This window comes from Symphalangus syndactylus, chromosome 20 (genome assembly GCF_028878055.3).
Source record: "Symphalangus syndactylus isolate Jambi chromosome 20, NHGRI_mSymSyn1-v2.1_pri, whole genome shotgun sequence".
NCBI lineage: Eukaryota > Metazoa > Chordata > Mammalia > Primates > Hylobatidae > Symphalangus > Symphalangus syndactylus.
This window is the reverse complement of record NC_072442.2, coordinates 27,038,010-27,182,188: the sequence shown is the minus strand read 5'-3', so window position 1 is coordinate 27,182,188 and position 144,179 is coordinate 27,038,010. Positions and strand designations below refer to the sequence as shown.

At 41.0% G+C, this 144,179-nt stretch overlaps 2 protein-coding genes and 1 pseudogene across 9 annotated transcripts in view; all 3 read left to right on the top strand.

Annotated features, from left to right (window-relative positions):
- CPD (carboxypeptidase D) overlaps positions 1-53,985 on the top strand; it is a 135,449-nt gene extending 81,464 nt beyond the window's left edge. For 3 of the 4 annotated variants that reach the window (XM_063628651.1, XM_063628650.1, XM_063628649.1), the window contains 19 exons: positions 7,328-7,470; positions 8,151-8,320; positions 9,159-9,508; positions 9,982-10,173; positions 13,840-14,007; positions 18,223-18,332; positions 25,741-25,843; positions 26,606-26,748; positions 28,386-28,555; positions 30,241-30,570; positions 34,085-34,280; positions 36,246-36,381; positions 39,877-40,008; positions 40,800-40,895; positions 41,006-41,070; positions 46,180-46,311; positions 46,871-47,056; positions 47,671-47,770; positions 49,899-53,985. In XM_063628651.1, the coding sequence (XP_063484721.1) occupies positions 7,328-7,470; positions 8,151-8,320; positions 9,159-9,508; positions 9,982-10,173; positions 13,840-14,007; positions 18,223-18,332; positions 25,741-25,843; positions 26,606-26,748; positions 28,386-28,555; positions 30,241-30,570; positions 34,085-34,280; positions 36,246-36,381; positions 39,877-40,008; positions 40,800-40,895; positions 41,006-41,070; positions 46,180-46,311; positions 46,871-47,056; positions 47,671-47,770; positions 49,899-50,125 (3,149 nt within the window). In that variant the 3' untranslated portion in view covers positions 50,126-53,985. Of the gene's footprint in view, positions 1-7,327; positions 7,471-8,150; positions 8,321-9,158; positions 9,509-9,981; positions 10,174-13,839; positions 14,008-18,222; positions 18,333-25,740; positions 25,844-26,605; positions 26,749-28,385; positions 28,556-30,240; positions 30,571-34,084; positions 34,281-36,245; positions 36,382-39,876; positions 40,009-40,799; positions 40,896-41,005; positions 41,071-46,179; positions 46,312-46,870; positions 47,057-47,670; positions 47,771-47,962; positions 49,821-49,898 lie in introns of those variants that run through there. The other variant, XM_063628652.1, reaches the window with a different exon arrangement.
- Positions 53,986-62,149: 8,164 nt separating this feature from the next.
- Positions 62,150-109,059, top strand: GOSR1 (golgi SNAP receptor complex member 1). 5 transcript variants are annotated; one of them, XM_055256318.2, is made up of 9 exons: positions 62,150-62,264; positions 65,024-65,138; positions 68,094-68,181; positions 68,534-68,641; positions 74,227-74,318; positions 77,265-77,339; positions 95,718-95,747; positions 104,815-104,897; positions 107,131-109,059. In XM_055256318.2, exons 1-9 carry the CDS (start codon positions 62,234-62,236, stop codon positions 107,253-107,255), a joined length of 747 nt encoding a protein of 248 aa, XP_055112293.1. In that variant the 5' UTR covers positions 62,150-62,233; the 3' UTR covers positions 107,256-109,059. The 5 variants fall into 5 exon arrangements, with proteins under 5 accessions (XP_055112293.1, XP_055112292.1, XP_063484805.1 ...); XM_055256317.2 differs by having other exon boundaries at positions 62,156-62,264; positions 65,024-65,144; XM_055256320.2 differs by having other exon boundaries at positions 62,214-62,286; positions 65,024-65,144.
- Positions 109,060-114,237: 5,178 nt separating this feature from the next.
- LOC129469626 (polyunsaturated fatty acid lipoxygenase ALOX12-like) lies at positions 114,238-127,879 on the top strand (annotated as a pseudogene).
- The last annotated feature ends 16,300 nt before the right edge of the window (positions 127,880-144,179 follow it).

Genomic DNA, 144,179 nt, shown 5'->3' with positions numbered 1-144,179 from the left:
GTATATGTACAAGTGAAAGTTACCAAAGGTGATTATAGGTCAGCAATGACTAAAGGTGACTAATGTCATAATGACTAAATATGGCTTGGTAGGGATAGGAAAATCAGCATCTTACCCACTTCCTGCCAGACTCAAGGTGAATAAGAGAAAGCTAAAAGATTGTCTTGCCCTAGGAGACAAGGTTAAGACCAAGTTACTAGGCTTATGGTGGTCATAAACCTGCAAATATTCTGAGAAGACAAAGTCTGTTTGACATCCCCATATAGATATTCAATGGGCATTTCAAACTTAATGCATTAAAAACAAACATCTTAATTTCCCATTGCTCCAACCTCCTTTTATTCATTTAACATATATTTATTGAAGGGCTACTATGTGGCGGGTACTGTTTTAGTCTTGGAATGTCCATCAATGGGCATAACAAAGATCTCTGCCCTTGTGTTGTTTATAATCTGGCAGGGAGAAACAGGCAGTAGATAATAAACATAATAGGTGAATTGTTAAGTGTTGTAGAAAAAGCAACAAGGTAGACAAAGGGTAAGAGGAACTGGGAGTGCTGGTGGGATGGGCTTGGGGATAGTGATGGAGAGATGTTAAGTAGCAACTTCAAATGGGGAGGTCAGGATGACCTGACTCCATTGTCAGGTTGAAATTGGAGCACCGAGCTGGAGTTGAGGGAGTTAGTCAAGTAGTAAGGATATCCGGGGGAAGAGCATTCCAGCAAAGGGAACAAGTAGAGCAAAGTCAGGAGGTACTTAGAGTATCCTGTGAACAGCAAGGAGGCCATGTGTCTGGTGCAGAGCCAGTGATGGGGAGAGTATAAAAGGAGGTTTAGGAAGGAAAGCTGGATGATGGGGGTCAAATCATACAGGGCCTTAGGCCACTGAAAAGACTTTGGCTTTTACTCTGAGTGAAATACGGGGAGTGTCTGAACTGTTTTGAACAGAGAAAAAACATCTGACTTGCATTTTAACAGAATTACTCTAGCATCTTTGTTGAGCAAAGAATATAAAAGGGCAAGGGCAGGAACAGGGGAACCTGTTAAGCAATTGCAGACGCCGGGCGCAGTGGCTCACGCCTGTAATCCCAACACTTTGGGAAGCCGAGGCGGGTGGATCATGGGGTCAGGAGATCGAGACCATCCTGGCCAACATGGTGAAACCCCGTCTCTACTAAAAATACAAAAATACAAAAAATTAGCTGGGCGTGGTGGCGGGCGCCTGTAGTCCCAGCTACTTGGGAGGCTGAGGCAGGAGAATGGCATGAATCCGGGAGGCAGAGCTTGCAGTGAGCCGAGATCACACCACTGCACTCCAGCCTGGGTGACAGAGCGAAACTCTGTCTCGAAAAAAAAAAAGAGTGACTGCAGAAATACATGCAGAGAAATGGCAGTGGCTTGTACAGGGCCACAGCAATGGAGAGGAGGATAAATTTTTGGATTCTGAATATATTTTGAAGTTAGAGTCGGCATGGTTTTCTGACACTTTCGATATAAAATGTGAATCCAAGGCTTCTTGCCTGAGCAACTATTTAATAGAAGAATGCAAGTGCCATTAACTGCAATGGGAAAGACTGTGGGTGGAGCAGGTTTGGAGAAGATAAGCAGTTCAGTTTTGGATATGTTAAGTTTGTGATATCCAAGTAAAGATTTTGAATAGGCAGTTGGATGTACAAGTCTGGAGTCTGGGAAGAAATCCAGGCTGGAGACAGAAATTTGAGAGTTGTCACCCTGTAGATGATGTTTAAAACCATGGGACTGTATGAGTTTCATTATACCAAGGAAATAAGTAGTAAGAGAAGAGGACCAAAGGCAGAACCTTCGGGATGCCACCTCTGTTGCCTTTGTTCTCTTTCATCTTTTCAGTAAATGGCACTACTATCTCCCTGATTTCTCAAGCCTAAAATCTAGAGGTCGTCCTTGATTTCTTCCTTCTACATCCAGACCTGTCCTCTTTGTCTCCACTACCACCAACCTAGTCCAAGTCACCATTATCATCTAATTCATCTCCATGCTTCCCCATTTGCCCCCCTACAGTCATTTTCCATCCAACAGTCAGAATGATCTTGACAGAATGAAGGTAATTCTAATTGTATCACACCTCTGTGCAAAGCCTGCCAGTGTGCTGCACAGCAAATATTGTGAATGAATGTTCTGACTCACAAATCACTGTGAAATATTGTCAAACATGAAACAACAGAGTGAAAAGGCAGCCTACAGAAAGGAAAAAAATATTTTTTCTTAGAATAAAATATTCTAATAAAACATTAACCCCCTAAAAAGGGGTTAATATCCAGAATATTCAAAGAACTCCTACAACATAACAACAAAAAACAAATAATCTAATTTAAAAATGGGCAAAGGACTTAAGTGGACATTTCTCTAAAGAAGATATACACATGGCCAAGAAACATTGAAAAGATGCTCTACATCATGAATCATCACATACCCATGTTCATTGCAGCATTATTCACAATTACCAAGAGGTGGAAGCAACTAAATGTCAATTGCAGCATTATTCACAATTACCAAGAGGTGGAAGCAACTAAATGTCAATTGACAGATGAGTGGACAAAGAAAAGTTTGTATATACAAAAAATGGAATCTTAGCCTTAAAAAACAAGGAAATCATATCATATGCTATAACATGGCTGAACCTTAGGGATATTACACTAAGTGAAATAAGCCAAAAAGACAAAATACTGCATGATTTCACTTATATGAAGTATCTGAAGTAGTCAAACTCTTAGAAACAGAAAGTAGAAAGGTGGTTGCCAGGAGCTGGGGAGAGTGGCAAAAGGGGAGTTGTTTATAATGGATATGGAGCTTCATTTTTTTGCGAGATGAAAATGTTCTAGAGCTCTATTGCACAACAATGTGAATATAGTTAACACTATTGTACTGTACATGTAAAAATGGTTAATATGGTGAATTTTGTATTATGTGTTCTTTAGCACAATAAAACAAAAACCAAATCCCTCCTATGGTTCCTACTGCACTTAGAATAAAATCCCCAACTTCTTACCCTAGCTGCCAAAGCTGTTTATGATATTGTTTTGCCAGAATCCCTCAACCTCATCTTGTGCCATTCTTCCCTTGTCTGTTATTGTCCAGCCACAGTAGCTTTCTTTCTATTCCTTACACTCACCAAACTTTTCCCCCTGCCTTTGAAATGTTCTTCCCGCTGACTTTTACCAGGCCGGCTGCATCTTTTTTTTCAGATCTTGACTTAATATTACCTCCTCATGAAGCCTTTTTATGACGACCTAGTCTCTAGTTGCCACCAATCGCTAGCTGTATCACATCACTGTACTTAAATTTTCTAGGTCGGGCGCGGTGGCTCATGCCTGTAATCCCAGCACTTTGGGAGGCTAAGGCGGGAGGATCACGAGGTCAAGAGATGGAGACCAGCCTAGCCAACATGGTGAAACCTCGTCTCTACTAAAAATACAAAAAGTTAGCTGGATGTGGTGGCGTGAGCCTGTAGTCCTAGCTACTTGGGAGGTTGAGGCAGGAGAATTGCTTGAACCTGGGAGGTGGAGGTTGCAGTGAACCGAGATCGCGCCACTGCACTCCAGCCTGGCAACAGAGCGAGACTCAGTCTCCAAAAAAAAAAAAAAATTCTGCATAGCACTTCTCACTATCTGATGTTTTTCTTATTTATATTTGTTTACTGTCTGCTTTCCCTATGTAAGAATTTTATAAGCTTTTTATATTTTAGAATTTAAAGTTTTTAAATTTTAAAAGAATGTTAGGAGAAAGCAGGGACCTTGTCTGTTTTGTGCATCACCGTATCCCCAAGCACCTGGAATAGTGCCTGGCATATAGTAGGTGCTCAATAAATATTTGCTGAATGAAAACTGAACTTCCTAGTCTTAAATGATCATTTCTTGAAAAGGACTACTCTTCTCCCCAAGCTCCAGACCTGTCTTTTTGAATTCCTTCTTGGGTATTTCTGTCTAAATATTCTACAAATACCTCAAATTCAACATGCCCCTTTCTGCTCAGTTACTCTTACAGACCTTATTTTTTCTCTGTTAATAGCATCATGAGCCCCATTGATCAGGCCAGAGATCCCCTTTGATTCCTTTCTTTCTCTCAACTCCCACTATCTATCAGATCCTGTCAGTATCTTATCTCACATCTTTCCCTTCTTTTCCACAGAGTTGCCACCACATCATTTTAGGCCTAATTACTTTTTACTTGTATCATTGTAAGAAACTGCCTAACTGGGCTTTTTGCTTCCAATCCCCCATGCCTTTCCAGACCGTACTGTCTTCTATTCGTCATACTACTTTTCTGTTCAAAACTAACAAATGAAATACCATTTTTTTTTATGCCTTGGAAAGCCACGGAAAGCTTTATCCTCAGCCTCCTTTAGACCCCACTTACCTTTCCAGCCTCACCGTTCATTATATCCCTGCAGCTCTGTGCTGCTGCCCTCATTCTGTGGCCTTATCAGCCTCATAGCTGGTGGTCAGCATACACCAGCAGCCTCCACCTTTACAAAGCCATTTCCCCTGACTGTAGTGCTCCTGAACCCCCACATCCTTTTGGTTGACTCATAGTTTTATCTTTAAGATATAACTAAAAAACTGCCTCCCAAAGAAGCCTTTATAGATCTTCCCTCAACTCCAAAATTGAAATTAGTGGCATAGACCCATAATATCTCTATTATTAATATCATCTTTTTCTTTTTTTTCCAAGATAGGTCTTACTTTGTTACCCAGACTGGAGTGCAGTGGCGCAATCTTGGCTCACTGCAGCCTTGACTTCCTGAGCTTAAGCAATCCTCCCGCCTCAACCTCCTAAGTATCTATGATGACAGGCATGTGCCACCATGCCCAGCTAGTTTTTTTGTATTTTTTGTAGAGATGGGGTTTTGCTATGTTGCCTAGGCTGGTCTCAAACTCCTGAGCTCAAGCAGTCTGCCCAGCCTTCCAAAATATTGAGCATCTACTGTATGCCAGGCACTATTCTAGGTACTGCCCTCAGCCTCCCGAAGTGTTAGGATTACAGGCATGAGCCACCTTTCCCAGCCTATTTCATTTTTTAAATTGTGGTAAAGTATACATAATATAAAATTTACCATTGTAACTGTTTTTAAGGGTACAGTTCCCTTGCATTAAGTACATTTACGTTGCTGTACAACATTCACCACTGTCCTCTGCTATCATATTTAATTATTGATGGGTGTAGTTGTCCCCTCCTCTGATTGGAAACAAACGCTTGGCGTTATTTGTAAGTGCTGAATTAACATGGATGAACATGAATATAATTAGATCATCTCCTGAGATGAGATGTCACGTCACCAGCATCCTTGTGATCTTGCTTGGGTAACTTTAGGATTGTGTTCAGTTTTCTTCCTTGTACTTATTCAAAATGACATTGGTTAGAGTTCACGGAGACCTGGATTTTTAAAGGTTCTTTGCCCAATTTCTTCTTTACAAGTTTTTGGTGTGTACACTTAACCTAACTTTTTTGTCTTACCAATATCTACCCTGTAAATGTGCCAGGGAAATGGAGCATATTGCGTTAGGTAAGGTGTGCATATTTCAAGAACTAGATGTGTTTCAAAGCACATAATGAAACTTCAGCAAAATGAGGTTAAGAGTTTAGGCTCCAATAATATTGCTGCGATTTTATTTCTGTCAAAGTTCTGTTATTTTTGCTATATTGTTTGCATTTCTTTGATGTTTTATAAGCCCCGGTTCTTTGATGAACTCCTAATAAGCTGTGCTTAAAACTATGACATTGACCTTTCTCCAGAAACAGGTTTCAGAATTGTCTGTTTTTCACGTTCTCTCCCTGCCTTTTCTCTTATAATCAAATCAGCATGTTTTTGTTTTGGAGACGGAGTCTCACTCTGTTGCCCAGGCTGGAGTGCAGTGGCACTATCTCTGCTAACTGCAACCTCTGCCTCCTGGGTTCAAGCGATTCTTCTGCCTCAGCCTCCCGAGTAGCTGGGACTATAGGCACGTGCCACTACACCCAGCTAATTTTTTGTATTTTTAGTAGAGACAGGGTTTCACCATGTTGCCCAGGCTAGTCTCAAACTCCTGAGCTCAGGCAATCTGCCCGCCTCCACCTCACAAAGTGCTACGATTACAGGCATGGGCCATTGCACCCAGCCTAAATCAGCATGTATTTTTAAACATCATAGAATGCGAGGGTTTGAAATGTCTTTTGTGATCATCTAACATTCACTTTGCATATAAATAAATAAATAAAGACCCATGTTAATGCCAAAGGGAGTAAGTGGCAGAAGAATCTATGATGGAAGCATATCTTTTGGTGCTGTCAATGAAAGGGAAACAAATGCTTGGCATTATTTGTAAGTGCTGAATTAACATGGATGAACATGAATATAATCAGATCATCAGTTATTCTCCCTCCTGATCTGAAGGATCCTGTGTGACATCATCTGAGATACACTGGGGGTTGAGGAAAGATGACCCTTAAAATCCACATTTGTACTTTGCAAGAGCAAGGCAAGATCATAGAGAAGTTACACCTGCTCCTTTCTCCACTTTTTAGTCTTTATCCACTAAAAACAAGATATGAGAAAATCAAGTGACAAGAATGATAGGGTAATAGGCTGTCAACAAAATGAGTGTGTGGGCTTATATAGGTATAAACGTGAAGGTGATAGACCATGGGTGCTTATTCCCTTTTAAGTTCCATCTTCCATTTAACACATTTTGAAAGAATTTATTATGTCTTATTTTCCCCTGATTTGTGTAGCTGTGCCACCCTAGATACAGTCTTTCTTTTTTCTCTTGCCACCTTCTTGATAAAGGGAAGTACAGTTAGAATCGTAGGTACTTAATAATGCTTCAGCATGAATATCCTTCACAACTTTGAGATGTGTACACTTTATTATCATTCTGTTATAAATCTTAACTTCTTTGTGCCCTACTTTTCATATCTGTAAAATGGATGAAATAGTAGTATCTGCCTCATATAATTGCTGTAAAGATTAAATGCTAATACACATAAAGCTCTTAGAACAGATCTGATGTATAGTAAACACACAAAGCTGCTATTATTATTGTTACTGGTATTAAATGATATATTCATACTTTTTATAACTGCTCATCCTATTAATTAAATGTATTTTTTCACTATATATTCTTTTTCAATGTATATTCCTTTTAATCTTCCTTCTTAGCCTCCACTATAGTTCAGATGCCTTCTCCAATTTCAAACAATTTAATGAAAAGAGAAGAAAATTTATACATGCAGAGATGGCTGATTTAATTTCTTCAGTCTTTTGGAGGGTAGAATTATTTTCCTTCTGAGAGTAAACTTATTTTTTCCATGTTACAGGTGGTATGCAAGATTACAATTATGTGTGGGCCAACTGTTTTGAGATCACATTAGAACTGTCTTGTTGCAAGTACCCACCTGCTTCACAGCTTCGACAGGAATGGGAGAACAATCGTGAGTCTTTGATCACATTGATTGAAAAGGTAAAAGTAGATGACTGGAAGGTTGGGGTATAGAAACAACATTAAATAAGGGAGAAATTTGGATGCATGTGAATGATAATCTATATAGTATTAGATGTCCTTTATCTGTTTTTATTACTTAAGATTATAAATTATCTTTAAAGATTATTAGATTAAAATCTATTAAAACATGTTCTAGCTCTGCTTCCCCTGCCCCTTACCCCCAGCTCTCTGCTCCATAGGACTTCCTTTTCCTATCTTGGAACACTTACTTATACAAACTGAAATAATTAGCCAAATTTGTACTCTCAGGTTCTTACAATGTCATGTGATCATATTTGCTAGTGAGCCTTTACCACTATATGAACCATGGACATCAGTTTAATTTAAACATCACCCAGACTAATACAGCAATTTACTACACCAGCAATTACACCTTGTTGAGAAAATTAGAAATCTGGCTTTGAGGAGAGGGAATTTTAAAAGCACCTTACTAGTGTCAAGTTCAGACTCATGACTTAAGTTTAAGGATTTAATACTTCTGTCTGTATTTTATTTAAACTTCAAGGGATTGAAAATGTTTTGGGGGAGAGAGAAGAGTCACTTTATTTTTTAGAAATTCTAGTATCAGTGCAGAGAGAAATTATGCCCTCTTGCCTTCCAAATTCACCGTCTCTGAGCTTGGATTCTTGTCTTCTTAGGTTCACATTGGAGTGAAAGGATTTGTTAAAGATTCCATAACAGGATCTGGTTTAGAGAATGCAACCATCTCAGTGGCTGGTATTAATCATAATATCACAACAGGCAGATTTGGTGATTTCTACCGATTGCTTGTTCCTGGAACTTATAACCTTACAGTAGTTTTAACTGGGTAAGAATTTAAACTGTGTAGACCCTTAGTTAAAATGTCAAGTCTCTGTTTTATATCTAAGACAGAAATATAGTCTAGTATATGTTGTTTATTTTCTGTGGCTTTTATTTTTCCTTATTTTCTGACTTTTCTCCTTTTATAATAAGAAGATACCATTGTGGAGTTTGTGTCACATAGTCTAATAGTGCAATGGGATGTGAAGCATAGTTGTAGCATTAGAGGAAGGACAGTTTTTAAAACTTGAGAAGATATTCAGCTGTGTAAAGCATTGCCTTAAAGCTAACTGAGTACCAGAGTAGAAGAAACCCATTGCTCTGTAAATGACGTTTTGAAGAACTGTCTTATCAGCTTTCTAATATATTAAATGAGTGGTTTCCCACCTCCCCTGGAAAGCCTCCTGGAAGCTACTTTGATAAGGATTTAATTGATAACCTTTAATCTTGAACTTTCCTACTTGAAAAAGAAGTTGGAATGTCAGATTGATAAGACATTGCAAAGAATTGTATAATTTATCCCTTCTTTGAGTACTGTAGCAGTGGTTACAATGGAGTAACAACCGCATCTTTCAACATGTTCTTTCCTTTGAATGTGATTTTTTTGGTATACATTCTACTGTGTGGTACTTGAGAAGATTTGATGAGAGAAATAGTTGTTCGATCTGGGGTTCTTTGTGAGATAATGTACTAAAACTCTTAAATTTACACATCTCTCTTTATTTAGTTTGAGTTTTGATAGATCGCTAAGTGTAAGAAGATGAAAAGGCTACTGTGCTTTTGTAATATTAAAGCATTGTATGTCTTAACTATAAACCATTTACTTTTTCAAATTTTTTTTTCAGGTATATGCCATTGACTGTTACTAATGTAGTGGTGAAAGAAGGACCAGCCACAGAGGTGGATTTTTCTCTTAGGCCAACTGTAACTTCAGTAATCCCTGACACAACAGAGGCTGTAGCAACTGCTAGCACAGTTGCTATACCTAATATTCTTTCTGGAACATCATCCTCCTACCAGCCAATTCAGCCAAAGGACTTTCACCACCACCATTTCCCTGATATGGAAATCTTCTTGAGAAGGTTTGCCAATGAATATCCTAACATTACCCGGCTTTATTCATTGGGAAAATCAGTAGAGTCAAGAGAACTTTATGTGATGGAGATATCTGATAATCCAGGTGTCCATGAACCAGGTAATTGGTATGGTCTTACACATAATTTCAGTAGTGCCCCTCAAAGCCATGTTCAATATTGCTATGTTTCATTCAGAAAGGTTGCCTACAGTTTGTATAACTGGCGTTAAGAAAACCTAACTAAAATTAAAAGAAAGCAAAAAAGAAAATGTAACCAATCTTTTCCCAGAAAAGAAATCCTTTTGCTAACCCATATTAGGCATGGTATTTAATATGTGCATAGATTAGATTTATTCTGCTAATAGTGTTTTATTTATTTATATTATATGGCATATATATGCTTTGAGCCTGCTCAGACATATGTATTAGTAAGGAAGCTGCCTAATGTTTCCGAAGGTTTTTTCTGCCTCCTTTGCCAAAATACATGTTTAAAAAATTTTTTAGTACAGGATTTATATATGTTGGGGAAAAAAACAGAGTCCATGATGATTAAGAAGGAAAAAAAGCCTTCCATGTAATTATTTTGTTTTCAGGTGAACCAGAATTTAAGTACATTGGAAATATGCATGGAAATGAAGTGGTTGGAAGAGAACTGCTGTTGAACCTCATCGAATACCTTTGTAAGAACTTTGAAACAGACCCTGAAGTCACAGATTTGGTTCATAACACTAGAATTCACCTTATGCCATCCATGAATCCTGATGGGTATGAAAAGTCCCAGGAAGGTAAAGAATAGCTATTAATTCTTAATCATTTGATCATCATGTAGAATGATTATTTTGATGTAGAAGAGAATTTGGACTGGTTCTTTTGGAATTTCTTCCAATTTTTTTTCCTTTTAATTTATAATTGATTTTAGCTCTTGTGTTCTTATATGATCATCTGGTCTGTTCAACAATTATGTGATCGAATATATATATTTAGTGGTGTTTTCCACTTGGTAATGGTTCTTATTTACTAGAAATAGAGTATAAGACTTTTACAAATTGTTTTATTTTAGCAATAGTTCTGTTGACAAAGAGTCAAACTCTGTAAAATATTTGAAGAGATTTATTCTGAGCCAAATATGAGTGACCGTGGCTCATGACACAGCCCTCAAACCCTGAGGACATGTGTTCAGGGTAGTCAGGGTGCAGCTTGGTTTCAAACATTTTAAGAAGACATGAGACATCAGTCAGACACATTTAAGATATACATTGGTTTGGTCCAGAAAGGGGGCGAGGGTTGAAAGATTTGTTATCAGTCGAAAAGAATGTCTGGGTTAGGATAAGAGGTTGTGGTTACCCAAGTTTGATCATGCAGATGAAGCCTCCAGGTAACAGGCTTCACAGAGAATCGATTGTAAATGTTTCTTATCAGACTTAAGGTCTGTGTTGGTATTAAATGCTGATTGACTTTTCCTGATTTCCAAAAGAGAGGAGGCATAATGAGGCATGTCCGACCCCCATTTCCCATCACGGCCTGAACCAGTCTTTCAGTTTAACTTTGGAGTGCCCTGGTCAAGAGGAGGGAATCTGTTCAGATAGGCCCTGCCTATTGAGCGGGGCCTTAGAATTTTATTTTGGGTTTACAGTTCGTATTAAATCATTATTTTGGGAATCTTATTTCATAAGTGAAAAATCAAACCAGATATCTGAGTTAGTGACTCTGTTTTGACTGTCAGTTCTACTCCCTGTGCATATTCCAGACTTGCTAATTTATTGACTTCCCATTTCTTTGCCTTCTCTGGGCAAGTCCATCTCTCCTGGGGCGTTACAGTGTGGGATGGGACAGCAGACCCTTATGCACAACACTAGGGGAGTAAGAATTCATCTTTTCCCAGCCCATGATTTCTTCCAGGCAGTGGTATCTATCAGGCACCATAGTATAATATGGAGCCTCATGACTTATTACTAGCATTGACCTGACCATTGGGAGGATCAGTTGGTCATTAGTTGGTCATTAGTACCCAGAAGTTGGTCATTAGTACCGCAAAAGCTCACTTGAAGAAATAGGCACAAGATCTTACTTATATATGTATATATTTCCGCTTTTCCCCCCTAAGGTTCTCATTCTTTGTCAGTGCCACAAATCCCTCCTACATACTCCCCAGACCTTTCTGAAAGGTGGAACTAATTACACTAGTAAGCCCTCCAGTTTTCTTCAGTCTCTTGCAATTTTTCTTATTGTAATGACAATAGTAAGGCTCCCACTCCCTATTAAAATGGAATATGCACAGTTAAGCTTAAATTGAACTTTCTCCTCCATCAGGTTAAACTTCCAGCTGTGCTCTTGGCTAACTTTACCTTTTTGTGATCACTTTGATGTGAGCATATCACAATTTTCTTTTCATTTGCTCTATTTCTTACAACGTCTTAGTGAGCTTTATACAAGTACAGAGAGGAGTATAGAGTTCCTGGCCAGGCGCGGTAGCTCACGCTTATAATTCCAGCACTTTGGGAGGTCGAGGTGGGTGGATCATTTGAGGCCAGGAGTTCAAGAGCAGCCTGGCCAACATGATGAAACCCTGTTTCTACTAAAAATACAAAAAATTAGCTGGACGTGGTAGCACACACCTGTAATTCCAGCTACTGGGGAGGCTGAGGCACAAGAATTGCTTGAATCCAGGAGGTGGAGGTAGCAGTGAGCCGAGATGGTGCCACTGTACTACAGTCTAGGCCACAGAGTGAGACTCTGTCTCAAAAAAAAAAAAAGAGTTCCCCTCTAATCAGTAATTTCCACTCAACATTGTGATCATGTCATTATATGTGGATTATTGACACTTAAACACTGCTTTAATATAATTTGTCTAATTGGAATATTTTTCCTCCCAGATTATGAGCAGAGGGCAAAAATAAAAAGATAATGGTTTTACCTCTCTGTTCAAAATATCTGGAAGAGATACAGTTTTTACACACGCCATGTGAAAAAGATGTGTTTTAACTGTAATGCCTGACCAGGCGCTGTGGCTCACGCCTGTAATCCCAGCACTTTGGGAGGCCAAGGTGGGTGGATCACGAGGTCAGGAGTTCGAGACCAGCCTGGCCAACATGGTGAAACCTCATCTCTACTAAATATACAAAAAATTAGCTGGGCGTGGTGGTGCACACCTGTAATCCCAGCTACTCGGGAGGCTGAGGCAGGAGAATGACGTGAACCCAGGAGGCAGAGGTTGCAGTAAGCCGAGATTGCGCCATTGCACTCCAGCCTGGGCGACAAGGCGAGACTCCATCTCAAAAAAAAAAAAAAAAAAAAAAAAGTAATGCCTGATGGGTTCTTCCTGCCTGCTGCACAGGCAAAACAGTTCATTGAGACCATGGTATCACAGTAAAGAGTTTAATTAATGCAAGGCCAGCCACGCAGGAGAATTGGAGTTATCACTCAAATCAGTCTCAGAGGTTAGGGTTTTTCAAAGATAGTTTGATGGACAAGGGACTAGAGAATGGGTTGATTGTTTGAGGATGAAATCATAGGGATGTGGAAAACAGTCCTCATGTGCTGAGTCAGCTTCTAGTTGGGAACCACAGGACCAGCTAAGTTACAAGTCACTGGTCCAGGTGACGTCAGCTGGTTGTCAGAAATGCAAAAGTCGGAAAAACATCTCAGAAGGCCAATCTTAGGTTCTACAGTAGTGATGTTATCTACAGGAGTAGTTGGGGAAGTTACAAATCTTACAACTTCCAAAACGATGACTGGTTATCCTTTAATAACACATACATGTTAGCCAAATTCAGGCCTCTCTTATAATCCCAACCTTGTGACCTTTCATTAGTTTTACAAAGGTGGTTTAGTTTTGGGAAAGGTTGTTATCATCCTTGCTTTAAGATTAAACTGTAAGCTAAATTTCTCCCAAAGTTAGCTTGGCCGATGCCCAGGAATGACCAAGGACAGCTTGGAGGTTAGAAATAAGGTGGAGTTTGGCCAGGCGTGGTGGCTGACCCCTGTAATCCTAGCACTTTGGGAGGCTGAGGGGGGCGGGTCACCTGATGTCAGGAATTCAAGACCAGCCTGGCCAACATGGTGAAACCCTATCTCTACTAATAAATACAAAAATTAGCTGGGCGTGATGGCAGGTGCCTGTAATCCCAGCTACTCAGGAGGCTAAGATGAGAGAATTGCTTGAACCCGGGAGATGGTGGTTGCAGTGAGCTGAGATTGCACCACTGCACTCCAGCTTGGGTGACTGAGTGAGACTCCATCTCAAAAAAGAAAAGAAAAGGTGGAGTCAACCATGTCAGATTTCTCTTACTGCTATAATTTTGCAAAGGCAGTTTCATAATCATAGGTGATTGATAATAGTGAAGCCTGATGTGTTCACATTTGACTTGAGTTAAGGTATCTGAAGTAGTACGTGTTGGAATAAAATATAAGCGAACATGGCTTATATTCAAATCCTTTATCATATCATACAGGAGATTCAATAAGTGTAATTGGCAGAAACAACAGCAACAACTTTGACCTGAACCGAAATTTCCCAGACCAGTTTGTTCAGATCACAGATCCTACACAACCAGAAACTATTGCTGTAATGAGCTGGATGAAGTCCTATCCATTTGTACTTTCAGCAAACCTGCATGGAGGTATGGCAACTTTATATTCTACTAATTAGTTCTTGTTGAGAGCATTTGGAAATCTTGGTGGAATTTTATCTGTTTGTAGCGTTATGCTTTCTTAAAACAAGTATCCTGTTACTGCTTTTATGGCAGACAACAGTAAAGGTCTTTTCTCATTACTTTTTCAGCCAGTGTCCTGCTGTTTCTTTCCTCCTTCTTTCTCTCTTTTTTTTCCTCCTCTTCTCTTCTCCTTCTACTCCCATCTCTTCTCTCCACCCCATTCTCCTCTCTTTTCTCACCTACTACTTCTCTCTCTCCCTTCTGTTATCTCCTCTCCCCTTTCTTTTCTGTCTTGTCTTTTTTCTCCTCTACTCTCCTTTTCCCCTGCCTGTCCCCCTACTCTGCTCTTCCTCCTCCTCTCCTCTTCCTCTCATAGTTCTTCAGGTATTTTGTATTTATCTCTCACACTGGGAACTTGGTAACATATTCTTTGTCATTCATAAAAATTGATCCAAATGTTTAGTTCTGTTTTCTCCCTGAAGTTTAATAAACTCTTTTATGTAAATTTAGATTTTGATATTCTCTTTTTTACTTGGTATATCCTTAACTGCAGCAGAATGACCACATTCTCATGTAGTACCTGAGCTCATATACCTCCATATAATTTAGCAGGAATGGATCGGTTGAATAGGATGAGTGTCAAGATTAAAAATCGCCACAGTGTCCAACTAGGGTTGCAAACAAGAGTGAAGATATCAGTACCCAAGAGAACCAAAATGTGTCCACACATAAACTCACTTGAACAAAATGTTCACTCATTTAATGTACAGCTCTCATGTATATGAATGTTCAATGTACATGAATGTTCATTCAGGATTATTCACAATAACAAAAAAGTAGAAACAACCCAAACAACCATCATCTGATAAATGGATAAATAAAATGTGGTCTGCCCTTTCAATGAATATTATTTGGCTCGAAAAGGAATCAAGTGCTGATACATGCTACAACATAGATCCTTGAAACCTTATGCTAAGTGACAAAAGCCAGTCATAAGAGACCACATAGTGCATGATTATTATTTTTTTCTTTATCAAGTTAATGATTATATTTTTATGAAATTTTTAGAATAGGCATATCCATAGAGACAGAAAGTAGATTAAAGATTGCATTGGGCTGGAGTGAATAGTGGTAGGAGGTGATAGGGGAGTGACTGCTAATGGATTTTGGGGTTTCTTTTTGGAGTTATGAAAATGTTCTATAACTGGATAGTGGTAGTGGTTGTACAACCCTATGAATATAAACAACTTTAAATGGGTGAATTGCATGGTATTTGAATTACATCAGTAAAACTGCTAAAAAAAAAAAAAAGTGACAAGTATTAGCACTAGGGGCAATGGGGAAGAAATTTAGTTTCAACATTTATTGGAATATCCAGAAGTATCATAGTGGAGACTTTATGTCATATAGAGTAACCTGCCATTTTAGAATGACAGTACATACTGATGGATGTTTAGATTTAGGAGGTTAATTGAGATTCTCCAAAAATTGCTTTGAAAGATTGCCAATAGTAGAAAAAAGTACTTCTACAGTTGGTAATCATATATTGTTCTCAAAGAGTCAAATAAGAACTATGAAGTTATACCCTGGTTGGCAAAATAAATTTTTGGTTTTCTTTTATTATATTTTATGTATTTAATGCTATGTTTGATAGAATTCACTTATTTAGAGCTTTAAAAATATTCTCATAATAAATCATACATCATGTTGGCTAAATCTAGAAAGTTAATAATAGTTATATTCCAGTGAAAATAAGTCACAGGTTTACAGATGTGGGATCCAGACCTTGGCATGGTGAGAGGTACGCATCTTCAGTCATGCAGACATCTTTCTTTCCATGACATATTTTGTTTTCTCATCTTAAAATCCTTATTTAAATGGAGTTTGAAATCTTGGCAAAGCAATTTGAAGGAGAATTTCTTTGTTGTTGTACAGGAGTGAAAAACCTCATAGATTCCGCAGCTGGAGCTTGTGAATTAAGCTGACAAAAGACAGATTAAAAGAAAAAAGCATACAAATTTTATTTGATGTTTGTATGTGGCACAGGCAACAGGCAGTGGGGGAGTTCATAGGAAAGACGTGAAACCCTCGAAAAAGCAGTTAGTGTTAAGGACTTAGTGCTCTTATAACAAAGGGTAATACCTTGTGGAAAAGTGACTACACAAAGGAAGGGGTTTAGACTTCTAGGGGTAATAAATTGTGGGAAAGTGACTAGGAAATATGCGGGGGAAACTAATGAAAGATGAGGGTTATTTTACCAAGGTTTGTTCGTGTCAACTCATCTTGGCGTTGACTATCCCATCTCTGATGGTACCAGGAAGGTGCCTTTCTCACGGGAAATTTATGCCCTAATTTTAGGCAGAAAGAGGAAGGGTAGATAGCCTTTCCTGCATCTGCTGTTCCTCAGTTGCCTTCAGCTCTAAATAATTAATGTGCTAAAGAGTCATATTCTGGGGCAGAATGTTCTGATTCCTTTCACTGCCATCTTTATAATTTAGAAGGATCTTGAAAGAAGATAGGGGAAAGCAATATTCTTTTTCATAAAATTTCAAAAATTTTGATACTAATTTTTTTATTGAGGTGAAGTTTACATAATTCCAGTGGCATTTAGTGCATTCATAGTGTTTTGCAACTGCCCCCTCTATCTTGTTCCAAAACATTTTTATCTCCACAAAAGGATACCCTACACCCATTTAACAGTGACTCCCCTTTCCCTTCTCCCCTCAACCTCTGGTAACCACCAATCTTTGTTCTGTCTCTAGGGATTTACCTATTCTGGATATTTCATAGAAATGGAATCCTATAACATGTGACCTTTTGTGTCTGGCTTCTTTCATCCAGCATAGTGTTTTCAAGGTTCACTCATGTTGTAGCATATATCAGTACTTCATTCCTTTCTATGGTTGAATAATAGTACATTGTATATACATATGTATATATCAATATCACATTTGCTTTATCCATTTACTTACTGATGGACATTTGGGTTGTTTTGACTTTTTGACTACAATGAAAAATGCTTCTATGCCCATTGGCATTCAAATATCTATTCAAGTTCCTGTTTTCTTTTCCCTGTGCCCCCCTTGTTTTGAAACAGAGTCTCACTCTGTTACCCAGGCTGGAGTGTAAGTGGTGTGATCATGGCTCACTGCAGCCTCAAACTCCTGAGCTCAGGCAATCCTCCCACCTCAGCCTCCCAAGTAGCTGGAACTGCAGGCATGCACCACCACACCTGGCTTATTTTAAATTTTTTGTAGAGACAGGGTCTCCCAGTGTTGCCCAGGCTGATCTTGAACTCTTGGGCTCAAGCAATCCACCTGCCTTGGCCTCCCAAAGTGCTGAGATTATAGGCGTGAACTACTGTACGCAGCCCCTGTATTCAGTTCTTTTGGGTGTACACCTAGGAGTGAAATTGTCATATGATAATTCCATGTTAAGCTTTTTGAGGAATTGCCAAACTGTTTTCCACAGAGGCTGGACTATTTTACATTCCCACCAGCAATGTATGAGGTTCCAGTTTCTTCATATCCTCACCACCACTTATTATTTTCTATTTTTATTATTATAGCCATCCTAGTGGGTGAGAAGTAGTACCTCATTTTGGTTTTGGTGTGCATTTCCCCAATAACTAATGATGCCGAGGATCTTTCATGAGCTTGTTGGCCATTTATCTATCTTCTTTGGAGAAATATCTGTTCAAGTCCTTTGCCCAATTTTTAATTGAGTTTTTGTCTTTGTTGTTAAGTTGTAAGAGTTTTTAAATGGACACTGGAGCCTTATCAGGCTTGCAAAATATTTTCCCCCATTCTATAGGTTGTCTTTTCTCTTTCTTATGTCCTTGATGCATAAAAGTTTTTTATTTTGATGGAATCCCATATATCTTTCTTTCTTTTGTTGCTAGTCCTTTCTGTGTTGATGCTAATTATTTTTTTGAGGTAGACTGGTAGAAGTACTATAAATCTTTTTTTGGCTTTAGAAAATTAGCCATTTGAAAGATATTTTCTTACTTACTCACTTTGATTTTCTATTGAAGAAATTAGTGTAATTTTCACTTCTGTTGAGGAAATTCTGCTTGGCAAATTTTATTGTTTTCTCTTCTCTGGCAGTATTCTGAAAAGCTTTATGTTAATAATCCATCTTGAAACAGACAACATGATACATTTTCCTCTTTTTCCCTTATAGGTTCTTTGGTGGTTAACTACCCGTTTGATGATGATGAACAAGGACTTGCCACATATAGTAAATCACCAGATGATGCTGTGTTTCAACAAATAGCACTTTCTTATTCCAAGGTAAGCTTGTCTTTGAATATAAAATGTATAAAATTAATTCTTTTATTTAAAAATATGCTTTAAAGTCCTGCAAGACTCAGGTCAAGTGCTTCCATAGTTAATAAAGCATGACTTTTTCAGCTGTTTCCGAAAAACATTTTTTCTCCTGTTTCCCACCTAACTTTTGAATACACTACATGTCTTTCTCCATTGGCCTTTTATCTATGGTTTTAGCACAGTACCTGGAACATATACATGTCAATTTATTTCATTTGACAAATAAGTTATAAGCCCAGTAAAGTAGGCCAAGATAAGGGCTTAATGAATTATAGCTCTGGAGCCAAATCTTGCCCACCACCTGTTTTTGTAAATAAAATTGTATTGACACACAGCCACGGCTATATTTTTATATATTGTGTGTGGCTGCTTTCTCCTTCAACATTTCAAAGTAAGTCAGTATAATTTACTATATTAACAAACTAAAGAAGGAAAATCCAGTGATCAAAGGGCAAAGTTGAGTAGTTTCAACAAAGACTTTTGCATCTAAAAAGTCTGAAATATTTGCTGTCTGGTTTTTTACAGGAAAAAATTGCCAAACTTTAGTCTAAGGTATTTAAGATCCTGTAGTTACATATAGCAAGGAAAAGCAGGCAGAAATTTCTGTATTTTCCAAACTTCCTATAATAAACATGGATTACTCTTACAATCAGGAATGTTAAAATGTGTGTGTGTGAAAATTTAATGTAAAAATCGTTCTTAGGACCAGGCCTGGTGGCTCATGCCTGGAATCCTAGCACTTTGGTAGGGCAAGGCAGGAGGATTGCTTGAACTCTCAGGAGTTTGAGACCAGACTGGGCAACATAGCAAGAGCTTGCCTCTACTAAAAATAAAAATAAAAATAAATTAGCCGGTTGTGATGACACGCATTTGTTGTCCCAGCTACTTAGGAGGCTAAGGTGGGAGGATCACTCTATCCCAGGAGATTGAGGTTGAAGTGAGCTTGATCACAGTACTATACTCTAGCCTGGGTGACAAAGCTGAGACCCTGTCTCAAAAAAATAAAAATTGTCTTAGAAAACATGTTAAAAGTTGAGGCTTGTAAACTAGGCTTGTTAGTTTCAATGTTTGGTGTTACTACTGACTTAGCATTATTATTGGTTATATTGGTACTATTATTGGTTATAGGTAATGAATATTATTACTATAACTGTGTACTCTCCAGTCACAGCCCTCTATCCTTCCACTTTTCCCATTCTCTCATCCTCTGCAAATGAATCTTGTGAGATTGTTCAGAGTTTCTACTAGAGGAATACAGCTGTTCATTTCACCTTAGAGAATTATTGCTTTCTGTTTGGACATATATGTTTTTTTGAAGTACATACATGGAGTAATAAGAGAATGGATAGTGTCCCAACCATCAAAATAAAAATTAAATGGTCAGATTTTGCATATTTTCTCACCACATTCTATGCTCATTCTCATGATTTCTGCTTTTCACCTTCATTTTGGCTTCTAGTTCCTTATCTTCTCTTTGTTTTCTTAGACCATTAACCCTTTTGATTTGATTTACCTTACTCTGTAGTGTAGACCCATGGACATACCTTTTCAGTGATTCTCCTAAGGGTCTTGTACACCCCTTTGACATAACTGCTTTGCCCTCCAGTCCTCAGTAATTACCATTATCTCTTTTCTCCGTACCAATATTACAAGTACAGCCTAGAGTGGTCACACAGTCATGGCAATTTGCTATAGTCCGTATGTGTGCTCTCCAACTTCAGCTGAACCCTCAGTCCTACATGGCAACATTTCCTGTTTAGCTACTTGACTCCCTGGCTCAGTTCCCACTATGGTGATTCAGAGCCTTTATCCTCTATCTGAGCCTCCTATTCCAGCTCCATCCCTCTTATTCATAGTAGATCACTTTGCATTGAACTAAAGTAGAACTTTGAGTAATCTGATGTGAGTTCACTAAGATTCTGTCTTCTTATTTGTTACTCATGTGTGTCTTAACAATATTCTCCTCCATTTCTTTATCCCACTGCATTCTGCCTCCTGGAATCTTGTGTCTTCATATCTTATTTTGTAAATGAGGAACGTGATAATTAAACTCCCCAGTCTTCACTCACAGCCTTTTTTCTCTTGGTCAATAAGCAGCTCCTCTAAAAATATTGTCTTCTGCTAACCTTAGTAAGCCCCCATGAAGCTACCATTCCAAGTTTCTTTATTTTTTACTCTTCAAAACTTCTGTTTCTTTCTTTCTTTTTTTTTTTTTTTTTGAGATGGAGTCTCGCTCTGTCGCCCAGGCTGGAGTGCAGTGGCGGGATCTCAGCTCACTGCAAGCTCCGCCTTCCGGGTTCATGCCATTCTCCTGCCTCAGCCTCCCGAGTAGCTGGGACTACAGGCGCCCGCTACTGCGCCCAGCTAATTTTTTGTATTTTTAGTAGGGATGGGGTTTCACCGTGGTCTCAATCTCCTGACCTCGTGATCCGCCCGCCTCTGCCTCCCAAAGTGCTGGGATTACAGGTGTGAGCCACCGCACCCGGCCTTCTTCAAAACTTCTCAAAAGTAAATAGTCTTGGGAGACATCTGAGCAGCCAAAGACAATGGTGGCTATGTGATAACCTATCTCCCAGGGTTTTTATTTAAACAATATAAAACAAGTTAAAAACTACCAAATTTTACACAAAACCACACTGTTGGCATCACAAAAGATCCTGAAACTGCAAAATAACTGTAAATTTTTTAAAAATCAAGAAATCTCAGCATGATCTATCATGCACCTACCCCACCTTCGCCCCACCACAAGGCTTTGTGGTGAGGTAAAGCAGACCAAGAAAACTTATGGAAAAGACAGAAGTGGGTGCCCGTGAAGGTCAGCCGTGAAGGTAATTTGGAATGACCACCATACATCACATATGCAATAAATCCAAAAATACTAAAAGAGTAACTGGGCAGATGAGAGCTCTGGAATACAGGGAAGAGATTTCAAAATGCACACAACTTAAAGGATCTGGTGTGATTTAATGGGATAAGTACAATTTAAAAGGAGAGGATGGTTACAGGGAGATCTTCCAAACTCATAGCTTCCGGAGGAGGAAAAAAAGAGGCAAAGATAGAAATGAAGAAGTGCTCCTTGGCAATTAGATGGTGAATGGGAAAAGGAAAAAGTGGGGAGAAATGTAAGGTTTTACAAGACAGAAAAGAACTTTAAAATCAGAAGATTCTCAGCTCCACCCTTACCACCAAGACAAATAAATAACCACACTGAGGTACCTGGATTTTGCTAGACTGACAGAAAAGTGTACCATTAAGCTAGAAATAATATTAGATGCCCAATATCATAAAAATAAAGAGGAAAATAAAGTCCATGGAAAATGATTGCAGAAAATTAGGAAATGAAACTTCACATATAGACACTAAGGAGACCCTACCATTAGCAAAAAATAATCAAGAAGCAGAAGAAAACTGTTCAATTGGCATTCTAAATAGATTAAGTATACCCAAATATACGCTGAGAATATGAGAAACTACCTCAACTCAGATAGTCAAAAAATAAAAACACAGGCCAGGAAACAAAAAAACAGGGATAAATAAAATAAAGTTTATAGGACTCAGGAAAAAAATGGAAGAAAAAGACAAAATTATCTCTGAAATGAAGAATAAATGACAAAAGTTAGGGAACTCATACATCCAATTTCAAACTTACTACAAAGCTACAGTAATTAAGACAGCGTGGTACTGGCATAAGGACAGACATATAGATCAATGAAATAGAACTGAGAATCCAGGAATAAATTCTTATGTTGATGGTCAGTTGGTTTTTTTTTTTAGAAAAGGATGCCAAGACAACTCAATAGGAAAAGAATAGATTTTTTAGATAAATAGTGCTCGGACAATTGGATATTTATATGCAAAAGAATAAACTAGATACCTTCCTCACACCACACCACAAAATTAGCTTAAAATAGGTCATAAACCTAAATATAGGAACTAAAACTATAAAACTAAGAAAAAATAGGATTACATTTTTGTAATTTGGTTCTCCTCTAGATATGACATCAAAAGCACAAGTGACAAAAAAAGGTTGATACATTGGACATAATCCAGATTAAAAACTTCTTTACTGCAAAGAAAACTGTATTTGTTTTCTAGTTCTGCTGTAACAAAATTCCACAAACTGGGTGGTCTAAGACAACAGGAATTTATTGTCTCACAGTTTTGGAGGCCAGAAGTCCAAAATCACAGTGTTGCCAGGGCCATTCTCCCTCTGAAACTGTGGAAGAATCCTTCCTTGTTTCTCCCTAGTTTCTGGTGCTTTGCTGGCAACCACTGGCATTCCTTCACTTTTAGGTGCATCACTCCAACCCTTCATCATCACATGGCATTCTCCCTCTGTCTTTGTATCCCAGTTTCCCCTTTGTACAAGGACACCATCATATTGGATTAGGGCCCATGCTAATCACCTTATTTTAACTTGATTACCTCTGTAAGGAACTTATTTCCAAATAAGATCACATTTTGAGGTACTGAGGGTTAGGACTTCAATATATTTTTGGAGGACACAACTCAATCCATAACATGTAACATCCAGGAAGTAAAAAGACAACCCACAGAAGGTGGGCATGGTGGCACGTGCCTGTAGTCCCAGCTGCTTGGGAGGCTGAGGCTGAAGGATTGCTTGAGCCCAAGAAGCAGAGGCTATCGTGAGCTATGATCATGCCACTGCACTCCAGCTTGGGTGACAGAAGGAGACCCCAACCTCCAAAAAATAAATAAATAAAAAGATGACCCACGGAATAAGAGAAAATTTTTGTAAATCATATATTTGATTAAGGTATTATATCTAAAATATATAAAGAACTCTTATGGCTAAATAATAAAAGGACAAATCATCCAAGTGAAAAATAGGCAAAGGATCTGAATGGACATTTCTCTAAAGAAGAGGAAATGGCCAATAAGCACATGAAAAGATGCTCAATATTATTAGCCATTAGAGAAATGCAAGTCAATACCACAATGAGATACCTCTTCTTACCCACTAGGATGGCTGTAATTTAAAAAATGGAAAATATGCATAGGCAAAGATGTGGAAAAATTGAAACCTTTATACGTACATTGCTGGTGGGGTGTAAAATGGTATAACTGCTTTGAAAGACAGTCTGGCAGTGCTTTAAAACATTAAATATAGAATTGTAATATGACCCAGCATTCCACTGCTAGGTATATACCCAAGAGAAATGGAAACATGTATTCACACAAAAACTTGTACATGAATATTTGTAGCAGCATTATTCATAATAGCCCCAAATGGAAACAACCAAAATGTCCATCAACTGATGAATGGGTTAACAAACTGATAAGGAAACATACAAAATCATACAGTGGAATATTATTCAGCCACAAAAAGTAATGAAGTAATGATACATGGTACAACTTAAATGAACCTTAAAAACCTGCTAAGTGAAAGAAGTCACAAGAGGCTACATATTGTATGATTCAGTTTATATGTAATGTTCAGAGTAGGCAAACCCATAGAGACAGAAAGTAGATTGGTGGTTGCCTAGGGTTTGGAGTAGGGGTGGGGAGTAGGGTTTGGGGAAAAATGGAGAATGCTAATACGTATAGAGTTTCTCTTTGGGGTGATGAAAATGTCCTAAAATTTATTATGGTGAGTGGTTATACAACTCTATGAATACTAAAAACCATTGAATTGTACACTTTAAATGGAGTCAATTGTGTGGAATGTGAATTATATCTCAATAAATGGATTTTGAAAACCTAAAGAATACTGAGGGGTGGAGGATCCATTCTATATTCGTATATAAGTTAAAAAAATGAGGTCTAAAAGTTATATACCAAGCCCGGTGTGATGGCTCACACCTGTAATCTCAACACTTTTGGAGGCCGAGGTGGGCAGATTCGTTAAGCCCAGGAGTTCGAGACCAGCCTGGGCAACATGGTCAAACCCCATCTCTACAAAAAATACAAAAATTAGCCGTGTGTGTGGGTGCATGCCTATAGTCCCAGCTACTCAGGAGGGTGAGATGGAAGGATCACCTGAGCGTGGGGAGATTGAGGCTACAGTGAGCTGTGTTTCCACTACTGCACTCTGAGCTGGGTGACAAACAAGACCCAGTTTCAAAACCAAAGCAAAAGAGCATGCATATAATTATTACAGTAATCTAAAATTAATGGTTTTTATTTGATAAGAGAGTGATGGAATGATAAGCCTATAATTGGCATATTAAGTTTCTAGATGGGGATCGTTTATTTTATTTTGTTTTTGTTAGGACAGAGTCTTGCTTTGTCACCCAGGCTGTAGTGCAGTGGTGCAATCATGGCTTACTGCAGCCTCAACCTCCTGGGGTCAAGCTATTTTCCCGTCTCAGCCTCCCAAGGAGCTGGTTCTACAGGCATGTAGCACCATGCGTGGCTTTTTTTTTTTTTTTTTTTTTTTTTTTTTTTTTTTTTGTAGAGACAAGGTCTCACTGTATTGCCCAGGCTGGTCTTGAACTTCTGAGCTCAAGCAGTTCTCCAACCTTGGCCTCCCAAAGTGTTGGGATTACAGGTGTGATCTTAACCTGTCCTTGTTTATATATTTTAAAGTTAAATGGTTAATTCTCTGTGGTAGAAAAATGGGAAATTATTCTTTTTTTCTTCACACTTTCAGTACTTTTTTTCTGTTTCAAAAAGAGATAAATGAAGTTTTGACCATTTTTCAAAGCTCAATTTCTTCTAGGAAACTCCCCCTGCCACTCTCATCAGATGTAATCTTTCTCTCCTCTTGCTTTCAATGGCATGCATTTGTGTCTCCATGGCAGTTTTTCTTACCCTTCATTGAGTTATCAGTTGGACACCTACTGTATGCTAGATGCTGAGGACACAGAGACACAAATGTTTCAAGGAATAGTGTATTGTCTTTAGGGAAGAAAAAGGTGCAACTAGTTGTAATAGGGTAAGATAATTGTACAGAGGGCAGTCAGAGCACAGAGGGGCCATCTTATTCCTGCTGGCAGTCAGGGAAAGCTACTTACTTTTATTGTGTGTGTATTATCTTTTTTGGACTTCAAGCTCCTTGAAAGCTTGAAATGAAAGTATAAATATGAGCAGAAATTTTTTTAGAGAGGGGTTCAGCTGGGTTTTATATTACTTGTAATTACGAGTAATAAATGAAGTCAATATTTTTTTACAGAGCACATTTAATTTTGATTTTTAAAAATAGATAAGTTCAGATAGTGAAAAATCAAAATGGCATAAAAAGCTATACACTGAAAAGTCTCACTGCTCATAGCCCCACCCCACTCCTACCTCCACCCCTCACACACCCTGTTGGAAGCCATTTTTATTATTTTCCTGTATCTTTCCAGTACTTTTTTTTTTTGATGGAGATACAAACAAATACAAGTAAAGATTCTTTTCGTTTTTCCAGGAAAATTCCCAGATGTTTCAAGGTAGACCTTGCAAGAATATGTATCCTAATGAATATTTTCCTCATGGAATAACAAATGGAGCTAGTTGGTATAATGTCCCAGGTAAAGATTCTTTTATATCAAGGCCTTACAACTTGATGGCCTTTCTGCTTTCCTAGATGGTGCTGCTTGTTATTATCTTTTAATTTTGAGTAATGATCATTATATAATCTTTTCAACTACTTTTATGTTTGATGTACGTTGAGGGTTGAGTAAGAATAATGCACTAAAACTTGATTAAAGGGTTACATTTTACTTCTGGCTATTACAAAGAATCTTACATGTGCTAATAGAAGAGGGTAAGCTGTATGTGAATTCTTAAACATGAAGGTATAGATGTTTTGCTTGTATCGCAAGCATCAAAGTGCCCTCACATGAACACATTATCTTATCAATGCTGATAAGAGATAAATTTGGCTTTTTACTAGGAATATTGCTTACCTTTTGGGATCTGAGCTGTTTAGAACTTCTTCAGATGCTGGGCGCGGTGGCTCACGCCTGTAATCCCAGCACTTTGGGAGGCCGAGGCAGGCGGATCACGAGGTCAGGAGATCGAGACCATCCTGGCTAACACGGTGAAACCCCGTCTCTACTAAAAATACAAAAAAATTAGCCGGGCGAGGTGGTGGGCGCCTGTAGTCCCAGCTACGCGGGAGGCTGAGGCAGGAGAATGGCATGAACCCCGGGGGACGGAGCCTGCAGTGAGCCGAGATCACGCCACTGCACTCCAGCCTGGGTGAAAGAGCGAGACTCTTCTCAAAAAAAAAAAAAAAAAAAAAAAAAAGAACTTCTTCAGAGTGACTAATTTTAATTTTTATCTTTTAGGAGGAATGCAGGACTGGAACTATTTACAAACAAATTGCTTTGAAGTGACTATTGAACTAGGTTGTGTGAAATATCCATTTGAGAAAGAGCTGCCAAACTTTTGGGAACAGAATCGAAGATCACTAATCCAGTTTATGAAACAGGTGACTATTCAGGAGTGAAGTATGAAATTTCTCCCAAGGGTGAAAAGATTTTTGTGTGTACACGTGGTTTTTTTGCGGTGATTTTGGAATACACTGTTTAAAATTTCAATTTGTTTTAGTATATTTAACCAATTTGTATATTCCAAGGTGTTTAATATATTTATCTAGAAAATTCGTGGATGGAAATGAGTTTATTTGTATATGTGAGGAAAAGTTGAAGAAAATGGGCCGGGTGCGGTGGCTCACGCTTGTAATCCCAGCACTTTGGGAGGCCGAGGCGGGCGGATCACGAGGTCAGGAGATCGAGACCACGGTGAAACCCCGTCTCTACTAAAAATACAAAAAATGAGCCGGGCGTGGTGGTGGGCGCCTGTAGTCCCAGCTACTTGGAGAGGCTGAGGCAGGAGAATGGCGTGAACCCGGGAGGCGGAGCTTGCAGTGAGCCGAGATCGCACCACTGCACTCCAGCCTGGGCGACAGAGCGAGACTCTGTCTCAAAAAAAAAAAAAAGAAAATGATTGAACAAGGTAGTGATATTTTGCTGTTAAGGGTTAGTGGTCACTTTTTACCCGTGTTTAAAAAAGACCAACATAAATTGGATACACACCTAATCATTGGCCAAGTGATAGAAAGATGGACTGTGGAGTAAATGTTTTTATTCTTTTCCTATTGCCAGTGATTTACGGTGAAATGATTAATTTCCTTTTGTTTGGATATGCGTGGTGGCCAATAGGTAAAGATTATAAGAAATACGCTAATGTTAATTAGGATAATCAGACTAATACTTTTTGCCAGTACATTTCTGCATTTTTCTTTTTCGTGAGTGGTGTGACATAAAGTCTGTGAGTTTTTTTTACTATATTTAAAGACATTTTATTCTGAAAAATTTTAAATATACAGAAAAGTTATGACTAGCCAATAATTATTCCTATACCTAGATTTAACATTTTTAACATTTTGTTATATTTGCTTTATTTTAATGTAATTTTTATTTACACACTCACATACACATATTTTTGACTCAACTATTTTAATATAAATTGCAGGTATGGTATTTTATCCCTAAATATTTCAGCATCTATCTCCTAAAAATAAGGAGCTACTGCATACTATCTCTAAGTGCTACTATCCTACCAAAGAAAATTAACAATAATTCCCTAATATTATCTAATACTTAGTTTATATTTAAATGTCCATATTTTTCCCCAAAATGTAATTTTACAGCTGTATTTTATGACCAGGATCTAGTCAAGTTTCATGCATTGCATTGGATTATTATATCTCTTTACTATTCTTTGAGCTAGAAGAGTCCTTCTGTTTTTAAAAAATGCCATTTCCTTTTGAAAAGGGCAGGTCTGTTTTCTTGTAGAATGTCATATATTCTGAAATCATCAGAATGTGCTGAAGTTTAAACAGTGTTATTTATATTCTTCATGATAAAGAGAAACAACGCCTATGAAAAATTAGCCTTCAGAAATATTTTAATGAACATTTACAGTGAACTTTACTCTGAACTCCTAAATTCCTGTTTGTTCCATTTATTTGTGTTAACAATCTGTTATTTTGAATATGACCTCCCAAGATAATTAGATGATGATGTTTATTATTGAAATCTGGTGTCCTTGTACTTAATCCAGGTTCATCAGGGTGTCAAAGGATTTGTTCTAGATGCCACAGATGGCAGGGGTATATTAAATGCCACCATTAGTGTTGCTGAGATTAATCACCCAGTGACTACTTACAAAACTGGAGATTACTGGCGTCTCTTGGTTCCAGGAACTTATAAAATCACAGCATCTGCTCGAGGGTGAGTGACTGAATGCTTTGAAATAGAGTGCTTGGAGGACAGACAAACATGGCTCCATTCTGGAGGATTATTACTAGAACGTTCTAGAGAGCCTGTTAAGCAACTTTGAATGGATTGCTGGGAAGTTTAGGGCTGGTTATACCTTTGACTCTCCTTTAGTGGCAGATAGAGTACATGAAAAAAAAAAAGGAAAGATTCCTGCGATAAATATTCTAGTTATTGCTTAGTTGACTCATAGTGACATGCTTCCAACCTGCACATTAAACAAGACACTTTAGAATACACATCAAATCCTGATCCTCATGGCCTTAGGTTTTTTATTTAAAAGGAGAGTTAGGATGAAGTAATTCTACAAAGTCAGTTCCAATTTGTAGTAGAATTTATTGGAAATGTGTTCAAGATAGTTTTTCCTTTAAAGGATAACAAAAGTGTTAGTTGATGAAGCACAAAGAACATAGAAAATGCATAGAAAGAACATTTTTCATTCTCTTTATTTGCTAAATACAGGAAAGCCCAAAGCAATGCAGTCTATTTAACATGCTGGTAACTTTTGTGTCTGTGTGTGAGAGACAGAGCTTCTCTCTATCGCCCAGGCTGGAGTGCATGGCACTATCTCAGTTGCCTGCAACTTCCGCCTCCTGAGTTCAAGGGATGCTTGTGCCTCAGCCTCCCAAGTAGTTGATATTACTGGTGGGTGCCACGTAGAGACAGGGTTTCTCTTGTAGTTTTCTTTTTTATCTTTTGATAAGTATAGATGTTACCACAGGATATTTTCCCTTCCTCCTGCTAGGTAACTTATTTCTGAAGAGTTAGTTTGAATACCCATTGAAGTAAGGGTAAAATATGAAAACATTTTAGTCGTTGCCTTTGTTTTTTAATGGTTTTCAGATATCTAGTGGTCCATAAATTAATGGGTTAGAACCTCACACTAATGAGTAATGACGTCTTTTCTGTGATTCTTCCATTTTTGGCAGAGTGTTAACTAAAGCAGCAGGGGATCCGAGAAACAGGGTGAGAAGGATGTGTTTGGCAGAGAATGTCGTAACTTAGCACCTCTCCAACTTCTCCACCCATATACCCTGATAGAAGACAAGTGAATTTAAGCTCCAGGAGACATGGTAGTATCCACTACAAGCTCTAAATTTCTTTTGAAGCCATGTATTTAATCTTAAAAACCTAGGCCAGGTGCGTTGGCTCAGGTCTGTAATCCCAGCACTTTGGGAGGCAGAGGCAGGTGGATCACTTGAGGTCAGAAGTTTGAGACCAGCCTGCCCAACATGGTGAAATCCCGTCTCTACTAAAAATACAAAAATTGTCCAGGCATGGTTGTGGGCACCTGTAATCCCAGCTACTCAGGAGGCTGAGGCAGGAGAATCACTTGAACCCAGGAGGCGGAAGTTGCAGTGAACTGAGATGGTGTCACTGCACTCCAGCCTGGGTGACAGAGCAATACTCCGTCTTAAAAAAAAATTATGAAAAAAAATCCGTTCGTATTTTGTAGTATACCCATGTCTATTTATTAATGTATTAAAAATAATAAATTACTCAACATTAAAATTTTGTCTCTTTAGGAAGCTGCACCACATTTATCCCAAGGATTCTCATGTTCTCTGCACACCTGCCTTCCCAGGGTTTGGGTACTCCAGCTGCAGAAGTGTGGTTCTGATCTGTCTCCTTTATCATAGGTATAATCCAGTTACCAAGAATGTGACTGTCAAGAGTGAAGGCGCTATTCAGGTCAACTTCACACTTGTTCGATCCTCAACAGATTCAAACAATGAATCAAAGAAAGGAAAAGGGGCTAGCACCAGCATCAGTGGTGCCAGTGATCCAACTACTAAAGAGTTTGAAACTTTAATTAAAGACCTTTCAGCGGAGAATGGTTTGGAAAGCCTCATGTTACGCTCCTCCTCAAATCTGGCTCTGGCTCTTTATCGATACCATTCCTACAAAGACTTATCAGAGTTTCTGAGAGGACTTGTAATGAACTATCCACATATTACAAATCTTACCAAGTAAGTGTCACTTTCTACTGTCTTTTTTTCAAGAGAGTAAAATCAGCATTAGCCATGTTGAATAGTAGTTGTAATTTATATAGAAATATTTGGGAACAGAATGTACAGAGAGTTGGAGTTTACTTATTTTACAACACGTATTTGCTTGGAGATCTTTTTTTTTTTAATTATACTTTAAGTTTTAGGGTACATGTGTACAACGTGCAGGTTTGTTACATATGTATACATGTGCCATGTTGGTGTGCTGCACCTGTTAACTCGTCATTTACATTAGGTATATCTCCTAATGCTATCCCTCCCCCCTCCCCCCACCCCACAACAGGCCCCATGGTGTGATGTTCCCCTTCCTGTGTCCAAGTGTTCTCATTATTCAATTCCCACCTATGAATGAGAACGTGCAGTGTTTGGTTTTTTGTCCTTGCAATAGTTTGCTGAGAATGATGGTTTCCAGCTTCATCCATGTCCCTACAAAGGACACGAACTCATCATTTTTTATGGCTGCATAGTATTCCATGGTGTATATGTGCCACATTTTCTTAATCCAGTCTGTCATTGATGGACATTTGGGTTGGTTCCAAGCCTTTGCTGTTGTGAATAGTGCCACAATAAACATAAGTCTTTATAGCATGTGTCTTTATAGCAGCATGATTTATACTCCTTTGGGTATATACCCAATAATGGGATGGCTGGGTCAAATGGTATTTCCCATTCTAGATCCCTGAGGAATCGTCACAATGGTTGAACTAGTTTACAGTCCCACCAACAGTGTAAAAGTGTTCCTATTTCTCCACATCCTCTCCAGCACCTGTTGTTTCCTGACTTTTTAATGATGGCCATTCTAACTGGTGTGAGATGGTATCTCATTGTGGTTTTGATTTGCATTTCTCTGATGGCCAGTGATGATGAGCATTTTTTCATGTGTTTTTTGGCTGCATAAATGTCTTCTTTTGAGAAGTGTCTGTTCATATCCTTCGCCCACTTTTTGATGGGGTTGTTTGTTTTTTTCTTGTAAATTTGTTTAAGTTCTTTGTAGATTCTGGATATTAGCCCTTTGTCAGATGGGTAGATTGCAAACATTTTCTTCCATTCCGTAGGTTGCCTGTTCACTCTGATGGTAGTTTCTTTTGCTGTGCAGAAGCTCTTTAGTTTAATTAGATCCCAATTGTCAATTTTGGCTTTTGTTGCCATTGCTTTTGGTGTTTTAGACATAAAGTTCTTGCCCATGCCTATGTCCTGAATGGTATTACCTTGGTTTTCTTCTAGGGTTTTTATGGTTTTAGTCTAACATGTTAGTCTTTAATCCATCTTGAATTAATTTTTGTATAAGGTGTAAGGAAGGGGTGCTTGGAGATCTTTGTAATAGTGAATCTTGGGAACTTTAAGGAGAATTACTTGTTAGATTAGAAGTAGATATAGCCTGTCCTTCCAGGAAATGTAAAATTGCTCTTCCTGATAATTATTTTGACTGATTGTAAAACCCTTTCCATCACTCAGCTACAGATCTATTAATATGTTCTGACTAAATATTGTTTAGTTTGTTTATTTTGCTTGGGGCAAGGGAGGAATTTAGAACTATAAGCTCACCTGTTAGGGATTATGTGTAACTTTTTTTTTTTAACTAGAAGATGAAGCCTAGTTGCTGTCCTAATTCTAGTCTCTATTCACAGTCTCTTACTTGAAGCTTTAGGGACATGTGTGACTGTGGGTCCCAGGGAAAATATACAGTACTGGCCTATGTAAAACTGATAGCTGAGATAGCCTTTACCTTCACTTTCTGGTGGTTGCTCTGCCTCACTTGCACTGCTTCATTTTAGATTTTGCTACAGTTACTCCAAAATTATTTCTATGATTTGTTGATTCCTATGGTCTGCCTGTTGTAGGTAAGGTCTTTACATTTTGCCTTGAGCATATAGTTCTCTGCTGCAAACCTTGTGAACATTATTTAGCCTTTTACCTTTTTACTTTGTCTTTCTTCACTGGTCCTTTTAATTTCATCAGAAAACTTAGTTCCTCAAATTCTGATTTATAATATTCATAGATGCAGAGTGATACTTACTTTCTTTGGCAATACCAATTACTTTTCTTCCTTAATTGATTCTTGACTATTTCTGGCTATTTCAGGTTTTAATATCATACAATCTCAGTGCCATAGAGTTCATATACTTTTTTATTTTAAAATAAAACCAGGCTGGGCACAGTGGCTCACACCTGTAATCCCAGCACTTTGGGAGGCCCAAGTGGGAGGATTGCTTGAGGCCAGGAGCTTCAGTTTACGTTGAACTATGATCACACCACTGTACTCCAGCCTAGGTGACAGTAAGATCCTGTCTCTAAAACAAACAAAAATTGGGCATTATTTTGCTGTCTGTTTACTTAGTTGATTTAATTTTTTTAACCTCCTAATTCAAGACATACTTTTTAGTGAAATATTTTCTCAAAATATGCCACACATGCCAGTGGTGGGGCACAAGAGAGTTTTAGGTGGTACACCAACAGGCACTAAGTACCATTGAATAGCATCATGAGAAAGCAATAAGGTTTCTGTTAATTTTTCTCAATTTAATATGATTATGTTTTTTCTGTCCAATTCTTGTAAATCTCCCTTTATGCTAAAGAAAGCAGACCTTAAGCTCAAAGCTCTTGGGCAAGCAGAGTATTTGACCATTGTTTAATTTTCATTGAATTATTATTTTTTTCCCCACTGACAAATTATTTTTACTGTGAAACTGGTGTTGCATTTGTAGTAAAATATAACATGACTTATTTACAAATATTAATTTAGATTTAAAAAGGGAGGGCCAGGGTGGTGGCTCATGCTGTAATCCCAGCACTTTGGGAGGCTGAGGTGGGAGGATTGCTTGAGGCCAGAAGCGCTTGAAATCAGCCTCAGCAATATAGCAAGATCCTGTCTCTACAAAATTTTTTTTAAAAAATTAGCCAGGCATGGTGGTACAAACCTGTAGTACTACTCCCTTAGGAGACTGAGGCCAGAGGATCACTTGAGCCCTGGAATTTGAGGCTGCAGTGAGCTATGATCAAGCCATTACATTCCAGCTTGGGTGACATAGTGAGACCTTGTCTCTTAAAAATATAATGATAATAATTAAATAAATAAGGGAGGTTATCTACGTTCATACATACTTAAATATTTCTGTAATAAAAATTTAATTTGTGAGTTAGTACAAAAGATATATATTAACTAAATAGTAGTGTAGATTAAAGAAAATAGGGCAAATATTGTGATGATTGTATGAGAATGACTGAATTTGGAAGGATGGTAAACTAAATCATAATCTTTCCTAAATCTTTCCTAAATCTGATAATATCTATTTGATAAATGTTCTTTGGTCAAGGAAAACTAATTTTCTTAAGGTTTTCTGATACAGTGATTCACTCTTTAAAGACTTTTTAAAACTTTTTGTGTTTATTTTCATTTCTATTTTTAAAGTCCATAAGTCAACATTAACATAGTGCTTGATTACTTGCTGATTTTTTTGTTTCTGGTTTTTGAAAGTTTGGGACAGAGCACTGAATATCGTCACATTTGGTCCCTTGAAATCTCCAATAAGCCCAATGTATCTGAGCCTGAAGAACCAAAGATTCGTTTTGTTGCTGGTATCCATGGAAATGCACCAGTTGGAACTGAACTGCTTTTGGCTCTGGCAGAATTTCTCTGCCTGAACTACAAAAAGAACCCAGCTGTTACCCAAGTAAGAGAATAGCCGAGGTTGACATGCTTTAAAAGGAAAAAGCTCAACATTAATATCAGGGCACCATTTTTAAAATCTTTAATTTCTTGCTAGATTTTAGAGAGTCACTTGTAGTACATTATGAACTTTACTCTTTAAAAATGAACCATCTTTGTAGTATATACCCTTTGTTAATAGTGTCTTTCTATTTTATTTCCTTGTATGTCTTAAGAGGCATACAGGAAAGAATACTAAAAATTCACATTCAATTTCCTACTCCATCATTTAATAGCCACACGACCCTTCCAGTCTTTATTCACAGTTCTTTACTTTTTTTTTTTTTTTTTGAGACGAAGTCCTGCTCTATCACCCAGGCTTGAGTGCAATGGCACAATCTCGGCTCACTGCGACCTCCGCCTCTTGGGTTCAAGCAATTATCCCACCTCAGCTTCCTGAGTAGCTTGGACTACAGATGCCCACCACCACGCCTGGCTAATTTTTTTATATTTTTGGTAGAGATGGGGTTTTGCCATGTTGGCCACGCTGGTCTCGAACTCCTGACCTCAGGTAATCCACCTGCCTTGGCCTCCCAAAGTGCTGGCATTACAGGCGTGAGCCGTGGCACCTGGCCAGTTTTTTACATTCTGACTTGAGGGACTTCCATTCTGAATTATTTATCACTAGGACACTATATTGAAAAATCTAGTGAAAGCCTAGTTTTTCAATATAGTTTTCTTTTTCATGTAATACATAAAAATTATTGGACATCTTGGCTGCTAAGATATTTTAGAAAAAGCAATATGGTATTATCTACTTTAGCCATCTGTGACTACAGAAAAGAACTTTGACTGGGGTGTGATGGCTCATGCCTGTAATCACAACACTTCAGGGGGCTGAAGAGAGAGGACCACTTGAGGCCAGGCATTTGAGACCAGCCTGAGCAACAGAGTGATACCTTGTCTCTATAAAAATTTAAAAAATTAGCTGGGCATTGTGGTGCACACTTGTAATCCTAGCTACTTGGGAGGCTAAAGTGGGAGGATCACTTGAGCCTATTAGGTCAAAACTGCAGTGAGCTGTGATTGCACCACTGCATTCCAGCCTGGGTAACAGGCTGGAATCTCAAAAACAAACAAAACAAAACTTTGACCCAGAGGCTTGGGCATGTATGATTAAGCATCCTAGTTGTAGGTTGCCTCAGAGAAGGGAAGGAAAGACTGCATCCTTCTAAAACATTCACTAATTGGCACTGTCCATAGTGGACTTAGGAAAGGGAAAAAGAACTGATATTTATTGAATACATATTATGTGCTGGGTAATATACCAGGTATTTTATATACATCATTATATTCTCAACTCTGTGATAATGATTATCTCCATTTTATAAATGTAGAAACTGAGGCAGTCCCACAGCTAGAAACTGGTAAAACTAGAATTTAAACCCAAGTATGTCTACTTCGAAGCCCAGTGCAGTTCTGCCTCCCCAAAACAAATTGGAAAAGAATTGATGTCATGATTAGGATCAGAAGGGACCTGTGTAATTAGGTGACACGAACTTAAATCTGACCAAAAATTATGTTCTCTTCCTTTGTGGGACAGGTGCTCTGTGTTGCGATCTTACTCAACTCTGCCATTAGAGCATAAAAGCAGTCATATGTAAATGAATAGTCATGGTTATGTGTCAGTAAAACTTTATATACAATAGCAGGCACCAACTGGATTTGGCCTGCAGTTAGTGGTTTCTCACCCCTGTTCTAAGTCACTGGAAGGTCTCTGGGAACATTAGCTGTACAGTAGTTTTTTGCTTATTTTTAATATATTTGAAGCAAAAGGAAATTTTATTTTTTATTTTTTCATTCATTTTAGTTCTGCCTTTTAAATTAACTGTGCGTAGAATAAACAATAGACTTTCTGTTTGAGGCATGAGAGGGTACCCATTGATTCTACATGCAGCTAGTAACTCGTTAATTTCTGTTTTTGCCTTAGTTGGTTGACAGGACTAGGATTGTGATTGTCCCTTCTCTAAATCCAGATGGGCGAGAGAGAGCTCAAGAGAAAGACTGTACTTCAAAAATAGGACAAACAAATGCTCGTGGCAAAGATTTGGATACAGACTTCACAAGTAAGACTAATTTTTAGGCTATTAAATTACTTAGGAGATAATTTTCTCTTTGCTAGAAGCTTGGTTGATCCTATTTTGTCAGTGAATAATGGAGTACTTTCTTGTCTGGGTTATAACTGTGAGGTATAAATGTATACAGACATCCGGAAAAGTTTTTGAATTTTTCTCCTTTATTATTTGCAAAAATAAAGTTTTTCATAGAAATTCAATCCATTATAGTGGGATGTTTCTTCACTAGTTATGTAGAGATGTGTATTCTCTCTCCCCTGCTATGTATGTGTATACACACACGACACACGTGTGTATATTGATTTGGAGAGCCCTGTTTCTTATTTACTTAAATGGGATCACCAACTGTATGCATTATTCTATAACCTTTTTCATTGAATATGTATCATTGACATCTTTCAATTTCAGTACTTACAGATCTCTAACATTTTTTTTATTTTTTATTTTTTTTTTGAGACAGAGTCTTACTCTGTTGCCCAGGCTGGAGTGCAATGGTACGATCTTGGCTCACCTCCGCCTCTCGGGTTAAGCAATTATCCTGCCTCAGCCTCCTGAATAGCTGGGATTACAGGCACCCGCCACCATGCCTGGCCAATTTTTGTATTTTTAGTAGAGATGGGGTTTTACTATGTTGGCCAGGCTGGTCTTGAACTCCTGACCTCGGGTGATCCACCTGCCCAGCCTCCCAAAGTGCTGGGATTACAGGCATTAGCCACTGCGCCAGGCCCAACATTCTTTTCTAATGGCATCTAGTATGCCATGAATCTATGACAGTACTCTAATTTATTCAACCATTTTCTACTGATAGATATTTACTTTATTTCTGATTTTTTGCTTTTGTAAACAGTGCTGCAGAGAACACCCGGCTTTCTGAAACTCTAATTTTCTTCCAAAGATAACGTATTTGTCCATTTTCACACTGCTGATAAAGGCATACCCAAGACTGGGAAGAAAAGGAGTTTTAATTTGACTTACAGCTCTACATGGCTGGGGAGGTTTCACAATCATGGCGCAGGATGAAAGCCACTTCTTACATGGTGGCAGCAAGAGAGTATGAGAAGGAAGCAAAAGCGGATCTGATAAACCCATCAGATCTCGTAAGACTTACTCACTATCACAAGAATAATATGGGAAAGACCCGCCCCTGTGATTCAGTTACCTCCCACCAGGTCCCTCCCACAACAAGTGGGAATTCTGGGAGATAAAATTCAAGTTGAGGTTTGAGTGGGGACACAGCCAAACCATATCATTCTGCTACTGGCCCCTCCCGAATCTCATATCCTCACATTTCAAAACCAATCATGCCTTCCCAACAGTCCCCCAAAGTCTTATTTCAGCATTAACTCAAAAGTCCACAGTCCAACATCTCATCTAAGACAGGTCCCTTCTGCCTCTGAGGCTGTAAAATCAAAAGCAAGTTAGTTACTTCCTAGATAAAATAGAGGTACAGGCATTGGGTAAATACAGCCATTCCAAATGGGAGAAATTGGCCAAAATGGAGGGGCTACGGGCCCCATGCGAATTCAAAATCCAGCAGGGCAGTCAAATCTTAAAAGTTCAAAAATTTTCTCCTTTGACTCCATGTCTTGCATCTAGGTCATGCTGATGCAAGAAGTGGGTTCCCATGGTCTTGGGCAGCTCCACCCCTGTGGCTTTACAGGGTACAGGCTCTCTCCCAGCTGCTTTCACCAGCTGGCATTGAGTGTCTGCGGCTTTTACAGGGGCATGGTGCAAGCTGTTGGTGGATCTACCATTCTGGGGTCTGGAGGACGGTGGCCCTCTTCTCACAGATCCACTAGGCGGTACCTCAGTAGGGACTCTGTGTGGGGGCTCTGATCCCACATTTCCCTTCCACACTGCCCTAGCAGAGGTTCTTCATGAGGGGCCTGCCCCTGCAGCAAACTTTTGCCTGGACATCCAAGCTTTTCCATACATCTTCTGAAATCTAGGTGGAGGTTCCCAAACATCAATTCTTGACTTTTTTGCACATGCAGGCTCAATGCCACATGGAAGCTGCCAGGTCTTGGGGCTTCCACCCATTGAAGCAACAGCCCGAGCTGTACCTTGGCCCCTTTTAGTCACAGCTGGAGCAGCTGGGACGCAGGGCACCAAGTCCCTAGACTGCCCCCAGCATGGGGACCCTGGGCCCAGCCCACAAAACCAGTTTTTCCTCCTGGGCCTCCAGGCCTTTGATGGGAGGGCTGCTGAGAAGGTCTCTGACATGGCCTGGAGACATTCTCCCCATGGTCTTGGGGATTAACATTAGGCTCCTGGCTACTTATGCAAATTTCTGCAGCTGGGTTGAATTTCTCCCCAGAAAATGGGTTTTTCCTTTCTATCGCATAGTCAGGCTGCAAATTTTCCAAACTTTTATGCTTTGCTTCCCTTATAAAACTGAATGCCTTTAACAGCACCCATGTCACTTCTTGAATGCTTTGCTGCTTGGAAATTTCTTCCTGCAGATACCCTAAATCATCTGTCTCAGATTCAAAGTTCCAAAAATCTCTAGGGCGGGGGCAAAATGCTGCTAGTCTCCTTGCTAAAACATAACAAGAATCATCTTTTCTCCAGTTCCCAACAAGTTCATTATCTCCATCTGAGACCACCTCAGCCTGGACCTTATTGGTCATATTACTATCAGCATTTTTGTCAAAGCCATTCAACAAGTCTCTAGGAGTTCTACACTTTCCCACATTTTCCTGTCTTCTTCTGAGCCCTACAAACTGTTCCAACCTCTGCCTGTTACCCAGCTCCAAAGTTGCTTCCACATTTTTGGATATCTTTTCAGCAACACTCGACTCTATTGGTACCAATTTACTGTATTAGTCTGTTTTCACACTGCTAATAAAGACATACTCGAGACTGGGAAGAAAAGGAGATTTAATTGGACTTACAGTCCCACATGGCTGGGGAGGTTTCACAATCATAGCGGAGGATGAAAGGCTCTTCTTACATGGCAGTGGCAAGAGAGAATGAGAAGGAAGTGAAAGTGGAATCCCCTGGTAAACCCATCAGATCTTGTGAGACTTACTCACTATCACAAGAATAGCATGGGAAAGACCCGCCCCCATGATTCAGTCACCTCCCACTGGGTACCTCCCACAACACGTGGGAATTCTGGGAGATACAGTTCAAGTTGAGATTTGGGTGGGGGTACAGCCAAACCATATCAGATAGGTTATTTATATAGTCCCTAAATTATTTTGTAAAGCAGGATGTGCTTATTCTTTTTGTTTTTTTCAATGAGATTTTTCTTTAACTTGTTTAGAGTCATTAGTATATACACATCCTGAAGTACGTAATAAAACTTAAACTAACCTACCTTCTGTAATGTATCTTTCTTGCTTGAGATAGTGGCTTATGGAGAAATAAAATATTTATCTACAAATTTTTAAGTTAGCATTTTGATTGTATTCAAGTAGAGAATATTTTCTTAGATACTCATACTAAGATTGATATTTTATATTTGACTTTTCTCTTTTTTAGATGATGCTTCCCAACCTGAGACTAAAGCCATCATTGAAAATTTGATTCAAAAACAGGACTTTAGTCTTTCTGTTGCCTTAGATGGTGGTTCTGTGCTGGTCACATATCCTTATGACAAGCCAGTACAGACAGGTATGTAGAATGTCATTTCATATATATACTATTTAAGCTTAGGTAGCAAATCCCAATTAAGTAATGTCCCTTCCACATTTTTATAAATAGTGAGCATTTGAGCACACTCTGTGAGCAAATTACCAGCCAAAGAAGAGTTTACATACATCAGCAGTTCTGTTACTTGGAGAGCTCAGATCTAATGGTAGCCCAGCCTTACTGAGTCTAGCTATCTTGTTCCATCTGTTCCGTTTAGTCCACAAGCATTTACTGAGCAATTATTATGTCTGTAAATATTGAGAATATAAAAGTGAGTATGACACGGTTTCTGCCTCATGAAACTTGTATGTAACCAAATACTAACAGTACAGATTGGTCCTCCCCTGTTTTAAACTTTGACTAAGTGGTTGCACCTTATGGTGAGTTAAATAGTTGGTTGTTTAATCTCTGTGGGGTCGCAGTATATGGAGGTGGTTTGGGTGGTTTTCAGTGCATCTTACAAAGAATATTGTTATTAGGCTACAGTTGTCCCAAAATGCAGTAAGACATGCCAAAACAAGTTTGTATTTTAGTGTGATAGTCTGTTGTGAAAACTCACCATTAGAACCTTTTCATGTAAGGAGGATGTTTGTCTTCTTCGTGTGATTATCTTGGGCTAAATAAAACCTTTTAGGGTTAATTATAGTAACAGTATACTTAAGTGGAGTGCAAAATTTATTAGGAGAGAAAGATGACTTGTATCCATGAAGGTTAACTTGGGGGAAAAAGTCATTTGGATTTCTCCACTGACTTCTAAATTTTTCTTTCTACAGTGGAAAATAAAGAGACTCTGAAGCATTTGGCATCTCTTTATGCAAATAATCATCCATCCATGCACATGGGTCAGCCCAGTTGCCCAAATAAATCAGGTAGGTGTTTTCCATACATTTTGTTATTGCTGTTGTTATTGTTGCTTTTGTGGGGAAAGGAGTTTCACCTTAAGGTCTTCTTGATTCCACATTTCTTAATGCTTTTATAGATGAGAATATTCCAGGAGGAGTAATGCGTGGAGCAGAATGGCATAGTCACCTGGGCAGCATGAAGGTATGCTTTCTAGAACATGTTTAGAATGGAGTTATGGCCAGGCACGATGCCGTACGTGTAATTCCAGTGCTTTGGGAGGCCAAGGCAGGTGGATTATCTGAGTGTGGGAGTTCGAGACCAGTCTGGCCAACGTGGTGAAACCCCATTTCTACTAAAAATATAAAAATTAGCTGGGCGTGGTGGCAGACGCCTGTAATCCCAGCACTTGGGAGGCTGAGTCAGGAGAATCGCTTGAACCTGGGAGGTGGAGATTGCAGTGAGTTGAGCCGAGATCACGCTACTGCACTCCAGCCTGGGCAACAGAGCAAGATTCCATCTCAAAAAAAAAAAAAAAAGAATGGAGTTTATGAATATCAGCCATTGAGTGCAAGAATAGGTGACTCTTCTGGTATTGTAAAGTGAATGGCATCTGCCTCATGGCTTTGTTGATATGTTTAGCCCTTAAATTAACCTGACAGTACTTTTTTGGCCATTTTAACCATTTTTAATTGTACAGTTTAGTGACATTAATTAAATGTTGTGCCCCAAAAACCATATCTATTTCCAAAACTTCATTTGCCCCAGACAGAAACTCTGTACCCACTAAGCAATAACTCCCTATTCCCCTCTCCCACGGCTCCTGGAACCCCTGTCTACTTTCTGTCTCTATTAATTTGCCTATTCTAGGTATTTCATGTAAGTAGAATCATACAATATTTACCCTTTCACTTAGCAAAATGCTTTTAGGATTCATCCATTTTAGAGCATGTATCATTACTTCATTCATTTTTATGGCTGAATAATATTCTATTTATGTTTATACCACGTTTTGTTTGTTAATTCATGTGTTGATGGGCACTTGGATTTCTACTTTTTGGCTACTGCAAATGATGTTGCCATGAACATTGGTATTGCAGGTATCTGTTTGAACCCCGTGCTGCCATGAACATTGGTATTACAAGTATCTGTCACTTCTTTGGGGTAGATACCTAGGAGTGGAATTGCCTGGTTATATTGTAATTCTATGTTTCACCTTTTGAGGAACCACCAAACTGTTTTCCACAGAAGCTGCACCATTTTACATTCATTACCAGCAATGTTTGAGGTTTGCAATTTTCCCATATTCTCTCCTCACCAACACTTATTTTGTTTTTTTGTTTTTGTTTTTGTTTTTTTTTTTAAACAGAGTCTCACTTTGTTGCTAAGGCTGGAGTGCAGTGGCTATGGCTCCTTCACAGCTTATTGCAGCCTGAACCTCCCAGGCCCAAGCTATCCCCCCACCTCAGCCTCCTGAGTAGCCAAGACCACCTTCATGCACCACCATGCTGGACCAATTATTTTTAATTCTTTGTAGAGACAGGGTCTCCCTTTGTTGCCTAGGCTGGAGTTCTTTATATATTAATATAAAAGGCTGAGCATGGTGGTGGCTCATGCCTATAATCCCAGGACTTTGGGAGGCCGAGGCGGGAGGATCACCTGAGGGCAGGAGTTTGAGACCAGCCTGGCCAACGTGGTGAAACCCATCTCTACTAAAAATACAAAAAAATTAGCTGGGCGTGGTGGCAGGCGCCTGTAATCCCAGCTACTTGGGAGGCTGAGGCAGGAGAATCACTTGAACTTGGGAGGCGGAGGTTTCAGTGAGCCGACATTACACTATTGCACTCCAGCCTGGGCAACAAGCACGAAACTCTGTCTCAAAAAAACAAATAAACAAACAAAAACCATTCTGGATGCGATGTATTCTAGATAGGAAATTCTTATCAGATACATGATTTGCAAGTATTTTCTCCTATTCTTTAGGTTACCTTTTAAATTTCTTGGTTATGTCCTTTGATACACGAGTTTTTAATTGTGATGAAATCCAACGTACCTGTTTTTGTTGTTGTTGCTTTTGCAATTGTTATCCTATCTAAGGATCTGTTGCTAAATCCAAGGTCATGAAGATGCCCCGCCCCGCCCCATGGTTTTTTTTTTGTATATGCTTTTATTTTTCCGTGATTACAAACACAACTGAATATCAGATGCACAAAGTAAGAATTATACGGGGAAAAAAAATCAGATACGTTCAAATATGTATCACCTTTTCAAGGCTATTTCCATCCAGAATAACCTTGGTTTGCCAGGGCCAATAGAAAGAAGTCACAAAATCGCCTTTAGTCAAATTTGTGTGTTTGCTTTCTTCTATAATTCCAATACCTCCACCACCAACGACTTGAGATAGCTGCCAAGGTGTTATATAATCAGTGCCAGTGTCTTCATTCATTCTACAACAAAGGCTGTCACTTCACACTTGGAAGGTTGCACAGCGGCCAGGCAGAGGCACTCCTCACTTCCCAGATGGGGCGGCCGGGCAGAAGCGCTCCTCACTTCCCAGACGGGGCGGCCGGGCAGAGACGCTCCTCACTTCCCAGACATGCCCCATGTTTTCTTTTCTTTTTTTTTTGGAGGGCAGGTATGGGTTGAGTGGGAGAGGCGGGGTGCATGGCCCCACCCCCTCCCACCTCCCTGCTCCCTGCAGCCTATCCTTGTGTTTTCTTTGAAGAGTTTTGTGGCTGGGCACGGTGGCTCAGGCCTGTAATCTGAGCACTTTGGGAGGCCAAGGTGGGTGGATCATTTGATGTCAGGAGTTCAAGACCAGCCTGGCCAACATGTTGAAACCCGTTATACTAGAAATACAAACATTAGCCGGGCTATAGTGCTGCGTGCCTGTAATCCCAGCTACTCCGGAGGCTGTGGCAGAGAATTGCTTGAGCCTGGGATGGGGAGATTGCAAACAGCCGAGATCTCGCCACTGCACTGGAGTCTGGGCGACAGAGTGAGACCCTGTCTCAAAAAAAAAGAGTTTTATGGATCAAGCTGTCGTATTTCAGTCATTGATGCAGTTTATTTTTTACAGTATGAAGTAGGAGTTCAACTTCGTTTGTTTGTATGTAGAAATTCAGTTGTGTCAGCACTATTTGTTGAAAGACTATTCTTTCCCCACTGAATGGTTTTGGTATCCTTCCCAAAAATGAGTTTACCATAGATGTGTGGATTTATTTCTGGGCTCTCAATTCTATTCCATTGGTCTATATGTTTGCCTTTATGCCAGTATCACTGTGTTTTTTTTTTTTCTTGGTTGTTGTTTTCCTTTATTGTTTTTTATTTATTTATTTTATTTTTATTTATTTATTTTTTATTTTTTATTTTTTTATTATACTTTAAGTTTTAGGGTACACGTGCACAACATGCAGGTTAGTTACATATGTATACATGTGCCATGTTGGTGTGCTGCACCCATGAACTCGTCATTTAACATTAGGTATATCTCCTAATGCTATCCCTCCCCCCTCCCTCCACCCCACAACAGGCCCTGGTGTGTGATGTTCCCCTTTCTGTGTCCATGTGTTCTCATTGTTCAATTCCAACCTATGAGTGAGAACATGCGGTGTTTGGTTTTTTGTCCTTGCGATAGTTTGTTGAGAATGATGGTTTCCAGCTTCATCAGTATCACTGTTTTGATTAATGTAGGTTTGTTGTAGTAAGCTGTAAAATTGGAACGTGTGAGTCTTTCAACTTTATTGTTCTTAAAGATTGTTTTGGCTATTCAGGGCCCCTTGTCATTCCATTTGAGCATTGGCTTTTCTTTTTCTGAGAAAAGGGGTGTTGGAATTTTGTTAGAGGTTGTGTTGAAACCGTATATCACTTTGTGTAGTATTGACATCTCTACAAGTATTGTCCTCCTATCCATTATTTAGGTCTTCTTTAATTTCTGACAGCATTTTAATTCATTGTCCATCCACTTCAAATTAGGCAGGAGTTGTTAGCAGATGGGTGGTTGGCTGATCATTTTATTCACATGTGCAACCAGAAAATTGACTTCATTCCCATTTCTGCCTGTCTTCCCTCCTTTATTTACTACGAACTTACTACTGGGAGGCACTTTGCTATATTAGTGATAAATAAAATATATTGCCTGGCCTATTGTACGAATTAACTGTGTTACATAATTGATTTGATCTGGAAGAGAGCAACTCTCAACAGGCCGTGAGAAATTAAAGACACAAAAAATTATATCTAGTCAGAGATACAGCCTTTTCTCTGTAGAGGAGATGGCATTTGGGCTGCAGAGATGGTGAAGCAGACCATTCCAGAAAGAGGAAGCAGTACATAGCAGAAGTCTAACTTAGTTAGAATATGGGGTGTAATGCAGAGCCACAGAAGGTTAAGAATGGAAAGAGTGCTTGTTGCTTTGAATGCTTTGTTTTAATAAGAATGGGAAACTATGAGGTTTTGAGCAGGGGTAACAATATTGACATGATCTGAGCTATGCTATGGGAAAACTAATCTCTAAATAATCAGTTAAGATAGTTTGGAGGAAGGAGAGACTGGTATAGGGAGACTGGTTTGGAATTGTCTAGACAAAAAGTAATGAGGGCCTAGGTTATGCTAGTGGCAAGGAGAGTAGAGTCAAAGGATGACATTTTAGAGATTCTATAGAGGTAGAATTGACAAGATTCAGCAATTTACGGATGATAGTGAGATAGAGAAGTCAAAGACAGGAGGTTTCATGGCTATGTGAGAAAATGAGTCAATACCATTAACTGAGTTAGGAAAAAGAAGAGATTTTGGGAAAAGGTGGTAAGTTGAGTTTTTGAACCTGTCTACACAGGCAGTTCCTGTACCTTGATAATATCAATGCCATATTGCAGGGAGTGGATATTGTCACCAGCAGGGGTCCAGGTTGAGGGTATGAGAGGGCTAATGATCATTATCTCCATAGCTTCAAGAACAACTGTGACGTTTCTGGGTTTTGAGGGAAGCTGACCCTCTTCTGCATGTACTCATTCATTCATTTCTTCAGCAAACCTGAATAAACCCCATCTACCTGGCACTACCAGGCACTGTGGGAAGCACGGAAGATAGGAAAATAAATTCGACATAGCCCCTGTCCTCAAGGGCTCTCACAGAGTTTGTGATTGATTATAATACAGAGAGGTTTATTTATATTTGTCATAAAATGCTTTACAGCTTCTTTGTTTACATCAGCTACATTTTCTTTTCATTTACTCCATTTGTTGTATTACAAAGCCTCATTCTTTCTTTTACTTATTAATTTTCCCACATTTGATTTTGAACTTTATATTCTAGGATTATAGTGTCACCTATGGCCATTGTCCGGAAATCACAGTATACACAAGCTGCTGTTACTTTCCTAGTGCTGCACAACTCCCTTCCTTGTGGGCAGATAATAAGAGATCTCTTCTTAGTATGTTAGTGGAGGTGAGTCTTTTCCTTTTAACTAGAGGCAAACTCCCAGGAATATGTTCAGTAAAAACCTTTATCAAAACATTGTCTTTTACCAAAAATGTATATTATTTATTTTAAATTTATATAGAAAGAAGAGTTTTGGTCATTTTATGTTTCCTAAATAAATGCCATTTATTCACATCTCTGGAATCTGCTATAATTTAGGTAATTTGACCTTGCAAGATGCTGCAAGTTCTTTAATTTGAATATCACAGAGTTACTGGAGTCAGTATACCATGGTAGGAAGGAAATCACTCAAGGCATTAGAAGATTGGGTTCTAATGCTTTAGGCTATGACAATATCAGAGTTCTCTTTTATGTCCAGCTCTGTGATCCTGAACATTGAATGTATAGCAAACAAGGTCAGAGTCTGGGGAGGGAAGAGAAGAAGCAGGCCATACAGAGTTTGATACTTGTTTGTGTGTGGTTTTTGTTTTGTTTGGTTGGTTGGTTTTGGTCATGCCTCAAGCTAGTGCCTCTACAATGTCTGGCATTATGACAACATAAATTTATATTTTAAACATTTTTTCAGGTTCACAAAGGAGTTCATGGATTTGTTAAAGATAAGACTGGAGAGCCAATCTCTAAAGCAGTCATTGTACTTAATGAAGGAATAAAGGTACACACAAAAGAGGGAGGTTATTTCCATATACTGTTAGCACCAGGTGTCCATAACATCAATGCCATCGCTGATGGGTACCAGCAACAACATTCACAGGTGAGAAACTCAAATTGAGTAGCATCATGTAAATTTTTATTCTTAATAATACTTCTATTTTATTTTGAAACTCTAGTTAGAAATCTTGAAGGGAGTGGGCCAGGCGCGGTGGCTCACGCTTGTAATCCCAGCACTTTGGGAGGCGGAGGTGGGGGGATCACAAGGTCAGGAGATCGAGACCACAGTGAAATCCCGTCTCTACTAAAAAAAATACAAAAAAATTAGCCGGGCGTGGTGGCGGGCGCCTGTAGTCCCAGCTGCTCGGAGAGGCTGAGGCAGGAGAATGGCGTGAACCCGGGAAGCGGAGCTTGCAGTGAGCCGAGATTGCGCCACTGCACTCTAGCCTGGGTGACAGAGCGAGACTCTGTCTCAAAAAAAAAAAAAAAGACATCTTGAAGGGAGTAAAGAAATTAAAAGTGTGACTGCCTCTTGATTATGATATCTTGTTATCCTTGTACCCCTTGCCAACAAACGGGAAAATTTTCTAGCATTTTGTATGCTTTAGATGGCAATGCATCATCTCCTTAGTTTGCTCTATGGGCCCTAATAATATAGCAGAGATACAGTACACCTTAAGCAGAATTTGTCATGATTCTTACTCTTTCTCCTTCTAGGTCTTTGTGCATCATGATGCAGCTAGTTCTGTGGTGATAGTCTTGGACACAGATAACCGGATATTTGGTTTGCCAAGGGAGCTTGTGGTGACTGTATCAGGTAAAGACATTTTGATTTTTAGTAGTAAAAGTTAAAAACAATCTTGACATTTCAATATGAGAGTGGGTCACCTCCATGATCCTGAAACTAATCACTTGTCTTCTAATGTCTCCTTATCTAAATGTGATTTTCCTGGATGGACCTCTGTTCTCGCATATGTTCTCCTGGCTTGCCTTTCTCTGCCGAGACCAGCTCCATCAAGGAGACCCTAACCCAGCGGTGCTAGAGGAATTAAAGACACACACAGAGAAATATAGAGATGTGAAGTGGGAAATCAGGAGTCTCATAGTCTTCAAAGCTGAGAGCCTCAAACAGAGATTTACCCAGGTGTTTATTAACAGCAAGCCAGTCATTAGCATTGTTTCTATAGATATTAGATTAGCTAAAAGTATCCCTTATGGGAAACGAAGGGATGGGCCAAAATAAAGGGATAGGTTGGGCTAGTTATCTGCAGCAGGAGCATGTCCTTAAGGCACAGATCACTCATGCTATTGTTTGTGGTTTAAGAACGCCTTTAAGCAGTTTTCTGCCCTGGGTGGGCCAGGTGTTCCTTGCCCTCATTCTGGTAAACCCACAACCTTCTAGCGTGGACATCATGGCCATCATGAACATGTCACAGTGCTGCAGAGATTTTGTTTATGGCCAGTTTTGGGGCCAGTTTATGGCCAGATTTTGGGGGGCCTGTTCCCAACACTTCTTTTTCTTCAGGTCGATACTCAAATGTCACCTCCACGGAGAGGCCTTCCCTGATCACCCTAGCTACCCCGTCACTATCTGTATCCTGCTTTTTTTCATTATAGCACTTGTCACTAACATTATATTATATATTTGTTCGTTTATTTGTCTATATTCAATCTCTCCCACTAAAACATAAGTTCTGAGAGAGCGAGGAATCTACCTGCATCCTCCAAGCCTAGAACGATGGTTAGCACGCAGTGGGTCTTAATGAAGAGTTGTTGAATGAATGAATGATTTGCTTTATATTAAAGTCATAAGTTCCTAGGACTTTGACTTATATTAGTTCTGCTTTTTCAAGATCCAGGAAAGAGGAAATGTTTGTTTACGCTGGAACTAATTCATGTCATTGCTTGGATTACTGAAAGGTTAGGAAGAAAAAAATATGTGGTAAAATGAATACTCTGCTGTACTGTATCTATTTGATGCAGACAGCCTTAGTTTATTTCTAAGTGCAACTTGGATGAGGCAGAATAACCAAGTTTCATCACAGGGTTCCTGTGGGAGAGACCCTTAGTTAAGAGAAAGTAGTGTATTGGAAACATGCCCCAGTCATAGATCCTGTGTAGTATGTTTAAAGAGTTCTTAGCTTTTCTCAGATAAAGTGTAAATAACTTAGTGGTTAAAAACACAGGAGGTAGAATTCAGCCATGGTTTAAATCTGACTCTGTCACCCATTAGCTATTGTGAACTTAGTTTTTATTATTTTTAGTTTCTAACACTTTTATTTTGATAACCTCACGTACAAATTTAAAATAAACAAGGAGATTTGGATGAAATGAAAGTTTACTGGAAAGGAAAAGTATAATAGAAGTCATAAAAAGCAGGTTGCAGAACAGTAGACACAGTACAATTTCATTATGGTAAAAGAAAAAAATACATGTACATGCATATGCATAAAGAAAGATCTGGAGCCAGGCATGGTGGCTTACGCCTGTAATCCCAGCATTTTGGGAGGCCAAGGCAGGTGGATCACTTGAGGTCAAGAGTTCTAGACTAGCCTGGGCAACATGGCAAAACCCCATCTCTAGCAAAAATTTAAAAAAATTGGTCAGGTGTGGTGGCGTGCACCTGTGGTACTACTCGGGAGGCTGAGGTGGGAGGATTACACACACACACACACAAAAGATTTTATAACTAAAAATGATCTCTGGGTAATGGAAATGTAAATATACGAGGTTTTTTGGTTTTGGCTTTTGTTAGTTTGCTTATCTGTATTTTTAAACTTTGTATATTGTACATATACTGCTTCTATAATAATAAAAGGGTTGTTCTTAAGTGCATGAAATAGAAATAAAATAAATGAGGGGTATATTATTAAAAGTTCCATTGTAAGCGGCTGCTTATTAATATCCTTAAAGTATAATATCACGTGATGGTTTTTGTTTGTCAGGTGCTACTATGTCGGCATTGATCCTAACAGCTTGCATTATTTCGTGCATCTGCTCAATCAAGTCTGATAGACACAAGGATGGTTTTCATCGGCTCAGGCAGCATCATGATGAGTATGAAGATGAAATTCGCATGATGTCTACTGGCTCCAAGAAGTCCCTCCTAAGCCATGAGTTCCAGGATGAAACAGACACTGAAGAGGAAACATTATATTCTAGCAAACATTGAAAAACACATTTTGCATATCTCCCAGCATAAGTACCAAGCAAAATTACAGTTCCTCTTGGGAGAACACTGCATTAAGAAGAGACACTCTTGCTTCTTCAAAGAGCTTTGGGAAGTTAAATTGCTAAATTTGTATTCTCTGTGAATTTCACTGGCAGTTTTGAACTTCCCTTCCTTAAAGTACTCTTAACCTTTAAAAAAGAAATCTGATTTCTGTTTATGCAGCAGAGATGGGACAGCCACTTTTTCTTTTTAATTTAAGATGAGCTATTTGGAGCTTATGTAATAATGGCATAAAGCCAACTAGAGGATGTTATATTTTGCACATCAGGTGTTTACTAGCGGCTTAAGTATTTTTCTTTGTTTTAAATGGCCAAAAGAATCCAGAAACATGAAGGCAGGGACAGCAGTCAGAATCGACATAAAGCTTTAAAAACTCAAGGTTTTTTCAGCCTACTGAGGAGTACTTTTCTCTAGTTGTTAAATAGCTGGAGTTTCTCTTATTCAGGTTTAATGGAGGTTGAATTGATTTTTAAACACATATAACAGTAGGAAATGAATAAATGGGCTTCTGCATTTGGCTTTCTACCTATTCCAAGGCTAGGTCGGAACTGGTAGACTACGCTGTAAGCAGGATTTCACTACCTCTCTTAAGGTTTAGCAAACTTCTAAATAGCCCATTTTAAGGGAGAACTTACTAACTTTGTTGTGAAAAGTCTAAATGCCCACTTGAATGAAGCTGAGAGAGATCTAGCAAAAGCTAAAACTCATGTTGCCTATCTTTGAACTTGGTAAAAACCCACAGGTGCTGCTGCTTATATCTGTGAAGCACTAGCTTATTCTAGGAATGCCTGATTCTTTAATATTGCCTAAATCGGAACCTTTTTCTATGTTGCACACATGGTTTTCAGATGACCCAGCCATCTACAAGATCTGAATTCTACTGAAAATATCTAGAAATGTGGAAGAGACCTACTTGCACATTCTTAACCTGTATTTGAACACAAAATATCTATACTTCATGCTCCAGCCCAAGCCTATACCCTGTAATAGCATACTATTACTGAAATTGCTTGGCCGGTCTTGTTCACATGGGCCTCTGGGAGTGATTTGGTCCTTTCTCCTAATGTTTCATTTGACAGTCTCTTTTTGATCAACCAATTTTGCTAAAAGTTTAGTCGAAAGCTTTTAAGTATAGCTTCCTCCCTTGAAAAAAGTGTAAACTATGACTGCTGAGTGATAAAACACTGTGGTGTGAAAGTGTCATCTTCACTGCCAATCAGGCAAAGACCTGAAAGATTTGCATTTTATTGTGTCTGTCTTATGTAATGGAAATGATGCTTTTTGTAAGTATGCATCTTACCAATGATCTAACGGTTTAATACCTTTGAATGTTTTAATGACCAAGTTGCTGCTGAACTTACACTAGATCAGGGGATCAAAAAACTTGCTCTCATCTTCTCAAATTGTATTCTATATCCATTAATGTATCAGTTATCCCAAAGCCTTCAGGTGGAGTGGTTTACCACCTACCTAGGTCGTTCAACCAGGTTTTGTGAGGAATGCATTCAAAGTGGCTTTATAAAAGAAGATTTTGTTTAGCAAGAATAATGAGGTCATGTCATTTGTTAATAAGTATCTGTGATAAATCCGTGGTTCAAGGTTAAGCCATTCTGGTATTCTGGTATTAGCAACTGTAAATTCTGCCACCTCATACATGGAACAGGGCTTGTGGGATGCTAATAGTTAGTGAAGTATATATGATTTAATTTCTTCTAATAATCTTTATGTTTTCTTTAAGGATGGTGGTGTATTGCTCTTTTTCAGCTTTATTTTTAAGAGTACAGTCAGGAAACCAACAAGGGGCCTAAGAGTGGCTGCCCCTGCTTGGAACATTACAGCAAATGAAACAAAGTTAATGTGACAGGCTTTGCTTTGTTATCATTGGTCTTCACTAGAGGATACCTTTTACATTTACTTCTCTCTTGGATCAAATATATCTTTAACTGTACATCTCAGTGGCTAGAGGCCATGCCTTTAAAGCATGTGTAAAATTTTTAAAGAAATGAACATACACATAGTTATTTTAGTAATATTTCCTGAAAGAAAAACCAAATTCTGCTATAAATCTTGATCTTCAATGAACTTTTAAATAACGCATTTAGCTGGAAAACAAGACTTTCCCAGCTTGTGTTACCTAGAAGCGTGAATGTATAGGATACCTGACTACTAAGACTATATTCTCAGCCCTGCCCTGTCTTTTATTTGCGGATCTAATCTAATATTAGAACATATTAACCGCTTAAGGCATTGAAGCCATATGGGGTGGGGAATGCATTTCTTCAGTGTTTCTCCGAGAGACTTTCCATTTCCTTGGAGTTACGGAGGCAAGTAGGTATCATAGTATTAAGAAATTTGCCTAAACCTGAGTTGTGCCTTTCTTTACTCACAAGGCATGGGTTTTGTCCTGGTGATCAGTTTGTAAGCCTTCTTCCTTCCCAGCTCCTTAATAAAAGCAAAGTGATTGAGTAGGTAATGTTCAAAGTGTCTGCCTGTGTACATGTACATGTATTGATTATGTAGTTCAGTAAAATGTGCCCAAGTCATTTCAGAAAGAAAGACCCTTTGGTTCTGATGCATTTTGCTGAACTCTTGGGTAGTGAGTGGGATCCTATCCAGTTGAGCAATGCTCATTGAAGGGATTTACTTTGGGACTTTGTTATCTTCCAGAAAGGAAACATATTGTATATTTGGCCCAGTGTAATTGATTGCTTAATCTTTGGTAACTTTTATTTGAATGGGATTTGCTAAATTAATGACTATTGAATTTAAAACCAATTATGAGTTGACAAATAAATAAAAGGTAGTGTTTATGTCTGAGCTTATTGTGTTTGAGCTGACACCAGGTTACTCAGTAACCATGACCTGCTCCTCCATTTCCATTTATTCTCAACATTGAATAGTTTTATCTTGTTGTTGCCAGAAATGCATTTGTGCCAGGTATTGTCCTTGCTGTATGAAAAGCTTCTTGGCAATGAATTCTGTAATAGTGCCCTACATTATGGTTTTCTGGTGGAATTGTTTTAACAGTGACAACCCAGCATTTCCAATATAATTTTTCTTTATTGTTATTATCAAAAATTCCACTATGATTGATGTTCAGTGATTTTCTATAGCAACTTTTTTGGTAACTCTTTGGGTTTCTGATTTGTTTTAGCTAAAATTTTGGGGGGATGATTTGGGTCTTTGATTAATGTCAACTGAACTTGGATTTCTAGTTCATGAAGAAATCTCTCCCAATACCCATTTATCCTATTTTTAGCAATAATTCATTAATGATTCCACTTGATTTTCAGAATATTGTCCTGGTTGATTTTGATTTGACAGAGTACATTATGAAATTTGAAAATAGGTTACCATTTTGAGGCAGTTGGATATAAATTATGTAAATATGTATGATTATGACTTTTATAAATGGCATAACATGAGTGTACTAACTACCTTCTATGCTGGCCATGCTACAGATTTTCTGGAGGTATGACATAATAGTATTTTTTTATGCTTAGATTAAAAATCAGCTTTTCACCTCTCCAGTTTTTCCAAGTGATACTCCCAGTTCTAGAGCAATCTACAGCTGTTTGTATGAGGTGCCCAACACCCATTCATCTCAAGTGCTTCAGTCTTTGGTTTATTTCATGCACTGTGCCTTCAAAATGAAATTTTTAAAAGGGACTTTAAATGAAGTTGAATAGTAGTTTTTAAAAGTCAATGTGTAATTTATGTGAAATCTAACTGTAATGAGGTCCTTTCTGTTTTTTATATGTAAACAGATCTACTAATCCTGTATAAAAGTTATTTTACGATGTTTGTCTTTCTTTGTGTTTTGTCTCATAATCTTTTTTCAGATGGAATATGCCAGAAAAAGTTATAGGTCCAGTTTGAAAATTATTTAGTTTTTCTACCTATGCTAGTGGAAAAATAGTACCAGGATCAGAATACAGGGTATCACCTATGGAATGTTTCTGTATTTATGAATTGACTCAAAAGAAAGCTTTGTTTCTGAAATCACATTATATAGTAGCCACAGTTTTCTGTTTTTAGCTCAGCTAGATTGTTATATATGTTCAATCATTTCACAACAACAACACAAAACTGGTCATTGAAAGGTTTTTATGTGCCCATTTTAAACTTGTTCGTTAAAAATTTCGTCCTTTTTCCAGGTGAGGCCCAGTTAGAATAATGTGTCCTGGCACTTTTAGGCACAGCAAGGATGAATTCAATATCCCCTTTTTCACTTAGCAACAATGTGTTACTTCTACCCTAATAGGAATTGGGAAAGCAAAGTTATATGAGAAACAGACTCTGCTGATAAAGAACTCATAGTCCAGACCAGAGAAATAGAAATGGAAATAAGTTATATTTCAATAGTGATTGGTTCATCTAAAAGCCTCTGCTGTAAAGGAAATAAAGCATAGAGGTTTGAGCATGGACTTTGGAGTTGGACCAATCTGTGACTGATTCTTGGTTCTGCTACTTGCTTCCGATGTGACCTTGTACAAGTTTCTTGACATTCTCTGAGCCTCAGTTTCTCTACTGGTTAAAGAATAATCCTTAATAGGATTGCAGTGGAAAATTAAATGAAATAATGTTAGCAAAGGTCCCAACATAATATTTGACTCGGAATTGAATGCCCATGGTAACCAGCATCATTTTCCTTCATGTGATGTCTTCTTATGCCTTTGAAAGAAAGTTACTTTATCAAATGTATAAACAAAGATCTGTTTATAGGTGATCTTTTTAATTTAGAAGAAATTCTGAGACACAAATACTAAAAAAAAAAAGAAATTTTTTATTATGTGGTTCAATAGATTGTCTAAAGCATAGCAGTAAAGTTTTAATTATGCCAAAATGCTTCATATTTGTTTTTAAATGAAATTAAGTTGTATTTATGCTTCTTTAGTGGAAACAGCCTTACTTAACTGCTACAGGAAGTGTGAATAGTGATAACGGTTCTTTTTCTCTCAATGTTTGAAACATTTTCCTGAATTTTCTTAGTTTTCGCATACCTGAATCAAGAACCCTTTTGGTTTGTTTCATAAACAGTAATCTAGTTATTATGTTCAGCTTTTCAGATTTCTAATAGCTGATTGTTTTCAGCAAAGTAAACATGATGGTCAACGCTAATACTACTCAATTATGAACAAGTGCCATTGTGTGGGTCTTCATGTCTTAGTCTCACTTATAGTTAGAATACCAACTGATTCTATGCTATTTATTGCAAACCTCAGATAAATACACCATTCATTATTACACACAACTTAAAAGCAATAAAATCAGTAGATAAAACCCAATTTTACCTTTCTCTCTCTCTATATATATATATATATAAAATACATATATATATATATATTTTTTTTGAGACAGTCTCACTCTGTCTCCCAGGCTGGAGTGCAGTGGCACGATCTCAGCTCACTGCAACCTCTGGCTCCCAGGTTCAAGCGATTCTCTTGCCTCAGCCTCCCAAGTAGCTGGAATTACAGGCATGCGCCATCACGCCCAGCTAATTTTTGTGTTTTTAGTAGAGACAGGGTTTCGCCATGTTGGCCAGGCTGGTCTGGAACTTCTGACCTCAAGTGATCCTCCCACCTTGGCCTCCCAAAGTGCTGGGATTACAGGCGTGAGCCACTGCGCCTGGCCCCAATTTTAACTTGAATATCACAATTTTCACCTACATTAGTAGAATATTAAAAGCAAACATGCTATTTCTTTGGCATTTTAGTTGAGGTCAAATAATCCTCTTCCCTAATTACTGTGTAAACAAATGTAGACAAGCAAGAATGAGACAGGATGGCCTATATGGAGTAGTAAGGTGTTGAAGTTTAGAGGCCAGCCTGGAAGACTGAGGAAAAAAGGGTGAGAATTACTTGATGAGATTGAAGGTATGATAATTGGAAGTGGGAGTATACTGAGATGGATATTTCAAATTCAGCAATATGAAGAGGCAGTGATCAAGTCAAAACTGTAGGTAGAAAATCAGCAAGTGGAGAAACTTAAGACAGAACACGGAGGAAATAGAGTGCAGATTAAATAGAAATTGCTATGATAACATGGATTATATTCTGTGATTGCCATTGAGGTTGAGCCAAAGTGAAGGAGTAATGGGGAAAGTCTAGATTGCTAATTTCAAATATTTGAGGTTATTCCAGTATTTATGATTGTTATTTATTATTTATTTATGTACATATGGTTCCTAGCAGAGTTTTTCAAGACTAAACAGGCTTTTGATCTAGAGTCAAAAGCACTGATCCTGTTGAGAGGGAATGGAACAGAAAGGGACTGGGCAAGTTACAGTAATGACTGAATTGCAGGACTGCTATATTTAAAAAAATAATAATTTTAGATTTATAGAAAAGTTGCAGAGATCATACAGAATTGACTCCTGGGTTTTGATTTGGAAGATGTGAGTGTTGGGAGGACAAAAGAGGAAGGATTATACACAGTTTTCTATTTAGCAGAACGTGAATGGAACACATTGGAAAGAGGGCCTGAGCATAGGAAATAGAATGTCTAGAATCTAGGCAGCCATGCACAGCTTGGGTACTGCAGGTGTCAAGCCATGTGGCTCTGCTTCTAGGTGACCAAGTTCAATTGAAATCTCTAGTGGAAGGTGTGTCCCTCCTAGAGTTGGAGCAGACCTCACAATTTTTCACAAGTAAAAGAAGAGCAGAAAAAGTTTTATACGGGTTTCAGATGTTTATATTATTGAACACTAAAATATAATTATTGTTTTCAAATAAAAGATAAACCTGAGACTATCACAAAGATCTATAAGATAGTAGCAGAACTTCTGGAAATGAAAGTACAGAAACTAAAATGGATAGTTGGAGTGGCAGATTGGGCACAGAGAAGTAATTAACTAGAAGACAGATCTGTAGAAATTCTTACGTAGCATGGAGACAAAAAGGTAGAAAATACAAAGGAGAGGGTTAAAATGTGGATTTGGCATACAACTAATACCACATGTTTGATAACCACAGTTTTAGAGGAAAGAAAAGAAAGAGCATAGGAAACTAAGAGACAATGACTGCGAATTTTCCCCAAATTGATAAAGATAGCAACCCATAGATTAAAGAAACTCAATCCAAGCAAGAAAAAGTAACATCCACACTTAGATCAGTGAAATTGCAGATCAACAAAGACAAAGACAAAAGAGATTAGCAATTAGACACTCTCAACAATAGAAACCAAAGTACATTGAAATTATACTTTAAAAATGCTGGAGAAAACATTAAATAACTTCCAACATAGAATTCTGTATTGAACATACCTTTCAAGAATGAAAGCGTACTTTCAGGTCACTGAAAACATTAGTGGCAGCCTAACTACCTGTCTCCCGATATTTCATTGTAAAATAATGCAAGCACACAAAGGAAAAAGTATACAGAAATCACACTCTCAGCATAATTTGCAGTCAGAGAATTTTGAAACTTCAAACTGAGTAAGATGAGCAAAATCAGCAGATCGCAACATGGATTCTCACAGGCCCACCCCAGCAGCATTCCACAGGCTCTGTGGAGCGAAGGCAGATGGAGATAAACTGCAGGGAAGTCAGGAGAGGGACGCCAGAAAAAGAAAGTAATGTTCTAATCTTGGCCTAAAACTACTGCCAGAAAGACTAGGTCCGCCTAACTCTCAATCTAAAAAACATGTCCAAGCAGATCTGGGCAGAAACCAGAGGCAAGGGGCTTCAGAGTGAGCGCAATTTGAAGGGGGCAGGTGTGACTTAATGAGGCAGTCTTTGAAACACACAGCTTCAAAAGAAAAGAAAAAAAGAGATTCTAGTGAAGGGAAAAATGAAAAAAGGAGAAGCACCTTTGACAATTAGGTGATGAAAAGAAGAAAAGGAGGAAATTCGAGTCCTGCTAGTCAAATGAGAACTGCAAAATCAGAGCACTTACAGCTCGTCCCCGAACATGTCAACAAAAATACCTACTGAAGTATTTAATACCTTAGCTTTGCTCTATTATCAGAACAGATCTCAGCCATGAAACATGAAAATATAAATAGCATATATGAATGAATATTGATAAGAAATGAATTTGTCATTATTAACAGATGATATGATTATATATGTGGAAAATACAAAATGATCTACAGATAAATTAGAAATAATAAAATTTAGTTCCACTTCCAGCGATGAGTGGATTGGCTTGAAACGGAAAGACTTCTCGTCAAGAGCAATTAGAAAAGCTAAATTTTATTTAAAAAAAAAAAACTGTTTGAAGGATTGGAGAACTACCAATGTAAGAAGGACTGATGGGATCAAGATCCCGGAACAAAAAGAGCTGAGAGGTGAGCATGATGGTAAAGCATTCACCTCCAGGCATGTTTCAATTCATAGGTGACAGAGGAGAGGCCAGGCAAGAGGCAGAGAACTCAAACAGAAGTTTTAGGCAGTATCACTGGGTGGGGGAAAATATGAAGTTAGCACCTGTCAAGGAGGTGGCACTGGTAAACAGTCTTCCAGTTAGGAAACCTCAATGGCTACAAATTAGAATTAAGGGCTAACCAAAAATAGACTAATTTTAACAAACACAGAATCCCCCTTGGTATTAGTTCCACGCCATACTGGATTAAGCTGATCTGCCCCTACCTGAACTGCCTGCAAGAAGAGGCAGTAAATTATTTCTGGAGAAAGACAACATCATCTAGATCCTCAAATGATTAATACAAAGTTTTATCTATAATATGTAACATCCAATCAAAATTTCTTATTATCAAAAGACAAGATTAAATTGTGAATGATCAAGAAAAACAGAAACGATCCTATGGGAAGTACAGATTTCTCAGTTATCAGAAATTTTTAAAGAATGATGATGGGCCAGGTGCGGTGGCTCACACCTGTAACCCCAGCACTTCGGGAGGCCGAGGTGGGTGGATCATCTGAGGTTGGGAGTTCGAGACCAGTCTGGCCAACATGGAGAAATCTCATCTCTAATAAAAATGCAAAATTAGCTGGGCGTGGTGGTGCATGCCTGTAATCCCAGCTACTCGGGAGGCTGAGGCAGGAGAATCACTTGAACTCAGGAGGCGGAGGTTGCAGTGAGCCGAGATTGCGCCACTGCACTCCAGCCTAGGCGACAGAGTGAGACTCTGTCTCAAAAAAAAGAATGATGATGAATGAATTCAAGAAAGTAGAAGACAAGATGAAGAATTTTAGCAGGTTTTTGTTTTTTTTTTAAGACAGGGTCTTACTCTGTCACCCAGGCTGGAGTGCAGTGGTGTGGTGATGGGTCGCTGCAGCCTTGACCTCCAGGGCTCAAGCAATCCTCCCACTTCAGCCTCCTGAGTAGCTGGGACTATAGGGCGCATCACCACGCCTGGCTAATGTTTTAATTTTTCGTAGAGATGAGGTCCTACTGTGTTGCCCAGGCTGGCCTCAAACTCCTGGACTCAAGCAATCCTACAACCTCAGCCTCCCAAAGTGCTGAGATTACAGGCATGAACCACTACATCCAGCCCGATAATTAAAACATTTAAAAATTAAATCAACAATTTCACTTCTGGACGAGATGGATTAGCTGTATTTCTTTCTATTCCTCCCACTAAGCACAGCAAAAAACAAAAAAATCATATATATATTTTTAAAAAGACTCAAAAAGGTGGAAAGAAGAAGGTAGACCAGCTAGAGACCTCAGGATGTAAAGAACACGAAGGTGAGTTCCCTGGGTTTCCTTTTTGTTTCCTACGTCCTATACTGGGTGCTGGAGAAGCTGGCAACCTAGAAATGCCAAAGGGTGCAGACAAGAAAAGTCCAAAGGAAAATGGAAAGCCTTCTCTCTCCAGACAAGGGACCAGGAAACAGGTATCCTAACAAGACAGAATACTTTTGGACAATAATTTCACCACTCTGGACAAATGCCACAGAAAAAACTGAGGCCCATCTTCACTCCTTGCAATCAAAGGCTGAGTGAGGAGGCTAGGCTTCCACACTCACCTGGCTCTAATGAAGCACCCCACCCACCCCCCACTTGGACTTCTCGTCCATTGCACAGCAGTAATGAGGCTCCCTGCCATGGTGGCAGTGGGGACCACATGGGGAGCAGTAACAAGGCACCCCCTCCCTGGGGAATCAATGGAGGCCAAGGGAGAGCCTGAACTTCCACCGCCACCCGGAAGTAGTAAGCATTTCCCTATGTCCCCCAGCAGCATAGTGTCAGAGCAAGTCTACTTAAACAGAAGACTTAAATAAGATCAGAATCTCATAACAAATACCTGAAACATCAGGATACAATGTATAAAAATTGTCATTCCAATAGCCCAGAGAATTTCGACTTGAGTGAAAAAAAGACAACAGACCCCAACATCAAGATGACACAGATGTTAGAATTATCTGATGAGGACTTTAAAGCAGCTCTAATAAAAATACTTTAGTGAGCAATTACAAACAAACTTAGAACAAATGATAAAACGAGTCTCAGCAAAGAAACAGAAGATATAATGAGGAATTGAACAGAAGTTTTAGATACGAAAAATGCAATTATTGACATGAACTCCACGAATGGGCTCACAGCAGAATGGAAGGAACAGACGAAAGACATACTTTCTGTCAGCAAATCTGAAGACAGAATAGTAGATAGTACCAAATCCGAATGATGGAAAATAGACTGAAAAAAATTAGCATAACTTCAGAGCTATGTGGGACATTAACACAAGATCTAGCATTCATGTCATCAGACTCCCAGAAAAAGAAGAGAAACCGTATGAGATAGAAAAAGTATTGGAAGAAACAATGGCTGAGAATCCCCCAAATTTGGCAGAAGACATAAATGTCAGAATCAAGAAGCTGAGGATATCCCAAACGGGATAAATCCAAAGAAATCTACACCAAGGCACGTCATAACTTCTGAAAACTAAAGAACAGTTCTTGAAAACAGTGAGAGAGAAAAAGTATTTTAGCTACAGTGGAAAAACACTTCCAATTGTTGCCAATTTCTTATCTGAAACTATGGAGGCCAGAAGGAATTGGCACATTTTTCAAGTGTTGTAAAAAGAAATTGTCAACTTCAGATTGTATATCTGGCAACGATATCCAATCCCCCAAGAATGAAGGGAAATCAAGACATTCTCAGATGAAGAAAAACTAATAGAATTTGTCACCAGCTGACCTACTCTTTAAAAAAAAAAAATGGCTGAGGGAAATTCTTGCAACAGAAAGGAAACGATTAAAAAAAGGAATTTTGGGACACTAGGAACAAAGAAGAGTAAAATATGCATAAATCAAGTAAGCTTTCCTCTTCTCTTGAATTCTCTAACTTATGCCTGACACTTGAAGCAAATATTGTAACATTGACCGATGTGGTTCTCTTAATGAATGCAGAGGAAATACTTAAAAACAACTATATTATAAATGAGTGGGGGAAAGAACTTTACAGGAATTAAGGTTTCTACACTTCACTAGAATTAAGTCAGCACCAGTAGACTGTGATAATTTATGTATCTATGAAGTGTGGGTTTGGACAGCAGATTTTAGCAGGTTGAGGGCTCAGGCCGAGAGCATGTAGAAGCAGTTAGCTCACTCTTTCTAGATGTGGCGGCTGACAAGGACAAAGAGGGCTGGGACTAGAACTGCTGTAGACCAGGAAAGCAGCCAGTGGAGAAGAGCGCATACGCCAAAGAACGTGGATGATGGAGCATAGGCGGGGAGGTAGGATGGAGGAAATCGCTCTGGGAAGAAAGGGTCTCTGTGTCTGAGAAGGGAAGAAATTGGCTGAAGATACACATTAGAGACAAGGTGAGGGAAATAGAGGGAGTTGCCTGAGGATGATTCTCCTCCCAGTCAAGTAGGCACCTGCTGAGAGAAAGGATAAGCCGAGATGAGGGAGATGATGATGGTTTGGGGCGCAGAAAGAGGGAATGAAAGATAGACACTCACGGAGTGTCAGGAGCTACTTAAAAGCTGTAAGATAACGAATTGATCAGCAGGTGGCAGTGTCCGCGGAGGCTCGCATCCCGTCGGCCCTGGCGTTCAGGGCGGAAACAGTCGCCATGGTGACTTTCCGGCCTGCATCGCCTCTGCTTCCCTATCCCGGCTGACGTTGGACAACAAAGATGGCGGCAGGGACCAGCAATTACTGGGAAGGTGAGGGCGAGAAGGCCTCCGGGTGCGTCCCATGAGGGTGAGAGGGGCTGAGTGAGGACAGATCTTGGGAGAAGCAGCAGAGGAAAGAACCAGACCCCCGGAGCGGCCGAGCTGAGCAGCGGGGCTTGCCTAAGTGGGAGCCCCGGGGCCTTGGGGATACCGAACGGTCTGGGGCAGGGGTCTGGCCTGGCCGGGCCGTGTGAGCGGGACGTGGGGCAGGGGTTGGGCAGAGTGGACAGAGAGGGGATGTAGAGGAAGAGGGATCTGAATAGCCTGGGTAGAATTGTGTTGAGGGAGTAATGGAACTCGGACGAAGGGGATTGGGGTACGAACTCTGAGAGGAAACGGATGTTGAGGGAGAAGATCCAGAGCCCGGGAGACTGGAGGAGTCAGCGCATTGGAGTTGAGGTCACTATTGGAAAACTGAGTGGGAAAAGAGAACGAGGAACTTGCATTCCAGTCCGTCGGAGGAAGTAGGAAGAGAATAGGAGACAGAATGTCACTTATTGGGTCCCCATGACAACTACAGGTTGGGGACTTCCAGGACTGGGTGTTTGAAGGAGGAGAAAATAACTTACCCTTCTGCTCCTGAGTCTAGAATCGGTTTTATTGAAAAAGTTGAGAGAATCTGTGTGAATTGCAGTTACATTTGCTATACTTCTCCCACCAAAAAAACCTTCTTGTGATTTGACAAATGCGTTTATTTAATTCCTGAAAATATAGTCGGATAAAGTGAGCTTACGTAAAACTCATTCCTGGACCATGATGATTGACAAGAGCAGAGAAAGCTCACCTTTTTCTCCCAACTGTTTCTTTGCTTTACCGCCGCATAGAAACTACTTCCAAATTCCTTTGACCTGTTTCTATTGCTATCCACTGAAGCCTCTAGAAACCACAGTATTGTCACTATCAGCCCCTTGGTCTAAGAAACTTAATTCTAAATTTATCCAGATTTGCCTATCATACTTTCAAAATGCTTTTACTTATGTTTCCTGCTAGAGAAGACAATTATTCCAATCACAGAAAAGCATGCTTATAGTTTAAAACATGTATTACAATGCCCATTTGAAATGTGTGTACTAGCTAGAAAACTTTTTTTTTTTTTTGGAGGCGGGGACTCGCTCTGTCGCCCAGGCTGGAGTGCAGTGGCGCTATGGATCTCGGATCACTGCAGCCTCCGCCTCCTGCGTTCAAGAGATTCTCCTGCCTCAGCCTCCTGAGTAGCTGGGACTACAGGCGCCCACCACCATGCCCGGCTAATTTTTTGTATTTTTAGTAGAGACAGGATTTCACTGTGTTAGCTAGGATGGTCTTGATCTCCTGACCTCATGATCCGCCCGCCTCGGCCTCCCAAAGTGCTGGGATTACAGGCGTGAGCCACTGCGCCCGGCCTCAGTAAGTTTTTAAAAGGCGGTTTTTGGCCAGGTTCGATGTCTCATGCCTGTAATTCTAGCACTTTGGGAGGCCCAGGCAGGAGGGTCACTGGAGCTTAGGAGTTCGAGAGCAGCCTGGGCAACATTGTGAGACCTCGTCTCTAATAACAGAAAAGAAAAAAAGAAAGAAAAAGGCAATTTTTGTGGTAACTTTTTTTCTTTATGTTCAATTGAGAAGTCATTTTGGTCCGGGCGTGGTGGCTCACACCTGTAATGCCAGCACTTTGGAAGGCCAAGGTGGATGGATCACTTGAGGTCAGTAGTTAAAGACTACCCTGGCCAACATGGTGAAACCCCGTCTTTACTAAAAATTCAAAAATTAGCCAGGCGTGGTGGTGTGTGCCTGTAGTCCCAGCTACTTTGGAGGTAGTTGAGGCATGAGAGTTGCTTGAACCCAGGAGGTGGAGTCTGCAGTGAGCCAAGGTCATGCCACTGCACTCCAGCCTGGGTGACAGAACAAGACTCCATCTCAAAAAAAAAAAAAAAAAAAAAATAAGTCATTTTGCTATTATGAAAAGAAGTTCATAAGCCTAATAAAGCTTTGGAACATAAAAAGCAAAATCCCTTTCAAAAGAATAATGGCTTCTTTCTTATAACATTAACTGGTAAGTTGATAATGTTGGTCATTAACCATATTTTTAGTTCCGTTGCGATTTGTATTCTCTTCTTGTTTTTCTCTGAATTACAGAATTTTAGTTATTGCTATACAAATAGTTTCAGGAAGGGTAGAACAACATTTGTTTTCTAGCCATCTTTGGAGTAAAGCTGCGAAGTTGCATCTCCCATTACTATTTCCCTTCTTGCCCCCTCTGAAGTTTATAAGTGACTAATCTGCTTTGCTGGGCAAGTCCTTGGTTTCCTTCTTTTAAGACTTTTCTTTTCCTGTTTTTTTTTTTTTTTTTTTTTTTTTTTTGAGACATAGTTTTGTTCTTGTTACCCAGGCTGGAGTGCAATGGCGCAATCTTGGCTCACCGCAACCTCCGCCTCCCATGTTCAAGCGATTCTCCTGCCTCAGCCTTCTGAGTAGCTGGAATTACAGGTGTGTGCCACCACACCTGGCTAATTTTGTATTTTTAGTAGAGATAGGGTTTCTTCATGTTGATCAGGCTGGTCTCAAACTCCCGACCTCAGGTGATCCGCCCGCCTTGGCCTCCCAAAGTGCTGGGATTACAGGTGTGCGCCACCATGCCCAGCCAATGCTTTTCTTTATGGGGGTAATAAGATCAGTATATGATCATTTTCATAGTTTGTTTTCTTTAGAATGGTCCTGTGATTTTTGTGTCTACTTTTTATGTCTAATTATTTGTTGTTATAATTTTGTTAAAGATCTCAGGAAACAGGCTCGACAGCTGGAAAATGAACTTGACCTGAAACTAGTTTCCTTCAGCAAACTATGTACAAGTTACAGTCATAGCAGTACCCGAGATGGAAGACGCGACAGGTATAGGTACTACCAGATTCTGTCTCTTATGCCTTAACTGTGTTTTTAAAGCATTAAAAAATAAACTAAAATATATAACTTCTGTAAGTTGGTCTATTGGTGAATTTTTGGTGTTTTGTTTTGCCATTCATTGTTTTATTTGTTAGTGACTTATTAAAATTCTTCCGAATTCTCGAGACTAGCATTTATTTGGAATCCTTAGACAAAGATTGTTACAGTGTCAGAAGAAACCTGCTAGAACTTCAGAATAAGTTTGTATCAAAAATGTAAGTGTCTAATTCAGCCAGTGTAGGGAAAAGGTGGCTGATTTGCCCATGTGGTATGTATTTCTTGTGTTTTTCAATTGCTAAGTGGACCTGCGGATCTACCCAGGTGCAAGGTATACATACTGCTTTTCTGGTGTTTATTGTATTAGAGGGTATCTAATGCACTGTGTATCCTTGTTATTAATTATCAAAGCTATCTTTAATTTTGGTACTTTTTTGAGAAACTAGTATATTACCATATTAAATGTATGGAAAATATATTCTTATCTTTGAAGCTTGTGCTCACTTTAAGTCATCCACTTGTTTCAAGAAAATATTGGGAGTAGCCAGGCACAGTGGATCATGCGTGTAATCCCAGGACTTTAGGAGGCTGAGGCGGATGGATCACTTGAGCCCAGGAGTTCAAGACTAGCCTGGGCAACATGGTGAAACCCTGTCTCTTAAAAAAGTAGAAGTAAAAAAAAATTTTTTTTACTTAGGCAATATTTAAGACGGTTACGAAGAATAATATCATGAATCCCCATGAGCCTATCTCCCATTTTAAAAAAAATGATACTCATTCCATTGAAGCCGCTTATGGCACCCCACTTTCTCCCACCCTATAATCGACATATATTCTTACTGCATGTTTGTATTCCTGAGCAATTCGTAGTATTCTATTATGTTATATAGTATGTATATAATATAGTTATTTTACAACTTTTTTTTTCTTTAACATTTTTGAGATTCAGCTATGGATTCATTTAACTCTGGTATATTCATTTGTAATTCATATGTAGTATTTTATGACTATCACAGTTTAACCATTTGATGATGGCCATTGTTTCTAATTTTTGCTAATTAATAATAATAATTTTGATAGCTGACATAGAGTGTTCGTTATATGTTAGGTAAGAGCTTTCTATAAATGCTGCTGGGAACATTTTTACGCAGAATGTTTCTATATACCTAGCGGTGAAATTGCTGGTAGCAGCATTGTTGTTAATCCACACTTATTTTACATACTTTTTCAAAGATTAGAAGTGAGTAGGATATTTGTCAGCTAATAAAAACAATACAATCTGAGCTTGGATTTGAATCTAGGTCTATCTCCAGAGCCCACACTCTAAACCCTACTATAGTGTGTACATTCGAACAAAAAGCTAATTTCAACACTATAGCCAAAGTACTATTTCTTTTTCATAAGGACTCCTTGGTTGTAAAGGCAGCAAGGCCAACATCAACTCTAGGATCTAAAAATAAATTACTAACACATCAAATAGACTGCATTGCTTTGGGCTTGGCTTTATTTAGCAAGTAAAGAGAATGAAGAATGTTCTTTCTATGTATTTTCTATGTTCTGTGTACTTCATGAACTAATACTTTTGTTGTTCCTCTAAAGGAAAAACTATCTTGAAAACATTTCCTAAGAAATTCTACCACAAACTGAAACTGGCTTTGTAGAATTACTTCAGCCTAACTCCCCTTCTAAATAAAAACCTAAGGCCATGAGGATCAAGATTTGATGTGTATTAAAAGTGTCTTGTTTGATGCCCAGGTTGGAAGCATGTCACAATGAGTCAACTAAGCAATAACTAGAATATTATTTATTCCAGGAATCTTTCTTTCTTTTTTTTTTTAACTTTCTGTATTTTGAGAACTTCAAGGTCTATGAATCATTACCCACCTATAAGATGAGTTAAATTTAACTGAATCCTAGTATTGTGAAGAATTAGTTTTTGGCCATTTCCCTTTACTCTTACACTGTCCTGATGAATATATGAATATAACGAGTATAGAGTAACCAGTAGTAGAGATTGCTCTTGCGTTCATTCATTCATTCAACAGACATTTAATGAGCATCTACTATGTGCCAGGCTGTATACTAGGTGCTAGGCATATATCTATGAATAAGACAGAGCAGTTTTTTCCTCCCTTCATGAAGCTTTAATTCTATTGGCATATTGTTCTTTTTCATAGATGTGGTAGAGGAGGATTTATATTAGTAGTCTACAGAGCATTTACTTAATCTTTTTCATTTGCCACACCGAGGCACTGTCACAGGGTAGAACAAAGTATTCAGTAAGATTGGAGAGCATATTCATTGCCTGGGCATTTATCTGTGTCCAGTATAACTCTGATCTGTATTGAGCTGCTCATCAGATGCTAATACATACCTAACCTGATGAAGGTTAGTGGTGTTTTGGAAAAGGCAAAAGAAACACTGAGGACAGGTGGGTTTAGAATTTGAATCTGTCAAACATAAGTTTCACTTGTAAAAAGATAGATTTTTGACTATTCAGATTTGAAAAGGCAATTTAACACAATTCTACAAGACAAAAGGATGATTGCATACTATAAGTGAAAATGTAGAAGATTAGTACCAAAGCATGCAGGACATGACTGTATATATTGGATTTAAAGCCAGTTCCTCAGTATTCGTTCGCTGGTTATCCAATCTGTGGATCATTTAAACCTCAATCTTATTTCCTGTTGGTAAGAGTCAAGGAAAGAAGAGAGAACTTAATGTTGAGGTTGAAGGAACCATAATTCCTTTGGGGTAAAAATGTAAAAGATTGTTTCTCACAGACCCTATATAACATAATCCATAATTCATTTTATGGCTCCTATTAATTACCTTATTATTTTAAGTATGTTTTAAAGGACTGCATTTGAGTAATGGATCCTCTTTATCTAAACTTCTTTTTAGTTCTGATACAACACCCCTTTTAAATGGATCAAGCCAGGACAGAATGTTTGAGACAATGGCGATTGAGATTGAGCAACTTTTGGCAAGGGTAAGTGCTTTCTGTTAAATGGCTATTTTGCAAATAACTGTATACTTGTTAGATAGGATCCTGGATTATATTGAGACAGACATGTTTATTGAAATTATCCATTCCATTCAAGATGTGTACCTCCCCACACCACTTGAATTTTGATGACAGCCATTCTCAGGTGATATGATGTTATCTTGGTCTTTATGGATTATGTGGGGGAATGCTGAATTCTTACTTGCTATCTTGTTTGTTTTTTGTTTTGTTTTGTGTTGTTTTGCTGTCAACCGAAAGGGCATATAGACAAATAATTTGTTTTTAGCTGTTTATAGTGCTTAGTGAAATATTTTGATTTTTTTTTCTTTATTTCTAGCTTACAGGGGTAAATGATAAAATGGCAGAATATACCAACAGTGCAGGTGTCCCCTCCTTGAATGCAGCCCTGATGTATACATTACAGCGGCATAGAGACATATTGCAGGTAATATATTGGGCTCGAGACGTTTTCATTATCACAGGAGTTCGGGTTTTTTGTTTTTTAATCCCTGCATTGGATATGTGCACATATATTTAAAAGGACAAAGAGAAAAATCTGAGAAAATAAATGCCATGCTATAGGGACTTGTTTTACTTTTTTTTTGGTCACCATTATAAAATTCTGAAAATAATAACTCTTGCTATTTCCTGGCGAAGTTGAGTAATATTCATCACTGGGTACATATACTTCCACTCTGGTAGACCTAGCTAGCTAGCTGTAACAGTGAAATAGCCAATGGTCATGTATAGACAATAACATGGTGGGTAAGAGTGTACTTTAATCTGGCTTTGAAGATAATATGGAGGGGTATGATTTACTATACTTAGTATATTGTTTGAGAAAACAGTAAATGTGTATGTGCCAATAAAACTAAATAAACTTTTAAAGATTTAAATGGAGGATATGTTAAAAATATAGTAGTACAAGTAGGAAGGCAATTTTTTTTTTTTAAGATGGGGTTTCTCTGTCACTCAGGCTGGAGTGCAGTAGTACAGTCACAGCCCACTGCAGCCTCAACCTCCCAAGCTCAAACAATCCTCCTACCTCAGCGTCCCAAGTATCTGGGACCACAAGCACATGCCACCACGCCTGGCTAATTTTTTAAAAGCTTTTGCAGAGACAGGTCCTTGCCATGTTGCCCAGGCTGGTCTCTAACTCCTGTGTTCACAGGTTTTTGCTATGTTGCCCAGGCTGTTCTCTTAACTCCTGTGTATGGGCAGTCCACCCAGCTTGGCCTTCCAAAGTGCTAGAATTATAGGCATGAGCCGCTGTACCCAGCCACAAATATTTTTAAGGTTGAGAAAAGTCAGCAACTATTTCTAATTTTAAAAACTGTTTTTAAAAGTAGGAATAGATGGCCGGGCGCAGTGGCTCGTGCCTGTAATCCCAGCACTTTGGGAAGCCGAGGCAGGTGGATCACCTGAGGTCGAGAGTTGGAGACCAGCCTGGCCAACATGGCAAAACCCTGTCTCTACTAAAAGTACAAAAATAAGCTGGGCATAGTGGTGGGCGCCTATAATCCCAGCTACTTGTGAGGCTGAGGCAGGAGAAGCTTGAACCCAGGAGCCGGAGGTTGCAGTGAGCTGAGATTGTGCCACTGCACTCCAGCCTGGACTACAAGAGTGAAACTCCATCTAAAAAAAAAAAAAAAAAAAAAGTAGGAATAGATACTTTAATACAAAAATATATTATCGGGTTAAAAGCTAGCATTGTGTTTAAAGAGAAAGCAATAAAAACATTCCCATTGTATGAAATAAGACAAGGATACCCATGATCTCTACAAATGTATAATGTTGTTTTTTAAGTTCTTGATGGTGCAATTAGACAGTAAAAAGAAATGAAATGTGTGCTAGGCATGGTGGCTCACACCTCTTATCCCAGCACTTTGGAAGTCTGAGGTGGGCGGATCTTTTGAGGTCAGGAGTTGGAGACCAGCCTGGCTAACAGGGTGAAACCCCTTCTCTACTAAAAATACAAAAATTAGCGGGGGCGTAGTGGTGGGTGCCTGTTATCCCAGCTACTTGGGAGGCTGAGGCAGGAGAATAGCTTGAACCCTTGAACCTGGGAGGTGGAGGTTGCAGTGAGCCGAGATTGTGCCACCGCACTCCAGCCTGGGCAACAGAGTTACTGTCTCAAAAAAAAGAAAAAAAAGGAAGTAAATATTGGAAAGGAAGAGGCAAAATTTCTGTGAGGTAGCAGGATAAAATTATATGTCTAGTACATGCAAGAAAATTACCTGATAAAAAATTAGAAACAATTAAATTCAGTAAGATTGTAGACTACAAAATGAATACATAAAAGCAAATAGTTTTCCTACTATGATAGGAAATAAATGATAACCTGTTAGAAAATATAATGGAAGAAACTATAAATCATTTATATATGAAATAAGCAATGTGTAGGACTTGTATGTGCAAAATTCTACTGAGGGACATAGAACAAGATTAAAGTAAAGGAGGCCAGGCGCGGTGGCTCATGCTTGTAATCCCCAGCACTTTGGGAGGCCGAGGCGGGCAGATCATGCGGTCAGGAGATCGAGACCACGGTGAAACCCTGTCTCTACTGAAAATACAAAAAATTAGCCGGGCGTGGTGGCGGGCGCCTGTAGTCCCAGCTACTCGGAGAGGCTGAGGCAGGAGAATGGCGTGAACCCGGGAGGCGGGGCTTGCAGTGAGCCGAGATCGCGCCACTGCACTCCAGCCTGGGCGACAGAGCGAGACTCCGTCTCAAAAAAAAAGAAAAAAAAAAAAGATTTAAGTAAAGGAAAGAATCATTCTGTTTTTGGATAGGAAGACTTTCATCTAAATTGCATGACATCCCAGTGGAAACAGCAGGGTTGTATCGTTGTTTAACTAAAAACAAATGACATAATGACACCAAAGCTCATTTGGAATCATAGACATACAAGAACAACCAAGAAAACAACCTGAAAATGAAGATAAGTGGTAGAGGGTTCCTAGTTCTACCAGATCTTAAAACCTGTTAAAAAGCTGGAATAGTTAAGACAGTTTGATACTAGAGAAAAATAAATAAATAAAAACAATTAAACAGAGTAGAGTTTATATGTAGACCCAATTATGTTTGGAAATTTTTAGTTTCTGATAAAGATATTGTTTAAAATCAGTGGGGCAAAGAGAAATTATAAAATAAATGGAACTATAACCATTGCCTAATTATTCAGGGATTTAAAAAAAACAATTGTATCTCAATCCTCACATCCAGAACAAATTCCAAATGGATCCAAGAAGTATAGAAAAAGAAACCATAAAGCAGAGGTGAAATTTATACACTTTTGAGAAGAAAGGACTTTCTAAATAAGACTTGATACTGGAAACCGTAACGAATGGCTAATTTGCTTACTACACAGAGAAATAATAGAAATAAGAAAAAGACAGTAGGAAAATGGACAAAGGATATAAAATGGCTTACAAAAAAAATGAGTGGCCAAAACTATAAAAACATTTTCAGCAGTATTTCCAAATAAAAATACAGAAATCTAAAAGAGGTGATTTTTCACATGTCAGATTAGCAAATGTTGAAACATTTATAATGCATTATTGGCAAGAGTAAAAATAAAAAAAGGGCACTCATATATTACTGGTGGGAACATAAATTGATGTAATGTTTATAGAAGGCAGTTTAGCACTACCAGAATTTAAATGAATGTAAGATTCTTTGATCCAGTTATTCTTTTTTTTTTTTTGAGACGGAGTCTCATTCTGTTGTCCAGGCTGGAGTATTGGAGTGCAGTGGTGCGATCTCAGCTCACTGCAGCCTCCACCTCCTGGGTTCAAGCTATTCTTCTGCCTCGGCCTCCCGAGTAGCAGGAACTACAGGCGTGCGCCACCACGCCCAGCTAATTTTTGTATTTTTAGTAGAGATCGGGTTTCATCATATTGGTCAAGCTGGTCTCAAACTCCTGATGTCGTGATCCACCCACCTTGGCCTCCCAAAGTGCTGGGATTACAGGCATGAGCCACCGTGCCCAGCCCTGATCCAATTATTCTGTTGCTAGGCATTTACTCCTTTTTTTTTAAGCTCTGTTGAACTTAATAGACATTTACTCTTTAAATATACTTTTTTTTTTTGAGACAGAGTCTCACTCTGTCACCCAGGCTGGAGTGCAGTGGCGCGGTCTCGGCTCACTGCAACCTCTGCCTCCTGGGTTCACACCATTCTCCTGCCTCAGCCTCCCGAGTAGCTGGGGCTACAGGTGCCCGCCACCACTCCCGGCTAATTTTTTGTATTTTTATTAGAGACGGGGTTTCACCGTGTTAGCCAGGATGGTCTCGATCTCCTGAGCTCATGATCCACCCGCCTCGGCCTCCCAAAGTGTTGGGGTTACAGGCATGAGCCACCGCGCCTGGCCTAAATATACTTTTTTTTAAAATAAAAGAGTTCAGTTAAAAAAAAAATATAAGAATGTTTATTGGCAGCATTTTTTCTTTTTTTGAAACAGAGTCTTGCTCTGTTGCCTAGGCTGGAGTGCCGTGGTATGATCTCAACTCACTGTAACCTCTGCCTCCCAAGTTCAAGCGATTCTCCTGCCTCAGCCTCCTGAGCAAAGTAGCTGGGACTACAGGTGCGTGCCACCATGCTGGCTAAGTTTTGTGTTTTTCGTAGAGACAGGGTTTCACCATGTTGGCCAGGCTGGTCTCGAACTCGTGACCTCTAGTGATCCGCCCACCTCAGCCTTCCAAAGGGCCGGGATTACAGGCATGAGCCACCCTGCCTGGCTCTTGCAGTATTTTTAATAGCAAACAAAATGAAAACAACTAAAGTGTTTATCAGTAGGAAATTTATTAAATTGTGATAGTCATAATATTCTATGCAGCTATTAAAAAGAATGATGTAGATTTCTTTTTCCTAATATGGAAAGATTGCTTGATACTTTATGAAGTACAAAAGGCAAGGTGTACATCAGAATATACATTATGACTTATTTGGCAAAGTGAAAGAAATAATAGATAAGCTTGTATATGTAAAAACATATTTCCTGGCCAGGCGCAGTGGCTCACACCTGTAATCCCAGCATTTTGGGAGGCCAATGTGGGTGGAACTCTTGAGGTCAGGAGTTCAAGACTAGCCTGGCCAACATAGTGAAACTCCACCTCTACTAAAAATACAAAATTAGCTGGATGTAGTGGTACGCTCCTGTAGTCCCAGTACTAGGGAGGCTGAGGCACTAGAATCGCTTGAACCTGGGAGGTGGAGGTTGCAGTGAGCTGAGATGGCACCACTATACTCCAGCCTGAGCGACAGAGCAAGACTCTTGTCTCCAAAAAAAAAAAAAAAGAAAATAATAATTTCCTGGAAGAAAATACAAAATGATGGTAACAGTTATGAGGTATGGAGCAGAATGTTTTGTTTTCCTTTGTTTCACCTTTATTTCTTTTGGTGCTCTTTTAGTATTCTCCTCCATGTTTATGTGTTACTTTTGTTTTTTAAAAGGTCAGCAGGGACTCTGTGGGAGACAAGATTTTGATTTTCTTCTTTGTCTACATCTCTGAATTTATGAAAAGTGATGAAATACTTTTAACAGTGGTACAAAAATAATAGAAAATGTTTAAAGATTATTTTTTTCCTTATAATTCTCTTGACTCTGTTCTTTTCTGTTTAGGAATTAAATTTTTTGTGAGAGCTCCAAAATGATGAAATTTGAAAATAAGCTCTATTAAGTATACTACTAAGTAGAAAGAGCCTCTCAAGTTTTCTCCTAGACTATTTGAAGTTATTTTATCTCAGAATTTTTTTCTTCTTAATTCTGCCTCATAAGACAAAGTACTAGGAGGTACAAAGGATAGTGATTTAATGGCACTGTTTCCCTAGCACTGAATTATTTTCATTTGAAAGAAGTTGGTCACTCTTCAGGAAAGTAATTTTAAAGTTATTTTTACCTTTGGTTAATTTGATTTCTTAAATAACAGTTTTCTTGACAAATTTACAGTGTGATGATGATACATAACTGGTTCAGTGAGATGAAAATCCGTAATTAGCTTCTGTTGAGACTGGATGTTGATTTATTACAGGATTATACACATGAATTCCATAAAACCAAAGCAAACTTTATGGCAATACGGGAAAGGGAGAATCTCATGGGATCAGTACGAAAAGATATTGAGTAAGTTGCCTTTTATATTATGTTGTAGAATTTATTCAGATTTGGCTTTAGGATATGTTCCTGGTTAATTGCAAATTGAGTGGCAGAACCATGGTTGAGATTTCAGGGTTTCCAATTCCCATTTCACTGTCTTTATAACATTGCTGTTACAGTGTCATCCTAATCTACTTTTCCATTTTTATCTCATGCTTCCTCTTACTTTATCATTGGCTCCTGCCAACCTTGACTTTCCTGTCTTAATTCCAAGTCCAGCTTAGATGGTTCTTCATGGTTCTCCGATCTCTTACCTCCCACCCTAAGAATTATAACGTTACTTTTATGATCCTCTGCAGATGTGTCAGAGAAAAAAAAATTCTTTAATTGTAACATTATCAGTAACTGAAGCTCTCCATGTTTCTCTTCCTGATTGTCACCTGTCCCCTGGCCCTCTCTCTTGTCCCAACAGTTATATATTACAAACAATAATATGTACAAACTCATAGCCTTATGTTAAATTATTTAAGGACTCCCAACATTCTCATACTGATCTCAATCTATAATTTTAAATATTTTTTTCTTCTGTCCCTTCACCTCACCTTCAGTGATCTATTCTAGCATTTCATATGCATTTTTGGAAATTTTTTTACAGCTGAACACTACCGACAAAGTTAAGTCCCATGGGCGTCTCATTGAAGCTGAAGATGTTCCAATTTGGAGCCATCTACTGATACCTGTCATTGTCTCACTTGTGATAAATATGATAAATTATGTGATACGTTTTATAAACTATGATACACATTTATGGTAAACTATATATTATGTGTGATCTCAGAAACACTTTCCTAGAGATCCTTTATTTTGTTGTAACAGTAACAGTTTCAACAGTAAGACTGTTGTAATATTTTCAGTCCTTCAGGACATTTAAGTCTTTTGTTTAATTTCCATATAGTCCATTTATACATACATTTTGAGGAATGCATTGGGAACCCACATAGGGGATGGTCTTTAATGTATAGACATTGAGCCCCCCCATAATTTGTGGGAATCACTAGAATGCAACCCATTGTAATAACTTGCTTTTTGAAAAATGGCCATAAAAGATACGTTCATCTATTCATTAAACTGTCTCCTGAGTATCAACTCCGAGTTAGTCACAGCAGAAGGTAGAAATGAAAAGACCAGCCAGGCGTGGTGGCTCACACCTGTAATCCCAGCACTTTGGGAGGCTGAGGCAGGCGGATCACTTGGGGCCAGAAGTTCAAGATCAGCCTGGCCAGCATGGTGAAACCCCGTCTCTACTAAAAATATAAAAATTAGCTGGGCGTAGTTGTAGGCACCTGCAATCCCAGCCACTCGGGAGGCTGAGGCAGGAGAATTGGTTTAACCTGGGATGTGGAGGTTGTAGTGAGCTGTGATCGTGCCACTGCACTCTAGCCTGGGTGACAGAGCAAGACTCTGTCTAAAAAAAAAAAAGGAAATGAACAGACCAATGTGGCCCTGTAGGAGTTTAGAATCTAGGTGCTAGAGGAAAGTATATGTAGTAGTTTACACAGTATTTTTTGATGTATTGTATTTTTTGGCCTCATAGCAATCTTTTGGTTAAGATAGAAATTATCAGTCTCATTTTACAAAACTAGATATTGAGACACTTGTCTGATGTGAAGTGGCTATGAAATGATTCAGTAGAGATTTAAATCCAAGTCATCAGTCTCCCGAGTCCAATGTGTTCTTGGTTATATTATTCTGCTTTCCTCGGCGGTGTTTTCTCCTGTGCTTTGCACAGTAGCACTGCCTTTCAGCCAGTATTTCAGTTTTAACAGCATGACCCTCTTTTGTCTTACTGTAGTATTTGCACACTTAACTTAAATTTTAAAAACTTTGGGCTGGGCATGGTGGCCCATGCTTGTGAAATCCTAGTACTTTGGGAGGCCGAGACAGGTGGATCACTTGAGCTCAGGAGTTCAAGGCCAGCTTGGCCAATGTGGCGAAACCCCATCTCTACTAAAAATATAAAAATTAGCTGGGCATGGTGGCGGGCACTTGTAATCCCAGCTACTCAGGAGGCTGAGGCACAAAAATTGCTTGGACCCGAGAGGCAGAGGTTGCAGTCAGCCGAGATGGCACTACTGCACTCTAGCCTGGGTGACAGAGTGAGAATTCATCTCAAAAAAAAAAAAAAAAAAAAAAAAAAAAGCAAACATTAGCCAGGCATGGTGGTGTGCTCATGTAGTCCCAGCTACTTGTGGGGCTGAGGCAGGAGGATCACTGGAACCTGGGAGGTTGAGGAGGCTGCAGTGAGCCAACATTGTGCCACTGCACTCCAGTCTGGGTAACAAAGTAAGACTCTGTCTCCAAAAACAAAACAAAACAAAACAAAAAAATTGCTCCTGATACTTTATTATTAGTGGAAAACAGAAAAATTAAATTTTTGATAGTAATGATAAATTTTTTTGTGAACTTCAATACACTGAAAACCAAAATGGTTTTCCTTAAGTGTGCCAAAATGAGCAAATCTTCAGCTAGATTTCAGTGTTCCTTAGACTTCAGTTGGTGGACTGCATATATTATTGTGAAAGAAAACATTTCATTTCAATAGCTTTCCCACCCTGAGTGCTATGTACTAAATCAGTCCTAAGTTTTACTTCCACTTAGAGAAAAATGAAGATATCAGAGACAGGAGGTAAAGGAAAAGTAAGATTTTTTTGGTTGGTTGTTTCAGAATGTTGAGTTATTTTGGTGAAAAATGGTAAACTGTTAGGCCTGAATTAGAGAGGCAGAGGCATTAATATTTATCTACTTATAATAACATTTTTCAGAGGGAAATGCAAAGGATTATGTACTTTCATTGTTCATTCAAAACCCTGGAGAGGCTCAATTTTTCTACTTTCAAGATCACTAGGGTCAGTCACTTAATCTGATTTTGTATTCTCTGCCAAAAATGTTTTTAAATTTTCTCTTTTGTCCCAGGTCATATAAAAGTGGGTCTGGAGTAAACAACAGAAGAACTGAGCTGTTTTTGAAAGAACATGACCACCTTCGAAAGTAGGTATTGAATGTATGTGCATTATGTGGTTTTCCATGTTTATTAATTCATTTACTTATGTAACCAACATTTTATGATGTTTATTATACTGAGTGCCTTGTCCATGCTAATTCATTTTATTCTCCTAATGACTGTTTTCAATAGAAAAGGAATTGCAACTGTTCCAACCATAATTAGGAAAGATCCTGTGCTGTTGAATATTTCACATCACTTAATTGTTACCTTAATATGATTTTTTTTTTTTTGAGATGGAGTCTCGCTCTGTCACCCAGACTGGAGTGCAGTGACTCAATCTCGGCTCACTGCAGCCACTGCCCCCCAGGTTCAAGCGATTCTCCTGCCTCAGCCTCCCAACTAGCTGGGACTACAGGCGTGTGCCACCATTCCCAGCTAATGTTTTTGTATTTGTAGTAGAGATGGGGTTTCACCATGTAGCCAGTGTGGTCTCCGTCTCCTGACCTCGTGATGCATCCGCCTTGGCCTCCCAAAGTGCTGGGATTACAGGCGTGAGCCACCACCGCACCCGGCCAGTGCATGTGCTAATTCTCTACAGAGAGAGACTGAGACAGGATGAAACTGAATGGAATAAGAGCTCTTTATGAGTTAGATGAGTCGTTGAGACTGAAAAGATGGGCATAGTCATTGCCCTCAATATGATAACACGAGCTTCTAAATACTTTTCTTAAATCAATTTTTTTTGTAATTACAAATACTTGCTAGGTAATAAAATAGCATTAAAATTATTAGTAAAATATGTTTACAAAATAATGTGAAAAACTTTAGTTTTTCAGTGTTTTTGTATTTCATTTGCCAAGTGCTTTGAGGAAGAAGTGGCAAGATTTTTTTGAAATAACTTTAAATAACAAAAGCTATAAATGCCTTTCATAGCGCTCATTTTAGAAAGTATGGATAGTTCAACACCACAAAAAGAAAATTGAAATGACACATTACAACAAATTCTGTAACATTTTTTACTCTTCAGTAGATGGCAAGCTTTTTCCCATGTAATTTGATTTTTTGTTTGTTTTTTTTAAAATAAATGATGCATATATTCCATAATAAAGATAATCCATAAATTATGTAACCATTTCCCTAATGTCGGCCTTTTGGATTATGTTCTGTTTTTACTATTATACATAGTAAAGCCTTTGCATGTATCCGTCATGATTTCCTCATGATAAATTCCTAAATCAGAATTGCAGGATTAAAGAACACACTCATTTGCAAAGTTTTTCTATAATATTGGCAAATTTCCAAGTTGGATGTTTTGCAGTAGGGTCACACTTTTTATGGCTAGAACTATGTTTAAGCTTATGCTTCTTCATAAATACTGTTTTTTAATGTTAATGTAATTTTTTACTTGCTCCGAAAGTGCATATTTTTGCCTGGAAAAAGAGTAAATCAGTTTTTGTAAATGAATGGCAGACTTACACACACACACACACACACACACACACACGCAAAACTCACTTTGTAATGAATTGTTTTTACCAGCTCTCCTTAATACTCTTTTTATCTAAAAATAAATGCTGTTAGGTTTTAGCAATTTATGTTATGGATGACAAATTTCTTTTGCTATATGGTGGATAAAGTAACTTTCATTTTTGGCTTGTCTTGTCTTTCCCTGAGTCTGTCAGTCAGAAGAAAATACTGACTTTGAATTAGTGTCAAGCTTGTAGCTACTTGTGTTTTGCTGGACTGTTGATACATTTTTATAGGGTTTTTAGTTGCTATTTAGATTAATTTCTCTTTCTTTATATAATTTTCTTTTTCAGTACTCCCTGATATTTTTCTTCTTGAAAAAGTATCTAGTTAATTTTGTATAGTTCTTCTCCCCACCCCAAGAATTTCTGCCTTTATAATCTTTTCTGTCTTTTTTCTTTAAGACAGAGTCTCACTCTGTTGCCCAGGCTGGAGTGTCGTGGTATGATCTCAGCGCACTGCGCCCTTTGCCTCCTGGATTCCAGCGGTTCTCCTGCCTCAGCCTCCTAGGTAGCTGGGACTACAGGCACCTGCCACTACACCCAGCTAACTTTTGTATTTTTAGTAGAGATGGGGTTTCACTATGTTGGCCAGGCTGGTCTTGAACTCCTGACTTCACAAGATCCACTCACCTCAGCCTCTGAAAGTGCTGGGATTACAGGCATGTGCCCAGCCTTTTTTTTTTTTTTGACTTGAATGTCTCACTCTGTCACCCATTGTTTCTCTTTGTATTTATTTTATACAAGATGTATGGCTGATTCTGGCCAACATGGTGAAACCCTGTCTCTACTAAAAATACAAAAATTAGCCGGGTATGGTGGTGGGCACCTGTAATCCCAGCTACTTGGGAGGCTGAGGCAGGAGAATTGCTTGAACCGGGAGGCAGAGGTTGCAGTGAGCCAAGATTGTGCTACTGCACTCCAGCCTGTGTGACAGAGTGAGACTCCGGCTCAAAAAAAAAAAAAAAAAAAAAAAGACATGGCTGATTATATTGTTGCTGTCTTTATAGATGGAGAATTAAAGAGTAGAGATAGACAGACTATATTACCTCAAACATTGAAATGCCATGATTTATCCAGAATCATACATTCATTACTTGACCAGGCATATGGTGCTTTTTCTCTAGAAGCATTTTGTCATTTTGAATAAAATATGTCTTCTGTATTTACCTTAATGAAATTGACAACTTTCAGAGGTTTTCAGTGGTGAAGACAAACTTGAATAAGGAGATAACTTACACAAGCAGAAAAAGCCTCATCGCTTCTGGATTCCTTTAATGCCAGTGGTCATCACCAGGTGTAGATCTGTCACCCTTTACCCAGGCTGGGACCGCCACCTTCTCATCTACAGGTGTATCACCTTAGCAATCTTATGCATCTCACTGTCACCCAACACATTTTCTCCTTCCAAGCCTCTGCAGTCTCACGAGTCTGTCTGTATTTTTCTTCTTATAACCTACCTTGCTACCTTAGCCAGCCTGGATCTCACAGGAGATTAACTGAAATACTCCCAACATTGGGCCTTTCCTGTGCCCCTGTCTTCCTGCTGTACCCTGGCAAAATGCCAGCCCAATCCACAGTCTGTTGTTCTACTTCTGTATCTGAGGGCTAAAGAAAAAGCACCTAGTCATACAGATTAACCCTGTTTTAAAGTTACTATTACATATTTTCAGCCTCATCTGAGTACTCGGCCTTGCCTGATGCCTTTTGCTTGCCCAGCCCTGTTAGTTCTCTCATTCTCTTCAAGAACTTTACCAAATCTTCTCCTTCCCTGTCTTGACCTTCCTGTCTCTTCACCTGATACAGAGGTTCTTAGCTCCTACTTCATTGAGATTTTTAAGGTTTGGATCTTTTCTATAAATTGACCTATAGGAGTATCCCTCTTTACCCCTTTCCTATAGTTGTTTGGGGGTGGAATGTTTGTCCTGAGAAGGCCAGTGCATGCATTGGACACTTGTCTCTATCCCCATTTGCTACGTAAGTATTTGACTCTTCAGCCATCCGGTACACTGTCTGTCTTTGGTTTACACCTGCTTTCTCTGTGTCAGCACTCATTTCCGCTTTAGCCCATTGACTTCTTCCCTCACAACACTACTGAACTTGCTGTCAATAGGCACATCAGTGATCTCCTGCATGCCAAGTCTCATGGACATTTTTTTTTCACGTTGTTTGGCTGCTGCTCTGCCTGACTTGATATTATAATCTCCTTTCCTTGAAACCCTAGGCTACTGTGGCACTATACTTTACTGATTCTCCACTTACCTTTCTTACTTGTCTTTTGTTTTTTTTCCTGAGTTCCTCCAGATGTGGCCTAGGAATCCTTTTAAACACAGTGCTCCAGGCAGAAATTAGTTGGAGTTAGTTCACAAGATGCAATTTATTTGCCATCCACCCTTGCATTTCAGCTCCATTATTTGTCCTTGACATGCCTGTCTATAAAAACACTTTCTCCTTCCCAGAGATGGCAGCTAACAATACCTAGCAAAGAGAAATGGGAATTTCATTCACAATGTCATAGGGAAAGCAATTGGTAAGATTATTTTACTGCCAAGGATAATAAGATTAATTAGAGAGTTGAAGAAAGAGGCTTGAATTCTGAAATTGTATAGAACCATCTAAAAGGTAAAGCTGAGGAGTTTTATCCATACTTACAGGCTGTGACTGTTTTCATAGAAGTACTCTCTGATTTATGGGCATGTCATTGATTATAACTAGAATTGGAGAATGTGCACATTAAACACATCAGCTTAAACATCCTTGACATTTTAAAAATACCTTTGGCAGAGTTTTGGAGTAGTCATGATATTTAAAATATTATCCTAATTTGTTGGTTTCCTAGAGTATAATTTCATTTAATCACATGTATGATAAGAACATACAGACTTCTTGCTGAGGGCATTGGCTCATGCCTATAATGCCTGTAATCTCCGCTACTCAGGAGGCTGAGTTGGGAGGATTGCTTGAGGCCAAGACTTTGAGACTGGCCTGGCCTTGCTATGTTTAGCAAGACTCTCTCTAAAATATAATAATAAAAATACTAAGTATATTTCTTGGTTTCTAGGGTTAATTTTTTTTCGTCTTTCTCTCATTAATTTACCACTTTTATCTGACTAAGATACCTAAAGTTTCTTTATTCCTTGGATTTGTAATATAGTGAAATGATTAGGGCAGGGTTTTGAAACCAGAGAGACGGGTTCAAATCCTGGTGTGGACTCTATCTTTTTGGGGTAAGGACCTTTAAATTCTCTGACTTTCCAGTGTCTTTTAAATGGGTAAAATAACCCTTACTTTATGGAATGTTGCAAAGATGAGAGAGGATGTATGTAAAATGTTTACCTATTACAGTTCTTGATATGTAGTAGACTAATTCTAAAATTACATTGAGCCATTTTGCCCATAGTAGTGTTAGAATAGAAAAGTATACTCATACATTAGAATTGTGCACCTAGAGCTAAGTGATTCCAGCCCTGTGGAACCTGTCAATGCCAGAATCGCCTGTAGGACTAAGATGAATGTCACCTGACCCTGATTGTCTATTAAAACTCAATGTATGGCCAGATGCAGTGGCTCACGCCTGTAATTCCTGCGCTTTAGGAGGCTGAGGCGGGCAGATCACTTGAAGTCAGGAGTTCAAGACCACCTGGCCAACATGGTGAAACCCCATCTCTATCAAAAATACAAAAATGAGCCAGGTGTGGTGGCAGGCGCCTATAATCCCAGCTACTCAGGAGGCTGAGGTGGGAGAATTGCTTGAACCTGGGAGGCAGAAGTTGCAGTGAGCTGAGATCGTGTTACTCCATGCCAGATGGAGCAATACTCCGTCTCCAAAAAAAAAAAAAAAAATCAATTTATTTTTAAATTACTCTTATTAGTCATTAGTCTTATTATATATCAGTATAATGAACATTTTATTTATTCAAATCCTTTTTTTTTAGATGGAGATAATAAAATTTCAGTTGCATTCCACCTGTTTCTTCATGTGCGTATCCAGATGCACATGTAGTTTGTCGGTGGCAGTTTTGGTTGTTTTAATGAGCATTTGTTGAGCATCTATGATGTGGAAAGTATTGTGCCGGGTGCTGGAGATAGAGAAGTTGAGTAAAGCATAGTGGCATCATCCCTGTCCTCAGTGAGCTCAGCCAGGTGGGGTGGGGAGCAGAAAAGAAATGTGAATCGGTAGTTCCAGTGCAAAGTAAAGCGCTTTATTACGATATGCAAAGGTTTGTGCGTACTCTAGAGGAGCACATGATAGGGAGTCATTAACTCTCCTGAAGCTTCTGAAAAGGCTTTAGAGAAGTCAAACATTTGATTTGGTTCTTGAGGAATGAGTAGATGTTCTCCAAGTAGAGATAGAAAAAGATTGAAAAGTTGAAACTCAGACTTCATGACCGGGCCTTCCTGTTTTCTCTTCTTAAATCCGTATCATTCCTCATACATTATTAACTGGATCTATTTTGAAACGTCATGCATTTACTCACAGTCCGAACCGTCTCCCAGGTTATAGGCCTCACTCATGCACCTGAAGAGGACACACTGGGCAAAAGAAAGTGAGCAGTGGGGGGGGGCTCTGAGGGTCACCGCGGTCAGCCGAGGCTGCCATTCTTTTTCCTCATAAATCAGATTTACTGAGGTAGAATTTCCTTACAGTAAAAATGTATCCATTTTAAGTTTACAGTTTGGTACGTTTTAACAAATGTATAGACTCTTTTAACTGCCACCACAGTCAAGACAGAGAACATTTCTATCACCCCAAAAAAGTTCCTTATGCCCCTTTGTAGTCAGTCCCCATCCCCCAGTCCTGGGCAGCTGCTTACTGGCTTTCTATCACTATAGATTAGTTTTACCTTTTCCAGAATTTTATACAAATGAATTCAAACAGTCTGCACTTTTTTCACGTAGCATAGTGTTTCTAAGACTCAGTCTTTTTCTTAAATGTCAGTAATTGATTTCTTTCAATAGCGGAATAACTTCCATTGTATGATATACCACAATTTCTTTATCCATTCAACCATTGTTGCACATGTGGGTTATTTTCAGTTTTTGGCTATTACAAACAAAATTATTATGAACATTCATAAACAAAACTTTGTGTGGTCACATGGTCTCATTCCTCTTTTTTTTTTTTTTTTTTTTTGAGACGGAGTCTCACTCTGTTGCCCAGGCTGGAGTGCGGTGGTGCAATCTTGGCTCACTGCAACCTCCACCTCCTGGGTTCACGCCATTCTCCTGCCTCAGCCTCCCAAGTAGCTGGGACTACAGGCGCCCACCACCACGCCCAGCTAATTTTTTGTATTTTTAGTAGAGATGGGATTTCACTGTGTTAGCCAGGATGGTCTTGATCTCCTGACCTTGTGATCCGCCTGCTTCAGCCTCCCAAAGTGCTGGGATTACAAGGCATGAGCCACTGTGCCCAGCCGTTCTCATTCCTCTTGAGTAAATACTAGGAGTTGTATTGTTGAGTTGTGTGGTAAGTGTGTGTTCCAATTTATAAGAAAGTGTTAAACTTTTCCAAAGTGGTTATACCATTTTTGCATTCCTGTCAGTCGTATGTGAGAGTTCAAATTGCTTTAAGTCCTTGCCAACACGCCTTTCTATTGTAGCCATTTTAGTAGAAGTGTAAGGGTTTTTATTGTGGTTTTGATTTGTATTTCTCTAAGGAATGGTGATGTTAAGCCTTCTTCAGGTGCTTATTAGCCATTCACGTATCTTCTTTTTTATTATTCACAACTCACAGGTTATTGTGACATTGGTATATCTTCTTTAGTAAGGGGGTCTGTTCAAGTCTTTTTGCCTTTTGTTGTGGGCCTTTTTCTATTGTGTTATAAGGGTTCTTTGTGTACTCTGGACGTAAGTCCTTTGTCAGATAAAGGTTTTGCAAGTATTTTCTCTGAGCCTGTGACTTCCTTTTCATCTGGTGACTTTCAAAAGAGCCGAGGTTTTTAATTTTGATGAAGTCTGATTGATCGGTTTTTTCTTTCTGATTCATGTATTTTGGGCCTATTTAAGAAATCTTGGCTGTCCTAAGGTTACAAATTTTTTTCTTTTGTTTTCTTTCAGGAGTTTTACTTTTAGCTTTTTTGTTTGTTTGTTTTTAAACCTGCAGCCAGCATCATACAGTTTTAGCTTTAACATTAGGTTTATAATCCACTTTGGCTTCACTTTTGTGTATGGTGTAAGTTAAGGGTCAGGATTCATTTTTTTTTTTTAAACACATGTATATTCCATTGTTTCAGTACCATTTGTTGAAAAGACTCTCTTTTCCTCTGTTTAATCTGTTCAAAGATGTTGACATGTTTGTAGAGAAGTAATTGGACATTTGCTAGTTTATTTCTGAACTTTGTTCTGTTCCATTGACCTATAGATCCATCCTTAGGCTAGTTGTACTCTGATTACTGTAGCTTTATAATAAGTTTTGAAATGAGGTAGTATGTAAGTCTTCTAACTTTATTATGTATCTTCAAAGTTATTTTGACTCCTCTGGGTCATTTGCACCTCCATATAAATTTTAGTATCAGATTGTTTAAAAGCCTGCTGAAATTTCAAATAAGATTATATTGAATCTAGAGATCCATTTGGAGAGAATTGCCATCTTAACCATAAATCTTCCAATCCAGGAACAAGGTCTTGTATAAAAATATACAAAGAACTCTTAAAATTCAACAATTTTAAAGTGGAAAAAAGATCTGAACAGCCATCTTAACCAAAGAAGATATACAGAGAATAAATTAAGCATATGAAAAGATACTTAATATAATTAAGTATCATTAGGGTACTGCAAAGTAAAACAACAGTAAGATACCACTGCACAACTGTTAGAATGGCTAAAATCCAAAACACTGACAACATTGAAAGGAACACTGAAGGAAGTGGAGTAACAGGAACTCTCACTCATTGCTGGTGTGAATGCAAAATGGTACAGCGACATTGGAAGACAGTTTCGCATTTTTGTTTTCTTTTTCTTTCTTTTTTTTTTTTTTTCGAGACACAGTCTCGCTGTGTCGCCCAGGCTGGAGTGCACTGGCACAATTTCAGCTCACTGCATCCTCCGCCTCCCAGGTTTAAGCAGTTCTCTGCCTCAGCCTCCCAAATAGCTGGGATTACAGGCGCATGCCACTACACCTGGCTAATTTTTGTATTTTTAGTAGAGACAGGGTTTCACCGTCTTGGCCAGTCTGGTCTTGAACTCCTGACCTTGTAATCCACCCACCTCGGCCTCTCAAAGTTCTGGGATTATAGGCATGAGCCACCATGCCCAGCCTGGCAGTTTTCTTAAAAAGCTAAATATGGTTTTACCATACATTCTAGCAGTCATGCTCCTAGTGATTTACCTAAATGAGTTGAAAACTTAACATTTACACAAAAACCTGTACATGAATGTTTTATATTAGCTTTATTCATAATTGCCAAAAGTTGGAAGCAGTCAAGATGTTCTTGAATAAGTGAATGGATAAACAAATGGTGGTCCATGCAAGCAGTGGAGTATTATTCAGTCATACAAAGAAATAAGCCTTTAAGCCTGGAAAAGACATGGGGGAACTTTAAATGCATAAAAACAGCCAGTCTGTGAAGGCTACATACTGTATAATTTTAACTATATGACATTTTGGACAAAGCAAAACTATAGAGACAGTAAAAAGATCAGCAATTCTCAGGGGTTGAGGATGGGAAATGGAGGAAAAATGAATAGGTGAAGCACAGGATACTTAGGGCAGTAAAACTCTTCTGTATGATACTGCAAGGATGGCACCATGACAAAACCCCCACCACCATGCAATGCAAAGAGTCAACTCTAAAGCATGGTGTTTAGTTAGTAATGTATCAGTACTGGGTGATCAGTTGTAACACATGTGCCACACTAAAGCAAGAGGTAATCACAGGTGGAGGAGAATGGGTGTATAGTGTGTACTTTCTACTGAATATTTCTATATGTCTAAAATTGTTCTAGCAATAATTCTATTCATTTTTTAAAAAAGAGAAAGTGATTTTCTAGGATCTCACTGCTAATGACTCAGCTTTTATTTTTTTATTTTCTCCTTGAACTGAGCAGGAATCTGTCAGGTGCTTCACTTTCTGTCTCCCGGTAACTTGCTGTGATTATGAAAATGTTTGTGCTAAACAACCCACGAACAAAGCAAATAAAGATACTCCTTCATCTACCCAGACTGAAAGGAATTATGCCACCATATCAGTGTTAATGGAGGAGAGGTTACAGCTGGTTTCCACTTTCATCTTTGTTTTCCTGTATTTTCCAAATGTTCTCTGTAAAATAAAAAGCTCTTTGCACTAAAACAGTATATGTGCATACTACTGCAGCTTAATTGTGTTCAGTTAACATAATTGAAGAGATTAAATAAGAAATGTAGAAATAAGTAAGACATAGATCTTAAGGATCTCTCTGGTTAACTCTAAGTGAAAGACTCTCACCACAATGCTTGATGTAAATGGTCTGATTGGTTAGTGACAACTTCGTCAATTATTGCAGCTTGCAAAGGGATTGATTTTTAAATTTTTATTTATTATTCATTATTATTTATTATGTACTTGCTTATTTGCTTTCTCATTTAGTTGCTTACTTATTTGCTTATTACTTTCCTACCATTTTAAAAGAGGAAGATACTATCTAAGTGATTTTGCCAAGTTCTTACATTTTGTTGGTTTAAATTGCTTTTAAGATACATGCTTGAAATCACATGTTTGCTCTTGAAATGTGTGCCTTTTGTAGTGTGTGTGTTGGGGGAAATAAGTTATTTTTTAAAAAGATAATTATTTAAATATGGCTTTAGTGATTCCTCAGCACGATAACTGGTGATGAAATGTAGCTTATTGTTTTCAGCTAGTTTAAATTGGTCTTGAGACAAATGGAAGTTTGTTTCTTAATTACAGGCCCTAGATGACTTTATAGAACATCTCTGTGCTATTATCAAGTACTTGCTTAAGAAGGATAATTCCATTTGATTATATATTTTATAACCCAAAGGAAAATAAGTTTAAATTTAATTTTAACCAGATGATGCCATCTGCATGGAGTCACTCTGTTGTTGTGTCCACACTGTCCAGGATGTGTTTAGGAATCACTGGCTTTTCTCTGTTGATGCCACCATATAAGCTAAGGATGACAGTGGGTAGGGAATCTGTGTGGAATTCCTGTATGATTCACTGTAACCGTGGTGTGCTAAATGCATGGTTAAGCTAGTGTCAGCATCGTCTTCCTGTAAGTTAAAGATCCCTTCTGTGAGCATTTCTCCTGCGTACTCATGTATATTTTGAAATATGCTTTACGGGATATTTTAGGACTTAATAAAAGAAAGATGACTGATGTGTAAGGGGACTTAAAGGGAAGAAAAACCCCTTCTTCTATAGGGTAGCATATTTGGGATTATAATTTTCGTTTTCTTTAGGTTAGTTTCATTTAACTTTTTTTTTTTTTTTTGAGTCGGGGTCGTGCTCTGTCGCCCATGCTGGAGTGCAATGGCATGATCTCGGCTCACTGCAACTTCCGCCTCCCAGGTTCAAGGAATTCTCCTGCCGTGGCCTCCTGAATAGCTGGGATTACAGGCGCCCGCCACCACGCCTGGCTAATTTTTGTATTTTTAGTAGGGACGAGGTTTCACCATGTTGGCCAGGCTGGTCTCGAACTCCTGACCTCAGGTGATCCACCTGCCTCAACCTCCCAAAGTGCTGGGATTACAGGCGTGAGCCACCGCACCTGGCCAGTTGGTTTCATTTTCAAGTGAATCCAGCAAACACTCTTTTCTTTGACTTGTAGTTCCAGTATTGCTATAAAATTACTGTAATTTGAGGATAGTTGTCAATCTCAAATATATAAAATGCCCAATTTCAGTGACCATTTATCCTTTTAAGAAAACCTATGAAAATCCAATTTTGTGCAAAAAGTGGGAAATAAGTGGGGGCGTAAATATTTGCTTCATGAGACTTTATTTGATTCATGTAAATAGAAAATGGTTTCATTACATGTAAAATGTGATTTAAATTGGTCAAAATGTCATTTTCGGAAAGTATACCTGAGACATATGTACTCATTACGTAATGAGTACTAAAATTGGGTCTCATTACATAGAACAAGGATTCTATCTGTGTGCCACAAACAACTTCAAAGAATTTTCTTTATATGTAATGACACAGAAAGTTGTTCCTTAGCGTCCATTTCAACTCCAGTTCCTCAGGAACATTGAATACAAATTATAATGAGTTTATTTTCCAACTAAAGTATAATAGTTAGGCTAGTGTATTAGCTAGTTTAGTTCTGACCTTTATGGTTGAGAACAGATACAAGAGAATTACAGAAAGCAGATAGTGGAAATGATAAAGTGTACCTGGCTGGCTTTCTGACGATTTATGTGAAATGCTTGGCTTTGTAATTTTATATTTCTTTCTAGGCTGATACATTGAGTTTATTTAGTTAGAAATGTATTTCCACAGACTGATTATCTGTTTTTTTAAATGCTGCTTCACAGTTGTATACTACTTAAGGTATGTAGCTTCGTAGCCAATCTAAATTGGAATTGGGTTTTTGTTATTGTCATTTGGTACATTGGTCACTTTATAAATGTTTAACTTTTTGTTTTGAGTTAATTATAGATTTGCATGCAGTTTTAAGAAATAATACAGAGAGGCCAGGTGTGGTGGCTTATGCCTGTGATTCCAGTTACTTGGGAGGCTGAGGCAGGAGGACTGTTGAAGCCCAGAGTTCAAAGATGTAGTGAGCTGTGATGGTGCCATTGCACTCCAGCCTGGGTGACAGTGAGACCCCATCTCTACAAAGAAAAAATAATAATAATAATACAAAGAAATCTCATGTATGGGCCTACCAAATTTTGGGTTTTGCTCTATTGCACTTTGCAGATATTATTTTTTACAAACTGAAGGTTGGTGGCAGCCTGTGTCGAGCAAGTCTTGCGGTGCCGTTTTTCTAACAGCATATGCTCACTTCGTGTCCCTGTGTTACATTTCGGTAACAGTATTTTAGATGTTTTCATTATTATCATATCTGTTATAGCGATCAGTGATCTTTGATGTTACTCTTGTAATTGCTTACAACCTCACTGATAGAAGAGGGTGAACTTGATAAATGTTGTGTATGTGTGGGGTTTTTTTTGTTTTGTTTTGAGATAGGGTCTTTCTTAGTTGCTCCCAGGCTGGAGTGCAGTGGCATGATCTCAGCCCACTGCAACCTCCACCTTGTGTGCTCAAGCGATCCTTCCTCCTCAGCCTCTTGAGTAGATGGGACTACAGGTGCACACCACTGTACTGAGATAATCTTAAAATTGTTTGTATAGACTAGGTCTCACTATATTGGCCAAGCTAGTCTCAAACGCCTGGGGACTCAAGTAATCCTCCCACCTCGGCCTCCCAAAGTGCTGGGATTACAGGCGTGAGCCACCATGCCTGGCCAGTTGTGTGTGTTCTGACTGTGTCATCCACCATCCATTCCCAACTCACTCCTTCTCCTCAGGCCCCTCTCTATTACCTGACACAGAACAGTATTGAAATTAGGCTAATTAATAACTTTGCAGTGGCTTGTAAATATTCAAGTGAAAGGAAGAGTTGCACAACTCTTTCAATCAAAAGGCAGAAACCATTACCTTTAGTGAAGAAAGCATACCAAAAGCCAGTCTAAGCTGAAACCTAGGCCTCTTGTGCCCGTTAGCCAAGTTGTGAAAGCAAAGGAAAAGTTCTTGAAGGAGATTAAAAGCACCACTCCAGTGAATACGTAAATGATAAGAAAGCAAAACAGCCCTATTGCTGATATGGAGAAAGTTTTAATGGTCTGGTTAGAAGATCGAACCACCCACAACATTCCCTTAGCCTAAGCCTAATCCAGAGCAAGGCTCTCTTCAGCTTTATGAAGGTTGAGAGAGGTGAGGAACTTGCTGAAGAAAGGTTTGAAGTTAACAGACGTTTAACAAAACATTAACAAAAGTTTGAAGTTCATGGGGTTTAAGGAAAGAAGCCATCTCTATAATATAGAAGTGCAAAGTTGAAGCAGGAAGTGCTGATGTAGAAGCCACAGCAAGTTACCCAGAAGGTCTAGCTAAGATCATTGATAAAGGTGGCTCCACTAAGCAACAGATGTTTAGTGTAGAATAAACAGCCTTTTGTTGGAAGAAGGTGCCGTTTAGGACTTTCCTCCTAGAGACGAGAAGTCAGTGCCTGGCTTCAAAGCTTCAAAGGACAGCTGACTGTCTTCTTCGGTGCTAATACAGCTGGTGACTTTAAATTGAAGCCATTGTGTATTTACCATTCCAGAAATTCTAGAGCCCTTAACAATTATGCTCAATCTACCCTGCCTGTGCTCTCTAAATTGAATAACAAAGCCTGGAAGACAGCACATCTGTTTACCGCATGGTTTGCTGAATATTTTAAGCCGACTTTGGAGACCTACTGCTCAGAAAAAAAAGAATTATTTCAAAATATGACTGCTCTTTGACAATGCACCTCTGATGGAGATGTACAAGGAGAGGAATGCTGTTTTCATGCCAGCTGACACAGCATTCATTCTGAAGCCTGTGGTTCAAGGAGTGATTTTGACTTTTAAGTCTTATTATTTAAGAAATACATTTTGTAAGGCTAAAGCTGCCATAGATAGTTCTTCTTCTTTTTTTTTTTTTTTTTTTTTGAGACGGAGTCTCGCTGTCGCCCAGGTTGGAGTGCAGTGGCACAATCTCGGCTCACTGCAGGCTCCACCCCACAGGCTTTCACGCCATTCTCCTGCCTCAGCCTCCCGAGTAGCTGGGACTACAGGCGCCCGCCACCTCGCCCAGCTAATTTTTTGTATTATTAGTAGAGACGGAGTTTTGCCGTGTTAGCCAGGATGGTCTCGATCTCCTGACCTTGTGATCTGCCTGCCTCGGCCTCCCAAAGTGCTGGGATTACAGGAGTGAGCCACCGTGCCCGGCCTGATAGTTACTCTTCTGATGGATCTGTGCAAAGTAAATTGAAAGCCTTCTGGAAAGGAGTCGCCATCCTAGATGCCATTAAGAACATTCATGAGGAGGTCAAAATATCAACATTAACAGGAATTTGGAAGAAATTGATTTCAATCATCATGAATGACTTTGAGGGGTTAAAGTCTTCAGTGGAGAAAATAACTGCAGATGTGGCAGAACTAGAAAGAGAACTAGAATTAGAAGTGGAGCCTGAGCTGGGTGCAGTGGCTCATGCCTGTAATCCTGTAATCCCAGCGCTTTGGAAGGCCAAGGGGAGCAGATCACCTGAGGTCAGGAGTTTGAGACCAGCCCGGCCAACATAGTGAAACCCCAACTCTACTAAAAATACAAAAATTAGCTGGGCGTGGTGGTGCGCACTTGTAATCCCCGCTACTCAGGAGGTTGAGGCAGGAGAATCACTTGAACCCAGGACGCGAAGGCTGCAGTAAGCCAAGATTATGCCATTGCACTCCAGCCAGGGTGACAGAGCAAGAGTCTGTCTCAAAAAAAAAAAAAGGTTAGAAAGCAGAGCCTGAAGATGTGACCGAATTGTGCAGCAATCTTATGATAAAACGTGAACAGATGAGGAGTTGATTTTAACAGATAAGCAAAAGAAATGGTTTCTTGAGATGGATTCTACTGGTAAAGACACTGTAAACGTTGTTGAAATGACAACAAAGGATTCAGAAGAGTGTATAAACTTAGTTGATAAAGCAGCAGAGGGGTCTGAGAGGATTGACTCCAATTTTGAAAGAAGCTCTACTGGGGGCTAAATGCTACCAAACAGCATCATATGGTACAGAGAAATCTCTCAAGGCCCCAGTTTTTCCTAAGTGAAGAGAATTTTAGAATCAATCTCATGGATTTGTTGGGAGGATGAAGTTATGTTTTAACTTACTTGTTTAGTAAGACATTTAGGATAGGTCGTGGCTCACAGTAAGCTCTCTGTGAGTATTAGCTATCATTATTCTTAACAAAATTAGTAAATTAATAGATTGTTTGCTCTTTTTTACTTTATTTAGTAGTTTATTTCATTTATCTTCATTAAGGCTGTTGGCACAAAACTAGTTTGTTGATTTGGGCAATATAATTCTTTATGTTCATATTATACTTCCTAGATTTTGGAATATCTTATGTTTATGCTCTTTAATGTGCTAAGTGGCCCTGATGAAGACAGTCAGCCAAACCATTATATTGAAGAAGGAGGTATTAACCCAAGTTAACCCCCTTTTTTGTGACCTTGTGGCCACTTCACCAGATGCCTTTTGACATGTGTCTTGTCTATCTCCATTGTAAGATCTTGGCAGGTTAGTGCCATATCTTTGTAGCCACTTTCTGACCCAGTACCCTCCAGGGGTGCTTCTATACATGTTTGTTAGAAGAGTAAGTGCATAGTTGATAATCATAGATTTCATCAGAATAGTGAGTTTATCTGGAAATTTATATCAATTTTATGTTTAGATTTACAATGTGTAGTTATTGAGAAACTAACAGCAAAAAATACTTGACACTTAACTATGTGCCAGGTACTGATCCAGTCACTATCTATACAAACCCCTTTATTTGAACAAGTAGGTTTTATTATCCTTGCCAGTTTACAGATGAGAAAACTGGGGCATGGAGAAACTTGCCTTGTGTCAAATAACTAATAAGTGGTAGATTCAGCATTTAAATAGCCACATAGTCTGTCTTTCACTACCATCTTTATAATTTTTGAAATTTTTTTTTTTTTTTTTGAGACGGAGTCTCGCTCTATCGCCCAGGCTGGAGTGCAGTGGCGCGATCTCGGCTCACTGCAAGCTCCGCCTCCCGGGTTCACGCCATTCTCCTGCCTCAGCCTCTCCGAGTAGCTGGGACTACAGGCGCCCGCCACCACGCCCGGCTAATTTTTTGTATTTTTAGTAGAGACGGGGTTTCACCGTGGTCTCGATCTCCTGACCTCGTGATCCGCCCACCTCGGCCTCCCAAAGTGCTGGGATTACAAGCGTGAGCCACCGCGCCCGGCCTGAAATTTTTAATAACAGGATTTATATATGATATTTATGACTTTTTTTTTTCTTTTCCTGAGATGGAGTCTAGCTTGTCACCCAGGCTGGAGTGCAGTGGCGCGATCTCGGCTCACTGCAACCCCCACCTCCCGGGTTCAAGCGATTCTCCTGCCTCAGCCTCCTGAGTAGCTGGGATTACAGGCACCCGCCACCATGCCCAGCTAATTTTTGTATTTTTTAGTAGAGACGGGGTTTCACTGTGTTGGGCAGGCTGGTCAAGAACTCCTGACCTCATGATCCATCTGCCTCGGCCTCCCAAAGTGCTGGGATTACAGGTGTGAGCCACCGTGCCCAGCTAAATTTTGTATTTTTTAGTAGAGACAGGGTTTCACTGTATTGGCCAGGCTGGTCAAGAACTCCTGACCTCATTATCCACCTGCCTCGGCCTCCCAAAGTGCTGGGATTACAGGCGTAAGCCACGGCACCCGGCCAGTATTTATGACTTTTTAAAGCTCATTTGTTCCCTAGTATATGCAATAACTTAGATTACCTAGTCCACTACTTTATAATGAAACCTTGACTTTGTAGCATGAACTTAGAAATTCTTTTGGAAATAAGTAGTTGGAAAAATACATGCAAATATTTATTTGAGTGCCTACTGTATACTTTATGCCAAGTGGATACAGTTGTCTGGAATTTGTTTTCCTACTTCTGCTGTAAAGCTGGCCCTTTTCCAAACTTTACCTATTCATTTCTCCCTAAAATGGCTTTGTTTCTTTGTTTCTTTCCAATGTGTGCTGCATAAAGGCAGAGAATTTACAGATGAAAGGTGTATTTGGTATCCTAAGATTCTTGAATTCTATAGTAAGCTGAAATTTTAGTTAAAAAAGAAAAAACTTGTTTCCCAAAAAAGAAATAAACATTAAGATGTAAATATTTACTACTTACAGATACCAGAATTACATTTGCGTATCCTATCTCAACAAGTTGGTTCTAATTCTTAAGTTCTGAATAGATGATATTGACAACTTTGAGCTGTTTAAAGAGAAAGTTCATTTCTTTATGCTGTCATTAAAACTGTTCCGACTCTAATTATCAGGTATCTCTGTGGAAAAAATAGATTTAAGCTAACAAAAGTAAGATAGAAATTATTTGTTTGCAGTTTTTTTGAGACAGAGTCTTGCTCTATGGCCCAGGCTGGAGTGCAGTGGCACGATGATTTTGGCTCACTGCAGCCTACGCCTCCTGGGTTCAAGCAGTTCTTGTGCCTCAGCCTACCAAGTAGCTGGGACTACAGGCACACATTAGCATACCCAGCTAATTTTTGTATTTTTGGTAGAGACAGCATTTCGCCATGTTGGCCAGGCTGGTCTTGAACTCCTGGCCTCAAGTGATCTGCCTGCATTGGCCTCCCAAAGTGCTGGGATTACCAGCGTGAGCCACCATGCCTGGTCATAAGATGGAAATTATATATATTGTACGCGAATGAAATTAAATTTATTTCAAAGTCCAGGCCAGCCACAGTGGCTCACATCTGTAATCTCAGCACTTTGGGAGGCCAAGGTGGGCAGATTACCTGAGGTCAGGAGTTCGAGACCACCCTGGCCAACATGGCGAAACCCCATCTCTACGAAAAATACAAAAATTAGTCAGGCATGGTGGCGGGTGCCTGTAATCCCAGCTATTTGGGAAGCCGAGGCAGGAGAATAGCTTGAACCCAGGAGGCGGAGGTTGCAGTGAGTTGAGATTACACTACTGCACTCCAGCCCAGGTGACAGAGCGAGACTGTCTTAAAAAAGAAAAAAATTAGAGTCCAGAATTTTCTCCAGATGCTTTCAAAAAGCTAGACATTCTGTATACTAAATGACTAAAAAGTTTATCTATAGATGTAGAAAAATTAATACAGGTTTTAAATGTGCATTTAGTAAATTCAGAATTTGAATTTTTCTTTTTATTTGCAGCTCAGATCGTCTGATAGAAGAGACAATAAGGTAGGAATAAGTTTTTGCTTTGCTTTGTTGGTTTTTGTTTGCACATAAATTTAATGAACAGTGTTACAGCTGTTTCAGAATTAAAGAAAAAACATTTTAATGAACAGACCAAAGTTCGTTTATCCTCCTTAAAGATGAGATTTTTACTATGTCATTCCCTTACAAGAGACGTTCGACACCCAAAGTAACATTTCCATAGTTACTTTAATTAAGCTGTTTTACTTAGGTTAATTTTTCCAATTAATTTATACTTAATATTTTCGATCTCAGTCTTTTTATTCTCACTTTTTAAAGGAAAGCGATTTAAAGCATAATTTGATAAATAACTTTATCCCATTCATATAGACTTTGCTGTTATAGCACCTGCAGAAAATCTACCGCAGTAATAGTTCATAGTATCTGTAATAACATTGAACTAGTTTCTTGCTTAAGTTAAGGGACATTTATTTGTTGTTTTGAACTGCTTAGCTTTCTAGGTTTGACGAATTTGAAAATATCTATTTTATGACAGTAAAAAAGTACATTAACTAGGTCTCTGTGCTCTAGAATTCACCAGTGTGTAAAGCATTGGTTTTCAGGAAAGGTAAATCAAAGTACATGACAATAACAAACATTTGTATTTTTTTTTTTTTTTTTTTTTTAGATGGAGTTTCACTCTTGTTGCCCAGGCTGGAGTGCAGTGGTGCCATCTCGGCTCACTGCAACCTCCGCCTCCTGGGTTCAAGTGATTCTCCTGCCTCAGGCTCCTGAGTAGCTGGGATTTCAGGTGCGTGCCACCACGCCCGGCTAATTTTTTGTAATTTTAGCAGTGACAGGGTTTCATCATGTTGGCCAGTCTGGTCCCGAACTCCTGACCTCAGGTGATCTGCCCACCTCGGCCTCCCAAAGTGCAGAGATTACAGGTGTGAGCCACTGCGCCCAGCCACATTTGTATTCTTACCATGGATATTGGGCTTGTGCTAAAAGTACTTTGCATGCATTATTTTATTTGATTTTCTCAATAACCCATTAGATAGACACAAATCATTAGGAACTATCGCCAAAACAAAAAAGGAATTAAGTAATTTGCCTGTGGTCACATGACTAGTAAATAGTATTAAGGATTCAGAGCCTTCAGTCTTAGTCTACCTCTAGAAACAGAGCTCTATTGAAACCACTGCTATATTTACCACATTGTAGAAAGAATACAAGGTTTCGGGTCTGATTTGGTTTGGAACCTGCCTGTGCTGTTTATTAGATCTTAGATCTCTGTTCTTTAGACAATTTACTTTAACTTCTTGGAACTTTCATTTTCTTATCTGTTTAAAAATACAGTATTGATGATAATACTTATCTGTAAGACTGTTAAGGATAATGTGAGGAAAATGCCTGATCTAATACTAGGTAATCTGTAAATGGTAGCTATATTATTAATACCAATCCTTTCTTTTTTAGCTTTTTATTTTGATATCATTTCAGATTTCAGAAAAATTTCAGTAGTGAAAAGAAGTCCTATATACCCTTTACCCAGCTTCTACAAAGTTTAACATACATTGATGCTCTTTACTCCTAAATATTTCCGTGTTCATTTCCTAAATATCTGTTTCTTTTGTATGGCTTCATGGATTCTTTATTCAATGGATTAGAATATTTTCCATCATTAATCATCTTTAATACATTATAATCTTTTATAACAATAAGCCATGATTGTGTCTTGAATTTTTTTTTAAATTGTATGTGCTGAGCCTTCCACCTGAAGAAAGTTTTCACAGAATTGCCTAATGTTGACTGAAGTTTCTTCCTTGTAACTTTTTCCTTTTCATCAGCACATGAGATCTGATCACATTTTGTCAGGAATTCTTTACTTAAAGTTTCCCAATCATCCTTTTTCTTTTTTCCTTTATTTCCCTTTCTTTCTGCCTGCTCTTCTAGGGCCAGCCTGCCTTAATTAAGCTTTCACTTCAGAACTGGCCTATTTAAGGGCTGGTAATATGAGTATAAAAACTTGGGGTACCTCATAGGACAAAAAAGAAATTAAAAGGAACAATTGAGAACCATTGAATTGTTACTATTGTTACTATTATTTTGCTAGTTAAAAAACATGTTATTAGGTCTTTTATTTCAGTATTTTCCCTTGTTTCAAAATATGATAGGCATTACCAGAAAAGTTTCACTGAGTATAAAGCTAGTTATGATTTCTGATGAAGAATATAAAATTTGTGTCAAATAATATTTTTGCATATTCCATATGGAAAAATTTACCTTTTCCTTTTAGAGATACATTTTAAAACTATGTGAGCAACTGAATATAGATGTCAAACATCAACATATTGAAAAGAATTAGCATTTTTAATATTTATAAATCCATTTCTAACCTTTAAATATATGACTTGCATTATCTGTTGTTGAAAAAAGCGTGACTGAGTTCAGTTCACAGAACAGGTAACAGGTAAGAAAGTGGAAGTTCCTGTAAGCATATCAATGATTTATCATTTTAAAAGCATTATATATTATTTAGAGCTTATATTTTGCTTCTAAGTATTTGACCCTTGAAATAACAGCCTAGATTTCATTCTGCTTGACTCTAAGTCATGAAATGAGAAAGTATGTCTAGATATACTTTGTGGTACTGGAAATCATGCATCTTCAACAAGTTAACATAATGTATGATGATGATATCTATTCCCCAAGGAATACAAAGTGCTTTGCAGAAATTATTTTTTAACCTCTGTCCACTTGTGAGTCAAAGTCTACAGGAAATGGTGATAGTTCCAGTTTAAAAAACAGAAGCAGGCCCAGCATTGTGGCTCATGCCTATAATCCTAACACTTTGGGAGGCTGAGGTGGGAGGACTGTTTGAGGCCAGAAACTGGAGTCAGCTGGAGCAATATAGTGAGACCCCATCTTTACAAAATTGTTTCTAAAAAGCCAGGTATGGTGGTGCACATCTGTAAGCCAACCACTTGGGAGGCTGAGGCAGGAGGAGCACTTGCACCCATGAGGTCAAGGCTTCCATGATGGTGCTACTGCAGCCCCACCTGCATGGCACAGTGAGGCCCTGTCTCAAAAAAATAATAATATGTCATTCAAAGATTGATATATGGGCCAGTATAGGTTTGAAAGCTGTTACTTTATACAAGACCATAGTATCTACATGTAATACCTTGTGAACTTTTTTACAAAACAACCACATTTTCAATGTATCATATTTTGTCATAATCTCTCAAACTGAAAAATTATGAATAAGAACTAAATGATGCAAAAGAAGTTGTTTGTTAAGCTCTTCTTGTGTTCCTTTCATTTGGGGATCAAAAATTCAGTGTATTGCGTGGTTGACATTGCTCCCACCTTCTGCTGTAATTTTGACTGGTGATTCTCTACACCTCCAACATTGTTCTGGTCCTAGATGTCCTTCCTCCATTATCCTAAAATAATTTCCTCTATTCGATTACCTACTTCTTGGGATTAGTGCCTTCCACTTTCTTACTTTATTCCCTTATTATGCTGAACCATGTCCTTAGTAACTTCCTGAGAAAGAACAGGAGGTAAATTGTTTTGGACTGCCCACATCCAAAAAGTCTTTATTCTGCTGATATTCTGGATTCATTATTTAATTTAACCAAGATAGAATTCTGAGTTGGAAATAATTTTGAAATTTTTAAAGGCGTTGTTTCCAGTATTGCTTCTAAAGTCCAGGCTGGACACAGTGGCATGCGTCTTTTCCAGTCCAATGCTCTGGGCATTGAGTGAACTCTTAGAATCTGGAAACTCATCTTCAGTTCTTGGAAATTGTCTTACGTTCTTTATCATTTTCTTCCCTCTTCTTTCTCTGTTGTTTCATTCAAAAAAATATTAAAAAGGTTATGTGTTGGGCCTTCTGAATTGATCCTTTCTTACCTTTTCTCTGTTTCTGTTGATCTTTTTGTTTAACATTCTGGGAGATTTACTGAATTTCTCCTTCCAGTTCTTCTATTACATTTTTATATCAGCTCTTCATTTAATTTACATGAGCTCTTTCCTGAGAGACAGATACACACATTTATGTGTATGTTTTGTGGATGTAATAATCTTTCGTCTCTCTGAAAACATTAAATGTAATTTTATTTTAGAGTTTCTTGAGCTTCCTTTATTGCCCCTGTTTGCTCAGCCTCACTTTTCTGTTTGCTGGTGGTTTATTTGAACTCTGCCTTCCATGTTACCTCCTCACACATGTAGTGATTATTGGCTGTTACTTCATATTTAAGAGTGTGACTCCAAAAGAGGATGAGCTTCCAATCACTCATTGCTGTTACTCAGGCTGGAGTGCAGTGACATGATCATGGCTCACTGCAACCTTGACCTTCTGGGCTCAAGCAATCCTCGCACCTCAGCATTCTGAATAGCTGGTACTACTGGCACACACCACCATGCCCAGCTAAGTTTTTTTTTTTTTGGTATTTTTCTGTAGACAGGGCGTTTCTCCATGTTGTGAAAAGAATGTGTGTTGGGAAGCTCATCCTGTGAGCATAGGGTGGTGACACTTGTTGAATGTTAGGCCTCACCGTGCATGATCAGGTGGACCTGGCCGTTTCACTGGGGATTTCAAGTTGCCAGACCTCTATATCTCTTCTCCTGAGCTAGGTCTTCTACTGGACTAGGGGCAGCCACCTAGCTGCATGCGTTAGGAAAGGCAATTTTGGGGTATGGCAACTCCTTGTGCAAATTTCTACAAATCTCCATTTTTAACCCTACTCCACAGTTCTGCCCTCAGAGAGACTGATCCTTCCATTCTTGAGCGTTCCCGAGATCTGTGGAAAACTTTTTAAAATCATTGCTTGACTCATAATTTTATTGAGGTGCATCACAGTGGTGGATTTGGAGCTGCTAATGTGTTTTTTTGTTTGTTTTGGTTTTACCCAGTTACATTTCTTTATTCTGAAATGTCATTTCAAAAGACCAGACCATAATACTTCCACATGAACAGATATTTTTCTAGAATAGGCCTAAAAGTATTGGGAAGATGGGATTGTCAGCATTAGAACACATAGGAAATCAGGACCCTGGAAGAACTGTAATATTCTCTAGGACCTTTTCATTTTCTAAATTTGCAGAGATACAGCCTGTGATTTCAGTTGAAAGTGATCCAAATCCTAGTATGTCCATGTTAATTGTGTGTGTAGCTTCAAATGTTATTTAACATTTCTTAATCAAGTGGAATTTTTCTAATGTTCTTTCCATTTTTCTTTTATCAGACACTTGTATATTATAAAAGTACAGTGTTCTTATTGTAACAACTTAAATAATACTAAAATGGATAAAGAAGAAGTCGGCTGGGTGCGGTGGCTCATGCCTGTAATCCCAGCACTTTGGGAGGCTGAGGTGGGCGGATCACGAGGTCAGGAGATCAAGACCATCCTGGCTAACATGGTGAAACCCCGTCTCTACTAAATACAAAAAATTAGCTGGGTGTGGTGGCGGGCACCTGTAGTCCCAGCTACTCAGGAGGCTGAGGCAGGAGAATGGTGTGAACCCGGGAGGCAGAGGTTGCAGTGAACCGAGATTGCACCACTGCACTCCAGCCTGGGTGACAGAGCAAGAGTCCGTCTCAAAAAAAAAAAAAGAAAAAGAAAAAGTCAATGTCCTGGTAGTACCCCTCCATTCTTAACCCCTGAAGCAACTTATGTTAACTGACAGTTGTGTATCTTTCTGATAACCTTTTTCACTGTCATACAAACATCCCCAAAGATGTTTGTTTCTGTAATTATTAGAGGATTCATATTCTATACATTCTGTGGTTTGCATTAATCACTCAATATGTTATAAACATCCCTTCAAGTTGATAGAAATACTACTAACTGTTGGTTTTGTTTTGTTTGAGACCGCGTCTTGTGTTGTCACCCAAGCTGGAGTGCAGTGGCGCGATCTCGGCTCACTGCAACCTCTGTCTCCTGGGCTTCAAGTGATTCTTCACCCTCAGCCTCCCAGTAGCGGGGTACAGGCGCTCACCACCACGCCTGGCTAATTTTTGTATTTTTAGTAGAGAAGAGGTTTCATCATGTTGGCAAGGCTGGTCTTGAACTCCTTGGTCTCAAGTGATCCACCTGCCTCAGCTTCCCAAAGTGCTGGGATTACAGACGTGAGCCACCGCTCCTAGCCCTAACTCATTTTTTTAAATAACCAAATACTATGTAATCACTGCCTGTGATTTCAGTTGAAAGTGATCTAAATCCTAGCATGTCCATGTTAATTTTGTGTGTGTGTGTGTGTGTGTGTGTGTGTGTAGCTTCAGATGTTATTAACATTTCTTAATCACTCAGGTGGGATTTTTCTAATGTTCTTTTCATTTTTCTTTATTAGATATTTGTATATTATCAAAGTACATTTGTATATTATCAAAATGTTCTTATTGTAACAACTTAAATAATGTAAAATGGGTAAAGGAAAAGTCAATCTCCTGGTAGTACCCCTCCATTCTTAACCTCTGAAGTAACTTGTGTTAAGTGACAGTTGTGTATCTTACTGAAACACAACTTTTTCACTGTCATACAAACATCCCCAAGGAAGTTTGTTTCTGAAAATATTAGAGCATTCATATTCTGCACATCCTGTAGCTTGCTTTGATCACTCAGTGTGTTATAAACATCCCTTCATGTTAATAGAAATAATACTAACTCATCCTTTTTAGCAACCAAATACTATTTCATAGTATGGTTATATCATAATCTACTATACCATTCAAATGTTACTTCCAGTTTTGGGGGATATTTTTTTTTTTGGTCTTTTTGCTGCTGCTGTTTGTTTTTTACTATTCCAAAAATGCTTCAATAAATATTCTTTTACAGATTGAATGTTGCTTATCCAAAATACTTGGGACCAGAAGTCTTGGGGATTTCAGATTTTCAGATTAGGGATGCTCAACCTGTATATACCTCCTTACACACTTTTGTTTCTCTTTTGCCATCTCAAATCTTGAAATTCAAGTTTTGATTCATGTGTCATTTGTTTAGAATACTCCCTCTAGCATTTCCCTTCAATAAGATACATGGTGGTTTACTCTGTGAGACCTTACCTGGCCAAAAATGTGTTCACTCAGCTCCCAGATAGGTCCAGCTATGAGAGCCTCTTAAGCAGTGGCATATCAGGCAGTGATGCATCCATCACTGGGCAAAGCCCAGCAGCTCTTCCCCTTTGGGGCTGGGTATCACACCAGCTACAAGACCATCGGCTCTCTGCTTGTCATCTTTCTGGCTGCATGTAGCAGTCCTTTCCCAGCTGCAGTGCCTGGGAGCAGTTTCACTGCAACTCCTGTATATGCAGATCCATAGTCTTCCACTGTCTGGGTTCCTCAGGAAGCAAGGAAGCCCTAGGTCTTTGCCACAAGCTTGAAGAAAAATCTAAGCTTCCCTGTTGTCAGTTCCCTGGTTCTCTTTTCACTTGAGAGATTATAGCCCTCCACCTGGCTTTCTTCCCTGGAGATCTCAAGGGAGCTTGGGGCCTCAGATGGACCCTCCCTAGTGTGTCTGCTTTTGTTCTTGTGCTACTCCGTGGAGGAAATGGACCAAAGGTCAAGTCAGGAATTTATACTGTCACCATCATCTTCCCCAAATCTCAATCTCTTGATTTTTTTTAAAAAAATAGATATTTTCAAAATTGCTCGACAGCATTTCATTTTCTGTTGCTATTTATAATGTCAACATGCAAAGCACTCCTCTTGTGTGTTACATATCAAAGTGGATACTGACCCTGCCTTCTAGGGCTCTAATGTCCAGAGAGATAAGACTATGGGAAATGAATAATCGTGGAAGTGATAGCAAAATGATACTACCTTAGGGCCAAGCTTGGTGGCTCACACCTATAACTCCAGCACTTTGGGAGGCGGAGGTAGGAGAATGGCTTGAGCCCAGGAGTTTGAGACCAGCCTGGGCAGCATAGGGAGACCCCATCTCTAGAAATAATTTAAAAACTAGAAAAAAAAATTAGCCAGGCATGATGGCACATGCCTGTAGTCCCAGCTACTCAGGAGCCTGAGGTGGGAGGATTGCTTGAGCCCAGGAAGTCAAGGCTGCAGTAGCCACAGTCACACCACTGGAATCCAGCCTGGGTGACAGAGCGGGACCCTGTCCCCCAACCCCCCCAAAAAAGGATATTAACTCAGAGATCTTTTAAACAGGACATCAAGACAGTCACATGGAAGAGATTGTGTTCTATAAAAAGTGACTTTTTCTTTTCTCTTAATCTTTTCTCTTTTTTTGAGACAGGGTCTCGCTCCATTATTCAGGCTAGAGTGCAATGGCTCCATCACAGCTCACTGTAGCCTCCCCCTCCTGGGCTCAATTGATCCTCTCACCTCAGCCTCCCGAGTAGCTGGGACTACAGGCACACACGTCTAGCTAATTTTTTATTTTGGTAGAGATGGGATTTCGCCACATTGCCCAGGATGGTCTTGAACATTTGGGCTCAAGTGATCCTCCCACCTTGGTCTTCCAAATTTGGTGCTGGGATTACAGACGTGAGCCACCACAGCCAGCTGTTTTAGCCACGTTTAATGAATCTGTGATCTTTGTCAGCCATCATGGAAACCCAGCATAATGTTGCACGCATGCCTAGTTGGTTCTCAAGTAGAATTTTGGAACATAATCTCTTCATAAATTAAAGGCTGGTTGCGTATTCATATTTTATGATATTTTATATTTCTTTTCTGTTTTTATAATTATAATTCCCTTTCAACAGTTTTTCCTGATTAAAGATATTTTAGTAGCTGGCTTCTTTTTAAACTGTTTTTAAACTTTTTACAGTTTTTAAACTTTAAATTTTAAGAAGCTTTTGTATATGTGATTTGTCTGTTTATGTCTTATTTTGTTTGTTATTTTGAAGCAAACAGGAAGTGGCTTACTGCCTTGTATAAAAAGATATCAGAGAACAGTGGAGTCATTTGGAAAAAGCACAGTGGTAAAGTGGCTTCGGAAGTGATTTTTTTCCCCTTATTTTCTGGCACAGTGCTTTCTAAGACGATGCTGCTCACTGTAGTTTTCTTTCACTTTTAAGGGCGTGATGGTTCCAGGCAGGATAATCTTAAATGGTGATTTGTCATCTCTTTTTCCCCTTGCAGCATTGCTATGGCAACAAAAGAAAATATGACTTCACAGAGAGGAATGTTGAAGTCAATTCACAGCAAAATGAACACCTTGGCCAGTATCCTTTTCGAATGTTTGCAGTGTGTGTTTTGAGGGTAGAGGGGAGAAGTGTCTGTGTGTGCTTTCATGGGGGGCAGGTTGCCATCATCAGTAGCAGTAGAGCCCATCAGTAATTGCATAATATGAATATACTGTGCATTCCTACTTTGTGAAAGTTTATGCTCTTTAGTACCATTCCTAAAAGACTGCACCTCAGAAGTTTCTTACTACTAGATGTAGAAAAAAAAAATTATAAATGTGAATTTAAAAATTATTCACCAATTTCTTCTACATTTTAGAAAGCTTTTAAATTTGTGTTAGAACTCCACACTATACATTATTCTTACCTAAACATGATAAATTACATGCCTTTTCTTTTTTGTTTTTCCCATTTAGAGATAAGTCAGTGGCAGATGCTTGGGAGGGGGAAGGAAGGAGACAGCCACCCGTATGGATGAGCTGTAGCTACTGATGGAGTTTGTAACTCTATGCACAGGCTGAATTCTGGGATACATTTTCCACTTGTTTGTTGTAACCTCTACTTTAAAATGTTTCAGTTTTCCATTTTAAATTAGGATTATTAATACTTCCCAGAAACCCACTAGGGAACCAGAAGAGCCTGGCACGCTTGAGTCATTTGATTCAGCGAACCCCCGAAAAGACAAGCCTTCGAGGCAAAAAGCCTTCCTCCCCAGCTGCCAAAGGGGGAGGACCTAGAATTTTCAAAAGCTGAGTATCTTGTGGTCCTAGAAAATTTGAGGTCACTTTTAGTTTGATATGTCTTTGCCTAAGGAAAAGACTATCCTGATGTGTGCTGTTATTCTGCAGTCTGCTGTGAATGTTGTTGTTGCCTTGTCACGCTAAGTATAAAACCACATGTCCAAAATCACATTTTATAAAATTTACAGAGTGCGGTTATATACATTATCTCATTTTACTAAACTGTGAACTCGATTGCCAGCCAGAAAAGCTGATTAGTGAATATAAGAGTTTGTATTTAGTGAAACTTTTGAAACTTTGAAATAGAAGTGAGTCAGATAGCTAATGATTTAAAGCACTAAAGCCTTTCTCAATTGTTCATTAGAATTTACCACCACTCTTCTTTGTGACCTCTTTACTACTCTGTAAGCATCTCTCCTGTAAGTTCTCTCTCTCTCTTTTTTTTTTTTTTTTTTTTTTTTTTTTTAAAGACAGAGTCTCACCCTGTTACCCATGCAGGCTGGAGTACAGTGGCACGATCTCAGCTCACTGCAATCTCCAACCTCTCAGGTTCATGCAATCCTCCCGCCTCAGCCTTCCAAGTAGCTGGGACTACAGACGTGTGCCACCACTCCCGGCTAATTTTTGTGTATTTTGTAGAGACAGGGTTTCACCATGTTGCCCAGGCGAGTCTCAAACTCCTACGCTCAAGCAATCCTTCAGCCTTGGCCTCCCAAAGTGCTGGGATTGTAGGTGTGAGCCTGCCCAGCCCAACACTAAGTTCTCTTAAGGCAAAGTAGTATACTGGAACCTAGCATAGCACCTCATACAAATTAGTCACATGGGAATTTTACAATTACTCCAAAAGAATGTGAAAAAAAAAAAAAGAAAAAAATCAAACAAAATGGGTGTGGGTTAGACAGGGCTAAAGTTTAGTCCACTTTCCTCCTGTATCTGCCTTCTGCTGCGAAGTAACTTTGAAAATGTTAATAATTCACCAGTGTCTGATTATGTAGACCCTAGAGTTGGTTCCCACGAATTGCCTGAATCCAAGGTGGGAAAGGATCAGGTATTTTCTTCAAACCCTCAGGCAGAACTCCCCAGTCTCCTGAGAGAAGAGGAAAAAAGAGAGAGTGAAGGAAAATGAGGAAAGGGAGGGAAATGGGTGGTGGTAGAGATGGGAGCTGGCTATGCCTGTGCCTCCCTGCCAGAGTTCCTCCATTCCTGGCCACGCTGGCTCCCACCCTGACCTGAAGCTTGGCAGTAAGCCTTCAGTGCCTGGGAACTGTCATCGTCCTTTTCTTCTCCCTCTCTCTCTATTGTTGTTTAGGTTACACACAAGACTGGGAGATGTGTATTGGTTAGGGGCCTTGAGCCGCAGCACATTCCTGGTTTGGGCAAGTGCATCTGCTAAAGATTCCCTTGGTGTGAGTTTCTTCCCCATGCCTTTCATCACTGTTTCTAGACACCACTGATCTCTATTTTTGTGATTCCTGCGACTTTTCAGCAGAGAGACTTCTTCCAAATATGACCTTAATAAAGATTTCCCAAAGATCGTTTTCCTGCTGTAAACAGCCTGATCCAGAGGATCAACCTGAGGAAGCGGTGGGACTCGCTCATCCTAGGGGGTGTCATTGGGATCTGTACCATCCTGTTGCTGCTGTATGCGTTCCATTGATGGGACATCTACAGGGACTCTTGACAACCACCACTTTCACGCCCTGGTCTGGAATAAGGAAACGTCGGAGGGAGAAGTTGACTGTCTTGATAATTAGCCTGACCAGCAGGATGAATGCAAGACGGACAGTGATGGACTGTGTGACATGGTCAGGTTGAGCTGAAGCCACAGTTTTTCTGTGCTGTCTTTTCTAACACATTTTTCTGTTTTTAATTAAAAAAAAAAAAAAAGGTTTTCAGTTGCTTTTGTCTCCCTAGGAGGCAAGTAAACCAATCCAAAACAGAGTTTTCTGTGTTTCCGTGATAGTGTTGAAGCCTAGTGACCAGCCAGGTCTTACAGCTGGGCTCTTCAGAAAACCGGGTTTCTACGTCCAAAGACTGCTTTTCTTTTAGCCGCCAAATTGCATTGTGAATAAAAATAATTTTTGTCCTCTTATTTTACACTCATAATGAGAAATCACAAGTTCTTTCTTGATGATCTGTGCTAAGGATTTCTACTCTGTCCCCTCAACTCTGTTGATATTTGAGGAAAATTCTGTTTTTCATAGATTCTTTGAGATGCTGATTGACCAACTTCAGCATGTTTGAGGTTGTCTGAAATGGAGATCACTGTAAAACTGTCTTTCTTTTAAGTTACAGGTACACTGGGGTTAACTGTATTGCTGGAAAAACATCAAGAATGGCAGTCTTATATTTAAGGCACCAGTCATTGTTTCCATTTTTTAAAAATTCTTCCCTTGGATTAATATTTTCTACTGAAAAGAAGTGAAATCTCAGTTCCACTATGATAAAAGAAACGAATTGCCAGTGTCTGTCAGTGCCCCCACTGTTCGTCATCTTACCAGCATTGACACTGGTAACTGAGGAAGGGGACTGCTCAATTTCTAATGTGATCTATTCAAAAAGCCACATATAAAAAGGCATTGAGGGCTCACTGTCTGGAGAATTGGCATTTGTAAATGCTCCACAATGTATGGGCAAAAGTTTAAGGACTACTGCCTGATGTACCAGGAATCCTGAGTTCTGTGAAAATCTGTTCATTCCAAATCTGTTAAGCATTTCCAAACATCCAGAGAATGGTTTCACTGTTGAGGGTGCATGTGGCAGAATCTGTCTCTCTCTGCACCTGTCTTCTATTACCATCCCTGGACAGTGACAGATTTTAAACCAGCCACCAGAATTCTTTTCAAGTTAACCATTTCTTAGTTTCTGTAAATTCATGACTTGTCTTACTGAACTACAACCTGGTTTGTAGACTTCCAACATCTACACTGCTGCTCTTCACCATTGGAATTCACTGTGGCATTTATAGTATTGGCTTCAGTCCAAGCCACAGGGAATAAAAGGATATCAGCATGTAGTTCTTAGCTACATGGTGTATAGATGCTGTTATTCAGGTGAACTTGCTCATGGGTGGACTAACACCTGGTTTAGTACAGGGACCGAGAAGTTTTTCATTCTGGTGTCAAAGTTTTGTTACATTATGGGTGTGAAGGGCATTTGATATATTTTTCTTAACTATGGGGTTTATTTTTCTAAATATGGGTTGATTGACTGTTCGTTGATTCAGGGTACCCTTAAAAGAAAAGTTTTCCCATTGTGAACCTTAAATGATCAGAGAAGTAAGTTCATTGATTAAATTCTCTGTTGGGAGAACAAAAGTTTTCTCCCCTGACACTTTATTATCTTTGATTTTTCAAAGGGCCTTGATTGGTGGTTGTGTCTCTGTTAGAATTTATGGGACTTTGCTATGTAGTTGGCATTTATAAAATCTGAAGTATCATAAAGTTATTTATTTAATTATACTACCAGTCTTTTTCACTGGTCTGATTCTTTGGTGCATTCATTAAAGCTGATTGTGTGAGAGTGAACTGGGACACAAGCTAGTCTAGCTCACTGCAGCCAAGCAAACCGTGTTGATGGCTGATGGGCCTTTCCATTAGGGTTTTGCTTATGTGAAGTAATGGAATTACGTTGGTTATTTTCTTTATGAAAATAAACCAGTTCTTCCAAGGAAGTTAAAAGGCTTAGTGTAGATGTTGGTGTCAGATAGGTCTGACTAACCTCCCCGTGCTGCAGCCCATAGTATGGTGACCCAAGGCCACATGTAGACAGCTAGGCCAGTGCTTTTTCCTCTTAGGGTTTCTTTTCAGAAAGAAACCTCCAGCAAGGGAAGAGAGGTGTGTGTCCACAGGAAGGGGCTCCGTGTGGATCCCATGAAGGGATTTGAGCTCTTTCAGCTCCATGTCATTTAACTTTTTTGTTTAACCACCTTGGCTTTCTCTCTTTTTTTGCTGTCCTCCTTACAGACCAGTTGCCAGATTCAGAGGCAGTTAGTTACTTGTTAATGCTAGTCACAGCCAGGAAGTCAGACGGAATTTTCTACTTCTGGATGCAAATGTTGCCTCTTAGGGGAGTTATGCCCCCTCAACTATTGTCTTATTATAATGAATCTTTCCTTTTTGGTCCTTTTAAGTAACCACTCAAAACTTTTCATTTCACTGAAAAAATATTAAAAACCATGACAATAGGGCTGGGTGCAGTGGCTCACGCCTGTAATCTTAGCACTTTGGGAGGCCAAGGCAGGCGGATCGTTTTGAGGCCAGGAGTTTGAGACCAGCCTGGGCAATGTAGCAAGATTCTGTCTCTACAAAAAAAGTTAAAAGATTAGCCTGGCATGATGGTGAGTGCCTGTGGTCCTAGCTCACAGCTACTGAGGCTGAGGCCAGAGGATCACTTGAGCCTGGGAGTTGAAGCCTTCAGTGAGCCATGGTTGCACCACTGCACTCCAGCCTGGATGACAGAGTGAGACCCTGTTTCCAAAAAAAAAAAAAAAAAAGAAACATGGCAACGAAAAGGCAGGGAATTCCAAAAGACGTATTTCTGACATTTTGTTTTAATGTGTACTGATGACTTTAGTAAAAATGTGTAATAATTTCACCGCTCAAGTTCAAACTCAGTTCCAAGTGCTTTCACTTATCTATCCTGGCAATCTCTACATTCTTGTCAATTCCTATTAATGATGCTGGAGGACTCCCTGTAATCTGCATTTGCTCACCTTTTCTTTCCCTCATGTTAGAAAGGGGCTTTCCTTCTCTATGATTCTCCTTTTTCCATACTGCCTGGTACTCGGATCAGGCATGGAAGCAAACACATGAGAATGGAGACGGGTGATGAGAGGAGATACCGTGAGGGCAATCTTTATACGCGGAACCAAATAATACTTTAGCTCTTTCCTACTGGGTGTGAATACATCTGAATAGAAAAAGATACTTACTGAGCCTTTTGATGCGGTGGCTCTTGGCCTCTATGGAATTCAGGCACCTTGGGTTTGCATTCCCACTATTAATTTTCTGTTTCAGTGTTAGTGATCTCAACCTGATGAAAATGACTTTAAAGAACTGGACTAGCCTTTTGGTTTCTGATAGCTCATTTGATCGTTTGTCAGATATGATTTTTGGAAATGGATTGAGTTTTCTAACTTGGAAGATTAAGTTGTTGGGGATAGCTGGCCATGTCTAGTGTTACACTGAATTTTCTGGCAAATGTAACTAAAGAACAAATGGATTCTGCTCAGAAGGTTAGAATCATTGTGTTCCACTCTCCTGTTAGGTTAAGGGTTGTTTACCCTGGTCTCCAAAAAGATGCAGAACTTTTCATTACGGTCTTAATAAACTAATCATGTTTATTCCTTTATAAACCTGCATACTCTTTAAGTTTTGTAGGCAAAAAGAAAATGAGGGAGGAACAAGTGAATTTTGAGGAGTTTAGTGGATAAGAAACTTAAAGCTGAGCAATGCATGGTCTTGAGGGATCTTCCTCGTTTTCTCTGTACCTAAGAGCTCACTTTAATATCGAGGTATTTGCATCCGTTCCCACCCTGTTAGCTCTTAAGGGAAGAGGGAAATCAATTCCAACCAGACTTTCCTGTGATGGAAGATGTTTCCTCTTGAAAAAATGCCAATACAGGTTTTGAAAACCTATTATTTTCCAAATGCACTTTGTAAGTTTTTGCTTTTAAAATAGCTTCTTGGAAGCAATTTTATCGTGTTTGTACTTAATTTTTGTTCTCATCTAAATGTGCATTTTCTGACTGTATAGAAGCAGCTTTGGTATGTAATTTAATAATAAATTAGAAATCTAAATGATTGCATTTGTGGTTGTTTATATTGAAACAGTAACCATCAAGGTAGTTTGGGGATAGAGATTATGGTATCTTTGGTATTGATAAGTGTTTCTCATGATGTCCTGAAACCCAGGATAAAATAATACAGGTGCTGAAAATCTGTCACATGTCCTTCAGAAACCATTGTATGAACAGTCCACTAGAATTTTCGCCCTAGAAGTGAAGGGGAATCTCATAACATGAAACTTCAGGAGGCATGACAGGAATCTAAAATTGTAGAATTGGCTGGGTGCAGTGGCTCACACCTGTAATCCCGGCAGTTCGAGAGGCTGAGGCAGGAGGATTGCTTGAGACCAGGAGTTTGAGACCAGCCTGGGCAACATAGCAAAGACCTTCTCTCTACAAAAACTAAAATTAGCCATTCATGATGGCGTGCACCTATAGTCCCAACTACTCGGGAGGCTGAGGTGGGAGGATCATGAGCCCAGGAGGTCAAGGCTGCAGTAAGCAATGATTGTGCCACTGTACTCCAGCCTGGGTGACAGAGACCCTGTCTCAAAAATAATTTTTAAAAAATAGCTGGGCTATTAAAGCAGTTACAAAACTGCTGGGCTTTAGTACATTGGTTGTGCAACCAGCCCCACTGTCTCATTTGAGAGCTTTGCAATTAATCCAGCCAGTGGTCAATTCCTCCTCTATAAAATGGTGATAAGGATGGCTACCATAATTGTGCCCTGATTATATTGTCAGGGTTATGTGAGGAAACGCTCATAAGCATCTCAGCAAAGCCAGGGGTGCAGGGCTCACCTGACGTAAGAGATATCCTTGGGTTTGTCCTAATAGCGAGAAACCGGGCCTCTTTTGCCTCTTTCATTCCCTCTTGCTGATGTGGGAGAGGAGAGAACATTCAAGAGGTGATCAGCAGACATCCTTAACTTTGATAAAGGCAGCTGAGTGGGGAAATGTAAGGTCGGTTCTGTGTAGATAGACAGGTGGAACCCAGCAGTCAGTTTAACCAGCCTCCAAGCGGTTCTGATGCATGCCAGAGGTGGAGAACCACTACTCTAGAGTGTCACGCTCTACAAGTACACACATTCTATTTAGTCATTCCATTCTAGACCAATAGCTTTTATTTTTAGTTTGGAACTATTACAAATTGTGCTGCTCTGGACATTCTCGAACATGGGTTTTGGGACACACATGTACACTTTTCTGTTGCTTCTACCTAGGAATAAGATTGTTGGATTATAGGTGATGCACATATTCAGTTTTAAGATAAGTTGTCGGACAGTTTTCCAAAGCAATTGTGCCAATGCCCATGCCTACCAGTAATGTGTGAATATTCCATTTCCTTCACATCCTCAGCAACACTTAATGATGCCAGTCAGAATTTGCATTTCCCTGATAGCTAATGAGGTTGGGCATTTTTACATGCTTACTAGCTATTAGGATATCTTTCTTTATGTAATATCCCTTCAGATGTTTGCATATTGATTAATCCGACTGTCTTTTTCCAGTTAATTTTTCCTTTGTTGAATAAATATGTTGCAAATATACCCTCCCATTCTGTGACTTGTCGTTTACTTCTTTTTTTTTTTGAGATGGAGTCTCACTCTATCGCCCAGGCTGGAGTGCAGTGGTGTGATCTCGGCTCACTGCAACCTCCTCCTCCCCGCGACCTCCGCCTCCCAGATTCAAGCAATTTTCCTGCTTCAGCCTCCCCAGTAGCTGGGGTTACAGGCGTGTGCCACCACTCCCAGCTAATTTTTGTGTATTTTTAGTAGAGATGGGGTTTCACCATGTTGTTCAGGCTGGTCTCGAACTCCTCCGCCCACCTCGGCCTCCTAAAGTGTTGGGATTACAAGCGTGAGCCACTGCACCCAGCCATACTTTCTTTTTTCTTTTTCTTTTTTTTTTTTGAGATGGAGTCTTGCTCTGTCACCCAGGCTGGAGTGCAGTGGCGTGATCTCAGCTCACTGCAACCTCCATCTCCCGGGTTCAAGCGATTCTCATGCCTCAGCCTCCCAAGTAGCTGGAATTACAGGTGCTGGCCACCACACCCGGCTAATTTTTGTATTTTTGGTAGAGATGGAATTTCACCCTGTTGGTCAGGCTGGTCCCGCCCACTTTGGCTTTCCAAAGTGCTGGGATTACAGGCATGAGCCACCATGCCCGGCCTTGTTCTCCTTTCTTAATGGTGGTTTTGATGAAGTTCTTAATTTTAATGTAATTCAATTTATCAATTTTTTTCCTTTGTGGTTAGTGTTTTTGTATCCTGTTAAGGAATCCTTGCCTGCCTCCAATGCCATGAAGATATTCTCCAATTTTTTTTTTCTAGAAGCTGTATTAATTTGCTTTTCAATTTAGAACTATAAATATTCTGCAACTAATTACTATGTATGATTTGAGGCAGGGGTCAAGATTCATTTTTCCATATGGATATGCAATTGATCCAGCACCATTTGACAAGGTCATCCTTTCTTCACTGCACTGGAGCACCAGCTTTGTCATGAGTGAAGCAATTGTCTAGGTGGGAGTCTTTTTCTGGATGTTTCATTCTTTTCCATCGGTCTGTTTCTCTACCCTTGAGAAAATACCACTCTATCTTAATTACTGTAATTTTACAATAAGTCCTGATACCTGGTAGTACAGGTCCCGCAGATTTGTTCTGTTTCCTCAAGGTTGTCTTGGCTATTCTTGTTCTTTCACATTTTTGTGTAAATTACAGAATCACTTTGTCAGCTTCCAAGAAAAACGTGCTGGATTTTGATTGGTATTATACTAAATACATAGATCAATTGGAGGAGAATGAACATCATTACAATATTGACTCCTTCGGTTCATATCATGATATTTCCCTCCACTTGTTTCAGTCCTGTTAATATTTCAGTACTGCTCCACCTGTCTGCCCTCCAGGCTGGTGCTGGCTTCTGGGATGGAGGAGCTTCAGGTATACTTGAAGAAAGAACCCCCGGTGTCTCCTCCAACCCTTCATGTTCTCTCCTTGACTGTAGCAAGGAGAGGTGGTAAAGGGAAGAGACCAAATAGGAGTCAGAGGAAAGGAGGCTGCAGTAACCCACTGCACCTTGGTACAGGGTCCTGTGCTGGAGAAATCTAGAGATGATAAAGTATGTAAGGAAAAAACCACAAGGCTGGTTACAATCATACTGGGTAGCAGACAGTGGGATGCAAAGGAGAAAGAGGCCTGGACACTTTGGCAAGAGGAGAGCTTAGTATGCATGGATTGGACAGGACTGGTCCTAAAACTCCCTTCATCACAAAAAAGCTGCACACCCCTGGAGAAGACTGCCCTCGTTGGGCCTCTTTCCTCACCGTGAAATGAGAGGACTTGGACCTGATGCTCTGGATGCTTCCTTCAGCTCTGCCACTAGGACACTGGTACTGATGGAGGATGATGGCAAGAAGCTAGGTTGAATGTAAGTGTCTTGCCCTTTGCCCTGTCCCTCCAGGTGTAGTCTTTGAACTCTAACCATCCATGCACTCTTCCTTTCCACACAACAGGTCCCTGTTTCAGGCTGACTTCATCCTGCTGGATGGAATTCCAGCCAATGTGATCCAAAGAGGGAAGCAGTACCAGGCCACAGCCCTCGTCATGCTGAAGATGGAGCCTCCTGGGAAGCTGCTACCATGGTCATCCAGGTGAGGGCCCTGGACCTCCCTGCCTACACTGTGCTCTGTTCATTTTAACCTCTGCTCCCAGGGACCCAGCCTCCTGGCTTTTGGTTCCCAAAGCTACCCCCACTCAGCGGGTCCAGTCCTTGTGTTCAGTCACCCAGTGATTGCTTGCTGTCTTGTCCTTCCTCACCTGGAACTGCCTTCTGAGAGTCATAACGGCATCTCTTGGTTCTCATCCTGAGGCTACTCAACCTCTTTGTGACCGTTGAATCTATTGAACATTCCCTCTTTCTTAAACATGTTTTCTCCTTTTGGTTTCAATGATTTTTTTTTTTCACTCCTATTGTTCACACAGTGAGTGGACAGGGATTTTCAGTTATCTCGTGCATCCAGCTTCTCCTTCTCATTCCACTGTCCTGACTCAGACCCTCATGACATTTCTCCCAAAGCACTGTTAGCCTTACTTGGCTTCCTTCTACCATTGTCTCCTGCACTCAACCTATCATTGCATTCACAGGGCACCACAGATAGTGAGAGGCATTCTTCCTACTACCTGGAAGGCAGTAATCTTACATTAGCCATATGTTCCCCCTGGAACACTCAGCATAGTGTCATTCATATGGGGAGAGGTGAATAAATGCTTAATTCTTCCTCCTTCTGGCTTCACTCTCCCAGGTTCAGCTCTCCCACCCCAATGCTGTTCCTGCTCTCAAATCCTTTGCTTGCCTGGCTCCTGGCTAAATCCTGGATCTGAAACTCAGATTCCAACTGCACAAGCTCCGATGCTATTTGCTGAACACTCATCTGGTAGCTGAAGTCATTGCTATTGTCACCATAATGTGCCTCCCACATTTGCACCCTGTCTTCAAGGTACAAGCTCCACCACTCTCCATGTCCCAAAGCAACAGCCCAACAGCTGCCTAGTTTTAAAGAAATCTGAGGCACCTGGGACAACATGTAAACAGAGCTGCTTGAAATTTCACAAACATCCATATGATATTACAGCAGAGAATCTTCACGGCAATTTGTAAATGGAGGCGAGAGGAGATGGATGATTGAGCCAGGGCCTTCAGCCTTGTGATTGTACTTTTAATGTCTAAATTAATTTAATGTAAGCTAATTATAGACTCACAGGCAGTTGTTAGAAATACTAAAGAGATCCCATCTATCCCATTTCCCATTAAGTCAAGTCACTTAGCATTTATCCAGTACATACTGTAGGGTGGTTCTCTGAAATTCTCTAGCAATGGGTCTTGAGTAGAGTAGAAATACAAATATATTAAGCAAAAGTGTTGCATCTGCATTGGGAGATTTATCATTTATCATGAAAGACAGGCAGTACATATGAGAAAAAAACAGAAAACAGTATCTGTGATATGGTTTGGATGTTTGTCCCTCCAATTCTCATGTTGAAGTGTAATCCCCAGTGTTGGACGTGGGGCCTGGTGGAAGGTGTTTGGGTCATGGCTTTAAGCTGTCCTCCTGATAATGAGTGAGTTCTCACTCTGAATTCACAGGAGATCTGGTTGTTTAAAAGAGTATGGTGCCTCCCCTCTCTCTCTTGCTCTTGCTCTCCTGCTCCCTCTCTCCATGTGACGTGCCTGCTGTGCTCCCCCTTCACCCTCCACCATGACTGAAAGCGTCCCGAAGCCTCACTAGAAGCTAAGCAGATGCCAACATGCTTCCTGTACAGTCTGCAGAACCATGAGCCACTTAAACCTCTTTTCTTAGTAAATTTTCCAGTCTCAGATAATCCCTCAGAGCGATGCAAAACAGACTACCACAATCTAGAAACAGAGATGAAGAGAAATAGCTGTAATCACTATAGTAGCTATGGAGAATGTTCCACCACAAGTGGGGAGTCTTTAGGTAGAAGACCAAAGGGCAAGGCGAGCAGCCCAGCGGGTTTCTGATACCTGACCAAGGAGAGAGGTAGATAAAGACGTTAGCATTGCAGTGACAGGAGGATGGAAGAGAAAAATCAAATATGTGGTGATGGGGGAAGAGCAGCTGCAGCATGCCTGTGTCCAAGACGGAATGGAGAACGTTGGAGATGTAAGCTTCCTCAACACCTAGGATCCTACGGGGGCATGTTGTACTTCCCTAGAAATACTAACACTTTACAGAACAGGGAGTCTAGTATCCATTGCTAGGCAGAAAGCAGCAAAGTAAAACTTGTGCTTGCTTAAACATGTTTTCAAAATCTTTATGACATTTTATATATAGAAAAAGGGAGCGAGGCCGGGCGCGGTGGCTCACGCTTGTAATCCCAGCACTTTGGGAGGCCGAGGTGGGTGGATCACGAGGTCAGGAGATCGAGACCACGGTGAAACCCCGTCTCTACTAAAAATACAAAAAATTAGCCGGGCGTGGTGGCGGGCGCCTGTAGTCCCAGCTACTCGGGAGGCTGAGGCAGGAGAATGGCGTGAACCCGGGAGGCGGAGCTTGCAGTGAGCCGAGATTGCGCCACTGCAGTCCAGCCTGGGCGACAGAGCGAGACTCCGTCTCAAGGAAAAAAAAAAAAAAAAAAAAAAGAAGGAGTGAAATGATATAAGCTTATGAACCAGAGCAGTTGTCAGAAACAGTAAAGTCAGGAGAAGGAGGCAGTTTGGGGGACAAAGATGAGGTGTTCTGTTTTAGATGCATGGAGTTCGAAGAGTTGGCAAGACATGCAAGTGAGCGCCTGGTAGGCAGGACAGCTGGATTGTGCTTCTGCTGCTGGTCACCACCTCCACCCCCAAATCTGGCTCTTAGTAGTTGTGGTCCCTCTGGGTCTGAGAGAACATAGATAAGATAGGCAGTAATATACTTTATGGAATCTTAGATTTGATTGTGTTCATGCTGCCTTTGCCTCACCATCTGGTGCCCAGGCTGAATAGGTTAAGCCCACTCTCACACCTCAGAATCCCCCTTCACTAGTTCAGCCCTCTGTTCACTCATCTCCCTCACATAACTACTTCCTCCCATGGCAAACAGCTGAGTTGTTGTCAGGACACAGAGGAGGGCTAAGCCCGCAAATATCATAAAAGTGACCTTTGCAGGCTCTGGACTCAGACTGTTGGAGTCTGAGTCCTCAGTACTTTAACAGGTGTGTGTTTCAGCGTCCTCATCTCTGAATGAAGATAACAGAATTTCCATTGTGAGGTTGTTAAGGGATTAAACGACAGGACAGCCAGTGTGACTCGGGATAAATAGGAGCGATATGTGAGTCTTTCCTATTACTATGTAGCAGTATGTTATTATTGTTAGTTGTTTATCCTTGGGTATGTTGTTATTATTTTTTATTATTATTAATTTTTTACCTTCAGCCAATTCACTCCATGTTGTTATTATGAGATGCTTATCCTTGGGTATCTACCCACTTCACCTGGACTTTGGGTTTTCTATGACATTCACCATCTTTCCATGGAGTTTTCCAGGTTCAAGCCAATGTGAGCTGCTTTGATATCTTTGCCTCAAGAATATTCTTTGGGCCGGTCCCGTGTGTCCGGCATTAAAGACCTTAGATAGATACCAACGGCATAAATCCTGCATATGAACCAGTTGAAAATGAAAACAAAATAGTTCTTTTTTTGTTTTTTTAGAGACAGGGTATTGCTCTGTCACGTAGGCTGGAGTGCAGTGGCACAATCACAGCTCACTGCAGCTTCAGCTTCCTGGGCTCAAGGGATCCTCCTGCCTCAGTCTCCTGAGTAGCTTAGTCTATAGGCATACACCACTACACCTGTGTACCTGGCTAATTTTTAACTTTAATTAGGGACAGAGGCTTGCTGTGTTGCCTAGGCTAGTCTCAAACTTCTGGCCTCAAGTGATCCTCTGCCTTGGCCTCCCAAAGTACTGGGATTATAGGTGTGAGCCACCATGTTTGGCCCCAAATAGGTTAGGAATAAAAGAAATGAATGTGAGAATCACGGACCCCCTTTTTTTTTTTTTTGGAGACGGAGTCTCGCTCTGTCGTCCAGGCTGGAGTTCAGTGGCGCAATCTCAGCTCACTGCAAGCTCTGCCTCCCGGGTTCATGCCATTCTCCTGCCTCAGCCTCTCCGAGTAGCTGGGACTACAGGCGCCCGCCACCATGCCCGGCTAATTTTTTGTATTTTTTAGTAAAGACGGGGTTTCACTGTGGTCTCGATCTCCTGACCTCGTGATCTGCCCGCCTCGGCCTCCCGAAGTGCTGAGATTACAAGCGTGAGCCACCGCGCCCGGCCTGGGACCCCTTTTTTAAGAGTCAAAGAAAAGCAGGAAAGTGGAAACCTAATAGTATCTAACTGGGGGCCAAGGAAGATTTGATGAGAATAGCTTGGCTTTGCTCCATGAATTCTGACTGAAGCCACCGTACTCAACACCACTTCAATATAAACAATAAGAGTAAGATGATCAGAGATTGGAGGAACAGCTTTGAAAATAAGCAGAGGCTAGTTTAAGCTATAAGGATTTGAATGATAGACGAGGTATAAAAAAAATCAAAAGTTAAGGGGCTGATTCTTAAAGGGCCTGTACTCAAGGTGGAAATAATAGAGGTAATGATAATAGTTGCTATTTGAGGACTTGTGTACCCGAGGCACTGTGCTAAAAGTGCTCTCTGTACATCACGGACATAAACATCACCACAGTGCCTGAAATAAGAGACCTGGTTATCACCTCCCACTGAAAGATAAGGAGATTGAGTTTATTACATCACCAAGTATCAAAATTAGAGGTGAACATGGACTCAAATCCAGGTCAGTCTGGCTCCGGGGCACAACGCACAGGGAAGTCGGAGAGCGTGAGTGTGAGTGTCAGGGCAGCAGGAGACCAGCCTGTCAAAGCAGCAGCGGGGAGGAAAGCATCGAGAGGAGAAGGCTCCATGCTGTGTGATGGGCCCTACCAGGAACGAGCCAAGCATGGTCTCCACCCACCACCCCTCCAATCTCCTCTTCACCAGCTCCTGATCCTCCCTATCTACTGCATCATGGACATCAACACCTGGACCTGATCCAACACATCTCAGATGGTGGAATATTTGCTAAGGTAAGAAGGGAATGGGGCATGAAGCCACCTAATCATCCAACAATCTCTGTTCTGCCAGCTTCAAGATCTCCCAGGCCAACCTGTGTGAACGTCCTGAACCTTAAGCCCCTGAGCCCTATCCCTTTTATAGCCATGACTTTAAATATGAAAACCCCATCTCTGAACCCCCTTTATAGTATGTCCTCATTCTCCAGCTGCGCTTCCATCCCTCAAGACCTGTCATCTCTCTTGTCCCAGGCAGTGAGCACAGGTGGAGGGGGCCATGTGAAGTTGCTCCATTGGGCAGCGGCTCAGCTGACCTGCTGCTCCCTCTGTTGTCCTGAAGACCTGGCTGCTCGCGGCCTGCTGGGACTCCCACGTGCTGTCCATGCCCATGATGCTTTAGGCCCTGGGAGATTATTGCCCGGTGGGTGAGGGGGAGCTGAGAAGTGGGGCATGGTGGGGAGGAGGGGGGCTCTGGCCTGAGGCCAGCATGGGGCAAAAGCAAAGTGAAAATGAGAAGGTCCAGACAGGAGGAGCAGAGAACTCAATCATGGGGAGAGACGAGGAAGAGTGAGGACACAGTGGGTGGCTCTGAAAATGAGGAGACTGGGATGGGGCAGAGAGAGGAGGTGAGGGGAGCTGTCGGGGGAGACAGAGGTCTGGGAAAAAACAGGATTTTGTGAGGAAGCGTGGCAGCAGCTGTGGGAATTCCTGGAACTAAGGACCCACATCTCCTATCATGAGACGCTAATGTGTTTAGAGGGTCAGGGATGTCCTGAAGACACCTCTTGTGAGGTCTGTCCAGATACACTGAAAGCATTGGGAAGATGTCACAGAAAGAGGAGGAGAGGTCAGAGGCCGGGCCTCCTGCTCTCCAAGGCTCAGCACCTTCTCCCCTGGGCAGGTGCATAGAGATCGTCCACCTCTTCTACCAAAGGGATGACACGGTGAGGGTGGACCCTGAGCTGCAGGCCTGGGATCAGGAGATCGTGGAAGTGGGGCTGTGCCAGGCCCAGGACCGAGGTAAGATCCGTCCCAGAGATAGGAGCTCCTGGGAGACTCTGCCAGGGACCCTTCCCAGTGCTGCCCTTCTGGGGACAGGACCCCAGCCTCTCCTCACACCTCCCTTCCTCCACACAGGAAAACATCTGCATCCCATCCCCACCTCCCCAGACTCACGACACTTCTAGAGACCTGAGGACTGTCCTCCTCAGAGACCCTGGCCATCAACCCTACCCCCACCCCACCCCAGTCACAGATGCTCCTGAGCTGCCATATCCTGGGGCCCAACCAGGCCAGAGCCACAGCTGTGAGGGGGTCTGCCAGTCCCTGCTGGGGCTCGTGTTCTCACTTCACGTTTGTCTGCTTTTTACCTAAGGATGCAAACGGAGATTTTCCCTTCCAAAGCCCAGAGTGACCTACCTTGGCGTTCCCTCCCTTCCCCTCCTGCCTGCTACTGTCCAACACACATGAAGGGCCCAGACCTGCTGCACCCCCATGACAGTGCAAGGCCAGCTCTAGATGCCATCTCAATACTGTATATGCTTTGGCTCCAACCTGAACTCAGTGCCCTGATGCTTGGGTCAGTTTCTTTGGGTCAGCCCCTTCCCTAGGATCTAGCTGCTACCTTTTGTCCCCGCCCACTGCATTTTTATTTATGGAGAAGACATAGCCTTTCTTGGGCCCTTCCCAGGTTCATTTTCCTCTCTCTCGCACACATGGGCCAGCTGGGATTGTTTCAGGTCATCCTTCAGCTCCTCTCCCTTCATCCTTCAAAGAAACACCTTGAGTCCCACTCTTTGCCTCTGTGGGAAAACGCAAACACCCACTGGCCAGGCCCCGGGGATGCGCGTATTAATAAATTAACCCCCTGCCTTAAAGGGGAGTCTTGCCCTGGAGGACCTGGGGCTACACCACCTTACCCATCCCACCCCACCCTTTGGGCCCTTCAAGAACCAAACTTTCTCCAGATTTTTAAAATTTTATTTATTTATTTTTGAGATGGAGTCTTGCTCTGTTGCCCAGGCTAGAGTGCAGTGGTGCGATCTTGGCTCACTGCAACCTCCACCTCCTGGGTTCAGGCGATTCTTCTGCCTCAGCCTTACCTTGGCCAGGCTGGTCTCGAACTCCTGACCTTGTGATCCACCCGCCTTGGCCTCCCGAAGTGCTGGGATTACAGGTGTGTGCCACCACGCCCAGCCACTTTCTCGAGTTTTCTAGGTTCTTTCTTTTAGGCAACCCATGCCCCAAAAGACCATTATTTTTCTCCTTGGCTCTCTTCTCCCCATGAAATAGCCGCATTAGAGAATGTACAATACATATTTACACATAAGCTTTAACCTCTCATTCCCCATTTCTCTTTCACCATATTCAATACTCTTTTTACCTCACCATTCTCTCATCACCTGAGGAAAAGGCAATGTGCTAATTTTCTTTAAATTTAACTTCTATTTTAAGTTCAGGAGTACCTGTGCAGGTTTGTTATATAGGTAAACTTTTGTCACAAGGGTTTGTTGTACAGATGATTTTGTCACCCAGGTATTAAGCCTGGTACCCATTAGTTATTTTTCCTGATCCTCTCCCTCCCCCCGTCTTCCACCTTCCCATAGGCCCCAGTGTCTGTTGTTACCCTCTGTGCGTCCATGTGTTCTTGTCATTTAGCTCCCACTTAAAAGTATTTGGTTTTTTGTTCCCACGTTAGTTTGCTGAGGATAGTGGCCTCCAGCTCCATTCATGTTCCTGCAAAGGACATGATCTTGTTCTTTTTTATGGCTGCATAGTAGTCCATGGTGTATCTGTACCACATTTTCTTTCTTCAGTCTACCATTGATAGGCATTTAGGATGATTCCATGTCTTTGCAATTGTGAATAGAGCTGCAGTGAACATAGGCATGCATGTGTCTTTATGATGGAATGATTTATATTCCTTTGGGTATATACCCAGCAATGGGGTTGCTGGGTCAAATGGTATTTCTTTTGTTAGGTCTTTGAGGAATTGCTACACTGTCTTCTACAGTGGTTGAACTGATTTACACTCCCACCAACAGTGTATAAGCTTTCTTTTTTTCTCCACAACCTTGCCACCATCTGTTATTTTTTGACTTTTTAATAATAGCCATTCTGACTGGTGTGAGATGGTGTCTCATTGTAATTTCGATTTGCATTTCTCTAATGATCATTGATGTTGAGCTTTTTTTCATATGATTGTTGGCTGCATGTATTGTCTTATTTTAAAAAGTGTCTGTTCATGTCCTTTGCCCACTTTTTAATGGGGTTGCTTTTTGCTTATAAATTTAAGTTCCTTGTAGATGCTAGACATTAGATCTTTGTCAGATGCATAGTTTGCAAAAATTTTCTCCCATTCTGTAGGTTGTCTCTTCACTCTATTAATAGTTTCTTTTGCTGCGCAGAGGCTCTTTAATTTAATTAGATCCTGTTTGTCAATTTTTGCTTTTGTTGCGATTGCTTTGGTGTCTTCATCATGAAATCTTTGCCCATTCCTATGTCCAGAATGGTATTGCCTAGGTTGTCTTCCAGGGTTGTTATAGTTGGGGTTTTACATTTAAGTCTTTAATTCGTCTTGAGTAAATTTTTGTGTATGGTGTAAGGAAGAGATCTAGTTTCAATCTTCTGCATATGGCTAGCCAGTTATCCCAGCACCAGCCAAGGGGTTTTTTCATCCCTGCTATGTTCAATCCAAATTTATTTAACCATGGAACAATTATTTTTATTTTTATGTTACTGTAATATTTTACCAAACAAATACTGTCATTTAAAAGGAGCATTTAACAGAACATGCATGTCAGACTTATTTGAGGAAATTTGAAAACAAATACGTATGTACGTCTCTCAGCTTCCATTGATGGGAGTAGAAGAAGGAAAGAAATGATATCAAAGACACTTAGAAATTATCCAGGAAACCAGCAATTCCAATGAAATCTAGGTAACAGTAATGGCACAGTCCTGACACATGAATCACAAAATTGCACGGGACTTCAAATGGTAGCACTCAGGTGATGATCCTTTAAATGAACAATAGCTACCCAATTTTACTCTATTTTACTCAGATTTCTTTCCTTCGTGTCTATCATCTAGAAAATGCAAACCAATATAAGCCACTACAATATACTTATGATTAATAAGGTAGACCTTCCAGTCTATAATGGCAAGGATCAGTGTTTTGAATAGTAAAGAGCAAAGTGGCTAATATTTCTCACTTATCACTTGAAGAGGCTTGGTTCATGCAGGTTCTACAGGACTCATCTTTCTCTACATTGTTCATTTTCAACTAGGAATGAGTGTCACTTACTGAGATTTAAAATTTTTCTTTTAAGGACTAGGATGGTCCTCTTTTTGGCTAAGTGACCTTGAGCAAGCTATTTAATCTCTGAGTTCTGGTTTCCTTATCTCTAAAATGGATGTATTACATGCCCCACCACACACACACATTCAGAATTTTGAGACCAAATAAATAATGAACGTGACATTGTTGAAGTGTGGGTAGTACAGTCGGCGTAAGATGATTGTTATCATATGCCCCACTCTACAAAAACTACCTCCCCAATACGCATGTGGAATAGGAGAGCCCAGGCCCTGCCACGTGATGGATGTCATTAAATTCTCTGTTGCCCATCTCATATGTAAATTGAGTGGAATGGAATAGTTGATTTCCAGTTTCCTTACTGTCTTTGACATGAGTCTAGGACCTGTCTATTTCTCTACATCGTAATCCAGATACCTAAAACCACTGCCTAAAACCTCCTGGGAATGCGTGCTTCTGTATTCTTAACTACTTTGGGTGTCAGAGACAGATTTCACTGAAATAAAACAAACTTACAGAAAAGTTGTATAAATCCTAAGTGTACAACTTGATATGTTTTTCCTAAGGTTACAAACCTATATGATTAGCACTCATATTGATCAACACAGTACTACCAGCTTTCCTGGAAGCTCCTTGAATTTTCTCCTAGTCTTTTGATCCGAAGGTAACCACTGTCCTGATTTCTAACAGTGTAGGTTACTTTTTAATTTGACATGAGTGCAAATAAAAACACTCACCTGTGCTTGGTTTCATTCTCTAAGCAATATGTTTAAGATTTACCCACATTGTTGCAGATAGTTCTTCATTTTCATTTTGTAAAGTATCCCATTATATAAATATGGCACAATTTGTTATTTTTTTCTGCTATTGATGGACATTTAGGTTGTTTCCAGTTGGAGGCTAACAACCTCAGTGCAGCTATGAACATGGTTGTATGTGCATTTCTATTGGGTATATACTTAGAAGTGGAATTGGTAGATCATAGGTTATGTGCATATACACTTTTAGTAGTTACTGACAAGTTTCCTGAAGTAGTTCCAGCAATTTCCACTTTTTCCAGAAGAGTATGAGTTACAGTTGCTTCATATCCTCTCAAATACTTGCTGTTTTTTCTTTTCTTTTCTTTTCTTTTTTTTTTTTGAGACGGAGACCCACCCTGTCACCCAGTCTGGAGTGCAGTGGCACGATCTCAGCTCACTGCAACCTCCACCTTCCAGGTTCAAGCAATTCTCCTGCCTCAGCCTCCTGAGTAGCTGGGATTACAGGTGCTTGCCACCACACCCGGCTAATTGTTTTGTATTTTTAGTAGAGACGGGGTTTCACTATGTTGGCCAGGCTGGTTTCAAACTCCTGACCTCAAGTGATCCACCCATCTTGGCCTCCCAAAGTGCTAGGATTAAAGGCGTAAGCCACCGCGCCCGGCCGTACTTGGCATTTTCTGTCTTTTTCATTTTAGCTGTTGTGGTGAATATGCTGCATTATTGTGTTGTGAGTTGAACGCGCATTCTCTCAATGACCAGTGGATCTGAGCACCTTTCTCTAGGCTGAGTAGCCACATGGACGTCTTCTTTAGTGCAGACCCTTTTAAAATCATTTTGCCCATTTTCCTTTTATCTCCAATTATTCCCTCATTTTAAACTGTTTTTTAACAGGGAACATTTGACCACCACACAGCCTCTCAGATTACCTCATCCTTCAAAATCTACCATAATAATCATAGCTATAAGGTACTGAGGGGCTTTATATCATCATCTGATGTATAAGGTAATTAATATTATCCCCACTTTCAGAGGCAAATGTTGAGGCTCAGACAGAGTGAGCAGCAGGTCCAAGGGGATGCAGCTGGGCAGCAGCAGGGCCAGGACTGTACCCAGAGCTGATGCCACAGCCTGTGCTCCGACCACAGGACTCCCTGCTTTGCAGATGATTGTCATTGAGGCTTCCTCCCTTAATGAAATTACCAGCGATCGTCTCTGACTGTTCATATCTCCTTTTGCTGCTTTATTTCTATTCTCAGCCCTAACATACTATGCGTAATTTTAATTTTTAATGATTCTATATACGCTCTTTCTTCTCTATTAGAATCTAAATTCTGAGAGGGCGGGGATTTTTGTTACTTTTGTATACCCACATATTCCCAATGCCTAGAGAGTGCCTGATACATAGCAGTTGTATACTTTTTGAATACATGAATAAACACTCATTAATTCTAAGACTTGGGTGTCCCAGGACATGAGGATTTATTTTTATATCCCCTCTGAGGCTGCAGATTGTAAACTTGGCTCATTCTTCTCCTGGGTTTCCCTGTCTCCTTCCAGTCTCGGGCTCAGCTCTGCCGTTTCCTCGCCATGTGAATCTTCACATGCACTCCCCAGCATGCAGCCATCAACCAGGGCCAGGTGTGGATAAACGAAAGCCTGCATCTGTCAGGGCAGGTGTCTGGACTGGGGGTTCTTGCAAGAGACAGCTGGGGGCTAGTGTCCACACATCAAGGTTCAGGGTGAATTCAGGTTCCTCTTCTAGCTTGACTGGTATGCCTGGATCCCTAATGACCCGTGCTCAATGAGGACGCCCTCACCCACCACCAAAGAAGATGCAACAAGGCGCACAGTGATGAGGTCACTCCCTGATGTCTGGCAGTCCCATGTTCAATGAGCATCATGTGGCTTCTGAGCTGGCGGCAGGTGGACGTGGTGAGAGGGGACCTCTGAGACTACAGAGGAGATATCAGGGTGCGGGGATGGATTCCGGGTCCCTGTGTCTTGGAACTAGGAGCTCATTCATCCTCTTTTCTGCCCCAGGTACCCCCTTGAGCATCAGAAAGAATATGTCTCAGGCCCTGAGCCCAAAGCTGTGCTGAGACAATTTCAAACAGATCTGGACAACCTGGAAAGGGAAGTTGTGGCCCGAAATGAGAAACTAGACCTTCCCTATGACTATCTGAAGCCCAGCTACATAGAGAACATATCACTATCTGAGCTCAAATATTCTGGTCCTCAAAGACCTTAGGCCATCATTACTATGAACATTTTCCTCCTGAGTGTTGTCTTTTCTTGGATCTCAGTTGCTGTGTTTTTCTTTTCTCCTCTGATTTTTCTACCTGAGTATCTCATTAGCCTGAGGCACTGTCCTTACCTTCAGGGACCCTATGAGAATGATCTGCACATTGCAATCACATTCCTTAGAGAAATCACCCATATACTCCTGTAGCTTTCCCTTGGCCCTACTCCATTCATCATAGAATGTTTAGGAGTAGTTATCTATATAATCACTATATGGCATCATCTATATGGCATGTTATAGAGGTGCAATTTCATTTCTTTCTATCTGGATAATCAGTTATGCCAGCACAGTTTATGGAAAAACTCATTCTTTCCCACTAATCTGCAATGCTGATGTTAATCAAATTCCTGTATACAAATGTTACTATTGGAACTGTCTGTTCTGCTCCATTCATCAGTTTTTCCTTCCCTGCATCATAACGATGTAAGTACTATGGCTTTATACCTAACACAGCGTACTATTTGATAAGACATACTCATCCAATTTGTTCTTTCCAGGTGCTTTGGCTTTTCTTAAACATATAAATATTACAATTATTTTGTTAAGTTTCAGAAATAACACATGACATGATTTTGATTAGAATCACATTGTATGTATAGAAATTTTAATACAAAATTTTTGCCTTACAAAAATGTCAACTTCAGCCAAATTTGCATTTTTGAGATATATCCAAGTGGGTCCTTTAATGCATTGTGATTCCATTTGTTTTTTGTTTGTTTTTTGTTTGCTTGTATTGCTTCTGGGTTCCTGCGTAAGATTGGCCTATGAAGGGTTATAGATTTGTAGAGAGGCAATATCAGGAACTCTGCTAAAATGAGTTCATTAAAATAATAGTAAAGAACAAAATACAGAATTCTGTCACTAGAGACTCAAATGCATTTGCTGAAATCATGTACAGTTGGGCCTCCACATCCCTGGATTAAACCTATCATGGATGGAAAATATTTTTTAAAATAATGGTTGCATCTGTACTGAACATATAAGACGATTTTTTCTTGTCATTGGTCCCTAACAATGCAGTTTAACAATTCCTGGCATGCCTTGTTTTATTGTGCTGTGATCTCCTGTGCTTTCCAGATATTAAAAACACAATTTGCAAATTGATAGTGTGGCAACCCTGCCTCGAGCAAGTTCATCAACGCCATTTTTCCAACAGCATGTGCTCCATGCTTCTGAGTGACATTTTGGATGTTCTCACAATGTTTCAGACATTTTCGTTGTAGTAGTTCTATCTGTTATGGTGATCTGTGATTGATGACCTTTGATGTTACAGTTGTCACTGCTTTGGAGCTCTATGAACTGTGCCCATCTAAGATGGCAAACTTCGTTGATAAATGTTGTGTGTCTGATTGCTCCTCCAACCAGCCATTCCCCCATCTCTCCTATTTTCCTTGGCCCTCTCTCTTCCCTGAGACACAACAATATTGAAATCTGATCACTTAATAACCTTGCAGTGGCCACTCAGTGTTCAAGTGAAAGGAAGAGTTGCACATACCTCACTTTAAATCAAAAGCTAGAAATGACCAGGATAGTGAGGAAGGCATGTCTATAGCCAAGACAGGCCAAAAGTCGGGCCCCTTGTACCAGGTTGCTAAGCTGTGAATGTAAAGGAAAAGCTCTTGAAGGAAATTACAAATGCTACCCTAGTGAACCCATAAATGACAAGCAAGTGAGACAACCTTATTGCTAATAATGGAGGACGTTTGAGTGGTCTAGATAGAAGATTAAGCAATCCACAACATTTCCTTAAGCCAAAGCCTAATCCAGAGCAAGACCCTACCTCTGTTCAATTCTATGAAGACGGAGAGAGGTGAGGAAGCTTCAGAAGAAAAGTCTAAAGCTAGCAGAGGTTGGTTCATGGGGTTTAAGGAAAGAAGCTCTCTCCATACCATAAAAGTGCAAGGTGAAGCAGCAAGTGCTGCTGCAGAAGCTGCTGCAACTTATCCAGAAGATCTAGCTAGGATCACTGATGAAGGTGGTGCTACACTAAGCAAGAGATTTTTATGTAAACCAAACAGCCTTCTACTGAGAGAAGCTGCCATCTAGGATTCCCACAGCTGGATAGGAGAAGTCAAGGCCTAGCTTCAGAGCTTCAAAGACACAAGCTGACCCTCGTTTCAGGAGTGCACGCAGCTGGTGACTACAGTTGGAATCCAGTGCTCACTTACCATTCCAAAACTACCAGGGCCCTTAGGAATGAAGCTGAATCTACTCTGCCTGTGCTGTTTGAGTGCAACAACAAAGCCTGGATGACAGCACTTCTGTTAACAGCATGGTTTGCAGAATAGTTTAAACTCACTGTTGGGACCCCCTGCTTGGAAAATGTAGATATACCTTTCAAAATATTCCTGCTCATTGATAATCCACCTGGTTATGCAAGAAGTCTGATAAAGGTACACAAGGAGGCTGATACTGCCATAGATAGTGATTTCTCTGATGGATCTGAGCAAAGTAAATTGAAATCTTCTGGAAAGAAGACAACATTCTAGATGACATTCATATCATTCAGGATTGATAGGAAGAGGTCAAAATATCAACATTAACAGTAGTTTGGAAGAAGTTGACTCCAGCTCTCATGGATGACGAGGGATTCAAGACATCAGTGGAAGAAGTAACTGCAGATGTGATGGAAATAGCAAGAGAACTAGAATTAGAGGTGGAGCCTGAAGATGTGACTGTATTGCTGCAATCTCATGAGAAAACTGGAACTGATGAGGAGTTGCCTCTTACAGATGAGCAAAGAAAGTGGTTTCTTGAGATAGAAACTAGTTGTGGTGAAGACGCTGTGAACACTGTCCAAATGATAACCATAGATTTAGAATATTGCATGAACTTAGTTCATAAAGCAGTGGCAGGGTTTGAGAGGATTGACTCCAATTTTAAAAGATGTTCTACTATAGGAAAAATGCTATCAAATAGCCTCACATGCTACTGGGTAATCTTCCATCAAAGGAAGAGTCAATGGATGCAGCAGACTTCATTGTTTTATTTTAAGAAATTGCCACAGCACACACCCACCTTCAGCAGTCATCATTCTGACCTGTCAACAGCCGTAAACATTGAGGCAAGACCCTCTACCAACAAAAAGATTACAACTCGCTGAAAAAGTTTTTAGTGTTTTTAGCAATATTGTTTTAAATTCCGGCTTGTATTTTAGATATAGGGGGGTATAGGTGTAGGATTGTTACATGGGTATATTGGATCCAGGTAGTGAGCCTAGTACCCAGTAGATAGTTTTTCATCCTGTACCCTCCGCCTTCCAGTAGTCTGCACTGTCCAATTTTCCCATGTTTTTGACCACATGTGCTCAGCGTTTAGTTCCCACTCGCCCACTTGAGAACATGTGGTATTTAGTATTACGTTCTTGTCTTAATTCACTTAGGATGATGGCCTCCAGCTGCATCCATGTTGCTGCAAAGGACAGGACTTCATTCTTTTCTGTAGTGGCGTAGTATTCCATGGTATATGTACCACACTTTTCTTAAATACTCAATCTTTGGTAGACACCCAGGTTGGTTCCATGTCTTCCCTATAGTGAATAGTGTGGCGATGAACATATGAGTGCATGCATCTTTTTGGTATAATGACCTATATTCCTTTGGTTATATACCCAGTAATAGTATTTCTGGGTGAAATGTTAGCTCTGTTTTAAGTTCTTTGAGAAAACTCCAAACTGCTTTCCACAGTGGCTGAACTAATTTACATTCCCACCAGCAGTGTGTAAGCATTGCCTTTGCTCCATGCTTTCACTAGTGCCTGTTGTTTTTTGGCTTTTTAATAGCCGTTCTGTCTAGTGTGAAATGGTATCTCATGTGGTTTTGATTTTCATTTGTCTAATGATTAGTGATGATGAGCATTTTTTCATATGCTTGTTGTCCACTTGTACGTCTTCTTTAGAGAAGTGTCTTTTCATGTCTTTTGTCCATTTCATGGTGGGATTATTTGGGGCTTTTTTTGCTTGCTGATTTGTTCAAGTTTTTTTTTTTTTTTTTTTGAGACGGAGTCTCGCTCTGTCGCCCAGGCTGGAGTGCAGTGGTGCGATCTCGGCTCACTGCAAGCTCCGCCTCCCGGGTTTACGCCATTCTCCTGCCTCAGCCTCCAGAGTAGCTGGGACTACAGGCGCCCGCCACTGCGCCCGGCTAATTTTTTGTATTTTTAGTAGAGACGGGGTTTCACTGTGGTCTCGATCTCCTGACCTTGTGATCCACCCGCCTCGGCCTCCCAAAGTGCTGGGATTACAGGCGTGAGCCACCGCGCCCATCCTCAAGTTTTTTATAGGTTGGGATATTAGGCCTTTGTTGGGTACCTAGCTTGTGAATATTTTCTCCCATGGTGTAGGCTGTCTGTTTACTCTGTTGATGTTTTGTTTTGCTGTGCAGAAACTCTTTATTATAGATATAAAATGTATAATATTTATAATCAATAAATATACATTTGCTGATTCAATAAGTCAATCACATTTATTGATTTACAACATAATTTACTTAGGTCCCACTTGTCACTTTTTATTTTTGTTGCAATTGCTTTTGGAGACTTAGCCAAAAATTCTTTGGCAAGGCTGATGTAGAGAAGGATATTTCCTAGGTTTTCTTCTAGGATTTTTATGGTTTGAGGTCTTATATTTAAATCCATGGTAGGGTAGCACCTCCCTGTCCCTTTGAAGTGAACCATGTTACCTGCTGTGAGCAGTGAAGCAGTGAAGTGGAGCAGAAGTCACAGGTGCCATTTCTGGGCAGAAGCTTTGAAGGGACCGTGGTGAGCCACCCCATCATTTCTTCTGCCTCAGCAGTTTTGGAGGCACAGAAGTCGGGTGTTACGGGCTGAATTGTGTCCCCCACCCCCAAGTTGATATGTTGAAGTCCTAACCCCAAGTGCCTCAGAATGGGGTTGTGTTTGGAGATGGGGCCTTTAAAGGTGTAATTAAGGGGAAATGAGGTCATATGGGTGAGCCCTCATCCAATCTGTCTGGTGTCCTTATAAGGAGAGGAGATGAGGACACAGACACAGACCGAAGACCACATGGAGACACAGACAAGAGGGTGGCCACTTATAAGCCAAGGAGCCAGGCCTTAGAAGAAACCAATTCTGCTGATACCTTATTCTTGGACTTCTGGTATCCGGAACTATGAGAAAAAATATTTCTGTTATTTAAGACCTCCATCTGTGGTATATTGTTACGGTAGCCCTAGCAAACTCGTATAGATTTTTGATGCCAGGAAGTGGAATGCTGCTCTGAAAAATATGCAAAAATGTGGAAGTGGATAATGAGTAGAGGCTGGAAGAGTTTGAAAGTGCATGCTGCAAAGGCCTACATGGTCTTTTTTATATGTTTAATTTTTGGTCAAAAATATTTTAGTTGTTTTTCAGAGAGTTCTGGGAAAATAATTACCTAAGGAAAAGAAATAGCGTCGCTTATAGGCGGGTTTGAATACTAGCCCTGTAGCTTTGCTGAGAAATTGAGAAATTCTTGGCTGGAGTCCTGAATTGCATTAAATGGAGGGCGAGGGTTAAGGTGTTTGTGTTTTCTGCTTTCAGCTTGGTGTTTTTGGTGGTTGTTGTTGTTGCCCCAAGTGAGTCCAAAACCCAACAGGGAAAAGAACACTAAATCTTAAAACTTGAGGACCTTCTTTGACTCCATGGCCCATGTTCCAGATATACTAGGATGTGGTTGGGCGGCCCAGAGCTTCAGGTGGCCCTTCCCCCATGGCTTTGCTGAGTGCAGCCCAGGCAGCAGCTCTCACATGTTGGAGTTTGATGCCTGAGACTCTCCCAGGGTGGACTTGCACACTGCTGGCTCTACCATCCTGGAATCTTGGGGATAGCCTCCTCCCCATGGCTCTGCTGGGCATTGCCCTAGTGGGGACGTTCTGTGGTGTCCCTGCCCCTGTGGCAGTTCTCTGCCTGACCCCAAGGCTCTCTGGGACATACTTTGAAATGCAGGTGGAGGCAGCCATGTCCCACAGCTATTACACTCTGCACACCTGCAGAATGAGTACCACGTGGATGCTGCCAAAGAGTTTTCTGCCTGTGTCCTCTGGAGGGGTGACATCATGTCCCCCACTCCACCAGGACCCACTGAGCAACACTTGGAGCAGCCAAGGAGCACCACAGCACAGTGCGGGAACCAGAGACTTCAGGGAGTGCTGAGCAGCAAGCCCCAAGGTCCTCAGGGTGCCCCAGGGCCTTCCTTGGATGCTGTACTGCCGTCAGTGCCCTGGCACCATGGGCCTGTGATGAGAGTGCAGCCTGAGCGATCTACACAATGCCTTCAGGGTCGCTCTTCCGTTGTCTTGGTGAGGAGCACAGCCCTGATCCATGTGGGCCTCCTGACCCACACCCTCGTGTTCTCTCCCAAACACACTTTCTGTTTTTTTTTAGTAGAGATGGGGTTTCACTGTGTTAGCCAGGATGGTCTCAATCTCCTGACCACGTGATCCGCCCGCCTGGGCCTCCCAAAGTGCTGGGATTACAGGCTTGAGCCACCGCGCCCGGCCCCAAACACACTTTCTTATCTGTTCAAGATGGGCGGGCTGAGAAGGCGAAAAGTTTCCCAAATCTTTAAGTTCTGCTTCCCTTTTGATTATAAGTTCTGACTCTAAATCATTCCTCTTTTCTTTCATTTTCCCATAAGCCTTCAAGACAATCAAGCCGCTTCTTTTTTTTTTTTTGAGACGGAGTCTCGCTCTGTCGCCCAGGCTGGAGTGCAGTGGCGCGATCTCGGCTCACTGCATTCAAAATGGGGGGCAGGGAGCAGGCAAAAGAGGCTGAGAAGGAGCATCCAGAGAGGTAGGGGGGAAACCGGGAGGATGGTTGCTCAGGAAAGAGGGGAGCTGACTCAGCCACGCCTCTCCTGGACCCCTTTGCCTTCTGGTCTAAGGTATGGTTCAGGGTGGGTGTTCAGGAGGGAGAAACCCTTCAGCCTCCCCCTTCCCTATCCCTCTTCCCTCTCTCCTTGCCCTTTTCTTTCTCCCGGCTTCTTCCTCCCCTGCCTCTGTCCTTTCTTTTTTTTTTTTGAGACGGAGTCTCGCTCTGTCGCCCAGGCTGGAGTGCAGTGGCGCGATCTCGGCTCACTGCAAGCTCCGCCTCCCCCGGGTTCACGCCATTCTCCTGCCTCAGCCTCTCCGAGTAGCTGGGACTACAGGCGCCCACCACCACGCCCGGCTAATTTTTTGTATTTTTAGTAGAGACGGGGTTTCACCGTGGTCTCGATCTCCTGACCTCGTGATCCGCCCGCCTCGGCCTCCCAAAGTGCTGGGATTACAAGCGTGAGCCACCGCGCCCGGCCTGCCTCTGTCCTTTCTACCCTTCCTCCCTCGTACCCCTCTCTACTCCACCCCATTCCTTCTCCTTCCCTCCAGTATTTTGGTTCCTCCCACCTGTTGGCCCAGGCAGAAGCCCAGAGGGAACATGAAGGAACCGTGCAGCTGCTGGAGGTAGGGCGCCTGGAAGTGGCCCCCACTTCCACCATCTTGGGAGGAAGGCAGGGGACCTCCAGTTAGAGCTGAAATGGACTATGGCGGTGGGGAGAGGGGTTGCAGGAGGGGCCCTTAAATGCTCCAGGACCTGGGGGAGTCCCCTCCACCACTGGCCTATTTCTCAGGGTGGGCACGGCTGGGCAGGGGGGCTCCTAAGTCTGGTGGCAGCAGTCTCCCATTGCTGTCACCCCCAGAGGCTGCCTTCACCCTGAGATATCCTTCCATTTAGGAACTGCTAGTCAGTGCAGGGAGCTGACTGGATGACATCCACTTAGGCCCCCTTCTCCACCTCCCTCTCTGGGTTAGCAACCCACAGCGCTCAGGGTTCTAACCTGTTCTCTGCTTCCTTTCCTGCAACAGTCTACCTTGAATTCCATACAGGTAGTGCCTCATTCTCCACTTCCCCACACCTCTCTAGGCTGGGTCAGTTGCATCTCCTCCCTCAGGGCCCAGGCAGTCCCACTCTCTCATCCAGCAGAGGGGGTGTCACTGGGAGCAGGCATGAGAATCCATAGGGGGTGGGGTTCCCACAGGACATGTGCGACTGTCCCCTTGTCCCAGGCCTGCTGCCATGTCTGTCAGACACTGGGCCTCCCCTCTCTAGCCACCCTGGTCATGAGGAAGTTCATCACCAGTCTAACTTAGAAGCCTCGCCATAGTGGCCGGAGAGAGCCCCTGCTATTGGGACTCTCCTCAGACCTGAGAAAACTTCCCCGGGCATTGGCCCATTCCCACCACAAAGACATCCCTGGCTCCCCTGTGGAATTTCCTGCCCACCTCTCTCAGGGAAGGGGTTTGAGATGCTGATTGTGGGAGGGTGATGAGCGGTGGAGCTGAGAAAACTCCTGCAGTGATGGTGGTGATGATGGGGTGGGAATGATCCCTGTTGGCCTAGAAAGCAGCCAGAGGCAGAAGTGCCATCGCCTAGGGCCTGAGGGTTGGTTAGTGTGTGGCAGGCCCCGGCCTTGGCTCTGGAGGGGGCTGGGGTGAAGATATCCCAGGACACAGGCCAGGACTTCACCCTCAGCTCTGATGCATTAAGGACAGTGGGGTGGCCAAGGCAAGGCTGGTGCCTAGGCCTGGGGCTGGGTGGATGGATGTGACCTGAAACCCAGTGTAGGGCTGTGAAGAGATGGCACGGGCTGGCACTGCGTAGCTTTGAGGAGCCTGGTGGCTCACGGTGGGTCTTGGCCCAGGCCCGGGTTCGAGAGCTCGAGGAACAGTGCCTCAGCCAAACCGAGCAGTTCAGCCTCCTGGCACAGGAACTCCAGGCTTTCCACCTGCACCCGGGCCCCTTGGATCTGCTCACATCTGCCCTGGACTGCGGGAGCCTTGGAGACTGCCCACCACCCCGCTGCTGCTGCTCCACTCCCCAGCCTTGCCGGGGGTCTGGCCCCAAAAGTACGGTGGACCCCAGTGGCACTGGCCTGGAATCCCCAGGCCTGGGCTTTTGTATAGAGTAGGGAGTTCAGGATCAGAGAAGGCCAGCAACTCATCCAAAGTCACACAGCAGGTTAGAGCTGTGCCTGGCTAGAACCAGGTTCTGTTGGGGAAAAATAAAGCCCAGGGGAGTGACTGTCCCAGAGTCTGGCCCAGGCATCGTGGGCCACTGCTCCTCTCCTTCCAAAAGGACCTGAATGGTCAGAGCTAGGGGTTGGGCACTAGGAGTCAGTAGCAGGCAGTGTGGCCTTGTGCAGAGTGGGGGCCTGGGGGTCAGTCGGATCTGGTGGTCCCAGCTCCACTCACTTGGCAGTCACTATGATTTGAGAATGCTGCTTAACCTCTCTGGGCCATAGTTTCGTAAGCTGTAAGACAGGAATAATTAAATGCATCTCATCAAGCTGTTTTGACGATCATGTGAAATAGTATTGGTAAATCAGCTATACCTCTATTTAGTAAGTTTCTTTCTAAGTATTTCCCTTTTTGTAAGGAAGCCCGGCTACGGAGGGCCTGGTCCCCATATCCAAGAAGCACCACCCTATCTCCTGCTCCCTCCTCAGGCCACAGACCCCAAGCCCACGTGCCATCTTCTCTAGACCTTGACCTCCCGCCAGCTCCCCTGGGTGCTGCACCCTAAAGTCTTCCGAGCCTGCCCCTGCCACCCTCACTGGGGTCCCTCGAAGGACAGCCAAGAAGGCAGAGTCCCTCTCCAACTCCTCCCACTCCGAGTCCATCCACAACAGCCCCAAGTCATGCCCTACACCTGAGGTAAGTGCTGGGGTGGGGCCTAAAGTTCTGCCTTTGGCTTGGGGAAGGGTGCAGGGCAGGTGGCCCTGACCTCTTCTGGGGTCCCCAGGAGTTGGGTGGCAACTTCTGGGGGCCCAAGTTGGGAGGTGGGAGGCCTGTGGATTCCTCCTGTGGGCCAGGGGCTCCGGTGGAGCCGCTCCTGCCCTCCACTGCCTGCCTGCAAGCCCCACCTGGGGCCACCCCAGCCCACCCCTGGGAGGTCCAGGGAGGCTCTGGAGTGCTGGGCTGGCTGGAGGAGACACTTGGCCACCAGGATCTGCATAATGAGACTGTTCCTAAGAGCGTCTATAGTGAAAGCAGGTGGTTGTATGAGAAAGCACATGTTCCAGGATTCAAATCCCGGCTTTGCCTTAGGCAAGTCATTGAGCCTTTCTGGGCTTCTGTTTCCTTATCTGAATCTTGGAGCTAATAAAACCTGCCTTCTAAGGTTGTCCTGAGAGTTAAGTGAATAAGGAACATGCCTGTCTCAGTGTGGGGCACACAGGATGTGTGCTCAACAGGGGGTAGCTGTTATTGTTACTAAGTTGCTGGGCATCACTCATAGCTCTGGTCGTCAACTCATCCTTCTTTCTACCCACAAACCCCAAAAGGTGGAGGGGGCAGGTCAGGAGCAGCTCTGAGAGCCAAATGTTCAGAAAGTGGTAGAACGAAGCCCTGGGCCTCTGTTGCCCCCTCGTGGGATAGAAGGGTGGTGCCAGCTTTGGATGTGGTTGTGGAGAGGTTGCCCACTTGGTCCCCTTCTCCCAGGCATTGGCAGAGAAGAGAAGACAGCCTGTTCCCCAGGCTACCCCAGACCTCAAGGAGGGTCAGAGAATCGGGGTGCCCTGAGGTTGCGGTGCCCTGGGCTGTGGGCCAGGCAAGTAGACAGGAAGTTCTGAGTTCCAGAGCTGAACAGCAGACGCCCTGTCACTCAGCTAGAAGCAGGGACCTCTCAAGCTCCTTCTGCCTCCTTTCTGCCTCCTTGCTTCCAGCGATTTACAGTTGGGGTGCTTTGCTGAGGTGTTTCTTTTTTCTTTCTTATATTTTTTTTAAGACAGAGTCTTGCTCTATCCCCCAGGCTGCAGTGCAGTGGTGCAATCTCGGCTCACTGCAACCTCTGCCTCCTGGGCTCAAGCGATCCTCCCGCCTCTGCCTCCCAAGTAGCTAGGACCACAGGCCTGCACCACCATGCCCAGCTAATTTTTGTATTTTTAGTAGAGATGGGGTTTTGTTATGCTTCTCAGGCTGGTCTCAAACTCCTGGCTCAAGCAATCTGCCCTCCTCAGCCTCTCAAAAGTGCTGGAATTATAGGAGCGAGCCACTGCACCTAGCAACTTTGCTGAGTTTTTATTTTAAGGAACCAAACCAAACTTCTGTTGACACCCACTCCCCACACCAGCATGGCCTGTGCCCCTCTGAGAGGAGGGAAGTGGCTTTATTTCCTGGCGGGTGCAGTAGAGGCTCAGGGAGGGGTCTGGGTTATCCCCACTGCCCCTGCCCAGGGCAGCTGGGCTCTGCCAGGACCTGCTGTCTCAGGTACTGATTTAGAGAGCATCAGGGGGTCCTTGCCACTGGTCCTGTGCAGCATGTATGTGCTCACTTTCCCTACTTAAAGCAATAGGTCCTCTGGCTCAGCCTGGAAACCTGCCTGCTTGGCATTTGGCCCCAGGCCCTGAAGAGAAACCAGCCCTTTCTGTTTGCCCCCAGGTGGACACAGCCAGTGAAGTAGAGGAACTGGAGGCAGACAGTGTCTCCCTGCTCCCAGCCGCGCCAGAGGGCAGCCGGGGAGGAGCCAGGATCCAGGTCTTCCTCGCACGTTATAGGTGGGTCCCTCACCCTCACTGCCCCCGAGCCCAGCCGCAGCATTTGGGGTGTAGGAGGGGGCGGGGTGGAGCTAGAGACCTCTGGAAGTGGTGAGGGCAGTACAGGACACAGTGGACCTATTCTAATAACCTAGTTGGGCCAAGGTGGGCACAGTGAGGGCTCGGCTCTGCTGGTGGTGGACAACCACAACCAAGTCTCCATAAAGGCTCAGTGCAGTGGGAGAGAGAAGACGGGACATGGAAGTGGAGTGCAGGTCACTCTCCTCCTCCTCCTTTGTGCCTCTCCTAACAGCTACAACCCCTTTGAGGGTCCCAGTGAGAATCCAGAAGCAGAGCTTCCGCTGACAGCTGGCGAGTACCTCTACGTCTATGGCAACATGGATGAGGATGGCTCTTTTGAAGGTAGGAAGGTAGTGGGGGAGTCATTCTGTCCATTCCCCTGCCTTTGAGCCCATGTTCCCAGAGACGGATATCCATCCATCCATCCATCCATCCATCCATCCATCCCCTCTGCCCAGCATGCTCAGCCCACCTTAACTTTTTGGTCTCAGCTAAAAGGCATACAGAGACCTAGTGGCCATTGGGGAAAGAGAAAGAAGGGAGTCTGGCTCCAAGCAGGACAGGACAGCATAGTCCAGATGGTGGAGAGAGTGTCACAGGAGATTTTGGCTAGATTCATTTTTGTGTGGATAGTCAGGGCATGGCAGTGTTTCACACTAGTGACACCCGAGGTCAGGTATGCAGCATTTGATGCCGGACTCCAGTCAGGTATGCGAAGGAGGAATCAGGGTGAAGATCCCAGGGGAAGGTGTTCGCAAGCGGTTAGCAGCTGTCAGGGCCCAGGCAGGGTGTCTGCTTCAGGGGGGTTCTGCAGCTCCTGTGGGGAGTCAGAGGGCTGATCAGGCAACTAAAGGCAGATGCCTCATTGAGACTGGGCATCATGGGCCTGCGGAAGACATGGCCTTGGGAGACTCTGTCAGGGTGGCTCTGGCCTAGGTACCACCAGGCTGAGTCCATCAGCAGCAGAGAGGATGGCACTGTGTAGAGAATTGGATGGGGCATGGACAGGGCAGGGCGAGAGCCGCAACTGTGTGTAGACATTTAGGAATGGGCTTAGCTCTGAATCTGTAACCCTGGAAGCTTGGGAGCCTGCGCAGCTTCTTTTCCCTGGGTCCTCTGCCTGTTACTCGAGGAGCTGCTGGGACCCATGGTACCTGGCTTTGTGGCCTAAACAGTTAAACTCCCTACAGGGGTAGATTACAAAGATCAGAATTAATAAAAAGCTTTCAGGAAAAGAATACTTTATAAATGAAGAAAAAAAAGACCACCCAAATCAAAAACCAAAACCCAAACACTTTTTTTTTGGAGGGGGGCAGCAAAGGCATAAGTATTAACTAACCACAAATGACTCGGATTTGAACTCTGCGATCTGGGATAAATTGGGATAGACGTAAAGGCACATAGACCACGGGGGGCAGATGCCGTATTCCCTGTCCAACCGTAGCTAAAGGACTGCTTCCTCTACGTCTGGGCCACCTAGGCTGTTCTCAGCTGCGTGGGCTTCTGGAGCATGTGCCTGACTCCGGCCCAGGCTCCAGCTTCAGCCCTGCAGGCTGGAGATCCTCTTAGTGTGAAGACTCCTGCCTTTGTCTGCCACTCCACAGTGCTGGTGCTTATGATCCTTTCCTAGGGCTGCGGGAAGAATCACCATGGAGTGGCTTGAAACAATAGACATTTGTTCTCTCACTGGCCTCTTCTGGGGGCCAGAAGTCTGAAATCAAGGTATTGGCAGAACTGCATCCCCTTGGGGGCTCTAGGGGAGCTTCTGTTCCTTGTCTCTTTCAGCTTACGGTGGCTCCAGTTGTTCCTTGGCTTATGGCCACCTCACTCCAGTCTCTATCTGTGGTCACCATCGCCGCCTCCTCTTAGTGTTTCTCCTCTGCATGTCCCTTATAAAAACACCACTTTGGGAGGCCAAGGCGGGCGGATCACGAGGTCAGGAGATCGAGACCACGGTGAAACCCCGTCTCTACTAAAAATACAAAAAAATTAGCCAGGCGTGGTGGCGGGCGCCTGTAGTCCCAGCTACTCGGAGAGGCTGAGGCAGGAGAATGGCGTGAACCCGGGAGGCGGAGCTTGCAGTGAGCCGAGATTGCGCCACTGCACTCCAGCCTGGGCAACAAAGCGAGACTGCATCTCAAAAAAAAAAATAAAAATAAAATAAAAAATAAAAATAAAAACACTTGTCATTAGATTTAGGACCCACCCGGATAATCTAGGATGATCTCATCTCAAGATCCTTAACTTAATTACATCTGCAAAGACGCTTTTTCCAAATAAGGTCACGTTCAGGAGTTCGGGGATTAGACCATGGACATGTTTTTGGGCGGCCACCATTCAACCCTCTACAGTACTTATTTTATCAGCGAATTTATTGACAGTCCCTCTTGTTTCTTCAAGTTCCTTACTTTTTTTTCTCCTAGCATAGGCAGACAAAGATAGGGTGGAGGTGAGGGGCACAGATGACTGTTGGGGGCAACTCCAGGCCCCACTGCAGCTCAGACCTGCCTACACTCACCCCTCTCCCCTAAGCCCTGGCTCGTGCTCCCTCTTCCTCTCAATAAAGCACACCAGCTACCAGCTGTCTGTTTCCTGAGAACTTCTTTTTTTCTTTAAATTGACCATGACATTACATGCTGGGTGCTCAGCTTCCTTGACATCCCTCAAACAACAACAGCAAATGTTTTAAAATACTCTCTTCTCAAGTCTTCAGGAGAACTGACGCAGGTAAGAAAACATAACCATTGGTGGCTGCCTGGATTGACTGCTCTCAGTCATGCTTCTAGACACAGGCCTGCTGGGGCTCCTGACCCTTCTAGAACTTACAAGTGACGATTTCGCTAGCACTTACTTCATTTGTCTCTAGAGATTCCTCCTTTACCCTGCTGAGTTGGTTGTCTCTCTCTCCCTCTGTGGATGTCTGCTGTTCACAAAGGGAAGTTGAGGGGCACCCCGGCCCCTATTCCTCAGGCCCAGGTAAAACCCAATCAGCAGAATTTTTTTTTTTTTTTTTTTTTGGATACAGCATCTTGCTCTATCGCCCAGGCTGGAGTGCAGTGGCGCGATTACGGCTTGTAGCTTCTGCCTCCTGGGCTCAAGCAATCCTTCTTCCACCTCAGGCTCCTGAGTAGCTGCAACTACAGGCGTGCCACCACTCCCAGGTAATTTTTGCATTTTTTGTAGAGATGGGGTTTTGCCACGTTGCCCAGATTGGTCACAAACTCCTGAGCTCAAGCGATCTGCCTGCCTCATCCTCCTGAAGTGCTGGGATTACAGGCATAAGCCACCATGCCTGGCCAGTTTTCTCATCCTGACCTGCTTATTTTTTAAAACTTTAATATGAAATTATGAAATTATTATTGCAATTTTTAACACAAAAGTTTCCAAATGTACAGAATACATTTGAATACTTATATACCCAGCACCTAGATTCAACAATTGTTAAAACTTTGGCGTATTTGCTTTATCTATATGTAGGTTAAACATGATTTTAAAAGCATTATGATATTTTACCTTGAAATACTCCACATGCTTCCTTAGAACATGAGATTCTCCTCCATCCTCGCAGCCCGATTGTCACCTGGTGGCTTATTAGAATCACAGAATCTCAGCCCCATTCAGACCCAACCGAGTTAGAATCTGCATCTTAACAAATCTCTAGGTGATTCATATGCAAGTTAAAATCGAAGAAGCATCGTCCTATAGAACCAAGAAGCAGATCTTTACTGCTCTTGTCTTTTATTTTTATTTATTTTATTTATTTATTTTTTTGAGACGGAGTCTCGCTCTGTCGCCCAGGCTGGAGTGCAGTGGTGCAATCTCGGCTCACTGCAAGCTCCGCCTCCCGGGTTCACGCCATTCTCCTGCCTCATCCTCCCAAGGAGCTGGGACTACAGGCGCCCGCCACTGCGCCCGTCTAATTTTTTGTATTTTTAGTAGAGACGGGGTTTCACCGTGGTCTCGATCTCCTGACCTCGTGATCCGCCTGCCTCGGCCTCCCAAAGTGCTGGGATTACAGGCGTGAGCCACCGTGCCTGGCTGCTCTTGTCTTTTAAAAGAATTGACAGTTAAATGTTGATTTGAATCAAATGCTGAAGATCACCCACTAGCAGTTGCTAAAATGCATTTATTATATCGTTTTTTCTTTATCTCCTCTCTGTCTTCCCCTGCCCTGCCCATTCCTGTCCTCCTCCTGCCAGGAGAGCTCATGGATGGCCGAAGGGGCCTGGTCCCTTCCAATTTTGTAGAGCGTTTGTCGGATGATGACCTCCTGACCTCCCTCCCTCCAGAGCTGGCCGATCTGTCCCACAGCTCAGGCCCTGAACTCAGTTTCCTGAGTGTAGGTGGGGGTGGCAGCAGTAGCGGGGGCCAAAGCAGCGGGGGACGGAGCCAGCCTCTCCTGCCGTGCCTTACCCCTGCCATCTGGTGGTCCTCAAGCAGCTGGCCCACAGCGTGATGCTGGCCTGGGAGCCGCCTCCTGAGCGAGTGGAGCTACACGGCTTCCATATCTGTGTGAATGGGGAGCTGCGACAGGCCCTGGGGCCTGGGGCCTGGGGCCTGAGGCGCCACCCAAGGCTGTGCTGGAGAACGTGGACCTGCGGGCCGGGCCCCTTCACATTTCTGCTCACAGGCCCTGAGCAGCCGGGGCAGCTCTGACCCACTGCGCCGTTGCTTGGTGGTGGGTGCCCGGGCCGGAGTGGTGCCCAGCCAGCTGCGGGTCCAGCGGTTGACAGCCACATCTGCTGAGATCACTTGGGTGCCCGGCAATAGCAACTTGGCCCATGCCATCGACCTCAATGGGGAAGAGTGCCCACCTGCCAGCCCCAGTACCTGCTGGGCCACCTTCTGCCACTTACGGCCTGGCACACCCTATCAGGCCCAAGTGGAGGCTCAACTCCCACCCCAAGGGCCCTGGGAACCAGGCTGGGAGAGGCTGGAGCAGCGGGCTGCCACCCTGCAGTTCACCACACTCCCAGCAGGTATGTGGGCTTGGGCCCTGTTGTCCAGAACACCCAGGAGGCCAGGCCGTGGGTGACGGAAGAAGGGGACTGTGATCTTATTTGCGTTATCAGGGAAATAGCAAATTGGGCAGGTATCTCTGATGGGGAGCATCCTGCATCACTGGGTCTTGTGCCTCCCTGCCCCCAGGCCCACCTGATGCCCCTCTGGATGTGCAGATCGAGCCTGGGCCCTCGCCTGGGATCT

Excerpts from the sequence above, each read along its gene's own strand:
- GOSR1 (XM_055256317.2), top strand. The coding sequence starts at position 62,234 with ATGGCGGCAGGGACCAGCAATTACTGGGAAG. Across the intron at positions 68,182-68,533 it reads TTGAGCAACTTTTGGCAAGG|CTTACAGGGGTAAATGATAA; the intron begins GTAAGTGCTTTC and ends CTTTATTTCTAG. Across the intron at positions 77,340-95,717 it reads GAACATGACCACCTTCGAAA|CTCAGATCGTCTGATAGAAG; the intron begins GTAGGTATTGAA and ends TTTTATTTGCAG.